Source organism: Agelaius tricolor, unplaced genomic scaffold (assembly GCF_023055355.1).
Source record: "Agelaius tricolor isolate 1412-34295 unplaced genomic scaffold, bAgeTri1.0.p SCAF_4, whole genome shotgun sequence".
NCBI lineage: Eukaryota > Metazoa > Chordata > Aves > Passeriformes > Icteridae > Agelaius > Agelaius tricolor.
Genome location: NW_027269264.1, coordinates 56,434,799 through 56,577,128, shown reverse-complemented (window position 1 = coordinate 56,577,128; position 142,330 = coordinate 56,434,799). Strand labels below are relative to the sequence as shown.

Genomic DNA, 142,330 nt, shown 5'->3' with positions numbered 1-142,330 from the left:
AATAACCAACTCATCCTAGAGCCTATTTAGGGTGCCTGTGATGTATTTTTTTCTTTATACAGTGCAAATGGTGAGTGCCTGTGTGGCAGTACAAAGCAGGAGGAGAAATGCTGCTAAGTGGTGATTACATCTTCATGTGGGCACAGCAAGGGTTCACTCCCTAGGTCTGGGGAGAATGGTGTTTTTGTGATTCTGTAAATGGCTGCACTCAAAGGTGGTAATTTGAATTTCTCTAGTCCCTAATATATATGTTATATATATGTTTTATATATATATATATTTATTAGTCTGGATAGATTCCAGTGGTGAGGCTTTGGCTCACCCACCCCCCAACCCCTTGTTAGCAGGATGCTTCTGTTAACTTTTGAGATGAAAGGTGCCCCAGAAATGTAAACCACCGATGAGCTGTGCTCCTTTTAATGTAAAATAGTAATAATAAATACTGCCCTGCTGTTCCCCTCATCCCTTGTCATCACAAAGCACTCCATAAATTGCACTCCAGCCTCTTGCATTCCAGCTGTTGTGCGTACCGAGACGCAGCCGTGCGTGGGAATAAAAGAAATACTACCTTTGGGGTCACTGCTGATGTTACCCACAGGTTAATGAGAGTGGTTTGTATTTCCCTTCACTCCCCCTTAATCCAGTCTCTGATCCACATTGATCTGGAGGCTGAGTTCAGCCTGCAGCAGTTTATGCCTTTATCTCAGCTGAGTCCTAATGCCAGCTGGCACAGTGGCTGTCTCACATCCTCTGGCCTGGGCAGAGTCAGTGACCTGGTCTCTGCTCACCAGGAAGTAAACTGAGGCTCAGTGGAATCCTGGGTGTTCACCTGTCCTAAAAATGGGACAGGGTTGTGTTTTTGATGGCCTTGCTTTGCTGCCTTTTCCCATGGGTTTGAAACTGCCACCTGGCACCGTGTGATGCTCAGGTTTCCCTTTGGCAGGCACTGCTCCTCTCCTCCTGGGTCTTTGCTTGTGGAGGAGAGTCTCAGCCATCCCTGTATCATGTTTTCCTTCTGTCAGCCTCACCTCCTTCCCATCCAGCATCCACTCAGAGGGTGAGTGTTTTGGAAGGAGGGATGAGTGTGCCTGAGCTCTGCAATGTCTCCCTGGGGAGCTCCTGGCTCCTCAGAGCATCCTCTAGCTTGCTGATTGTTCTTCCTTCCTCATCCTCATGTTTTTGGCCCGGGAGTGAACATCAGCCAGTAAGTCAGATGCTGTCCCGGCCCATGCAGAACAGTTGAAATTCCCCAAGAGAAATTAATTTTTTAATTTCATTAGACATCCAAAACTCTTTCCTAGCAAATTAATATCTTGGAATCATAAAATGGTTTGGTTTGTGAAGGCCATCTAGTCTGCTTGTAATGGGCAGGAACATATCCCATTAGACAAGGATGCTCAGAGCCCCATCCCACCAGGACCTGAATCTCCCCCAGAGATGGGACAGCCACCTTCTTTGGGGTCTTCTTTGTCCTCCAAAACTGGAAGGCTAAAGATTTAGTTGATGCTCAGCTGCAAACTGGCCTCCACACTCATTTGCTGGGGCTCGGGCATATCCAAATTATCCAAATTCAGACCGGCCTCCTGTGATCTGGCTGCAGCCTGGGGGGCGATAACCTCCATCACAAAGGTCCAATCCAGCAGCCTGGGTTATTTTAAAGCAGGTAAGTGGAAGAGCCCACTGAGATAAATGCTCAGGTAATCACACAGGTCCAAACTGTGAAACCACCTTATGTCATCAAAGCAATTTGAAAATCAATTTGATGTCTGGCAGGGAGGCAGACACGTCGGGTCCCTTCGGCGTTCATTAGCATTCAGGTGGCAGCACTCTGCCAAAGCTGCTTTTTCTGGGAAAGCTATTGAAAAAAAAATTAAAGGAGAGGGAAGAATTAAAATTAGGCATTAACCATAATTTCCTCTCATTAAAGGTAACAACAGCCCCAGCACCAGTCTGGAATGGGGCTGGTTGATGGGTTTTCAAGATGGGGAAACAGAGTGCACACCACAGAAGTGAAGTGATGATCAAATAAGAAAGCAAATGAGGCTCCCCCCTCGTTTTTAACAAAGGCAGGAGCGGGGCCAGTGGCAGAGTGGTTTAACTGAGCAGTTAGAAAATTGGAGGTCAAAGCCTGACATGGCTATTGATGAATTGAGGGTGTTGGAAGAAGAGTAGCAGACATCACGAGTGGGCTGTAGGGACTGAAACATGAAGCAAGATTAAAAGAAGTTAAGTACCTGGAGGTGGTGTGGCTGTGCAGCAGTGAGGTGAACCATAATTACAGTCACCACATGCTGCAGACTGGAGAGAGACCAAGGGAGAGAGGATCAGAGTGGGGTAAGGCAGAGGAAGGAGGGGGAAGATTCAGGGTTTTGAATCTCTTTGTTCCAGATGTGTTTGGGCAGGTTGTGTGGTGCAGCACCTGCTGGTCACCTCTTTTTTGCCATCTCCTCCTGACTTTGTTCTAGTTCATGCCCTGATGTTTCCCATGCAGCCTCAGGTCATTAATGAAGGGCTGGATTGTGCTCTGCTGGCTGAGGATGAGACTGGGCAACCTCCTGTAAAGCATCCTCATGGATATGGGGTTCAGTGCTTGAAGGAGCAAATCCTTTGAAGCTCCGGCCTGGTGATTCATACCATGTGGGACATACTGGGCAGGGTGCTGGGATGGAGCTTAGGGCTGGTAGCAGCTCTCAGGAGGGGGTTCCTGCCTGTAATTGTCAGGTGTCAGGCTCCCATTGCAGCTTTCCATGCAGTGGTGTCACTTAGTTGCTCTCACTTGATGAGGTCCCTTGTTTTCATGCAGACTTTATGAGCTTCATGTATTCCTATCATCATGTCTCCCTTTGAAACTAGAGTGGAGATGATGCCCTGGGCAGGTGATGTACTGAAAATTGTAGGTGCAGAGACTTGCATGCATTTTTTTTATTAGGCTCTCTGGTTTACAAAGGCAAGCTCTAAATGAATCCCTAACGACTGTGACTGCAAAATTATCTCCATGAATCCAAGCATGGCAGCACCTCCCTGAGTCTGCAGGTAGCCTGAGACAGTAAAATAATGGGTGAGCACTTCTGCCTCTTACCAGATGCTTCAGGGAGCTCAGCGTGGTTACTTTGCCTTGATTGGTGTTGATTAACTTTTCCCCTGATGATTATTTTGGTGCCTTAAGTGACAAAGGGAATGGACTAAGGGGTGGCAGGGGGGTTGTTACCTTTAAGGTTCCTTCCAACATAGAGAATTCTCTGTTTCTATGGTTCTAAATCTCCCAAAGGCTGCTAGCACCTTACTTTTCCATGTTTGCACTGATTGCATGATCAATTAATTGATTGAGGCCATGTTTGCCTGTAACATTTTTCATCTGGCTTCTCAAGGAAACAAATCTGAGACCTGGCTCTTTCTCTGTCCCATCTGTAGTTCTTGAACCATGAAGTGGGTAAGGGTCAGGTTTGTTGGAGGACTAGGAATAATTCAAAGTGCCTAGGTTTCTTCAGAATAAACATCTTGCCAGAGACCTTAATGACTTGAGTGAGGAAACATCTACAGTGATACGAGACACACCAGTGATGGCAGAGCCACGCCACGTGGTTGCCACCCAGCTGCAGATGGGTGGATGCTTTTAAACAAATTAATCCTGAGGGTGCCTGCAATCTCTATGCAGCCAGACACTCCTGGGATAAATCCTGGACCTAATTCTGAGCTGTCTGGCATCTCATGTAGTCATCCAGCTTCCGCAGAGCAGGGACAGGGAGCAGCCTCTGTGGTGTTTGACTGCGAGGCACTGAGGGACTGGACCTTTTGCATGTGTCTGAGAGGGCAGACGAGAGTCTTGGAGCCAATTAAAAAGCACAGCAATTTGTGAGTTTGTTAGACATGACTAAGGGCTGCTTGGGTTAATGGAAAAGTTGAGCAGAGCTTAATTGTTCCTGCATAAAGAGCACATGGAGGAGCATGGAGGGGATGTGTATAAGGTGTATCTTTGTAGGGTGGGAGGGAGCAGATAAGCCAGCATCACTTTGGGAAAAATATAAAACCAGGACTCAGAAGCTTTTATTGTGAGGGCTGTTGGTGCCAGAGCAGCTGCAGCAGGGAGCTGGCCTGGGATGCTGTGGTTCAAATCTTTTTTTTTTAACACATTTGCTTTATGTGGAGGGATTTTGTGCCAAATGAGATACCATGTGCTGGTGACAATCTTGCTGTGTGCCGTGCGGCTGGCACAGAGCCCATGTGTAAGTGCTGGTGGGTGGGAGTGTGTCTGTGTGCCTGCAGACCCCTGAGTGCTGCAGGACACGTGGGCTGAGCCACAGGTCCCCAGGGCTGCCATGGAACTTGGGCAGTGGCACACAGAGGGTCAAGGACTTCCTCCCTACAGCGGTTTCCCAATGTCTTCTCCAGCCATCCTGGAAGCCTACAATAGTTTGTGTTGGAAAGGATCTTAAGGATCACCTAGTTCACCATGCCCCTGCTGTGGGTAGGGACACCTCCCACTAGACCAGGTTGCAGTGACAGAGCCCAAGGGTGGAAGGTGAGGGGTGGGCAGCCTTCAAATCTCTCAGCAAAGCCTCTTCCCTCCTCCCCAGCCACTCCATCCCATGAAAAGATGTGTTTGTGCCTCCCACCTTACTATTTACTTAAACCCCTGGTCTCCACAACCAGCCCCACCTCTTTGCTTGCACATCACTTGCTGATTTGTTTTGCAGCTATTTGGGAGGGTGAGAGAAGGGGCAAAGAAGAGAGAAGGGGTTGGGAAAGGCATCAGAGTTGTTGGAGTGAGTGGTCAGATCCCTGCTGTTGCCCTGAGGGGAGACAGGGACACCAGGCTGAGCGTGGGGAGCCCCAGCCAGCATCCACATCCCTCCATCACAGCTGTGAGGAGTCAAGGAGAGTTTAGCTAGTGTTGCATCAGCACAGAAAAACATACTTGATGCAGAAACATCATGAGGTGAAATAAAAATTTTATGCGTCTTTTCTTTTTCTCTCTCCCTCTTTTATGCCTTGGCAACACACACTGAAGTTGTCTGGGTGGATCTGGTCTCTGCACTCGGGTCATTTTATGACTGTTCTTGCTGTTTTCATGGGAGTCAAGTGATTTATGTGCATCTTTGCAGATCTGGGCCTTTAGCTAATATCGAAGTGCACACCCACGCATGCCACTATGGCAACATCTAATAACCCCAGTGTAGAAAAATATTTCCTTTTCATTGTAGCAGTTAAGCTGGAATTTCTGAGAGGACTGATGGCATGAAGTGCCGAACTCCCACCCAGGTAAATAAGAGTTGAGCATGTTATTCTTTCCAATTCCCTTTTTGACGAACTCCTTGGAGCGTGTCTCTGCTGATGGTGGATTGTGTGGGGAGAGGAGGCAGCTGGAGCCTGGGTGGCTTCCTCACAGCCATTTCTGCTGGTGCTTTGGAGCACTTAGGCACCACCCCGGAGCTCCTATGCTGGGAAAAGCCATCTTGCCAGTGCTGTGCAGAGCAAGGTGGTGCTGGATGAGGAGGATGCTGAGATCTGTCCCCAGCTTTCCTCGATAACTGACTCACCCTAGTGTGACTGCAGGACTTGAACTCTGTTTTGGCAGCTCTGGCTCCTAACCCCGCTGCCTTCAAGGGCTACATCTTCCCTGGAAGAGGTTTGCACTGTGGTGATGATGGTGAGATCCCTTCTGGTCCTAGGCTGGGCTCCTGGTCCTCATCAGTCAGGTGCCAAATGCTCATTGTGCTCCAATGGTGCTGGTTTGGTACCAGGATTTAGGATCTAGCAGAAGCATTTGGCCCCAGAATGTTGCCTCTCCCTGGGTCACGCTGAGGGATGTTTTGTGTGGATACCTGGGGGAGATCCCTGAAGGTGTTTTGAAGCTGGGGGGAGAGAGGGGAGGAATTAAATAAAAATAAGAGAATGTTTGTTCCCCCCCATAGCCAGCAAAATGGGATTAATGAAATTCTGCAGAGGGCAGAGGGAGGGCAAGGACACAGTCAGCAAAAATGGATCTGGATGGCTGTAACATAAATAGGGAGGGGGTGGAGGAAGCCGGAGACACTGCCCTGCAGAATTAGCTGGACACTGACTGTATTTGAAGCCCCTTCCAGCCTCAAAGGCCCTCATTCAGTGCCCACTTTGTTTCAACAATTAGAAGGACGAAAGAGCATCTGTCATGCAAATTGTATGGTAGGACAGATGCCCAGTGTGAGGTCCTGCACTGGCAACCAGTGGTTCAAAACAAACAAACAAAAAAAGTCATTTTCAGTCAAGAGATCTGCTGTTGGGCTGTCTCCAAATGCCTGTACATTGACAGAGTAAGGTTTTTTCCTCAGGGTGTCCCTCCAGAGCTGGGCTGTGCTGTGAGAAAAGCTGCTCTGCTGTGTGCATCATGAGTTAATTAGCAACTTCTAATCACATCTGGTGTGGCTGCCTCACAGGCCATGTCCTGTCTGTCACTGTGGCATGGTGAAACCTGGTGAAAAAGCTCATTGTTCTGGGTTCTCCAGAGCAGCCCTGGCTGCCTCATCCCTGGAAGTGTCCAGGGCTAGCTTGGATGGGCCTTGGAGCAGCCTGGGATAGTGGAAGGTGTCCCTGCCTATGGAAGGGGATTGGACAGGATCATCCTTAAGGTCCCTCCCAACCCAAACCATTCCATGATTTTCTGTTAAGCAGCTCCTGCAAACAGTTCTGGAGTGCTTTGGAGGGAGAGTCATGGAACAGTTTGGGTTGGAGGGAATCTTCCAGACCATCTAGTTTCAATCCCCCTGTCATGGGCAGGGACATCTTCAGCAACATCAGGTTGCTCAAATGCCCATCCACTCTGGCTTTGAGTGTTCCCAGGATAGGATGTGAACCATTTCTCTGGGCAGCTTGTTCCTTAGGATGGGTTGGGCAGAAGAATTCCAAAGGCTAATCTGATACCCTTAAGTCCATGGTGATGCTCCTTCTTTGCCACTGGATAAATGTCAGCTCCTGTTACAGAGTGCAGGAGGAGAAAAGATCCCAGATGGACTCTCAGTTTGAAATGTCAGATGGATAGGAAAAATGGCTTTTCACTCCTACCTACTCATCTCATGTAGGGATTGATGCAGTTGTGGGCAAAGCCACAGCAGCATCTTACCTTTATTCAGGGGTGCCTCCCTGTCCTCCAGTGAGAGGGGTGGGAAGGATGGCAGCTCCTGCTCATAGAGTGCCTGAGGAGAAATATTTTCCAAATTTTTTATTAAGATACATGATCAAAATAGGCTTTGGGGTCAATAGTGACAAGGAGCACTGCTGGCAGTGGAGGCAGGATTTCATGGGAGAGCGTGGACTTGGTGGATGCTTTCATATTTTAGTCCAAGGCAAGACCCAGTGGTGGCTCCCATTTGGAGCTTGTGGACCCTCATGGAGTGGGCTGTGGATTGTCCTCCTCTCAGAGGTTTAGGATTGCTGGGGGGAACAACCCTTCTGATGGAATAAAGAGAAAATGAGGAGGTGACTATCCAAACAAGTTCTGTAGGCATTTGCTTGGAAAGCAAACGACTGATTTCTCCTCTTGAGGGTTTTCAGATGCTCCTCTGCATTCAGCTTTGCTGGGCAGTTTACGGGAAAATGCTGAGAAGGACAAAATTTCCTATTCAGCCCTCTCAGTTCATTCCCTGAAGCTCGAGGAAGGCTCCCTGGCAGGTCAGTGGCAGCTCCTGCAGTAGCCTGATGGGCTCATTTCCCTTTCCCCCAGCGCAGGCAGCCCCGTCTCCAGGCCCTGCTGTCACGGTGCAGCTGTGCCAGTGGCAAAGTGCAGATGCTCTTTTTTTTTTTTAATTTTTTTTTTTTATTTTTTTACGAGCTGGCCGAGCCTTGTGCCGTCCCCCAGCCTTGGCAGAGGAGGCTGCAGCTCCACGCACGGCATCTGCCGGATTGCCCAGGGGGCTGGCAGGCTATGAAAGGGAGCTGCGGGGCCAGGCCGGACTGGATGTGGCCTCGGCAGGGCTTGGGAGCAGATCCCGGCTTTCTTCCCTTCTTCCCCCGTGTCTGTTTGTGTTGGATGTCCCGGCAAATCGTGCCCTCTGCAGATGGGCTTTGACCTTGGCTGCCGCCCAGGCTTGCTCTGCTGGGGCAGGTAGAGATGGGATGGACTCCCAGCCTTTGCTCGGCCCCCGCGGAGCATTTTCTAAATATGAGGTCTGATTTATGCCTGGTAACTACCTTTTTCCACTGTAAGGAAAAAAAAAATAAAAAAAAATTGGTAATTTGTTTTCCCAGGGTTGTGGGAAACTGCACTTACTTGAGCTTGAGGTAACTTCAGCTGAGCTTGTTGAAATCTCTGATACATCCCAAGGCTCCTGAGTTCGGAAAATAAAAATAAAACAGGGATTACAATCCCAGTGTGCACCATGAAAGACAGAATGGGGCAAATAGCAGGAGTTTGGGGAGTTTTTTATCTTTTACATGGATGTGCTGGATGGAAAATAAATGCACTACAACTTTAAGGCTTTGCCTGCAGCTAAATATAAGGGTGTGCTGGCTCCACCCTGCTGCTCTGTTAGGGATACAGGCATTTATTTTTCTGGGGTGGGTTTTTGCTTTATTTTTTTCCCTTCTCTTTTATTTTTTTTTTATTTTTTTGGGTGAATCTCCACCATGAAATAACCGACAGTTTGAGCGAGTGGTCCTGGAGCGTGCAGGAGAGGTCCCTCCTAACACCCTCCCCATGGAAAGTTAAAGGATTGGGACTTGACCAATTTTCAACTTTCATGTAAGTGCTGCGTGCTGTTGTCTGATGGGGAGATGAGGATGGCAGGGATGAAGTCTTAAGACAGCAGTCTGCTGTTTTAACCTGACTTTCCCGAGCCCCCAGCCTGCTTGGTGTTAAGCCAACAGCCAGGTTATGCTGGGGAAGCTGAGCTTTGTGGCTTGGGGATGGTCAGCCCTGAGGGGATGATTATTATTTTCCTAAAATTTTTTGTTTTAATTTTAGGTGAAAGCTCTGTTGGTGTTGTTAAAACTCAGAAAGGTGGTGGCAGGGTGTGTTTTCAGTCAGCATTTGCTCAGTCTAAACTTATTTTTTCCTGACTTTCTGTTTGGGAAAGAGAAGCCAGTTTCATCTCCATTTTCTATAATCATCTGCTTATTTTATTAGCTTTTTCCAAAAGGCTGTATTTCCCCCGATGCCTGGCCACCTGTTTTCTATGAGCTGCTGAAGGTCTGAGCTCTTGCTCCGCGTGTGCAGAGCAGATTTCTTTCAACAAGCCAAAAGAAACGACACAGCTATAGACTAAAAAGGGCAAAAAACCCCACATGCTGTGCTATTTTGGTAGTAGCAAATTATGCGTCCTACAAATTACCATTGGTTATGAACATTGTCCGTCTGTCTGGATGACAATGTCCTGCTTTCAGACCACTGCTAATACGTTTAGAATTAGGATAATACTCATTGAACTCCAAAGCGGCTCCTCTTTTCTTTGCCCTGATTTATTCCTACCAGCAAATGTCACATGCAAGTGGAAGTTTTATGGCTCGATAATTCACAGCCCGTTGGGCATCTTATTAGGAAAGGCTTGGACTTTTAAAAAAAGTGACTCGAGGTTGTTCTTTTAGTGTTGGGAAAGTATCCAGTCTCTAGGTTTTCTTGCTTGATGACTTTATTTTTAAATTTTTTTTTCTTTTCTTAACCTCACCCTTTTTTGTTTACTTTTTGCTCTCCCTTTCTCTTTCCCTCTGTGTACTCTCAATCCCTTTTTCTTTTCCCCCTTTCCTTTCCCTCTTTTCTTCCCCCTTTCCTTACCATTTTTTGTTTCCTCTTTTTCTTTCTTTCTCTTTCTTTCTTTCTTTCTTTCTTTCTTTCTTTCTTTCTTTCTTTCTTTCTTTCTCTCTTTCTCTCTTTCTCTCTTTCTCTCTTTCTCTCTTTCTCTCTTTCTCTCTTTCTTTCTCTCTCTCTTTCTCTCTTTCTCTCTCTCTTTTTCTTTCTCTCTCTCTCTTTCTTTCTTTCTTTCTTTCTCTCTCTTTCTTTCTTTCTCTCTCTCTCTTTCTTTCTTTCTCTCTCTCTCTTTCTTTCTTTCTCTCTTTCTCTCTCTTTCTTTCTTTCTTTCTTTCTTTCTTTCTTTCTTTCTTTCTTTCTTTCTCTCTTTCTTTCTTTCTTTCTTTCTCTCTTCCTCTTCTTCTCTCTCTTTCTCTCTATTTCCCTCCTGTTTTTTTTTTTTTTTTCATTTTTCCCTTTATTTTGCTTCCTATCTTTTTATTTATTTTATTTTCTCTGTTCTTTCCCTTTCATTCTTTCCAGTGGAGCACAAGTTGAACTGAGGGCTTGCTCACCTTTCCATGTGAGAGCTTCATGAACATCAGCTCTGAAGTATGACTCCAAGCCCACAGCGAGGACTATGTTATTATAAGAAATAGATGTAACTCTAAGAAATAGATAAGGATTGCAAATAATGACTTTTATCACAAGCATATTCACCATTTGATATGCCTTTCAGAGGTGGTTCATGCCAACATCTTGACCTCTGGCTGGTCTTTTTGGGCAGTGTAGAGTGAATACCCTAAGCAGATATTTCCAGACGTGACGTTGCGTGGGGGTTCATGGGCAGGGCTGGGAGCAGGGTGAAGCCTCTGGTGCTCCGGCTCAGAGTGATGGGGTGTCTGTGTGTGCTGGGTGAATCCCAGCACAGGAATACCCAGCAGGCAGCTTTGTCCTTTCCTGCAAGTCCTCTCTGGACCAGAGTGTCCCCTGCAGCCACGCCAAGGGCAGGTTATGCCCTTTCCAGCTGCGAGGCTTGAGAACAGATGGCGTCTTGTTCCACTTTCACACCACCCCTGGCTTCCTTTCCAATTTTCCTGAGTCACCTTTTTCACAAAAGGGATTGAAAGGAAGAGACTGGCACGTCCATGGGGGCAGGTAGCTTTTTCCCTCCCGTGCTGCCTGGCACATTGCAGTTGGAGAGCATCTGGTCGGAGTTTCTGCAGTGCCTCTCTGCCCTAACGCGTCCCTGCTTCTCCAGGGTTTTCCATGCTGGTTTTCTGTGCCAAGCAGGAGACAGGAGGTGAGCTGCCTTGGTGACTGTCTGGGGGGGAAGACAGTGCTGTGGCCTCGTTTTGTGTCAGATGGATTCAGGCATTGCTCCACAAGGAATTCAAAGACTGCTTCCTTCCTTCTCTTCCTCCCCCTTCATCTTCCTCTCCTTCTCCTTGGCCTCCTCTGCTTCCTCTCCTTTGGTGCTTCCTTTCCTTCTCCTCCTCTCCTTTTTCTCCTTCTCATCTTCTGCCTTCTGCCTTCTCCACCCCTTCCTTCCTCTCCACCTTTTCCTTCTTTCCCCTTCTTCCCCTCTTTCCTTCCCCTCCTTCCTTTTCTTCTCCTGCCCTTCTCTCGTCCTTTCCTCTCCTTCCTTCTCTCCTTCCTCCTACTCCAGCTCTGTCACAACTACTACTACATGCTTGCACATCCTGCTGCTGCAGGATCCAGATGCTGCACAAATCCAGAGCAACATTCCCAGCTCTGACGGTCCACAACCCTTATCCCATGCCAGAGCTCTCCCCTCTTGCACTGCGGTGGCAGCTTTTGCAGAATCTGGGAGACCCCAGAGCATCCCAGCAGAGGGCTGGTGGTGTGGGACCCCCAGGAGCACTTTTGAAGGCTCCTCCCTTCAGGTCCCAGGGGTGTTTGTTGCCCGGATCAGTCCCATTGTCACCCTCCAGTTGCTGCTGCAGTGGCCAAATAGGACAGCAGCCTTGTATCTCCTGGTTTACACCTGTGGGTACAAGAAAGGTGTGAAACCCCATGATTGTGAAGGTGCTTTCAGAGGGCTCCTTGCACAGGGACCCATTTTCAACAGTCTTTTATGCCCTGCAGGGTGAGGGCAGGGCTGGCTGTGCTGCATCCTCAGATGTTCAGGAGCTGCTTTGGGTGGTGTGTCAGGTCATAAAACCCAAGTGCTGTGCCTGGAAAGACAGACTGCTGCCACAGCATAAACAAATCTATGGAGCCCAGGCAGCCAGCAAATTCACCATGTGCAACGTGTGTGTTTCTCCACCCCTCTTGTGCTTTCCTGTCCACACTGAGAGTGGCTTGAGCACTGGGGAAAAGTCCTGTGGGGAGGGGCTGAGGGAGCTGGGCAGGGGCTGAGCCTGGAGCAAAGGAGGCTCAGGGGGGCCCTTGTGGCTCTGCACAGCTCCTGACAGGAGGGGACAGCCGGGGGGATCGGGCTGTGCTCCAGGGAACAGGGACAGGAGGGGAGGACAAAAGCTGCACCAGGGAATGTTCAGGTTGGGCATGAGGAATTTTTTCACACAAGGGGTGGTTAAAAATTGGAAGAGGCTTCCCAGGGAGGTGTTGGAGTCCCCATCCCTGGAGGTGTCCAAGGAAGGCCTGGACAGGGCTCTCAGTGCTTGGGGCTGGTGACAATGTGGGGATCAAGCACAGCTTGGACTCGATGATCTTGGAGCTTTTTTCACTGAGATGATTCTGTGATTCTCTGATTGCTGCCCTCTGGAGAGGGAGAGAGGTGATGTGTATAGGTGGCAGGTGCCTGTTACTTACAGTGAGCCCCACAGGGGTCCCACGGAGCTGGGACTGGCATGAGGTGGCACTAGAGCTTTGTCAGAGCCTTTGTCATTCCGTCTGCATCAAACTCCTGGAGCAGGAGTGAATCTCCTGTCCTCTAGGTGGTTTTGGAGGAGCTGTGTAACAATTGCTGGAGCGTGGATGTGCAAATCCCTCCTTACAGGTCCCTGAACCTGTGGCAGTGGGTAGGGATTAAAGGCTGTTTCTGTTGAAGGCTGGATGAGCTGTGTCTGGCGCTGCTCTTTTGTGCATCTTTTCCATCCCCTGATGGGTAGGGTGCAGTGGCCACTGGCAAACTGAGCAAAAGCTCTGCAGAGCACCTGAAAAGGGCTGTGTCTGTGTGTGTATGGGCTGCAGAGGGGCAGTGCACACCCACCTGGGGGCTAGCAGTGCTTAGAAATGGAAGTTCTCCTTTGGAAGCCTGCGTGTGCACCATTTCCCGGGAGTTGCCTAATTTAAATCATCTTTGCTCTGTTTTGTCCTATCCATTATTTTCAGCTGTCAACATTAAGTGCCACAAAGACCCTGTAATAGGCTTCTTTCTGCTTCCCTCTAATAATCCCAGAAGCAGTCACTGGGCCCTTTGTCTGGGGCTCTGTGATGGCTCTCAGTGTTCAATTTGCTGGAGAGGAACCACTTTGTGGAACAGTAGGACAATCAGTGAGGCAGTGGCTCGAGTGCTGCCATCCTCCCTTTGAAGAGGCAAGAGAGGAGAGAGATGGAATTGTGTTTTGCCCATCATGGTTAATGACTTCTAAGAAAAGCTTCAGTGGCAGCTCAACAAAAGTGATCCTGACTTACAAAAATAGATGCATTTAATTTGCCCCAGAAGTTGTTGGGGTTTAGAGTGATCCTTGGAGCTGAATGAGAACAGTGAGATCTGGTGGTCAGGTCAGGGTTAGGACTCAGAGTCTGCATCCAGCAGGAGGGTCCAAGCCTTGTATGTCATGGCCAGGATGAAATCCAGCAGAGGTGAGTGTTGACGGATTTCCTTGGCTTTTTTAGGCATTGGTAGGACCCAGTGAAAGGTCTTTACACTGATACCAGGTCCACTAAAGAAGAGGTGAAAGGTAAAACAGCAGGGTCCTGTCAATGCTGTGGATCCATCTTTGGCAGTCCTGAACTACACAGACATTTCTCTCAGGGATGCCTGCGTGGGGCTGGGGGTGAACCAGGAGGCTTCTTGAGGGCTCTTTCAGTACTTGGATGTTGCAGACCTTTTGTCTTCCTTGGGGCAGTGTAAGGCATCCCATGCCTAACTCAGCATAGATTGGGGAAACTTTACTCTGGTTTCTTACTCCTCATCTTTTACTGAAGTGGAGGAACAGCAACTGCCTCCATTGCATGAAATGTCTCAAAACATCCAGCATTCCATGGGATTCCATACGGATTTTGTGCTAAGTTTTCCTTATCTTACTTGTGCTGCTGCCCTCAGCCGTGCCCATCTCCTGCCCCTTCTGCCATCAGTTGTTGCTCCAGGTCTGCCCTCCCAGTCTGAGGGAGTCCGATCCAAAATTCTTCTTCAAAATTTCTGCTTCAAAAATTCCCCTTGTCAAGGGATCAGCTCAAGGCAGCTAAAAGTACCCAGATTACAACTAAAAGTACCCTAACAGTGCTGCATTGGGGATTAGAAGGCTGTTTGTCTTCACTGGTCAAGAATGGCTCTGTGTGACAACCTTCTTCCAGAGATTTTAGGGAGAGTAAAGGTGTGAGGATGGAGCTTGGTGTGTTTTTGAGGAGCTCCTCCATGCACTTCCTGTCATACTTTTCTTGCTCAGCCCTCTTGGTCCTGGATGTGAAAGGTACAAAGATGGAGGGAGTCAGGGATGGCTCAGAAAGCAGGTGAAGAAGACTAATAATTCAGCTTTTCTGTAAGTGCATAAATTAGCTATTATGGTGGGAACATAAATAATGAGGAGAAAAAGAAGTTTCCAAGTAAGTGTTGCAAGGAGAAGTAACTTTGATTTTTAAATTTGAGCTGTGCATGCAGAAGCACAGGATGGTTTCTTCTGAGTCTATTTATCCTGAAACTTAATTCTTACAAGGACCATTGTCAGGGTTTGGTTTTTATTTTTTTTTGCATTTGTTTTATGTTGACTGGTGCTACATTTAATCTGCCACCACTCTGCTCAGACCCTTAGCCTGCTGCTTGGCTTTCTTGAGTCCTGCTGGAGTGTCTGATGGGTTTTTGTGGCCTCGAAGCCTTATTCCACTCCATGCTAAGACAGCAGCTTTAGGAATGAAAAACGAGTTCAAAAATGCTATTAAAGAAAAGCTGTTGGTGTAACATGATTTTTGCTCATCCCCATATGGCTTGGGGCTCCTAGCCTCATTAAAAAAACTCACTTAAAGTGTGCTCTGCCTCACAAATGTCCCACAAATATCCCCTTGATGTTAGCATGTCCCACAGCTACACCCGGGTGCTTTCCATGAAGTCCCAGGTCTGCACTTGGGTGGAAAGCTAAAAATCTAAGGAAAACTGTCATGACAAAATCCAGGCTTGTTTAGCCCATTTGGTTGTGGAAAGAAAAGTTGCAAACTGGACCTCTGAGCAATCCCAAAGGAAAAGAAAAACAATATGTTAGAAGGAGGAAAAAAAACCCAAAAAGAGCTGTAAGTGTTGAGGGCAGTCTCATGGGCTTGGGATGGCGTGAGCACTCAGCTCTGGCCAGGGCTGGCAGTAAAGCTGAAGCTGTGGTCGAGGAGAGAACTCACCCTTGGGCTCTTCCTTGGAGTCAAGGAAGGTGGATTGTTTTCCAGCGATGAAATTTCCTATTGAAAAATTGAATGTTTCCTTCTCTCCCTTGTGAATGGGATGCCCGGGAAGCGAAGCACGCTGGTTCCAATTACCAGCACAGCCAGCCCAGGTGCTGCAGTCAGTCAGGAATTTATACCTTTTCATACGTTCTAGAAAAGATAAAAACTTTTTTTATGATTATTATTTTTTTTATTCTTTTTTCTTTTTCAATGTATGTAATGAATTCAGAGCGGGAGCAAGCACAGCCAGACTGCTTTTGATTTGCTCCCATATTAATGTTTTATGTCTGAATATGTGCCTGGTCACTCAAATTAGTCAAACATGCTACTGCAGTTGAGCCCAAAAATATGATCCCAATCAGTGCAGGCTCATTGATAGGGCTGGAGCACCTCTCCTGTGCAGACAGTCTGGGAGAGGTGGGATTGTTCAGCCTGGAGAAGAGAAGGGCTCCAAGGTCTCTCCACAGAACTGATTGTGGCCTTTCAATACTTAAAGGAGGCATACAAGAAAAAAAAAAAAAAAAAAGAGTTTTTAGTAGGTAGGAACAAAGGGTGATGGTTTTAAACTGAAGAAGGGGATGACTAGAATCTAGGAATTCAGACTAGATGTCAGGAAGAAAGTTTTTGCTGTGAGGATGGTGAGGCCCCGGCACAGGCTGCCCAGAGAAGTGGCGGATGCCCCATCCCTGGAAGTGTCCAGGGTGAGTCTGGACAGGGCTTGGAGCAACCTGGGATAGTGCAAGGTGTCCAAAATCCCTCCTCCCCAGGCCTTTCCCTGCCTGCCTGGGCAGGGTGGATGGCCTGATTTACAGGCAGTGCTGGCTGGAGCTGGTGTGAGCTGTGACTGCAGATGGGCCCGCAGGCTCCAGCTTTGCATGATGCCTTCTGCAGATACCTGGCAGAGCACAAAGGCCTCGTTAAGGCAGCCAGTTTGACTGCAAGTGCACACCCCTTCCAGAGCACAATTGGCTAAGTGGTGCTCCAGGACCAGGCTGCTGCACCCCCACGTTCCAGTTGATATTTAAAACAAGAGCATACATCTCTGGCATTGTTTCCATCCAGGATTGCCTGCAGCTCTTCAGGCAGGATCCCTACTTTCCTACAGGGTTACACAAAGTCTCCACAGAGGCAAAACTTGCCCTGCAGTCTGAGACAAGGGGCAGCAGGCAGATCATGGAATCAGAATCCTTTACAATGGGAAAAAGATCTTTGAGTCCTGCCATTCCCCCAGCTCTGCCAAGGCCATCCCTAACCAGTGTCTCGACACAGCTTTTAAATCCCTCCAGGGATGGGGACTCCACCAGTGCCATGAGCAGCCTGTGTCAGGGCTGGACAACGCTTTTCACTAAGAAATTTCCCCCAGTATCCCATCCAAACCTGCCCTGGTGCAATTGGAGGCCTTTCCCTCTCATCCTGACCCTTGTTCTTGGGAGCAGAGCCCATTCCCAGCCAGGCTGCACCCTCCTGCCAGGGAGCTGTGGGGGGAGAGAAGATCTGTTCCCTCTCAGACATCTTTTCTCCAGGAGCAACTGGCTGGAGGAGAATGAAAGAATACACAAAGCAGCTTACAATGTATGGAAATGTTGCATATAGATGTGTGTGATTGCAGGAGATTCCCGTTGTACGCTTGTGTTACTGGGAGTACATGGTCATTAGGAGTGAGCTGGAGTGGGAACACCTGCAGGGCCAGAGTTAAGGGTGATTATGCAGCCCAGCCCTGGCTTTTCTTCACTTTGGAGAGCTGCACAGCATAATTTCATCATGGATTTATATACAGCTAATTGGCATATAGTTTGATATGCAAATAAAACCATATAAATATCAAGAGAAGGACTTAAAGCTGTGCTTTCCACTGTCATGCTACAATCCTTGCTTTTCTGGTCAGTCTAATCTACTCGATTGCTCCTTTCATCATCTTGTGTTTTGAAGGCATGATATCTCTTTCAAAGAACATCTGTCAGACGTATATTAATTAGTTAATTTTTCTGCATGGAATGTAAACACGAGGGTGGAGAACCCAAAGCCCTGAGGATCCAATGAGGTGTGTGTGGCCAAGTAATTATTTTGGGGTAATGCAGAGATGTGGCCTGTGCTCAAGCTGTAAAGGCTAGAAACAGGTTTCCTACCAGATATATCAGTTTATGCTAAAGACTGAAGTAAAATTTTCTTGATGTGGGCACTGGAGCCTGTGCCATAGACACACCGTAGAGATGGCATTTCCAAACTGAGCTTTTTAAGCCAAAGATGCTACTGGCAGTGGTGCTGAAGTATGTTTAAATTCAGTTTTTAATTAAGAATATTAAGTTTCAGTAGTTCAAGAATGGAAGACAGCATGGGGAAAGCCAATATTTTTATGTTGAAGGAAAATTTAAGGTGTAAATTTCTTAGCTGGTAGCACCAAGTTTCACTCTGACTTGGGGCTGCCTGGATGTTTCTCACGTGGCTCACACTGAGAGCCAGATTTACTGGGATTTTTGTGTTTTGATCTTGGGTGAATGTCTTTTGCTGTGAGTCTTCAATCAGATACATCTTGTGTGATAACAAGAAATAGGTTTTTGTGTGAGGGGACTGTGACGTGGTGTACAAGCACAGGAGTTGGGCTGCAGAGGAGCTTGGTGTGCAGTTCTGGGGCGAAATCCAGTGCTGGCAGTAGGGCAGAGGGGTGAATTGAGGCAGGGCCATGCACAGGTAGGTGCAGTACAGGAATTCCCAGAGGATTCCCCAATCCCAGAGCACATCACTGGCACTGGAGCATGTCTTGCCATTGGGGACATTCAGAAATCCTGCTAAGGCAGGGTCCTATCTGTCAAATCCCTCCTTGGCCCCTCTGGCTCTCTTGGCTGAGGTGTTCCCAGGCTCACTGGTGGTCACTGAGCTGGGTTCCCATTTCTGACCCTGTGTGGGGCAGCTGCCTCTCTATTCTTGACAGCAAGGCTCTTCCCTTTGGCACGAAACAGAATGCAGTGTCCTTTCAGCAGGATGAATTTTGGATTTCTCCAGGTTGCAGCAAAACAGTGTTTAACTTCTACCATCTGTCTTTACCACTTCTGCCTTTCCTTATGTGTCTTTTTAAAATTTTTTTCTTTTTTTATTTGCTTCCTGGCTTCCAGTCCTCTTGGTAATGTGTTCAGTGTGGACTATTAATATATCCCAACAGGAGCAACCCTACTTATGTTTTCCTTTTGCAGTAAGGATTAGGGAATATCCTTTAGCCCTCATTTTTTTTCCCCCTACTTTTTCTATTTTTTTCTTTTTTCCATCCTTCTCCTTCAGAGCTGAACTCCAGAGGAGGCCACGGAGCTGCTGCCAGGGCTGGAGCCCCTCTGCTCTGGAGCCAGCCTGGCACAGCTGGGGCTGTTGAGCTGCACAAGAGAAGGCTCCAGGGACACCTCAGAGCCCCTGCCAGGGCCTCCAGGGGCTCCAGCAGAGCTGCCCAGGGACTGGGGACAAGGCCTGCAGGGACAGCAGCCAGGCAATGGCTCCCACTGCCAGAGGGCAGGCACAGATTTTGGGCTCTTGGCAATTAGGAATTGCTGGCTGGGAGGGTGGGCAGGCCCTGGCCCAGGGTGCCCAGAGCAGCTGTGGCTGCCCCTGGATCCCTGGCAGTGCCCAAGGGCAGGCTGGATGGGGCTTGGAGCAGCCTGGGACACTGGAAGGGGTCCCTGCCTGTGGCCCTTCCATTCTGTGTTTCTGTGAACTGTGTAATTATGCAGTAGAGTGCAGATCGGTACTAAGGGCTATTTTTTTTTTAATAAGCATTGTTTTGTCATATCTGTCCAGCCAGATAATCACAAAAATGCCTCAAGGAGAAAGAGAGGTGGCATTCACCATCAGCTGGGGATCTAAAATGCAGTGTATCACGAGATTGTCGTGAAGCCACGACACTGGCAAAGCTAGGCAGAGGATTTTTTGCTGGGTCTCATGGTTTCCTTGCCTTGCTGGATAAAATAAAACCTGCCAAAGCAGCGGCAGTGAGCTCCCATCTATCTGTTCTCATACTCCCAGCCGCTTCTGCCTGAATTATTCATGCTCCGTAAGTGATCTGCAAACAGCTCCTGTGATCTCCCTGTGATCTGTGGGTATGCCAGACTCACCCCTGCTTAGGTCAGGGCATTTTCTTGTTTCCTTCCCCGCGGCAGGGAGTCTGTGGGAATCTCCAGATTCCTCACCGCCTCTTTCTGATTAGCCCCGACGTGTATTTTATTATTTACGTGGCAGGATTTGTTCAGCTGTCCCAGGCACACAGTATTATCAGCGGATAAGCAGGAAGACTCACTGCAAACATCTGTAGTTGTTGCTTGACAAATCCTGTTTGTATAAATAATATTAAGGAGCTGCAGAGGCTGTTGTGGAGTAAATACCCTCGTGACTGAAGGCAGCACTGCCAGCTTTTCACCTGCGTGTGCATCTCAATAGAGATTTACTGGGCTGTTTTACACACACATCCATATACATAAAAAAATACTTCAGTTTATTTTTTTTTTAGTTTAAAGGCCCCTTCCAACCCAAATTATTCTGCTATTCCAATATATATGTGTATATGTTTTATGTATTTACCTTTTTTTCACAAACTCTTTCCCTGTATTTATTTCATCTTTTAGTGTTTTTTTTCTAGTGATTTGATCATGGAAATAGGTTGGCAAAGCCAGGGAGAAGGGCAGTTTATGGGCAGGTTATTGGCAGGTATTTCGTGTGCTCTGCTATCCATATCATTAATGAAATGGGCTGTAGGCCCACCTCTTCCACCACCAGGTACCACTTGGATCTGCCTCTCCAGTGTCATCTACTTCAGCCACTCTTTATTTTGGGATGAGGACTGGGATGCTTCAGGAACCCATTGCCAGTGGAGCTGCAGCTAATGCTCTGAGCAAGGCACGAGGGGCCCCCTGGTCCCCTTCTCCAGCTGAGGGAGTAATTTGGGGTGAAAAAAACTCCATTTAGGCTACCTGCTTTTTTATGCTAACCCATAGGAGGACCTGTGCCTCGTTCAGGATATCACTCACCCACGACATAACCGGGATACAGTGAGTTTGTTAAAATGTCCTGTCTCTCTGCGTTCTGGAAAGAGGATTTTCTATTAAACCTTAGGGAAATTACTGGCCTTGTTAACTAGCGTGGAAGTAATGAACCACAGCAGGGTGACTCGGGAGATTTGGGCCCTCGCTTCGTAAGACTGCATTGTTTCTTCAAATGAGAGAAATAATTTAAGCAAACAAACGAACAAAGAATTTCTGGAAATTAAAGTACGGTACAAATGGGATGATTTGCTCATCCTCTGTCTAATAGGAGCGGTGCAGTGAACAATTGTGTGGTCGACCTCAGAAATCTATCCATGGTAACTAGTCACAGGAGAGAAAAATAGACAGCCTGCCACCAACTTGGTATTAAAGTTCTATTTTCCCTTTTTTCCACGGTTGCGGGCCAGTCAGGGACTTTCCATGAGCAATCAGCACAGCAGAAATCCCCTTCTGCTCCCTAGCAGCCACCTCTGCTCAGCAATCAAAGGTGCTTTTTGTACTGGTTTTGGCTTAAGTGGGGTTTGGTCCCGGTTTTCAGTGGGATCAGGCTGGGGCAGACCCTTCCTGCCAAATGCATCCTGCTGAAACGGGGCTGTCATAGAACCATAGAATGGTTTGGGCTGAAAGGCACCTCTCAACCATCCAATTCCACCTCCTGCCATGGGCAGGGGCACCTTCCACCTGACTGGGTTGTTCCAACCTGGCCTTGCCCCTTCTACCCCATGGCTGAGGTGTGTCTGCTCTGAAGGAACCTTTGCTTTTGTCACCTCTACCAGGTGCTGGGTGTTGAATTCCTGATGGGATTTGAGGTCTGTGCAAGCCCTGCATGACCCCAGTGGCTTTGGGCAGGTCCTGCAAAGAGCCCAGAGGAAGGGCAGAAAGACACAGCAAGGCTGAAGTTCAAAAATAAATACAGCAAAAATACTGGGCCTTCAGGCTCAATGGTCTGTTCCTCAAAAGACAATTTTGGAAGGCATCGCTGTGCTTTTGTTCTTCCATTAGGCAGCTGAGGAGAGAGCATTGTTTTCCTCCCCTCATCTGTTCCCCTTGTAGGGGAAGAAGGAGGACTTGGCCACCCTGAGCTGAGCATCCCAGGGGAGCTCCCAAAACAAAGGGCTGTGTGGAGGAGGATTCCGTCATCCTGTCCCCGCCGTCCCCATCCCTCCCTTCACCCTGCCCTTGGCACGGCCGGGGAGCACGGGGAGGGGGATGTTCCTTGTCCTCCTCCCTGGAAACCCAGCTAACTTCTCTTACCTCCAGGTTTGCTGCTGCCTGTAGGCTTGGCGAGGCAGCCCTGGGTTTGTCTCCTGCCAGGAAGGTGTGTGAGCCCTGGGATGGCGTGGCAATGTGACGTGTCCAGGTGTGCTTGGGTAGCACAGCACTCCCGAGGAATGTGGTGTGGGTGCTCCTGGATGTGGGTTGAGGCTCTGTGGACACATCCCGCTGTAATTTCTCTCCTGTGTGCTGCAGGCATCCATCCTGATCTGCAGAGAAGGCCTGTGGGTTGGAGAGGATCTCCTCAGCCATGCTCTGTGTGACCCTTGAGTTAATTCCCCGTGCAGGAAAATGTGGCTGGCTTGTGGAGCTGGAATGGTTTTGGGTTGTTCTTTTTTTTAGGTTGTGTAGGTTTATTTACAAGTAGCTGGACTAACACCAACCTATCTTGTTTTGCCCAGGCTCCAAGACTGACCCTGCTGAGAGCCCCTGAGATACTGAACTCTATGAGTGGAGACCACTTGACTGCACTCAGCACATTTCAGGATCAGGCTCTAGGTAATTGTTCTGATTCTTTGCCTGGATGATGGGGGAAATTTGCTGTTCTGGGCTACACAGACCATGTGAAATGACATTTCTAGTTGTTTGTCCCATGAACCTGTGGATTTTTTTTTTCCCCGCTGAAGGTTGTCACTCAAGATCAGTGGCTGGGCACTACAATAAAACCTCTGATCCCTCAAACATAAAGCAAAATACCAGCCTTGCTTCCAGAGGGGGAGTCATAGAATGATTTGTGTTGAAGGAGCCCTAAAGACCATCTAATCCAAGCCACTTGTATTGGGACATATTCATCGAGACCAGGTTCCTCAGAGTCCCATCCATCTTGAATATTTCCAAGGGAGAGGCATCCTGGAATTGCTGGATCACCATTCTGGTAATGGTCACCAGCTGTGGTGCTTGGGAAGTTCTCCTGAAGTTAACTTGCAGAGAACTGTAAAAGCAAGGAGTCAATATCAAAAAAAGGTGTTTGTTACCATCAAAAGCAGTCAAAGGCTTAAAATACCAATATTTTTTGGCAAGGATGCTTGTTCAGATCAGGCTTTTAAGAATTGCTCAAAACCTACAGCTGCAGGAGCCTTCTTTTTAAAATAAACTCAGCATCTTATTTGTCTGGGTTTACAGTAGCTTCATTCTCCTCCAGACCTGACCTCACTGTTGTGCCTCTGAGGATCTTTAAATCCTTCCTCCAAGGTGGATAGATGGAAATGGAAGAGCCTGGGGCCTGGCATTGTCCTGCTCTGCATCTTCATGGAGATGAAGATGGTGCTTTGCCTGGGGGGGTGTGGGCAGGATTAGACCCAAGATTTGTGCTTTTATCCCAGCAAGGCCAGCTCAAACACAGAGCACCAGCTGGAGAGGTGAGGATCTCAGGGGTGGGTTTTAACGGGAGTAAGAAGGAAGCAGGATGCTGTGGATGTTACTCCAAAGCACTAAGGATGAAAGATTTCCTGTAGGATTGACTTCCTGAGTGAGATGACATTCCATACAAAATTCTCCACGCTGATAGAAGTATCAGTCAATAGAGGGTTATAATTTTTAACCTGATTTGCTGAGTTTTTCCCCGAGTCAATAAGAACCAGCTCCACACTGATTTCAGCAGAGGCTCAAGCCCAGCTCTCAGATCAGAGGGGCATGAGGGCAGAGGGTCTTGCTGCCCCCTCTCCCAGGGCATCCTCTGTCCATGCAGGAGCAGAGGGCTTTTCTCCATCCCTTGCAGCTCTGTGTGGTGACACTTTCAGGTCTCAGGCAGGAGGACATTGACTGGGTTGTTTCCTGTTTTGACAGTCTCCATTTCAAATCCCCTGTGCAGGGAATTAGAACACCACATCCCATGTCCTCCTCCCTTGAATATTGCATTGGGGAGCTAAGCTCATGTTTCCAGTGGGGAGGGAGAATACGCAGGTCATGAAACAGGCTCAGAAAGTGAAAGACAGGAAAATGAAGAATGAGAAAGAAGGAATGCATTCAGCATCAGGGCTACAGTGGGATATTTTACCGTATCCACGCAGAATTTGTGGGAATGGGGTGCTCCCTCAGTGCCAAAAGTCACGTACTTTGTGTTTAAACTGCTGCTGTCAAAGCTTGGAGAATAACTAAAAGAAAATGATCACAGGTCAAGTGGATGTTTTCCAATCAACCAGAGCTCAGTATAAATCCTGGGGGAGGAAATAACCCCACAAACATCCACCAGCTCTGTGCCTGTGTCCCCTGCTCAGGTGCTGGCTGCTGGTGGCAGCAGGTCCTACTGGGACATGCCACAGGCAGGCAGCTGCCTCAGCATCCTGAAACAGTCCTCAGGCAGCATCCCCTGCCCAGTAAATTTTTGTGCAAGAATTGGTTTCAGATTTGATCTAGGTCAGCAATCAGGAGGGTCAAGAGGTTGCTTCAGGTGAGCGTGGAAGGTGAAACAACACCTGTCTGTGGGCTGGAGGCTCATCCTAAGCCCTTGCAACACATCTTCAGCTGGGGGCTGGTGTTTGCTGCTCTAAATTCAGCAGTTTTGGGTAGGCAATGCTTCAGGGGAGCGTCAAGGCAAATGTGTCTCTGCCACTGCTGCACATCACCCCTTGCAAAGTCCCCCCCTGAGGTTTTGGTGTGGCCAATTGCTCTTCCCTGAGTTGTAGCCTGAAAATAGGGATAGATTAAGGCAAAGTGTTCTGGGAGCCGTGCCAAGCCAAGGCACCGAGTTGTTAAGAGATCTGTATCTCAATAACAGATTTTTTTTGGTCTTTATCAGCTTTTAAGAGAAAACACAGTGTTTGCAGGAGCAGATTGGGATCATCCTAAGGAATGGAGCTCTCCTTTTAAAATTGTATTGCTTTTATTACTATTATTTTAAAATAATAATAATAATAATAATAATAATAATAATAATAATAATAATAATAATAATAATAATAATAATAATAATATTTCTGCAGTGAAGCCATATATGAGAATGTTATTTGTGTAGGAGCTGGAAATGAACCTGAAATGATCAGCGTTTTTTTTTAAAGGCACTTTACAAGTCATTTGGCATTGGAAAAGGTACAACTATCCATCAAAGCAGGGCTTGGGGATAAAATAATTAGAAATCACACAACCATAGCAAAGGAAGATTAGTGCTAAAATTAGAAGCCAGAGAGTTGTTTTTAGATTAGGCTGGAATCTGCGCAGGCTGCTTTATTGTAGACTGTTACTTAAAAAAATGTAAGGTGAGATGTGTGAATTGTCTGCATTTGGTCGTGTCCCAGTGGAAATGCTGTTGGGAGTGTTGGATGGGATGATCTATGAGGTGAATTTCAGGGAAATCCTGAGGGGATGGAAGTGCAGTCCCATGTGAAAGGTGACCAGCTGCTAAAGGAGCTGGGTTCAGTGCTGAGCTCTTCTCCACCAGCATGTCCCCGTAAGTTTGGTTTGCTCCTAGTTTTGTTTCTGGGTTGTAGTGGCCAAACACCCACACTGCATCCAGAAAAGGTGGTGGGGTGGCTGGAATTGGGAATTTAGGTTGGAATTTCCACCCACAAGTGGGAGTGGGTGTGAGTTGGAGCTGCTGTGGTTCCCCAGACGTGAGCTGTGCCCTTGGGTCCAGACAGTGACATCAGGTGGGCACAGCCCATGGAGCTTCATCACTTTGTTTTTCTGCTGGACCTCCTCAGGCATGAATAGGAACAAATCCTCTATCAGAAACAAATCCAAAATTCATCAGAGGACAGACCAGGAGAGCTTGGGGTGTTCATCCTGCACAAGAGAAGGCTCCAGGGACACCTCAGAGCCCCTGCCAGGGGCTCCAGGAGAGCTGCACAGGGACTGGGGACAAGGCATGGAGGGACAGGACAAAAGGGAATAGTTTTACAGCAGAAGGAGAGATCCAGACTAGATAGAAGGAAGAAATTTTTTGTGATAAAGGGGGTGAGGCCCTGGCACAGATTTCCCAGAGAGGTGGATGTTCTACATATAAATTCCTTCAGGAAAAAGGGCCTTGGTACTAAAGCCCTTCTGGTATAGCTGGAAGGGTGTAACACGAGCAAGAGATTGGAGGACGAGGTCAGGCACATCCAGGTGTTTTCACTGAGGAAGATGTCTCTATCTCAAGTAGAGATCCCTTCATCCAGAGAAACACGACTTCTTCAGGGCTGATGCCTTTAGGTTTGGAGTGGGGGATTTCTGGGATAGAAACCCGAACTTTGTGGGATGTGCTGCCTAAATATGGACACAATTAGGTGTACCTCTTCCCCTGGTCCCAGCAGAGGTACCAAATGGAAAGGGTCTCAGGTTCCCTGCTGTGTGGGAAGCACCAGCCCTGTTGTGACCACCCACAGCATCTTCCCTGCACGTGCATTTCCCGGTGCCTGCAGGGGAAAAGTGGAGTTGAGCAGACTGCCTGCTCCCCCCAGCACACTCCCCGCTGTGCCTCCAGCTCAGTGAAAGCAGGACAACTCCTCATCGACTCTTTGTAGCCCGAGAACAGAGCCTTGGAAAAGTCCAGCAGCGGGAACTTTACTAATTCCAGCTAATGACTCCGAAATACTGACTGAGGGGAACAATTGCGCATCATCAAAAGTCGCAGACAAAAGAAATGCAGTGCATTGTGATAGCAAACGAAGCTGAATCTGATCTGATGGAGCACCTTTCATATTCCAAGCGTTTCAAAGCCCTTGGCCGAGTAATGAGCTGCATGCTGACAGCAGGGCCACTGGACTGGGCTTTATGTGGCCAACAATAGCCAGCACAGTTGTTGGCAGAGGACTGCTCGTAGTGGGAGAGGGGATAGATGGTGGCTGGCACGTTGGGGCTGTCCTGTGCTTTCCAGGGTTTTTAGTGCTGTTGGATCTCTGGCTAGTGTTTGGATGAGTGCTGGAGGTGACCAGGCAAGATATTTCTTAAAGGGGGCATAGAAGAAAGATGTAGACAGAGTTTTTAGTTGGGTCTGTAGTGAGAGGGCAAGTGTTGATGGTTTTAAATTAAAAGCAGGGAGATTCAGACTTGGTGTGATAGAGAAAGTATGGTGAGGGTGGTGAGCCCCTGGCACAGGGTGCCCAGAGCAGCTGTGGCTGCCCCTGGGTCCCTGGAAGTGTCCAGAGCCAGTTTGGACAGGGCTTGGAGCAACCCAGGATAGTGCAAAGTCTCCCTGGCCCTGGCAAGGGGTTGGAACTGGATATTAAGGTCCCCTCAATGCAAACCATTTCAGTATTCTTATTTAAGAGGGGTGGAGAGACACATTCTGACACACATGAGGATCCCTTGGTGCAGCTGAGAATAGCCCTCGGCCTCCCAGGTCACCATCTGGCCCTCTAATCTTGTGGTCCCCATGACAGTTTCATGAAGGCCCACGTACAACTCCAGCTCTTTAATTTTAGCTAAGCCAGAATAGCATTGGTGCAGCTGTGGGAACAGATATCTTAGTCCTCAAACTATTCCTGTGGCAGGGAAGTTTCTTGCCAGTTGCGAGGAGAGGAAAAGGTTAATTGCATATTTTTTTTTCCTTTTTTTCTTTCCTTTTTTTTTTCCAAAGAGGAAATAAATGTACCTACCCCACCCTAAGGAGACAGCACAAATCTGTCAGCCCTTGTTGGGTGGGGGCAGTCAGCTGGGCTCTGTTAAGGAAGTCACCCTGGGGAGGGAAGGGGTTTGGGGCATGGGTGGGGGGCCTTGGCTGCCTGCCCCGAGCTGCAGGCAGAGAGGGGGCTGTGGTCCTGGGCTGCATTAGACAAGGCTCTAATGCTGTCTGCAGAGCCCTGGAATCACAGAATGGTTTGTGTTGAAGGGCCCTTAAAGCTCATCCAGTCCCACCCTCTCCATGGGCAGGGACCCCTTCCACTCTCCCTGGCTGCTCCAAGCCCCATCCAGCCTGGCCTGGGACACTGCCAGGGATCCAGGGGCAGCCCCAGCTGCTCTGGGCACCCTGGGCCAGGGCCTGCCCACCCTCCCAGCAGCAATTCCTAATTCCCAAGAGCCCAAAATCTGTGCCTGCCCTCTGGCAGTGGGAGCCATTGCCTGGGTGCTGTCCCTGCAGGCCTTGTCCCCAGTCCCTGGGCAGCTCTGCTGGAGCCCCTGGAGGCCCTGGCAGGGGCTCTGAGGTGTCCCTGGAGCCATGGTACTTTTAACAAGTTAATCTCACCCAGGGTTGCAATAGAAAATCTGTAGATAAGCCTGGTTTGGAGTTAGGAAATATGCTGAGGGGTGAAGGAGATCTCAGACCTTGTCGTGTGTGACCCAGGTCCTTCAGTAACTCCTTCCTTCAGCTCCCTGCTAGCCAAGACCACCAGATTCCAGCAGCTTCATGGCTTTCCTGGAGGAGCACATGGGTTGGTGTTTGCTGCATCACCCCCATCCCAGCAGTCAAGGGAGGGTGGGAAGCTGAGCTGCTTTGGAAGCCTGGATCCTCCTCACTCCATCTGTGTTTCTGTGCACTCCAACTGGGTCGGGCTGATGCCATGGCAAGGCTTCCTCCTGCAGACAGCAGTCTTGCAGGCTGTCATCCTGCAGCAGGGGCTTGATGGTGTGCAGATGGATTTGCTTTCCTGTTTCCCTTCCTGTTAGCCTCGTGCTGAGGCTGGCCAGCCCTGCTTCCCAGGCAGGAATATCTCAAGAGGCCAGCTCACCATCTCCATCATGACCCAGCCTCGTGTAGGTGTTCTGTTTCCACCTCTGAATCAATGCCCAAAGGAATATAAAAGGAACCAACATTTTAAGTTTCTCAGGGAGCTGATTGCAATTAAAAAAAAAAAATACACAGAGCCTATCCAAATATTTCTTTTTGTGGTTTTATATCAGCAGGGCTGGTGTGAGCAACCTGTGCTCATCATCTTCTGAATGTAGTCAGAGGCAAATCAGCTCTGGGGGCTCAGGAGAGACTGTGCTCAGAGAAGGAGCAGGGGAAGGTGGCGTTGATGCTGGTCCTGGTGGTGCGTTTGAGGTGGATTTACATCCTTACACTTCTCCAGAGGGATGCTTTGCCCATGGTTCTCATTTCAGCTGAATGTTGTGGTAAGGGCAGGAGGGAAGATGTTAGGAAGGGGAATTTTGGATTTTTAATTCCAAGATGTCACTTGTTTGGTCCAGGAGAGATCAGTGGAGCCTGGGTGCTGTTTCCCAGAGGAGGGGTGGATCTGCTGAGCCTGTGCCTCCCTATGGGGCTGTGGGACAGTGCTGAGCCCAAAGCTGAGCCACAGCCCTGGGGCAGAGGGGGCTCTCACTGCCCCCTCTGGCACAGCTCCAGGGCAAGGGGCTCATCTGGATTCTGCCAGATAGATTTCCTTGCCTCCTGTCTGGGATTCACCATGTGTCTGAGCTTTTAATATCACTTCACTCTGCCTCCCTACCTCCCATGCCCCCGTCCCAGATGTATTTGTTTAAGTGGCTTTAATTAACTTACATTTTCCTGTGCGTGACAGCTCCTTGAGGCTTTGGTAGCTGTTTTCTGTCCTTCCACAGTTGTCACTGACATGTAGCACTTTCCCTGCAGACCAGCTTTCAAGCCTACCATGTTCTTCCCTTCCTCTGCAGAATTATTTTAACATACTGAAAGGAATTGTTTCCGTGTGAGCATAGTTGCACACTCTCAATTGATTATTAGGTGTGATTTTCCTGATCCCTGCTGGTATCTACGAGGATTTTGAGCAAGGAAGCCAGAGTGGCGTGGGATGATGGCTCAGGTCAGATAGATTTATCTTCACCAGTGACAAGACTGATAACTCTGGAGTGGCATGGCTACAGGTGTTATCATTTGGGTGTCTCCTCAAGAATGAAGGTTAATGTCTTGCCACTACTGATCCATCACAGTGTTGTCTGCAGGATTTACAGGTCTTCTCAAGCCTTTCCAGCAGCAGCAGGTCCAGTTTCCTGGAGCTCTGAGCTGGGTACCTGCTCCGTGCTTGCAGCAGCCATAGGGATCACGTTGGCAAGCCCTTGCTCTCATGGATTTGTTTGGAATCAAAGCCAGGGGAAATTCCTGCTTGTCACTGCATAGTTTTGTGGATGGACTGGGGCAAGCCCAGGGGTTCAGTGCTCTGCCAAGGGAAGGCATCACAGGATGGGGTGGGTTGGAAGGGACCTCAGAGCTGATCTCTTCCACCCCCTGCCATGGGCAGAGACACCTTCCACCATCCCAGGCTGCTCCAAAGCATCAGGCAGGTGAGGCAAGACAAGCCTTGATCCTGCCTTCCTGAGGATCACCCAAGAAATCTGACCAGGAGGATGGAAAAGAGCAAGGAGGGACTCAGATCTGAAGTAAAATCTCCCAGGGAAAAGAAAAAAAAAAAAGAAAAGAGCAATAAATCCAGCAAATTAAAATGAAAAGGCAGCTAACATGAGTGACAATTGTACAGCATCAGATAACGCTGCATCCTGAATTCCAGTGGGATAGGAAATATGAAGCAAAAATCACTCAGGTGCTTCTAGATAGCGATAAGGAAAGCAATTCCCATTTACTGGTAGAAATAAAATAAGAGGTCGTGATAAACCCTCCATGACTAGACTGGATTAGGGCTCTGGCTGTGAAAATTCATTACAGGCATGCAAAAGAATGCATATTGTGCCAGCTAAACTGACTACAAACACCATTTATTTGGAGAAGAGACGATTCAGTCAGAATAAATAGATTTCTTTCAAAGGGAAGGGAGGGCGATCTGACACAAATCTATATTCCTGCCTTGTCATTTATTATGCAAATAAGTCTCACACCTCTCTAAGGCATGAAGGATGAGTTTATGTTGGAGTTTTATGTTGGAAGAATAATCTTAAACTGCTCCAAGGATTCCAGGGCCAGGCTGGGGTTTCTTGCACATGGTGGCAGGAGATGCTGATTTCAGGAGGGGTTCTGGTGACAATGAGGGTCATGCAGCTTGGTCAGATGTTTTTTCAGATTTCCCATAAACAAACCCATCCCTTCACATTTCTTCTTACTGTTTGTGGTGTTTTGCTTAGGATTTTTTAATATTTTGCATTTTTTAATATTTTATTTTATTTTTAAAATTTTTAATATTTTTAATATTTTATTTTATTTATTTTATTATTTTATTCTTGCTTTGTTCTATTCTATTCTAGAGACATAGAATCACAGAATGGTTTGGGATGGGAAAGACCTTAAAGATCTTCTATTTCCACCCCCCTCCCATGGGCAGGACACCTCCTACTATCCCAGGTTGCTCCAAACCCTACTCAGCCTGGCCTTGGACACTTCCAGGGATGGGGCAGTCACAGCTTATGTGGGAAATACCTTTTCTTGTATTTTCTAGTATTTAATTTTACTTTATTTGCCCATTCTCTGTAGGAATGACTATATTTGGGGGTCATGTGCAGATGGGAGCCTGTGGTGTGTTATCTATCCTTGTCTTCAGTTCTCTTTTTTTTTTGGCATCAGCACTCATTAAAGCTGCATCACTCTGCTGGGCTCAGTGGAGCAGGACACGTTTGAGGTTCAGACTCTGAGGTGGTTGTAGGTGGCAGCAGAAGCACTTAGCCTGATGTGCAGGGACCGAAAAGTGACCTAACACCTCCTGTTCTGGCAATTACATCTCTCAGGATGCTAATTTTAGAAAGAGAATTGAGCTGACAGGGGCCACAAACAGTGGATGAAATCCTGATATTCCGTTCGGCGGAGAGAAGGCTGAGCCAGTGTTAAAAGAACAAAAAACAACAAAAATGAAACAGAAAAGTATCTTGAGAAGTTTTTTTTTCCTGACAAGAACATTGTAATTTTTGTAGCTGTGTTTTGGAAAAACTCCTGATGAATTGTGTGGTCCTGAATTATATATGTGTGAACAAAGCTCCAGGGGGGAAATCCTGACTCACAAATCCACCAAGCTCTCATCTCTGAGATGGACTCTGAGCGTGACCCAGGACATGTGGGTCTTCTCTGTAATGGAGCATGGAAGCCAGGGGGATGCTTGGGGAGTAGAGGGATCCAGGTGAGACATTGTGCAGTTGTAGAACACCCAGACAACCTGGTTGTAGCAAACACACACTCGAGGGACTTCCTTAAATGCTTGATCCCAGATCCTTCTCCATCACGGCCAGTCAAGGTATTTGCATGGATTTCTGTTTCTGGTGAAATTAGGAGAAGATAGATGGGCAATAGATGGCTTGTGATGGGAGTGAAGGACAGGGGGACAGGTCTTGGATGAGCAGGAAGCACCCAGCTTCTGCTGCAGCCAAGGAGGAGGACAGTGCACCACAGTGATGTCTTACTTCTCCAGGGGTATTTTACACTTGTGTTGTGCCCTCAACATTTCTCTGCTGCTGGGCTGGCCGGGCTCTTGCAGCGCTCTGGAGAGATTCTGCTAATGGGATCTGACCTGATGGCTTTGCATGTTTTAAGTAAATTAAACACAGCTGCTAGGAAAATCCAGTAACCTTAACAGCACCACAGCTCCGTTGTCTGCATTGTAATTACAGCGGCAACCGCTGGGAAGTTCTACTTTCTGGTTTATTTTAAAATAACTTCTGAGCCACCCTTTGATCAACTACTTCATCCCCAAGTCCTGCCTGTCCTCTCCCAAGGTTTAACCCTTGCTGTATCTTCAAGCATCTGTCTGATCACACTTTGTCAGTCACAAAGGCAAGCAGCTGATTGCAAAAATTACTTTTCCCCCCAAATATATCCCGTAATTTTTGAGCTGAGGGAGAATTTTAAGCCAGAGCTTACAGGGTACATGCAGACTGCAGACACTGAGCAGGGTTTTATGGCTCCTGGGGAAGGGCAACTTGAAATATGCATCTTTTTCTTATGCTTCATCCAAAATCCTTTGTGCCCTGCAGAGAAATGGGTTTTCTGTCACAGTGACAACAGCAAAAGGACTTAGATTTATGTAGGAAGCAAAATTAGGAGCCTAATTAGTTTTTCCCTTGTCAGCCCTTGAGTGCAACCCATGCTGCAGAAGCAAGTGGTCATCTCATGGCATGGCATAGCTGCGTGCTCCTTCCCTGCGTTAAAAACTCACACCAGCTTCTCTGTAGGAGCTGCATGAGCTTGAATTTCTGAAGGGCACCCCGGATTAGGGAAATGGCTCAGGGTATTCCATCAGACCCTGCAAAAGGGCATGAAACAGCTATGTTTTGAGCATGTCCCAGTGTAAGAAGGTTGGCTCAGCATTGTGGGGTGATGGTAGCACCTCGACAGCAGTGGGTTCAGGGTGCCACAGCTGCTGCACCTGAGGACATGTTGTATTTGGTTATATAATCATAGTTTGGTTTGGGTTGGAAGGGACCTATGTGGTTCTATCCCTCTGCCATGGGCAGGGACATCTTCCACTGTCCCAGGCTGCTCCAAGCCCCATCCAACCTGGCCTGGGACATTCCAGGGATCCAGGGGCAGCCACAGCTGCTCTGGGCACCCTGTGGCAGGGCCTCAGCACCTTCATCATAAATCGTGGTTATGGCTACCCTTCATCCTGCTGGATGTGGGATGAGCTGTCTCACAGAGATCTGAGGGTATGTTTTCCATCTTGTTTTCCAACCTGATTCCTTCTCTTTGCATCCAGGCTACTCAGGACAGGCAGATCCCAGCTGTGGTGCCCTGCTCTGCTCTCCCATCTGCTGTCAGCAGCACGTTGATGTGCGTCTGCCTTGGAGAGCAAGGCGGGTGCCTGTGCGTGTGATTTGGGTGAAAACACTGGCTGAGTGTGATTGAGGTTGTAAAGTTTATGAGATTCTGCATTTTATGGTAAATTTTAAATTGACACTGCAATCAGGAGCATTAGGGTCTGTAAAGGAAAGTCGGTGTGATGTGTTGCAGAGCACGAGGTGGTAATTTCCTTTCTTATATTGATCCTATCAACAGCAAAGAATGAAGCAGCTGCTTCTTGCAGGATTGGTTTTTTAATGTGTTAATTTTATGTAATTTGTAGAGTATTATTTATTATGTGGGGTTTTTCCCCCCTCTGCTGCCTTTCCCTCTCCCCCCATTTCTAGAAGGGTGCAGCGCTGTCTTACCTACATTTCTCACCTGTGGATTTCAAAACCCCTTTCCAGCCACAGCTGATGCTGCTGTTTCCATTTTCACAGAGGAAGGGGAAAACTGAGCATTGGAGATTGGAAAGGATGTCAGCCCAAAGATGCAGCCAGGTCACTCCTTCTGAGCACAATCCACACACTCAGTTCTTTCCGAGCTGGGAGCGATGATCTGTCTCAGGGCAGTTTTTTGGTTTTTTGCTGGAAGAAACAGTCCTTGGCAATAAAAAAAACCCAGCCGTAATCATCTCAAACACTCTCCTAGGCAATGAAATGTCCATGTGTGCCAGGGCATGGTAGAAATGCCTTTTCAGAGTATGTTTTCCATGTGGGATTTTCTGCAGGGGTGTGGGTGACTTGGCTCCTGTGATTCTAGAGGGCATCTCCAGGGCACTGCCCTGTTTGAGGCAACAAAGGCTTTCAGTGAAGCTCAGGAAGAGTTTGAGGAAGTAAAAAACTCTTTAGAGCATATGAAGGGAACGGGCAGAGGTCTTTGGGAGGAATTTGGGGGTCACCTGGGTATGAAAGATGTGAGATGAGCTCTTCCCCAGGCTTAGACCCATTGCAGATGAATCATAGCAAAGGGGGTTTTTTATGATGTTTGGTTTTCAGATATGCCAAGAAGAATTAAAAAGAACTGATTGCAAAAGTCATGGGCATTTTAAAGTAACATTTGATGGGGATTTCTTGAAGATGCTGTAATACAGCCTACTGTAGAAGCAACTGCTTCCCAGATTAACAGAGGGTTTGCAAACAGCACTTGGGAAGCACCCTCTAAGATTATTTCAAAAGTGCAGAACAGATTTGGTGAATGATTTATGACATGGATTTGCATATCAGTTGCTCTTTCTCCTTTCTTTGTCAAATTTACTTGTTTCAGACCTATTATGCACAAGCACTGGAACCATCCTGGAAGTGTGGATGTGCCAGGATTGGTGCTGTTCATCACAGCAGGGGCCTGAGGGTGCAGAGCATCCCCATCACATGCAAATGGGTTTCATTTAGGAGCTGTTGAAACTTAGACTAGGAGCTGGAGGTAGGCTGCAGTGGCAGATAAAAATACTAACTTGGTGCTCAATCTCCTTTTAGAGTCAGTGGATGTTTGGTCAGTGGAGTCTGGAGGGTGTTTCACACCCCAAGAGAGATACTGAAGTTTGGGCAACCAAATGGCTCCCCAGACACCCAAAATGGTGCCAGCTGCATCCCCATGGGCTGCAGTGAGAGCTGGGGCAGCCACCACATGTGTAGCCACAATCTGCTGGCCATAGTGTCCATTTTTACCCTAGGACACATTGCTTAGTCTCCATCTGTCAGTCAGGAGGGATGCAGGCCCAGGGTTTTGCCCAGCAAAGCCAGGCATGGGTCTGGGTTAGCTCAGGGAGTCCAGTGTAGCAATGAGAACCTGCATTAAGGCAACTAAAGCCAGGATCTGTGTGGGCACCCCCTGAGATGCCTTAGTTGGAGCTGAACCCTACCTGGTGCGCCAGGGACTGCTGTGGGTTTATCAGGCTGTCCCTGGGAGTCACCTCCTGGCCTGGGCACTGGGGAGGGCATGCCCATGGTCTGTGCTGGCTGTCAGTCCTGGGCAGTCCTGTGCTCCAGGTGACCTGAATTCCAGCTGCTGGCTGCTCAGGGCTAGAGCATGGATGGCAGCCTTGGAAGGCCACTGGAAATACGTGAGTGCTTGTTCTGTTGAGGACAGGGCTGTTCCCTGGAGAAACCTCTGGTGTCCTCAGCATGGACATGGACCTCTTGGAATGTCCAGAGATGCTCCAGGGGCCAGAGCCCCTCTGCTCTGGAGCCAGCCTGGCACAGCCGGGGCTGTTGAGCTGCACAAGAGAAGGCTCCAGGGACACCTCAGAGCCTCTGCCAGGGCCTAAAGAAGACTCAGAACAAAGATGGAGACAAACTTAACAGGGTGTGTTACAATAGGACAAGGGGTGATGGTTTTAAACTGAAGGGGAATCAATTTAGATCAGCTGTCAGGAAGAAGTTTTTTACAGTGAGTGTGGTAAAACTGGCACAGGCTGCCCAGATGCCCCAGTCCTGGAAACATTCAAGGTCAGGCTGGACAGGGTTCTGAGTCACCTGGTCTAGCTGAAGGTGTCCTTGTTCATGGTAAGAGGCTTGAACCAGATGGCTGTGAAGGTCCCTTCCAACCCAAACTGCCCTGTGATTCTGTGATAGAGGCTGTTTCTTCACGTGGGCTTGGCCTCGAGGCCAGGACAAGCATTCCATATCACTACTTTATTTGGGAATGATCTCTCCCAGCCCAGCAGCTCAGCCCAGCCAGGTGATGGGGAGGGACGTCAGTGTCATGAAGGGGGGCAGAAGCTCCACTGCTGGGGACACGTGGTGAGAGGAGCAGCCCCGCGAGTGAGCTGATGTGGCACGTCAGTGATGTACCCAGGGAGGGTAATTAGAAATCTGAATGTCATCTGCAGGAGGGCGTGTTCAAGTCATTCTGCAAACCACCCCAAGAAGCTAAAAGGGGCCTTGTGGCTGAAGGGGAAGCCACAGGCAAGCCTGGTTGATTTGTAGCCTCTCATCGCACGTGTGTTTTGGGAACGGGAGAATGAAGCCTGGGCTGCCCTCAGCAATGCCCGTCCTATTTTGGAAACTGCTACAAGAGCATCAGGGCATCTTCTGGTGCAGAGGGTGGATCATGGGTGTGTTTATTCTCAGCCACTCTTCTTGGGCTGATGAAACTGAAACCCTCTTGGAGGATTGATGAAAATGTGATTCAGGTGCAGCCTTTTCTTAGCCCAGGAACTCACATTTATTGACCCATGAGAATTCTTCTGTGCCTCAAACAGGGCTTTGAACTGTTTTAGGTGGAAACATAGAGTCACAGAATCATTTAGGTTGGAAAAGTCCTCCAAGACCATCGAGTCCAGCCACATCCCCAGCTCTGTCAAGGCCACCACTAACCCCTGTCCCCAGGTGCCACGTGCACGTGGGTTTTAAATCCCTCGAGGGATGAGGACTCCATTGCTGTCCTGGGCAGCCTGTGCTATGGCTGGACAGCCCTTTCTTTGAAGGAATCTCTCCTCATATCCAGTCTCAACCTGCCCTGGCTCACCTTGAGGCTGTTCCCTCTTGTCCTGTTGCTTGTGAGAAGGCACCTACCCCACCTGCCCACAACAGGGTGTTGAATTGGAAGCTGAGCTCCTCTTGCTCTGGAAGGCAAGGCAGTGAAGGACCTGTGGGGAGAAGGAGGCTTTGGGCAGAAGCCCAGCACTTCTCAAGGGAAACGTGGTGCCAGCCCCTGCCCTGGTGCCAGGGGGAGGTTTTGTGCTGACCTGAGCAGAGCTCATGAGCTCTGCCATGAAGACAGGGTCCACTGCAGGGTTTTTGCAGCCTCCCCTGTGGTTTTTGCCCCAGACAAAGATGATGGTCCTGGCCCAATGTGGGTGTGTTGACAGTGGCCTGCATTAAGCTCTTTGCCTGTTGTTGATCACTTTTGGCTGTTGAGTGGCAAACAAGCCATTAGTCCAGGACAGTGGTGGCTCCTTGTGAGTTAATGAACTGAAGTAAGGAAGGAGGCTAATGAACTGGCTTAGGAAGGAGGTCCTGCTGGAGGGTCACAGCAGCTGGATGCTTTTGAGAGCACGTGGACTCACTGGCTGCAGGGAAGTCCCATTCTTGAGGCTGATCGTGGCCCTGAGGCTGGTCTGCAGCCACTCCATGCTGTACCACTCACATGGCTCCATGAATGTCCTCAGACTGCCTAAATGTCCTCAGGCCAGTGCGAAGGAGAATTAGGGGCCATCACAAGGGTTATCCTTCATGGTTTTGCTCTGTTCCTTGAGTGTATGTGCAGAGCAGTAATTTAACACTGTCATAGATTGGGTAGGGTGATCAGAGCCTGTTGGTTTCTCCATCTGGCATCCAGGTGTCAGCCTGGCTTGGAAAATGTTGTTGACACTTCCCCATGAAAATAATGATAATCTCATAAAGGCTAAACCAAGATCGTTGGCTCATTCTAAAAGCTGGGAGAGGAATCCCATTTGCTTCCTTCTGTCATGAGTAATGGGAAATAGTGCTGGTGGATCCTGCACTAGTAAACCCATTCAGGGGCTGCCTGGAGAAGAAAAAGAGATGCTTGGGTGATTGATTCAGTCAGGAACCTCTTGGGGAACTGGGGAAGAGAAGGCAGTGTCTCCACCTCCAGCTGCCCCATGATAACAAATGTCTCCTTGTCCATGGATGTGGCACTTGGTGCCATGGTTTAGTTGAGCTGTTAGGGAATGGGCTGGACTTGATGATCTTGAAGGTCTCTTCCAACTTTGTGTGATTCTGTGATTCTGTAATAGAGAGACTGCACACAATGAGTGGCTCTTCCTTGCTTTGCACACCACTAAGCCTTGACAGAGAGATCCTGTTTCATTTGCAGCTTCCTTGAGTAGGAGGGAGCCTCTTCACCCTGGCCAGGACTCAGGTACAAACCCAGGTGCAAGGACAGATGTGAGCTGGTGGTGCCATTTTAGGGAAAATAGCCCAGATTATGGTTTCTTTGGCATGCAGACAGTGCATTTCCATCTGGCTGCTGAGCCACAGGAGCATTTTCCAGCTGAGCACTATTGCATATGTTCCCAGTGTTGTGATAGCCACAATGGTCTTCCTCCCTGTCCTCACCCAGGAGAGGGCCTGGGCCAGCCCCCCAAATTGTCCTAGGGGACCCTGTTGATATGTTGGCTACCTGCTGGTGGGGTTCTCACACCTTGAGGCTGTTCTGAAGTGGAGTAAAGCACCCCAAAACATCCTTCTGCCAATCTCCTTCATCAGCCCTGAGTCCAGCCAAGCTGCTGGGCCTCCCACATGGAGCTGTCAGCTTCTGGAAATGCAAGCCCCCATCTCCATCATTTGAAGTGCCAGTGGTGGCCAGGAGCTTCTGTAGAGCTCCATTTCCCCGAAAGGTTTTCCCAAGCTAAGAGGGGCAGGGAACTTTTATGGGCAGAGTTGGGATGATGCTGGTCATACACGTGTTGGTCATACATCTCTGCACCCCAGCAGTGCAGAATGTGGATTTGTTGTGGATTTGCACTGCAGGTACTCCTGAGCTGCCACTGGTGACTGAACTGTGGATGTGGGAATAAGCTGACAATCCTGAGGGGCCAAAGTGTAATGTTGATCTGGGGGAGGGACGGATGAAGCAGCCCAGAGCTTCCCTGGTGTGATCCATTCCTGGGGCCTTCATCTCCCAGCTGTCACTGGAGATGTGATACAGGGGGAGGATGGGTGGGCTTGCCCTCCATGGCACAGTGTTGCTAGGTGATTTTGAGGTACAGGGAAGGAGGGAAGGGTGATGAACAGAGGAACTGACCCCGGGAACACGTGTGGTGGGAAAGCAGGAACAGGCCTGCCTCTGTTTTCTCATCATCCCAGCAGAGGCTTCTCCAGAGCTGGCCCTTCTTAACCACATAATCAGTCCTGGATCTGATGAGGGGTTTTGTTTTGTTTTTTTCCTCTCTGTTTTTCCCTAGGAAATGGTCAGAGGAGCGAAAGGAGCATCACCATTTTGAAACAAAAGCAAGGGTACTGGTGAGTACACACTGGGGTGAGCCTTGTGGGGAGAGCTGGCAAGCAGGATGCGGACTGGGGAGAGCTGTGTGGTTGTCCTGATACCTTTCTGGGGTCTTGGGGTTCTGATCTCCCCTTCAGTTATTGAGATTTCCTGTGGGAGAGGAGGTAGTTTGCTGTGTTAATGGATCAGCACAAATCATCTTTACCACCACCACCACGATTCTCTGCTGTCGTCAACGACCAAACCTCTAATTGCTCTTCCTGTAAATCCGTGGAAGATGCTCTCATCAATATCTGTGTTCTGAGTGCTGAGTGCTGGAAGGAGCAGGCAGCAGATATGCTGGCAGCTGCACAGGAGTGCACCAAGCAACAATATTTGTTAATGCTTGGAGTGCTTTTGGCTGTTGTTGTGCTTGGCCCCGTCCAGACACAGTCACGGGGCTGCGATCTGGGTGGCATTTCAAGGTTCTCTCCAGACCTGTTTTCTGCAGCTGTCACACAGGAGGCTGGGACTTGGATGTTTGCCTAGAGGTCTTGAACAGGAAGAAAGGAGAATCCTTTTTTTATCATCTGAGCTAGCTCAGATATGCCAGAGCCAGACCCTGAGCTGATGTTTTTGAACTGAGATATTTTGCATTGTGTCAGGTGGGAGGCTGGGGTTTTTTTCACCATCTTCTCCTGAGAACTTCCTGGTTTACACTGGCCAAACCCTCAGCAGAGCCATGCTGTGAGCCCCCGCAGGTTCCCATCCCTCAGGGACCAAATTCCCACGTCTTTCCTCTGTGCATGTGTGATGTATGCTGAGGAGCATCTTGGTGCTGGGCTATCACAGAATTGTAGGACCGTGGTTTGGGTCGGAAGGGGTTTTTAAGCTCATTTCATTCCAACTTCTGCCATGTGCAGGGATACCTTCCACTGTCCCAGTTGCTCCAAGCCCTGTTCAGCCTAGCTTTGGGCACTTCCAGGGATGCAGGGGCAGCCACAGCTGCTCTGGGCAACCTGTGCCAGGACCTCACCATCCTCATCATAAAAAATTTGTTTCTTACACCTACTCTTGTATCTCTGCTGTCCCCTGGGCTACTGGAGCGGTGCTAGTGGAGGTTGGATCATGGAGAAATGCAGATTTTTAAGACACCCCTCAGCTGCTGTAGTACAGTTTGAGTGCAGATGAAGGGAGAAACTTACACAATGTGGTTTCAGGAAGCAATCTTCAGACATTTAAAAATGTAGGGGCCCTTTATAGTTAGTGGAGGTGTTTTTATCCCATGTTCCATCTGATCTAGTTTGGGCAGCATGCGAGGATGAGCAGAAGTCTGTCCCTCTTCTCTGGCTGCAGCAGCAGCCCAGGTGACGGGATGGTGTGTCTGCAGGGTCACCTCCTGATAAGGCAGAGAGGGTGCTGAGACCACATTTTCCCCCAACATTTCTTCCAGCAGAAGAGCTTGAGAAGGGATGCTTTGTTCACATCCCTGACTCCAAAACAGGTTCTAATCAGTGCCTGGAGCACAGACTAAACTCCTTTCTGTCTCCCACACCTCCTACAGCTTCCCTGCTGCCTCTCTGGAATCAACTAGAAGAAAAACCCAGACTGTTCCTGAGAACAGCAAGCCCTTCTCCTGTAAACAGGGCAGCCAGCAAGGCTGCTGCAGAGCTGAGTGCTGTCAGCCTGGGGTGGTGAATGTGCACCCATCTGCTCCCAAATTCCAGCTGTTTCCCCTCCATGCCCCCCAGTCTCCTGGCAGAGGTGGTGATGACTGGCAGGGCCAGTGTGTATCTGAAGCATTGGGTATTTCATTGTGCTGGATTTCCAGAATTACACCAGTGGAGGTTTGGCCCCTTGAGCTCCAGCAATCCTGAAGTGATGCAGCTTATTAAGCATCCATTTGTGCTGTCTTTAGCATTAAATAATTGGTTCCTCAGCATATTTGAGTTGGAGGGTATCTGATAATCCTCTGAACTATCCATCAGGCTCCATTATCATCTCTGCACTCCTGTGCCAGCTGCCTTGTGTCAACTCTGCCTGGGGTTTACAAATAGATTTTGTTTCTCCTGCAGTTTTGCCTCTTTTCTTCAGTCTCCCTCTCTCAAAGGAGCTGTTTCAGGCTCCTTAAAAATTTGTGCAGACACCCTTGTCAACATCTTTCTGCTGCTGGTGAGTGATGGGTCCCATCCTTGTGCTGCCTTCTGCTCCTGACGGGGTCCCCAAGCAAAAACTCTTCGTTTACCTCAAAAGGAATAGAATTGTTGTCTCGACTGAAAGGATTGATAAATCTTCACATTGTTTGAGTTTTCTTACTGGCTCAGAGGATTTGTAGCATGCACAGTGATGACTTGCCAGCTGTCCTCTGGCAGACCAGCACTGTACATGCATGTGGGGCACAAACCGTGTATGTCCTCATGGTATTTTAGTAAGGATGTTTCAGAGGGCTCCTAAAAAGTCTCCTAGCCAGGTGGGTAATGTGAGAGTAGAATAATTAGGATAGAATGAATAGAATAGAATAGAATAGAATAGAATAGAATAGAATAGAATAGAATAGAATAGAATAGTTTGGGTCAGAGGAGACCTTTAAAAGACATCTTATCCAACTCCTCTGCAATAAGCAACATATACCATATTTAACTATACGAGGTAGCTCAAAGCTCTGTCCAGTCTTTATCATATTATTTTTGTTACCTGTTGCTGCTACTGCCATGCCAGCTGTGAGAGGGATGCTCAGCATCCTTCAAAAATCAGGCTTGTGCTCTCCAGGTCTGCAGCATCCTGGAGGAGGTGGATGGGTTGGGAGATTATATCCTTGTGCATCTGATTTGCTTTTAGAGCTAATCCTAAAATCACACACACCAGGGCCAGGGCCTGCAGATGCATATATTCCCATTTTACAGGAGGTGCTGCTGGATGTTTTGCCAGTATCAGGAAAGACATAGCTGGGTTTTACTCATGCAAGATGAACTTCTTTCTTTTTATATGGTTTAAGAAATGTTTTTCCCAGTGAAATGTTTGGGGTTATCAAGGCTGGTCTCAGGCTGACAGGGTGGGATTGCAGATCATACCAGGGTGTAGCACTGGGGCAGGCAAGAGGGGTCAGAAAAACAGGGCCTGTCTCTTTTACAGACATCTTCCCATGTAGTCTGAACCCTTGATTTCTGACTTGTTCTAGAGGCATCTTTTGCTCCTAGGGTATAAAACATGCAAGGCAAATTTCAGCATCTTCAGCCCATTTAGGAACTCTCCAGCTTGTACATTGAATTTTACCCCTGCATTTCCAGATTGCCTTTAAAAATTTTTTTCTTAGTTCTAACCTGTCAAGAGGAGATTGATAAGAGGAGATTAATATCCTAAAATAGCCACCTGGTACTTCTGTAAAAACACATCGGTGCAACTGTCTAAAGGACAAAACCATGGCATTTTGTACCAAAATGTATTTGCTTTTGCAATAGTAAGTTTCACTTTGCATCCCTGCCCTGGGTGCAGTGTATTGTTGGACAGGAGCCATCTCTTAAGTCAGCTTGCAGTATGAAGAAGGAAAAACAGGGTGAACAAAACCTATAAGCAGGGTAAATTATTGTGGAACAAGAGGTATTAATTCTGCTTAACACATGGAGCAGAATGATGCTGGATGGATGTAAAGTGACCCAGCAGAGTCCACATGCCTTCAGCAGAGGCAGAGACCTGCTTTTCTAAGGCATTTGCAGCGTTTCAAAGCCTGCAAATTCTGCTTGTCCTGAAGACGTGACAGCGCCCCGGTGTCACCGTGAGACAAAAACCTCCCCGATTCCTGCGCCTGTGCCCTAATGCCATTACTCCCCTTCTCTTGCAGATCCGCATAATGACATTCATGGTCACACATGCACACAAAAATACTTTATATAAAGAAAATGAATCTGGCTTCAGCCGGCTCTCGCCTTCTGCTGCGCTTACCTCCAGACCCCGGCTCGCCCAGGGTGAAATGAGAAGGGGAGTTAATGTGGCGGGGTCATTTCTCACTGCTGAATTGGTCAGCCGTCTACCGAGCCAATTTCTGCAGCTTTTCAGTGGCGTGGCAGACCCCTGGGTAATATTTGCCTGAATAGAGCCCTAAGTGTTTAAGCTGTATTGCTAGGAATGGCTGTTTTATCCTATGCATCTGAGATTTCAACTCATCAGACATGAAGCAGGTCAAGACTCTCATGCCATTGTGTGCATTATAGCGAACAGAACAGAATATGCTTGATAAAAGGGAGGACTTAAAAGAAATGCTTCTTTAGACCTGAAACTTTCAAGTCCCACAATGCATCAAAGACCCCTCGTATAGACTTTGAAAGGGGTGAAAGGCATTACCTAATATTTGGAGGAAATGAATAATAAAGCATCCCAAGTGCCTGGAAACTAATTTAGGAGTGCACGCTGCACTGTATTGCCTCTGCTGGATTTGCTCCCCAGAAGAGTTGCTAACAAAGGGTTTAAAAAATAAAATAAAATGACGTTTGGCGACCAACTTTTCTGCCTTGAAATGCCCCCTTTTTTGTAATGTTTCCTGGTAAGACTTACTTATGAAAAGATGAAATAGAGCCTGTGCTGCAAACACCAGGTCTCAAATGAATCTCAGGAGCCTGCAAGGTTTCCCACCATTCTCCTCCCCACCGCAGCCTTTTGTTCCTTCATGTTGAAAGCACTGCTTGCAGGATGCTTGCAGGATGCCCAGGCACTACCTGCTCCTGGAGTTTAGTCATATCTCAGGAAAAAGAGGAAAAGAAAAATCAACCTATTTCTGTGGCCTTTGCTTTTGTTCCAGCACAACCACCTTTGTGTAAAGCCGGGGCTGCTCTGTTGGTGACCTGTGGCTCCTTGCAGCTGGAACTGGGAGCTGGGTACCCTGCTGAAGGCACCAGTTGTGTTTCTGGCATCCCCACGGATGCTGGAGGTGCTGTTTGGAGCCTGAGATATTTATTGTAGAGTCACAAAATGGTTTAGGTTGGAAAGGACCTTAAAGCTTGTCTAGTTCCAAACCCTCTGCCATGGCCAGAGACAGCTTCCACCAGAGCAGATTGCTCCAAGTCTCCATCCAGCCTGGCCCTTCCAGAGGTTTCTTTCCATTGCTGGTTCTGAGATGCACTGACTCCTAACACAGTGTTCTCCAAGGCTCCCATGGGATTTGGGAGCTGCAGAGCTTGTGTGGGCTCCAACCTCTGCCTTGTGTCATGAGATGGGAGTGTCTGGTGGGACATCCACCCCCTTGGGATTGGTGGGAGAGGCCTGATGGCTCTGGGATTCAGCAGGGGGGAGGTGGTGTTGGCAAAGATAACCTCCTTCAGTGCAGAGAACCAAACCTTGTGCCATACAAACTTTCCTCAAATCTCATGAGGTGTTGGGAGATGAGGACAGCTGGGCAAGGATGTTTGGGCCTGACGGGCTCTGCTGTCCTGCTTGCCCTGCCCGTGCCCATCCCTCTGCCCGTGCTTGTCTCACTGAGCTCTGCTTTCACCATCTGTGGAGATCAGTTAAATCTGAGTGCTTTCTTACCTTCTTCTCCCCCAGGCCATGGTTAATTGAGGGCAGGAGGGCAGGCAGGAGTGCTCAGGCAATATTTACAAGAAGAAGGGGATGTTAATGGGCCAGCAGGGCTGGAGCAGTGGGGTATGGAGATGATGGGCAGTGGTTGTGGGGCAGTGAGTTTCCCACTTTTTTTTTTTTTCCCCAGTTACCAGAGGTGATTAAAACCTCAGCTTTGTGTCCAAAGGAGTTAAATCTGGACTTCTATCCCCATAAAATTTCCAGTGCTGTGGCTGCTGTTTCAGTGGGACCTTCTGTAGTGGGAAAACAATAGGATATTGGGATGGGGGAGGATGCCTGTGAGTTACCAGTCATTGAAGATTGGGGGAAGGAGAACTTTTAGCAAAATAGTGGGTTTTTCTAATCAGAGTTCAACCCAGCAGCCTTGTTAGGCTGGGGCCAGTTATTCTAGTTACCAGTTATCAGAGGGGCACTGGATGCCCCATCTGTGGCCATGTTGGACAGGACTTGGAGCACTCTGTTCTAGTGGAAGGTGACCCTGCCCGTGGGCAGGGGGCTGGACTAGAAAAAAGAAACTTAAAAGTTTCTTTTCAGCCCAAAGCATTCCATGGTTCTGTGGATCTGTTTAGTGTATCTCCATGGCATCCTTCCTGACCAGGGTGTGTGCAGCTGCTGGTTCAAGGCACCGATGGTCTCAGCCACAAATCCCAGTGGGGTGGGTGAGGCACAAGAAGTGGTGTACAGGGTGACAAACAAGTCCCAAGCTTTTCCACCACCTTTTTTCCTTAACACTGGAGGGCCAGCTGACAAAGCCTGACCCATCTTTGACAAAACAATAATCAGAAACCAGGATAATTTCTCACAGAAAGGAAACCTGGCGGTGCTGCGAGGGGAGTTTCATGCCCTGTCTTAATAATACATCAGTGTCCGGGGACTTTTTAGTCTTGTGCTTGCGTTTTATGATCCATATTACGTCTCCTTTAATTTTTATTGCTTGGCTTTAGTTTCTGATACAGTGCTGGAAGCACCTTGGTGGGCAGGGATGGCTCCCTAAGCACTGGCTGTCACCTTGTGGCTTGACCCACATTTCAGGGAGGAGCAGAGGGGCCGGATGTGGGCTCGACAGCCCTTTATGTGGTGACACCCCTGCCTGTGTCAGCCCCTGCCTGCCAGCACTGTGAGCTGAGAGGGTGGCCTTGCTGATCACCCCCCCCGGGCTCTGCTGCTTTCTCCTGGGCTTCAAGCAGAGCGTGGCAGGAGACAATCTTCTCCCCTGCACAGCATCTCCTTCAGGGGCTCTGTGACCCATGATCATTTTCCTAGGACGTGTCTGAGCCAGGAAAACCAGGGAAGGCATTGGTGCTGGCTGGTCCTGGTTTCTTCCTCCCAGCAGATCAGGTGAGGTTTGCTTCTCTTTTGTGTGGGCCATCCTTGCTGCAGTTTTTCTTCTGGTTTGCTACCCACTGCAAAGAGAAATAAAAATCTTCTCTAAGATCATTCTGATAGGTAAAGGTAGTGAAATGTGGAAAACTCTGAGGTTCATCTGGGAAACTTGAACACTTCAGGAGCACAGGGGATCAGCCTCTCCTGAGCTGGACCCTCAAACACAATTCTGCCAGGTCTGCTGGTGTCTCAGAATAGCTCTGGATAAGATGTGCTGTCAGAGAAAGCAAAAAGGGATTTATTTAGCCTGACTGGGAAGCTGGCATTGCCCAAGCTTTGTGGTAATGGGGTGACTTGTGTAAAGGAGATATTTGGGCTGCACTGGTGGGCACCTGAGTGTGAAGGGACACTTGCCCTGGCTGGGGCTTCCTCTGTGCCAGCTGATAACCCATGCCATTTAGGAGAGCTTTCACTCCTCGCTGCTTGGCATTTCTTCTCGCTGCTCCAGGACAGATCCAAACCCCACTGGCACCAGGGAAGATTTCCTCTGACTTCAGCTGGCTCCGTCCTCCCGGAGAGGAGACGTGACACAACTTGTGCATCGCGGTTTATTCCTGGTGACAAGTGCACCTTCCCCAGTGCCCTTTCACACTGCTGAATGCAGGGGCTGGGATGCTGGTCCCCTCCCAGGCAGCCCAAGAGCAGGGCTGTCAGAGCCAGGGAGCTTGCATGCTGTTGAGAGAAACCCTCCCCTCAGTACCCAAGGGACCCGAGTGCTGGTTCAAAAGGTTGCCAAGCACTGTCAGCTCCTGTTTGGGGCTGCTGTGCTGAAGGGAGATCCTGCCAAGGAGGTCACAGGCTGAATTTGAAGTGATTGTGGCTTGAAATTATCTTCCAGGTTTGTCAGCCCCGTCAGAATTCAGCTCATGTAAGAGTGGCCAGAGGTTTGGGGTGCATGGGGCTGGGAACCACCCCAGGGAGGGGTGTCCTTGCAGGTGGCACAGCTGGGCCCTGGGCCTTCCCCAGCAAGGCAGTGCCCCAGTTCACCTGCAGCAGGTGATAAAATGCAGGTGGCCACAGGAAAGGAAGGAGCAATGACATCAACCTCAGCATCGAGTCTGCCGTGGTGCTGAAGTCCTTCTGATGGCAGCAGTATAGTCAGGATCCATCCCTCCATCCATCCATCCATCCATCCATCCATCCATCCATCCGTCCGTCCATCCATCCGTCCATCCATCCATCCATCCCTCCATCCATCCATCCATCCATCCATCCATCCATCCATCCATCCATCCATCATCCATCCCTCCATCATCCATCCACATAGTTCCCAGACTATGGCTATCCTTCCCCATGCATGTGGCTACATCTCTTTCCCTCTTCCCCCAGTCAGATGTGACATTTGCTCATGCCCACAGTGGAATCTCCACTGATTTATGCAGCTCAGGGTGAAGCTTTCTGTGCTTGTCTTCCACCAGCATTTCATTTGAAATCCAGCCTGCTCATGAATGCTCTTGCTCCACGTTTCTTTATTGAAACACTTCGTAAATAAAATTAGAATACCAAAGCAGTAGAGCCTGGCAAAATGTAAGGAGGAATGTTTCTTGGCATGGGAAAATATCCTCAACCAAGAAAAAGCCTAATTTATTCTGGTGAAGCAGAGAGAATCCAGCAACCTCCCTTTTATTGTGCAGTTCACATGTATTGCTGTACTCACACCTGAAATCTTCTGCTGAAAGTTTGGCATCATTTCTTCCCCTTTTGCTCAGAGAACTGCTAGATTCGAAGTGGCTTCATCCTTTCTGGCTCTGTAAGAGCTGATTCCCACCGAACCCACAGCTACCACAGAGGAAAGGACTCGTTGGGCTGGGAGCTGCAGCCTGCATTTCATCACCTACCAGGAGTCCCATCTGTCAGTGGGAGCTGCACAGTTCTCCCCTGCTAACAAAATTATTTATTTTTGTCCCATCATTAAGGATATTCATGCAGCAGAAATGGGAATGATCTCTGCTTTGTGAGTTTTAGAAGCCCATTTTGTATTTGTCTTGGTGGTAGAGGAGCAGTAAAGAGCTCTGTGATCTCGCCTGTTAGGATAAGTGAGTTTTGGAAGAGGTTTTCTGTCTGATACTCTGTCTAAAAGCGTGGGGAAATGCCATTCTAAAGGCTGTTAAAACACAATTGCTCACTGATTTACACCATCAAGGAGTGCCTCTTTACTGGGAGATGTACACTGAATAAAAGCAGTTCAAGTGGTGCTTTTAATAAATAGATAATGGAACAGCATTTTATCTTCTGCTTTAATCCGTTATGTTAGCATAGGGTACTGTATCCCTCTGATAGATTTTGAGATAGCAGAAACTGCCAGTCAAACCACTTTCCTTCTGAGTCTATGAAGAGGAATTGCACACTGGGGAAAGGTACTGGGCTCTCAGTGGACTGGGATCTTTCTCCCCTGGATGGGTTCAGTTGGGTCCCAGTGCGTTGGGGTTCAGGGCACTGATCTTAGAATCATGAATATCATAGAATAACTTGTGTGTCCAGGGCAGGGAATGGAGCTGGGGAAGGGGCTGGAGCATCAGGAGCAGCTGAGGGAGCTGGGAAGGGGCTGAGCCTGGAGAAAAGGAGGCTCAGGGGGGACCTTGTGGCTCTGCACAGCTCCTGACAGGAGGGGACAGACTGAGGGGGTTTAGATTGCATTAGGGAAAATTCCTTCATGGAAAGGGTTGTCCAGCTCTGGCACAGCTGCCCAGGGCAGTGGTGGAGGGGTTTAAAAGCCATGTGGATGTGGCACTTGGGGACATGGGTCAGTGGTGGCCTTGGCAGTGCTGGGGGAATGGTTGGACTCGATGGTCTTAAAGGGCTTCTCCAATATGAACAATTCTGTGATTCTAAATTGGAAGGAACCCATAAGGACCATTAAATCCAACTTCCCCACCACTTGCAGGACTGTCTAAACATAAGAGCATCACCCAAATGTTCCTTGAATTCTGTCAGGCTTGGGGCCATGACCTGGGGAGCCTGTTCTGGTGCCTGACCACCCTCTGGGTGAGGAGCCTTTCCTGATTTCAGCCTGAAACTTCTGTGATGTAGCTTCATTCCATGATGCCTTGGCTTTGGCCATGGGGCTGTTGCCTTGCTGGGTGGCATCACCCATGCTTCCCATCCCAAATGCCATGTGGAGTCCTCTGTAGCCCCCAGCTCCCATGGTTTTGAGTGGGAAGGGTGTGGAGCCACAGGGGAGGAGGTTCCTCTGTGGAAAGCTCCTCTCTAAGCCCTTGGACTTCTCTAGAGGCACCAGGTTGCTGGGGCTGAGTGCCTTGAAGCTAAATGAGCTGTTGGCTGCTCGGTTAGGAAAGAAACAGGACACTTTGGGAGGCAGGAAAAAGGTCATTTATCCTGTTGCTGCTCATCCTTGTTAATTCATTGTTTCCGTTGAAAACCCTGCACTTAGCTGCTTCATGAATGAGCCCAGTGTCTGTGCCTCCAAAAACAACTTGGCTTGGTGAAAAATAAGACCTCCTTTCACCTCCTCTCTGCTCTGCCGTGTTTTTTCCCCCCTTGTTTTCTTCCACTCACATCCATCCTGCCAGGGTGGCAGTCCCAGTTTGTCCCTGTGGAGTGGGGCTGGAGCCCAGGGCTGGGTTTACAGAATGGTTTGGGTTGGAAGGGACCTTAAAGATCATCTCATTCCACCCCCTGCCATGGGCATGGACACCTTCCACTGTCCCAGGTGGCTCCAAGCCCCATCCAGCCTGGCCTTGGGCACTGCCAGGGATCCAGGGGCAGCCCCAGCTGCTCTGGGCACCCTGTGCTGGTGTTTTGTTACCCTCAGCATGAAGGATTTCATGCCAGGGGCTGCTCCCCTGTGTGGGAGAGGTTTGCTGCGACCCTGCAGGGGTGTTCCCAAGCCAAAGGGGATGGGAAAGCTGGAAGGAAGGGTCTTGAGAAGGGGAAGTGACTCAGCTGCATGGCAGGAGGGACTGTCAAGGAGGAAGGGTGGGTAGGGAGATGGAGATATAGAATGGGGAGTCTTAGGGTGGAGAGCAGAGGGGCTGGAGGGTGATCTGGGTGCTGGAATGGGGCTGAGACATGGCCCAGCTGTGGTGAGCAAAGCCTTTTGCAGCAACTGCCTGGGTGTGGAAGGGCAGATGGAGCAGAGGAGAGGTGTCTGTGCAGTGGTGGCTGGTCTCCTAATGCCCTTCAGCAGCTGGAGTGGAGCAGAGCTGGCACCACATCAGCACTGAGCTCTCTGAGGACCATCTGTGAGCCAAGGGCAATGAGAACAATTACCAGCCAGAGGAAAAAAATCACCAAGAGAGAGGCTGGAAAAAGCTGTGGGGGAGGCTTAGAGCCAAGCAGAGGCAGAGAAAAGGGGATCTCTAAGCTAATGAGTGGCCAGAGAAAGTACACTGTCTGGTCTCCCTATCTCATAACTCAGGGGCAGTTTAAGGAAACAGCTGTGTCCATGAGAAAATGCCTTTCCCCTTGGGCTGAGCCTGTGAAAGTAACTGGCAGGGGATGCCTCCAAAGCTGGGAATTCAACACTCAGATAAGGCTTGGATGTTGTTTCGGAATGGTAACGAAAATAAGAGCTATAAATGAAACCTAGAAGAGTGATTACTCTTTAGTCAGGGGTTCAAAACAATCTTGAACTTGTTGGAGTTGAGAGAGAGCACCTTCTTGGAAGCACAGCTGGGGTTGGCTGGGGTAGTTTGCAGGTGTATCAGCCTGTGGGTGCTGGGCTCTTTAGGGCAATTGATAAAGCCTGGATGGCACCTAAAGCCATAATTCCAAGCTGCTTGGACACAGGGACTTGGAGAGGTCAGCCTGGAGAAGGCTCCAGAGAGACTTTCTACCCCCTGCCAGGGCCTCCAGGGGCTCCAGGAGAGCTGCACAGGGACTGGGGACAAGGCCTGCAGGGACAGCAGCCAGGCAATGGCTCCCAGGGCCAGAGGGCAGGGTTAGTGTTGAAACTGGGAAGAAATCCTTCCCTGTGAGAGTGGTGGGGCCCTGGCCCAGGGTGCCCAGAGCAGCTGGGGCTGCCCCTGGATCCCTGGCAGTGCCCAAGGCCAGGCTGGATGGGGCTTGGAGCAGCCTGGGACAGTGGAAGGTGTCCCTGCACATGGCAGGGGGTGGAATGGGATGAGCTTTAAGGTCTGTTCCAACCCAAACCATTCTGTGACTCTGAGATTGCTGGCCTTGTCCACAGAGCTTTTCTTTGAGGAATACTGCCAGCAGGGAGAGCAGCTTTGAAGCTTTTCCCAGGGCAGGGAAGGAACCAAGAAAAGAGTAGATATTTCCTAAGAGTAATCTGGCTGGTCCATCTGGTGCTCCCAAAAAGGCCGGTGAGATGGCACAGCATGGGGGAAGGCTGTGAAAGATTGGAGGCATCAAAGTAGAAGGTGATTAGAACCCAAGCAGAATAGCAGCAAGGATAGTCCCCAGGGAGGGAGGAAGCCTGGCAGGGTTCCATCAGGGAGGGTTAGCAAAGGGAGGCAGGAAATTAAAGCAGGGCAGTAATGAAGGTCAAGCTGCTATCTCCAAGGCTTTGGCAAGTAGGAGTTTCACTGACTCTGAGCTGCAGAGCCTGCTGCTCCTGGGAAGGGGGATGGGAGGGACACATTAATTTGTTAAATGGGTAGAAATAAATTAGTGTATAAACCTGTAACGTTTGTTTCCCCAGTCTGAAGGGGAGAGCTGCGCTGATCCTGGCTAGGCTGATGCTTTAACCAGGTTTGCTGAGGTTTTGCAGGTTTTTAAGCCAAACCTCCCTTTTGGATAGTCTTGATTATAAAATCTTCTCCATCCTGTCTCCCAGTGTGGATGGAGATGCTGCTTTTCTGACCTCTCTCTTAAGTGTTTGGTGGCTCTTTTCTCCCACAGCCCTGGAGTGCTGGGGAGGGAACCTGCAAGGGGGTGGACCAGTTGGGTCACCTTGTCCTGGATGTCACCCCAGCCTTAACCTGGCTCAGGCTGCAAGCCCCTCCAGAGCCTGTCACCTTTCCAGGGCTCTTTTCTGGCCTGAAAGGGTCAGGATTCTGCATCCCCCACACACATCCCACCCAGCTGCAGAGCTAAGTCCTCCCTGTTAATGAGACTTGTTAGGCTCACACGGGGGAGTGGATATGTGGGGCCCGGACCATCTCTCATTCTCTCCTCCCGAGTGTGCATCTCTCATTCCCTCCTCCTGACTGTTTCAGCCATCTCTGCTCCATCCTTCAGCTGGGACAGGGCCTGCTCTGGCACTTGGACTGAGGGGGTGCCACTGTCCCCACCATGAGCAGGATCCCATGGTGATGGGGTTCAGAGGAGGGCAAGGGAAGATGGTGCCACAGCCTTTGGTCCTATTTTGCAGAGTTTTGCAGAGAGGTTTTCACAGCCACCCACTGCACCTTCTAGCTCTAGGAACCTCCAGGAGTAGGTGGCTTGGTGTTGAGATGGGTCAGAAGTTGTGTTGAGGCAGCCTGAAATGCCCTCACCCCCAGCTGTATTATGGCTGATGGAGGGCAGTTCTGGCCCACACGGGTTTGCTACAGGATCAGAGCCTCACTGCCCTTCCCCAGCGACCCACCACAGACAGACAGGACCACCCCCTTGGCCTGGAGCAGCTGGAATTTGGGTGCAAATTACCCCAACTAACCTGGCCTGGCCACCCCACCACCAGCACGGGGGTGCAAGGTCTGGGCTGCCACCACAAGCTGAGCATGACCCAAATGGAGAAGCCTTCAGCAAGACCAAGCTCTGCAAAACAGCTTTCTCTCAAAACAGCACATCTCTCATGATTGTTCTCCCTGAAGTGACTTCTTCTCATTTACAGGATCATGACCTAAAGACCTGTCCCAGCAGGAGGAGAGCAGGGGGAAATCACAGGGCTCCCCTGCTTCTCTGAAGATCCCGATTGCCTTTTTGTTTCTTTGCCGACTTTCTCTGTTCCCATTATCTCAGTTTTTTAAGTGAGTGTCTTTGGGAACAACAAGGCCATGGAGATAAGAGCTGAGACAACTCCTGTGCTCAGAGATTCATTACCTACTCCCATGTAAGCCAGGAGGGAAGCAAGCCCGCTTTCCTTTTTCTTTTTGTTCATAAAAATATTGCAGTGGAAATTTTAAAAAATCAAATTAAAGCACAGGAGGACCTGAGAAAGTGTAGGGGCTACAAACTACTGCTGGAGCAAAAAGGCTCATTAGAATACGAATTATTTAGGAGGACAAACTGGAATGCCATTATACAAAGTGTCACTCACTGAGTCCAGCCTAGTGTTTGGCTGCACTTGATAAATGAGTCCATTCTACTCCTCCTCCTCTCTCTCTTTTATATAGGGGAGAAAAATATGCAATTACAAGTTCAACCTGTTGAAAAAGTCACGTCCTGCTGGAGCAGTCAGACCCAAACCCTTTGGGTCATACACACCTCCCTAAACGTGAAATCTTGGGTTTTACCCATCTGCTAAAATCTGGGTGAGCACTGGGGGTCCCTGCTGCTGAATTTTGGGGGGGGGGGGGGGGGGGGGGGGGTGGTGCTGCAATGGGGTTCCCAGAGCAACCCCAGCACAGCCCCTGCCCACACAGCATCACCTGAGCACAGTGCCAACCTGCCCGATGTGCTGCCTGAGTGAGGGCTTTGAGACAAGAAGCCTTTGTCTTCTGTGGGTATTTAATTTTACTTTTTTTCCCCCTTCTCTTCTAAGTAATTTACTCTGGCTGCACCCTCCCTCGGGCTTGAGTGGAGCAGGGGTGGGATGTTCTGCCTCGTCAAGCACTGCTTGTGGTGGAGGAAAAACACTCTGTCCCAGGGACCTGAGCTGGAGGCAAGGTGGGAGTGAAGGCAACACCTTCTTTGGAGAGTTTGGAGCAGTTGTGGTTGTGCTCTGCTCCTCAGCCTGGCTGCTCTTGGGTGCAGAGTTGGCGAGGAAGAGAAGGTGGGAGGCAGGCAGGGCAGTGGGGCCTTCCCTGGCAGGGCTCTCACCTGCTGAGGGCTTTGTGCCAGGCACAGGTACTTAAAGGCATGCCCAGGAGTGAGGCTGTGGTGATCCTGTCTCCCCCTTAGTGCACAGAAACACAGGATCCCAGAATGGCTTGGGTTGGAAAGGGTCTTAAAGCTCATCTCATTCCAACACCTTGCACTGGAACAGGTTGCTTGAGGCCAAATCAAACCTGACCTTGAGTGTTTCTGGAGATGAGGCAGATACATTCAGGTGAGATAGAAGAGGCCATCAAAATCAGTGACTCTTTGGGGAAATGAAGTTTCTTGTGAGCTCCTGACGGTTTGGGGAGTGGAGGCCACAATGGGGAAGATGATCCTGTGTCTAAGGTCTTTGATCAGTTACTGCTGCATCTTCCTAGTGGCATTTACAGTGAGACCCCAGGTGATTTTTTTGGGTTTTTTTGGATGGGTGCCTGTTTTTTACTTTGCATCTGGACAGCCCAACAAGGTGGCTGCAGTGTTCTTTTTACCTTTTGTTTGGATCACCTCACCAAAACTCTATTGGTTGGCATTTAGTGATTTTAAGACAAACTGGCTTTTTTTTTTTTTCCCCCTTTTGGCAAAGGTTGAAATATTTTGTAATGTCCAGCATTGTAAGACTTGTGATTTAATGCTTCATCCCTTCAATTCACCTTCAGCAATAACAATGTATTCTAATCCACTGCTCAGGTGTTGATGGATGAGGCCTGTTTGGGTTAAACAGTTGAGATTTGAATTGTTGACCTCATTCTGTCCCTGGAGCAGGACCAGTCAGAGGAGCCCTTGAGGAACATTGTGTGCAGCAGGCTCTCCATCAGCCGTTAGTGGCAGAGTCAGATGGAAATGTGAGGCCAGCCTGGCCCTCAGCCAGATTTCATCTCCAGCTCCCATGGGAAACTGCATGTGTAGAACAGGTGCCATATTAAGAAGCCTTCTGCAAATCCTGAAAAAAAAATAGGTTGGAAGCTAAACTTTTCCTTGAGTTGGATTCAGGAGGATGGAAAGACATAAGATCAAAAAAATTCAGTTTTTTTTCTGCGAGGCTGTTACACAGGGACCATTGCCCACCTTTGCTCTGTTGGTGCATGTGGCAGTGAGCAATCTTTGAGCTTGGTTCAGGCTGGGATCAGGGAACAAACATCCCACATATACCCTCCAGGAGAAATGGCACAGTGCCAGTCCAGTGTGAGATCTTGGACCTTGCTGCTCTGGGACCTCCATGAGGTCCAGTGAGGGTGCCTAACCCTGACCCTTGGTGTGGTCATGACACTGGTCAGGGGTTTCTTGGCTCTTGAGATGAAGAGGTTTCCTCTCACCTTTGGCATGACCGAGCCAGTCTGGTCCTTTCCAAGGAAACTGCAGAAGCAGCAGGAGGAAGGGGAAGTACAGACTGTCCTTCCAGACCCAGAGGAAGACACAAGGGAAGGCTGGGCAGGAAACTGCTCCTGTGACCTGGCTTGGTGAGTCCAAATCACCTCCTTGCTCCTGTGATGCTCTGATGAACCTGAAAGTGAGGAGCACACGTGAGCTGGTGGGCATGCACCCTTCTCTCTCCCACAGGGCCCTCTTCTGCTCTGAACCCAGGGAAATGCACTCTCACTTGAATTTTCTGAGCCCCACACCTCTCCAAAACCCACCCAAGCAAGGGATAGATGTTGGCTGGCCACGGCCAGGATGAGTGAACAGCTTTTCCTAAACTCAGTGTGCCCCATGTGAATATGAGTAACCTTTGGTTTTTGAAGATCAAAGCATAGAAGTAAACCAAAATAAAATTGAATTGAATTGATGATGCTTTAGGAAAAAAAAAAAAAAAAAAAAGAGATGTTGCTGAAGGAAGTGGTAAGGGTAGTTTAACTGATTCTGATGCAGAAAAGCTGCTTCACATAGGATTGTTTGAGCATTTAGACTTGCTAAAGACTTTTCAGAACCTTTTCTTTCTTGTCTGGAGCAGCAGACAAGGCTGTCCATGTGTTCAGGCTGCCCACAGGGATGTCAATCCATGCCTGGTACCCCTGCACTTCCCTTTGGGGTGTCACTGAGGTGTCCACCCATGTGTTGAGTGTTTTCCCAAGGGATGGATAAAGCTCAGGGATGGGAAAGGCCAAATGGGATATTCCTGTTAGAAGAAGCTGGCTCAAGCTTTAGTTGATGTCCTCAGGGTCACTAGGGTCAGTGTCAGAATAAAGTGTGGAAAGGGTCTGGGTCATGCATCCTTTCCCAGGCAATATCCAGCCCCAGATGCAAAGTCCTGCAGCAGTCATTCATCCCGACCTCTCTCATCCCAGGCTCTGATTTACCTCCTAAAACCCACTCCAGGAAGTTTTCCCTGGGGATGTGTGACATCCAACCTTCTGCCCTCCTGTTGAGCCTGGGGTCTGCATCTCCCCACCACCACCTGCTACAGCATCACTGCCCTGGTTCTGAGCATCCTCTCTCTGCTTTTCCTTGACTGTCCCCTTCTCTTACCTTCTTTGGTGTAGTGATGACCCCAGCCAGATGCTGAGCTGTCCTTATCTCAGCTCTGCTCAAATGGCCTGGCCTCTCCTGTTTGTCTAGTACATAGCTGATTAATCACCAAGGATGTTGTATTTGCTTCCAGATAAGAAAATGCTGAATCTTAGAGCTGGGATTGAGCGTTGTGAAATTCCCCTAGAAGCAGCCTGATTCCCCTCTGACAGCTGTTTGTTGGGATCCCCTCTGAATCCCCTGCAGATGTGCTTTATTCTTGTAAGGCAGTGCTCATTTTATAATCAACCTGCCGCGCCCTGGCAAATCGAATGCTGTACAAAAGCATATGTATATTATCTGTAAGCAATTATCTTTATTAACCACACTTGTAATCTAGTCAGAGGACGAAATCAGCTTTGTTTGACATGGTGTGTTGACTGCAGAACCTCTCTGACAAACATGAGCTGTATTTCCATCCTTTAATTCCTCCTCTGGGTGACTCTTGGGAGGATTCCCATTATTTTACCCATGACTGATGGCAGGCAAGCCAACCTGTTCCTCAGGCCATCCCGCTTGCCCCTTTAGCAGATCAGTGCAGTATTTTCATGCTTCCATCCATCTGGATCTTCCCTGGTACTCCAAGATTTATTAAAAATTAACATCAGCAGGCCAGAGAGCTTCTCAGCCAGCTGTTGGAGGGCCCTTGGGAGCAAGTTATCCAGGCCTGCTGATTCAAAATTGTTTATCACTGGTAGATGGTGTTTAACAACCTCCTTGGTTACTAATGGACTGGAAAGTACTTCATCCTCCTCGTATGATACAAGCACCTCATCCTGCCTTTTTCCAGATGCGGAGCAGAGATATTGATTGAGCACTTCTTGCCTTTTCTGCATCATTACTCTTCTCCCCATCTGAGGCTGCGCTGCTGATTTATGCAAAGGCATTACAATATGGCCTGGATTGTTGGCCATCCCATCCATATGCAGCTGAACACGTTGGGTGCTTTGCTCTGTGACTCTGCACAGAGCAGAAATCTCTGTTTTGACCCCATTTCTTGGAGGGCCATTCCTTGGTTTGACACTGTGTAGGACTCTGTCCTGAGGACCAGAAAATTCCTCTCTCTGCCCCCCATCGCTTTTCACTCATTAAGGAGGAGTTATGAATTTTCAGAGCCACCTCCAAGATTCCAAAACCATCAGCCCTGCCAGAACAGATGAGATTTGCCCCCAAAATTTTTTAAATTCTGTTAAGTGGTGGCCATTCTACATGTCAACCCATCAATCCCCATCTCCATGCTGCCATGCTAATTTTGGATTAATAAACCCTGGATATACAAGCCCTCATCTCTCCTAGCAACTTGTGGCAGCTTTCTCTCTCCCCTGACCTAAGACAGAGCTGCTGTTGTTTTCTCCCATCTTACCTTTGCCATTTTCCTTTCCCCCTGTTTCCCCAGCTGTGGGTTGTTGCAATAATCAATCCCACATCTTGTGGCAGGGGGGACAGAGATCTTCCAGGGCCTTCTTCTACTTCCCTCTGGTGAGACTCTAACCTGGAGTCCTGAATCCAGCTCTGGGACCTCCGACATGAGGAGGATGTGGAATGAACCCGGAGGAGGCCATGAAGCATCCAAGGGCTGGAGCCCCTCTGCTCTGGAGCCAGCCTGGCACAGCTGGGGCTGTTGAGCTGCACAAGAGAAGCTCCAGGGACACCTCAGAGCCCCTGCCAGGGCCTCCAGGGGCTCCAGCAGAGCTGCACAGGGACTGGGGACAAGGCCTGCAGGGACAGCAGCCAGGCAATGGCTCCCACTGCCAGAGGGCAGGCACAGATTTTGGGCTCTTGGGAATGAGGAATTGCTGGCTGGGAGGGTGGGCAGGCCCTGGCCCAGGGTGCCCAGAGCAGCTGGGGCTGCCCCTGGATCCCTGGCAGTGCCCAAGGCCAGGCTGGATGGGGCTTGGAGCAGCCTGGGACAGTGGAAGGTGTCCCTGCCCATGGCAGGGGGTGGAATGGGATGAGCTTTAAGGTCCCTTCCAATCCAAACCATTCTGGGATTGTGTTGTGAGATACTGTGGGAGATGCTCACAGCTCTCATACTTACTCACAGGATTGTAGCATTCAACTCTCCACTTTGGGAAGAGATTCAAAGTGTTTTAGAAGAAAAATGGTGTGATGAGATGTTCAGAAACAAGAGCTAAACGTGGGAAACAAAATAAGTGCAATTTTTTTTTTTTAATAATGAGACTAATAAACTTCTAGAAACAGTTTTCAAAGGATCAGGGCAAATCCCCTTGATTTGAAATCTTCCAGCCAAGATTGCCTCTGCTTCTAAATACTGGAGGGCAGGCAGGAACGAGAGCCTTGCTGCAGAAATTGCTGGGTGAAGTATTTTATTTTGTATTAAGCTGGAGGGCAAAATGCATGATCATAATGGTCCCTGTTGCTTGAAAATACTGGTATGAAATAAACCTTCGTTTTGTAGCCTGAACTTCCTATGAAGTGTGGTCTGAAATCCAGGAGTAGGTTTAACATGGATGTCAAAACCTTGAGTAATGGAGTTAAAATCTTGAATAATGGAAAAAAAAAACCCCACAAGTTCTGCTGTAAAGTTTGGGATGATGAGGGATGAGGATGCTTGGGGAGCAAAGATAGGAGCTGTACAGGAAAATCCTCCTGCACCCACTGAGGGGGGATTGAGCAGCCGTGTTCAATATTGTGTGCAGCTCAGGTCCTCCCTCCCGAGTACGGAGTGAAAGCAGTGGAAATAAAAGCTTGGCTTTTGCTAAGGAAAAGAATGACCCACAATGTCAATTTTTTTTTTTTTTAATGTGGGAAAAAGGGCTGAATTCAATGTTTTCCTTTCTCGCTCCATCCTGCTGCAGCGCTTCGCTGTGCGGCCGGGCAGGCTGGCGAGCAGATAATGAATCTGCCGAAATGTGGTTATTGATACAGCTGAGATCATTATACCTGAGGGTCTTGTGAGCTTTCCCATCTAAAGGGGCATTTTTCAGAAGGTTGTGGTCATGACATAAACAGTCTCATTCCGTCTGAAATCTCAGCTGGCAAAGCCCTGAGCCCGGGAACATTTTTTTAAATACATTATCAGGAAGGTAAATCAGGTCAGCTGCATTTTTATTTTTTTCTTTCAGCTGGGAGAAGTAAAATGGTTCATTTGCCTCTCACTATTAATGTGATGCTCTGCAAGGAGCTGTGGCCTGATCCACAGCTTTTGAAAGCAAAAGAGATTTGTTTCCACCTACATCAGGGAGCTTCTGTGGAATTTCCTATTCCCGGGTATGGATAACTTTCCAATTTGGGAAGGAAAGCAAGAGATCTGTGCAGAGGGTTACCAGCACTTGGAGGCTGAAATGCTGGCTATAATGGGCCATTGTCTTGGTTGTCCTTAGCCCATCTAGGTGTGGGATGGTGTGAGTGAACCTAGTAGGGAGCTGTGGCTCATTTTGTGTGAGAGCAAAGGAAAAATAACCCGCCGAGAAATTACAAGGCAGAGAAAGCATTTCAAAATTGCAGCTGGGACTGTGAATTGCGCAGGGAAGTTTAGTGATTGCAGTGGAGGTCAGGCTGCTCTCTGCAGCCTCAGTAGCATCTGATGCTCTCCCTTCCATCCTGCAGCAGACTATATTTGGGGTTTTGCCACCTGTCTCAAATTTGGTCTGAGGTGCTGGGGAAGTTTTTTGGCATTGGGGATGGTGACAGATGTAAAGTGAATGTTCAGAAGCTCTTTGTGATCTGAACCTCCTTGGGGGCTTTCATCTCACCCAGCTTCAGCTGCCCTGGGTCATGAGAGGTATCCCTGATAAAATTATGCATCAGGCCATCAAACCCTGAAGAGAGGGTCTTTCATCCATGTCATGCCTTTTATTGTTAACAACAATTTGTGTTTAAATTTCATTTATTGTCATTTATTCTTAGTTGTCCTCACCCAGTCCCAGTCCTGCACCAACACAAACTGAAGCAAACTCAGAAGTCTTTCTCAGTGAAGAGAAAGGCAAGACTGAAACACTAAAAGGAAGTAAAGTGACCTATTCTAGTGGAAGGTGTCCCTCCCAATGACAGGGGGGTTGGAAAGACATGGTCTTGCAAGTCCCTCCCAAACCAAGCCATTCTGAGATTTTTTTGACCAGGATGTTGCCTTCAGGCATGTGCTGTCTAGACAAATACAGGTTTAATGGAAAGTTTGTACAGAAGTTTTGCTGTGTTCTTGCTAACATGAGATCTTCCTCATACCCTGAAGCTGCACGGGCCCAAGAAAGGCTGGGAACTGTGGATCACAAAAGATTTGGGAGCTCTGGGGGCCAGAGTTGGCTGCATTTCCAGGTCAGGGATGGTCAGGGGGACAGCTCTTTCAAGAGTTTCTCAATGAAGCCATATGATGCAGGGAAATCCTTCCGTGTAGTTGCACATATGTTGTGTGTGTGTGTGTGTATACACATATATATATATATATATACACACACACACATATATATATATATGTATGTATGTATTCATACACCTGTTCAGTATCACCTTGGCTCCTTCCAGCTCCTTCCAACTGTGCTTCCATTCTTGGAGAAAACTGGGTAGAATAATTGACTGTCCTTCTGCTGGAGACATTGGAGCCTTGTTGACTCCTGCTTTCCATAACAGAACACTGGGGATCCCTCAGGATCAATCTGGATTGCAACCACTGAGGTTTCAAATATGAAATCACTGAGGCTGTTTAGGGAAAGCACTTCATCAGCATTGGTTTTCACTGATTTCCTGTAGAACTTTTGGGGGGTTTTTTGGATAAGGGTATTGTGGCAGCAGTAGCTTTGTGTATGGACACATCCTGGACCAGTGAATCTGCCCGGTGTGTGGCATGGAGTAACTGGTAATTCAGCCTCTTGCTGGAAACTGCTCCTCATCTGCAGGGTGTGGGACTACTAGATAGGAAATCTCTACCCATTCATGCTTCCCTGAGGTCCACAGGTCTCTTTAGAGTTGGAAAACCAGCAGCTTATCTCTGCACCAGGGGCACAGAGACCTCAAACAAGTTGTGTGGTGTCCCCATCCTCCTCCCTCTGCCCTGCACCATAGATGGTGCCCCAGTGAGGAAGGTGTTTGTCAGGATTGTGGGCTCACATCTCTTCCTTCCCCATACTCTTTAAAATAAGGCCAGCATTTGGAAGCATTTAGGCCAGGTTTAACTTTATTGCCACGTTGGAGTTAATGGGGACATGCACCTCTGCAAATGGAAACCGAGTGTGTGAGTGTGTGGGATGGACACCTTGGAGGAAACCTCCCCAGGCTTTTCCAAATTTCCCATTCCAACCATCTTCAGTGAGATTTGTGGCGGGGGAAATATTTTTATGGGTTCCATTTCTTAGCAAAATCAACCTGTAAAAAAAAAAAAAAAAAAAGGTGGTTTTTTTTTACCACCACAGTTTGGCAATGAAATAGGGATGTTTGAGGAGGAAAATTATTTTCCTTTGAAAAATGTGACTGATGCAGCAAATCTTGTTGCAAAAAATATCTTCCTCTAGCTCTGAGAGAGCTGTATTCACTGAAGCTGATTATTGGGCTCCAACTAGAAAGTTTAAAATCAGCCTGGAAAACTGAAGTACAAAAGGAGAATATTGTATAAATTCACAAACCAAAAAGAAACCCCAAAACTCTGTGAAAATTTATTTTGCCCATGAAAATCTTTACGTTTGATGATTGCTTATTTTTTTTTCTGATTAGACAAGCTTCCTTAAAGTACTCTTCTGTAAAGTTTTCAATATACTTGAAATTAGAGTTTTCCTTATCTATGGTAAGCAATCATTGTAACCTTTTCTATTATATTTTTAGGAGTTTCCTTTTGTCCTTGTAAATCAAGGTGGGGTCTGGCACAACCTTTTCTTCTTTTTCTCCTGCTGTTCTTATTTCACACCTTCTTAGAAGTACTTTATTTTCTCCTCATTTATAGTGTAGGAGACCTGTTCAACCTTCCATTAACGCTGATCAAAAAAAAAAAAAAAAAGTGAGCTAATTTCATATGGAAAAGGGCAAATAATTTCCAGGGTTCAGTGGGGACTTAATTGGTCTGCAGTGGTTTTCCAGTCAAAGTTGTCACTGAGATGTTTCAATTGTCACAGTCCATACCCAGGTATTTTTCTATATTAAAGTATTGGGTTTGGATTGCAAGAATTTGGAGTTGGAATAGTTCAGGCTAAAAAAGCCCTCAAGTCCAACCATTCCCTCAGCACTGCCAAGGCCACCACTGTCCCATGTCCCTATGTGCCACATCCCCACAACTTTGAAACCCCTCCAGGGATGGGGACTCCACCACTGCCCTGAGCAGCCTTTTGGACAATGCTTCCAACGAAGAAATTTTCTCCAATATCCAATTTAAACCTCTCCTGGTGCAACTTGAGGCTGTTCCCTCTGCTCCTGTCCCTGTTCCCTGGGAGCACAGCCCGATCCCCCCGGCTGTCCCCTCCTGTCAGGAGCTGTGCAGAGCCACAAGGGCCCCCCTGAGCCTCCTTTGCTCCAGGCTCAGCCCCTTCCCAGCTCCCTCAGCCTCTCCTGGGGCTCCAGCCCCTTCCCAGCTCCGTTCCCTGCCCTGGACATGCTCTGACACCTCCGTGGTGCTGAGGACATTTTTGTACACCCTGATTATAAACCATCTTGAGAAGCAGCACCATGAGCAATGTGCTTTGCTAGCATGGCAGAGATGCAATTTTTTCTTCAACACCTTGGCTTTGGTGAAATGATGAAGGCAAATCCTTTCGATGGGGGAGGGAAAAAGGAGTTGTGTTTTGTGGGAAGTGAAGAGTTGCATGGTTCTGTGCTTGAGGAGCTTGGGTGGGTGGTTGCATGGGTGCTCCCATCCCACAGGGGATGCCAGCTACAGGAATACCAGGAAAAGCAGTGGGTGGCAATTGGTGTTCCTCTCCATGCCGACTTTGACAGTCACTGGATGCTGCCCAAGTTTTGCTCTGCCCTTATCTGGGGCCAGACACATTGTTCACTCCGACTTCATGTACTGATTTACCCAGACACTCCTTAGAAACCCAGTAGTCAGAGGAGCTGCAGATAGTGCTTTGGGTGTGGGGATGGAAACAGCATTAATGTTTTTTTCCCTACAGACTGAGAAAGCGTGTAATAAAAGTTTCAAAAGTAACCGTGCGCTGAGCACGGAGCTCTTCCAAGCCCTGTCTGGGAGTGCCAGGTTGCCCCAGGCTATCTTACACTTGATTTTGCCTTGTGCTTCAGAAAGATTTCCCTTGTATAAACAATTTTGGTTGTGATTTGGGTTTTTTTTTTTAGTGTGCCCCTTTAGAGGAAAACCACCAGAAAAGCCTGTAAAATGGAATTCGGTGTCCAGCTGCTCTCATTGACTTTATTGTATTAACAAAAAACATCTATTTCCTTGTTGTTACTATACCTGTGCCAGAAAGTAACTAGCATTTTATGAAATGCAGTGTTTTATTCAGTGTGACTGCTAAATTTGGGGCAGAACCTCAAGAACAAGCTGCTCCCTGGGGCACCCAGCAAGAAGAAGAGGAGGGAGCCCAATTCTTTATCACTCAACACAATGGCCAACCCTTTGGGGTTGTGTGCACACCAGCGAGCTGGGCTTAGCCAGGTGAGGCTGCTCGGGCTGCTGGGATGAGCTCCCGAGGGGTGAATCCTCCTCTGGGAACATCCCTGTGGCAAGGGTTGAATCCTCCTCTGGGAACATCCCTGTGCAGGATGAGGTTGTTGGCCGTCTGGTGCAGCTGAGGTGGCCAGGAGTTGGCTTCCAAACCTCAGTGCTGAGGGTGGGGTTTGGAAGCGTCACACTGGGCACTTGGGAAGGTTTTTCAGTCACTCATTCCTTGGATTGGACACTTGGGTTGGGGCCTTGTCACCAGGACAGCTCAGTGGCTTGGGTAACCAGCCTCCCTGTCTGAAGATATTTTGCCTCCATCTTCTTGCTTGTTTGGGTCATTCATGTGCAAACGTGATTTTTTAAACTGAATTACAGCCAGTTATTTTTTCAAAGGAGGTGGTTTTTCACCCCCCTCCCCACATTTACCTGACTCAGATGGGTGCAGTTTGCAGGGGAAGTGGAGCAGATCATAGCAGAGTCAACCACAGAGTGACCTCTGTGGGGGCAAACCGGGGGTCACCAGTTAGACCAGGGAGGGGATTGTCTCACTGAGCAGAGAACAAAAACAAGATAAATCTGCTTTAAGAAAAATGAGACAAAAAAAAAATCTTTAAAAAAAAAATTAAAAAAAAAAGAAAATCAAAACCACAGCACACCCCCCCCCCCCCCCCCCCCCCCCAAGTTTTTCTTTCTGAAGAACTCTTTGTGCTGGTTTAAAAAAGGAAACTTGAACAGATCCGGTAAATATCAGCCCGCGTCCCGCGTGTTGTTTAGACCTTAATAGTACAGGTGGACGAGGAGGGCTTGGTGCCAAATACTTTTGGTTTAGAGGGAGTGGTGGGAGTGAATTCTCCCAACCGCTCCTAGAAAGGCTTAACTTTCTGCACACAAATCAATGACAACCTCCGCTTGGCTGCAGACACCCGGGGAGCGACGCTGCCGGATTCCCCGCGCAGCCACGGCAGCCGAGGGTCGGCACCTGGAGAGGGAAGGTGGGTCAGATGCTGTCTTTTTGCCTTCTGAAATACGTGATTTTTTTTTTTAGTTTTTAAATCCTCCTCCCTCTCCCCCCCCAAAGCTTTTAGGGGTTTTTCAGGATATTGACGGGAGGGAAAGGCACTTGAATTTATTGCTTGGAGGCTAATCGTGCTCGTGTTGGAAATCTTTGGCGCGTCGTAGCGATCCTCTGTACTAATCTATCGCCATTTACTTGCGTTCTTAATTGCTGTTTGAACTCAAACCCGTGAATCTCTGTCTGATTTCCTTCCTTGTATCTTGAATCTTTTACCAAGCTTGGAGATTTTGGCTGTACATCAACACCTGTATGATACTACCTCTCAATTCGCGGGGCTTGGGCTCTTATTTTCTTTTTGAAGTCTAGCTTAGTTATATGTTTATTTGCTTTAGATAGGAAATACCAGTGCAAAAACAGATCTGCCAGTATGTCCAGCTGTGTAGGCAAAAGAGATCTCAGGAGGCAGTTGATTAATATTTAAAATTAGAATAGAATAGAATAGAATAGAGTAGAACAGGAATATATATTAATATAAATGTTTCAGTACTTGGAAATATGTAACAGATGAAATATACATCTATAATTATACAAGATAATATTCCGCTATATATTTTTAATACTTGTTTGTTAGTATTTGTGTTGAAGGAGTTTCTGTTTCAGTTGTTCTTTGCGAAAAACTTGCGAGAAAAAAAATCCCATTCATGTATTGAATAGTTAAAATGTCTTGGAAGATTTAATGCTGGCAGAAAAATTGTGATTAAAGACATGCTGGGAAGCATGGTCGGGAGGAGGCTGATGCTTGGTGCAGGGTTAAGCCCAGCTCAAGCTGACCCGCTCCACACTGCCCATGCTGCAAGCGGGGCTGGCATGGGGAAGCCACAGCTCCTTTATCTGGAGACCCCATATCTGGAGCTTGAGTGTAAATCTCAGTTGATCTGGGGAACTTTTTGCTTCTTCACTGGCAAACGGGATGCAGCAGGGCAGCCTGATACACCTAGCTAAGCGCTTACATTTTTAATAGCTCCTTCTGGAGATGAAACTCAGTTTCAGCAGCACAAATCCCCTCTCCAGCTCCCCTGACCCCATGCAGGCAATTCCCAGATCCGCACCGCGAATAAAAACAACAGCGGAGGTTTTGTTTAAGGTTGGGCTGAATGAAAACAGGAGGGGAGGAATGTGCCCAGCAGAGGAGGAACCGGCGCTCGGCCGTCCCGGCGCTGCTGGGTGGACGGGAGCGCTCAGCGCGGCCGAGCCGGGACCCGCAGCCTCTTCTGCCCCCAGAAAGGGGATGCGAACCCCCCTCCAGTTCACTCAGGTGCAATATCTGGGGGAATGAAGCTAGGCAGGACTTTTTCCTTCCCTCTGCTTGGTGGGAGTGGAATCAGAGAGGGGTTTCTCCTCCTGGAAGGATTTTGATGTTGCTGGGTCTGTCCAGGAGCTGTTTGCAGGGAGTGGTACCATGGGCATGGCCAAGCCTTTGTGCCTTCAGCATGTCTAGCACCCCACATCAACCTTTCATAGGCTTCTCAGCACATATCCTGATGTATCCACACCTGGACAGCCCAGCAAGACTCCTGGGCAGGTAAAGGAGATGCTCTGTAGTCTCTCCCTGGTCCTTCAGTTCTTTCCATCACTCTCACCACTGCAGCAAGGACTTTCCAAACCCCTGATCCAGAACAGGCAGTGTTTAACGCTCACTTTTTGCCTGTGCTTGACACTGTTTACTTCAGGTGCCAGGCAGTGAGGAGTCAGACCCAGCGTGTTTGAGCACTGAGCAAGCATTAGCTGGAGAAACCTGGGATTTTCCAGCAAGCCCGGGGCTGTCCAGCACCTAACTCCCATAGCCTCCTTTGAAATTCCTCCTCTAATTAATAAATAAGTAGCAAGTTTCACTGACATAATTTCAGAGCTATTGCTCTTAATTAAATAACAAGTTATTAAAATAGTTTCAAAACTGCAGTCTTCCCTGCCCAGTTCATAGTCCTGGTCTTTTTCCCATTAAGTGTCCTTGGCGGAATGCTTTTGTGCGCTTGGAAGAAATTAGAAAAGGTGAAGGATCTCAGACCACAGAGAAATATTATATTATTTAGTGTGTGGACAATAAATTGAGTGTGTGGATGATCTTGGAAAAGCAGGCAGTGATGAGAAGACTCATCCCTGCTCCTGCCAGTGTCCCTGCCTTCCTGGCAGGATGGAGATGGGAATACGGAATCCCGATGAGTCTCATCTGCGTGTCATTATTCCGCTTAATATTTGAATTATTTTATATATATATATATATATATATATATATATATATATATATATATAAATATTTTCTATAAACACAATATATATTTATAAATATATACACCTGTATAATGTATCTTTTTGTGTATAATACCTATTATGAATTTACACACAATGTAAATTAACATAACGTGCATGTATGGTGTTACATTGTCGTTTAATGTTGGAGAAGGGGCAGCCAGCACCCAGCTGCACCCTGCTGCAGGTCAGGTCAGTGAGGTAGCTGCACGATTTATTTTCCTTTGCCTGAGAAAGCTTTAGTGATGAATAGAGGGAGGGGATCTGAGGCTGGGATGCTTCTGCCAAGAATGATTTGGAGGCCTCTTTCTATTAGTCAGAGCTTTTTTATTCCTTACTGGAAGCCTGAGAGGAGCTGCGTGCCTGATGGCAACTTTGCTCACAAGTCTGCATAAGTCTCAAGTATTGCTCGTGTGAGCAGCTTGCCTTAATTATAAATTTATTTCTTGCTGCTCTTGGATTGCCTTCTTCCCTGTTCCTCAAAAAGATGCCTTTGCACCTGAGGAATGGGTGTGTGGTGGTCCTGAGTGGGTTTTTTTGAGGTGGGTGAAGGCCGCCATATCCCAGCTGTTGGTTTTTGCAAGGGACTTGATGTTCTTGGCAGCTGCAGAAGAGGAGGAGGAGGGAATGTCCACACCATGAAATCTCTGCGCTGTCTCCATGTGGGTTCAGGCAGATGTTGGGACCATCAAATGACTTCCACCTCCCAGGCAGAGGCAGCAGCCCAGCACTGCTGTCCCCCACCCTGCCCTGCCTAGCAGGAAACCAGTTTGGGAAGTGCCTCCGTGTTGCCTGAGGATGAGCCAGCCCAGGAGGAGGAAGGAGACCACTTTGGATTGAGGTCCTGGCACTGCTGGGAGGAGGCAGGGTGGAGGGATGGAGACCAGCCAGCTTCCTAACTATGCAAACAACCCACACCCATGTTCAGTGTTTATCCCTGCCGAGCCCGTCACCATGGTATCTGGGCACCTTTTGCCAAGGTGAGTTGAAGCTGATGGAGCAGATCCTCAGCCAAACCCCAGGCTCTCTAGGCATGTGCCTGGGAGGTCTCCTAGATCAGCTGGATCTTCCACAGCTGCTGCTGCAGGGATAATCCCAATCATTTTGCTGTTCCTTTGGACCCCCTGCTGCTGCCTGCCCAGGCCCTGGCTGACTCCCGTTGCCATGAGCTCCTCCAAGCAGGTGCATCCTCACCTCTGCCATGGAATTTCTTTATATGTCACACCAGAGTGTGGAGAGGTAGATCCACAGGACCCTGTGCTGGCACTGCTGCCTTCATGCAAAATTTGGGCCCTTTTTCCACCATGTGGCTCTGGGAGGGAAGAGGAAGAGGAAGAGGAAGAGGAAGAGGAAGAGGGAGAGGGAGAAGAGAAGAGAAGAGAAGAGAAGAGAAGAGAAGAGAAGAGAAGAGAAGAGAAGAGAAGAGAAGAGAGAAGAGAAGAGAAGAGAAGAGAAGAGAAGAGAAGAGAAGAGAAGAGAAGAGAAGAGAGAAGAGAAGAGAAGAGAGAGAAAAAGAAACAGCAAAGAGGGAGGAAAAGCAAGAGCAAATGTTTTTCTGCAAGTCTGTTTAGCTTTAAAAAACCCAAGAATTTTTTGTTAGGGATGTTGGGCAATTTCAGAATGGGAGATGTCCCCTCCTGCCTTAGCAGCAAGTCACAGTCCTGGCCCCTCACTGAGGGGTGTCAGAGGGGATGAGCCACATCAGCTCATCCCTGCCTCCAGGCTCCAGTGTCCCTCCAGATCTTCCCCCAGCCTTGCAGGGATGCAGACTCCTGGTGCAGCTGCTTTCCTCCACAGAAATAATCGTTCAGGGGATGAGACTCAAGGCAGCTGTGGGTGGATTTGGTGGCTTCTCATTCCCAAGTGGCTGCCCAGCAATTACATGATGGGCTGCTGTTGCAGTCTGCGCTGAGGGACAGAGTGCCAGCTGGGAGGGGGCTCTGGAAGCCCACCTCAGCTGGGATTAGTACCTCTGTGCACAGCTGGATGCTGAAGAGGAATGGACTGTGAGAGAAATGGATCAGAATGGGTTTCCTTTGTTGCAGTATGATTTGGGTGGGAAGTGGCTTTAAAGATCATCTATTCCACACACCTGAAGTGGGCAGGGACACCTTCCACCACCCCAGGTTGCTCCAAGCCCTGTCCAGTGTGGCCTTGGATACTTCCAGGGATGGGACATCATCACTTCCAACTCTCACTGCTGTCTGTCTTTAGGGAGATCTTTTGCTTCATGTTGAATTCATGGATGAGGCAACCTCTTCCAGGGACAGGAGGCAGATCCCAGCCTCTTCAAGGTGCTGGGTGGCTTTGGGAGCTGCAAGGGAACATGAGAACCTCTGAGTGTTGCAGGGCTGTGATTTACTTCCTGGACAGGGCCTGGTTTACTTTGGGCAATTTATACCCTCTTAGTCACGTCTGAAGAGAAATTAAAGAGATTAACTCCTCTGAGCCTTGATTTCCGTGGATGTAAAGTGAGCCAGCAGTTGCATTCCATGAGTCTTGATCTGGCTTTGAGAGGTCTTGGAGATCCTCTGGTGGTAAAGTGAACTTTCTCTTAAGTTTTGTGTGGAAAGACGATGACAGATTTTATGCTTGTGGCTGCAACAGAGGAGTCAGGTTGCAATATTCCAGCCTTTCCACTGTGCACATGCACTTTCCAAACAGTTTTGTTGCAATTAATTACAGCGCAATTAAAGCAGAACGACAGTGCTAACTAAGGGCAAAATCTTGTGAAACAAATGGTGTTTGGGCTGATTTTGTAATTGCTCCAGGTTCCCCAGATACAAATTACAGTGTCAGGGCTCCTGATTTATGGCAGAGCAGTACACACGCAGATAACTCAGGGCAAGAGCTGCCTGTGTGGGCTGCAGAGGCAGAGGTCCACGTCCCATCAGTTCTCCCTGTTGCTGACCCGTGAAGGGTGGGTTCTCTTTGAACTGTCCCTTGGCCAGCAGGACACAGGTGGCACCAGCTGTCCCTCTCTGCCTCATCCCCAGGGCCTCTCGCGAGGTGTGGGTGCAGCTCCATTCTGGGCAGAGGGGTACAGCCATGAATGGGGGTCTGGTGGGCAGAGGGATCCCCTTCGTCCGTGGTCCAGCTATGGGGAACATGGCTGATAATGCAGGACCATGTCCTAGGAAGGGCAGTGGGGATCAGGAGCACAAGTCTGATGAGGAGCAGCTGAGGGAGCTGGGCAGGGGCTGAGCCTGGAGCAAAGGAGGCTCAGGGGGCCCTTGTGGCTCTGCACAGCTCCTGACAGGAGGGGACAGACTGAGGGGGTCAGGCTGTGCTCCCAGGGAACAGGGACAGGAGCAGAGGGAACGGCCTCAGGCTGGGCCAGGAGAGGTTCAGGGTGGATATTGGGAAATTTTCTTCCCAGAATGGGTGGTCAGGGATTGGCACAGCTGCCCAGGGCAGTGGTGGCACCCCCATCCCTGGAGAGGATTGAAAAGCTGCGTGGCTGTGGCACCTGGGGACATGGGTCAGTGTTGGGCTGGGCAGTGCTGGGGGAATGAGTGGTTGGACTCAGCAGGATTTTCCAGCCTGAATGATTCTGTGATTCTACTGAGTGGTCTAGCCCTTGGGTCCCTACCTTTAGGTGCTTGCAGAAGGCCTCTGTGAGGGTGAGCAGGTGAGGCTTGGCACTGCTGAATCACAGACCAGCCCTGCTGCTCAATCCCTGTCCATCTGTCTGCTGGGGCTGTAGTAAACCCCGGTGGGTCACAGTGGCTCAGCTGGGGAAGGTCACCAGCAGAGGGAATACAAAGAGGTTGTACCCTCATCTGCTTGTCCCAGGGGTACCAGGCATTTTGTTCTGTGGATTGGTTCCCTCTCCTCCTGTTTCCAGCCCTGCTGGGAATATCATGCTTTGTTTTCATGTGGGAAGTCCCTCTCCAGATTAAAGAGCTGGAGTGGGTGTTTTCTCACCTGCAGTTAAAAGGAGCAAACCTGTGACTTTTTAGTGAAGAAACCCTGTGTTGTGAGTGTTTGGAGATTGTTAGAATTAAAGAATTTCAAGAAATCCAAACAAAAACCCCCAGATAATTCAGATATCACTATCTGGAATTTAAAAATAAGTGATACAAATTTCTGAGAACATCACGAGATCAAACAAAAAATGAGATGAGCTTAAAGCAACACTTCTTGTAATTAAGCCCTTCTGTGTTCATTTTCTACCCATGGACAATAGGGCTTGGGCTGTGAGTTGATGTTCCAGTGCTGCCATGAACCTATTTGGACACACTAAGGAGCTCCCCACAGGGCCATAAAATGAAATCATACACACACATACCTAGTTCCAACCTCCCCCAGGACAGGGGCACAGACACCTTCCACTGTCCCAGGCTGCTCCAAGCCCCATCCAGCCTGGCCTTGGACACTCCCAGGGATCCAGGGGCAGCCACAGCTGCTCTGGGCACCCTGGGCCAGGGCCTGCCCACCCTCCCAGCCAGCAATTCCTAATTGCCAAGAGCCCAAAATCTGTGCCTGCCCTCTGGCAGTGGGAGCCATTGCCTGGCTGCTGTCCCTGCAGGCCTTGTCCCCAGTCCCTGGGCAGCTCTGCTGGAGCCCCTGGAGGCCCTGGCAGGGGCTCTGAGGTGTCCCTGGAGCCTTCTCTTGTCCAGGATGAACATTCCCAGTTCTGCCAGCCTATCCTCTTAGAAGAATTTTCAGCCAGGACTGCTAATCTGTTCTGTGGTGCTCACGAACATCCTTTGCTGTGGGTCTCAGGTGTCCCTGGAAAACCAAGGTGGGTTCTCAGCACCACCCCAGCTGCAGACTGGAGTTGAGCATCTTCCCCCTGCAGGCTCTGGTGTTGGCTACCAATGCTCCCTGTTCACATCCCACCATCAGCTGGGCTCCTGCTCTGAATACTAAATCCTGAGACAGAGAGAAGAAGCCTGAACACTGATTAATTTGAGCCTGCGCTGCTCTTATCCCGGTTTCAAAGTAATTGTCTCTCTTGTCCACAATTTTCTCTCCTTACATTTCACTGCATATTTATTAGGTTTTTGTGAGGCTATCTGCAGCCACATTAAACCAATTTACTTCTTGAAATGTCTGACCTTTGATCTTCCAGCCACTGCCTTTTGGAGCCAGAAAAAGAGCCTTTAATAACGTGTCACATGAAAGGCTGGCTGCAGAGCCTGTCACTTGCACACCCCAACTTCAGTTAATAAACTATCGGATGAATCAATTATTGCCTCATAATTGTTACCTATATTTTTGTGCTAAACAGGAAGAATATCTCCCCCTCCTCTTCTCCCAGCTGCTTTGTAAGGCTAATGCGTGCAAACAGCTACAGCTAATATTTCTCAAAAAGCATCCTCTATCTTTGCAGCCAGTTCTGGTCTTGGCAGACGTGTGTTGAGGGCAGGGGGGGTTTGCAGAGACATTATACTATCTGTGTGCACCTTATTTTAGGAGTGCCTGCAGCATCCCTCTGTGCTGTGTCTCCTGAGCCCCTCCAGCTGCCCTCTGCAGCAGGCACAGGAGAGGAGAGGGGAGTTAGTGGGTGGCAGAGTGCTTTGCTGGAGGTATTGTGGCTTTTTCCAGGCAGCAGCAGTGAGGCAGGGGTGTGCCTGGGCTTCTCCATCACAGCAGGGTTGGAAGCTGCCACCCCAATGACTGCACTCCTCAGCATCACCTGCCAGCACCTCCTGGTGTCCTTGTGCCTCAGGGCTGGATGCTTCTGTGTCATTGCTGAGGGACAGGCATCCTGCTCCAGGGGTGGCGCCTCACCTCCCAACCCATGGAAAGGACAGGCTGGGGACAGGGCCCCTTTCAGTGGGCTGCTGGCACTATTGGCACAGCCAGCTCTCCGTGTTATGAGCCAGGGCACCTCACATCATGGTCTTGGCTGCATCCAGCCACACCACGGACCTTTTATTTTGCATTCCAGTTATGCAGTGTCAAATATGTTATCTCTTACTCCTACAGAGCTGTAGACCTCTTGCTGTGAAAAATAGAAGCAGATGTGGCCAAGCTGCTGTTGAAGTAAGGACTTGGGGATGGGGCTGGTGGGATGCAGCGTAGCTCCCTTGGGGTCTCTGCAGCCTCTGCATGCAAGACACTGCTGCCCTGAACCCCAAGAACACATTGGGTCTAAGATGCCTTTTTTTTCAGGCTGCTAGCTCTCTGCACCTGGTTTGGGCTGCTGTTGGGGAGGATGGAGAATGCTGCTCAGGTCCTCATGGAAACCAGAACATCCACGAGGCCCCAGGGGTACAAGGAGCCCTCTGCTCAGGCTTTGGGGAGAGGGATCCCTACCAGCTGCCCCTGGTAAGGGCACATCCTTCCCTCTTCCTCTGAAATCAGCAGCAAAGCTGGGTTTCACAGGGGTGGAACGGGCCAGTGAAGTTTAAGCACAGCAATTACTGTTTCTGTCACCCGCAAGGTTTTCTGACGCATCACTCTGGAACAGTGTCTTGCCCAGGAGCTCCATTTCACTCCCAGTGACATCTCTCCAGGGCAGGATCAGGCAGCTGTCCAGAGGGTACAGATCCATCCTGGAGGTGGCCTTGGCAACACACTTCAACATCTATGTATTATTTATTTCCCCTGACTCTTCACTTCTCTTACTTAGTTGCTTAACAGCACCAGCCTTTCACAAAGGGATGGAGAAGGGCTGAAAAATGCAGAGGGCAACCCAGGTCTTCTCTCTCTGCTTTAATCTTCCCAGGGTGACTTCTAGGCTTGCCAAATGGGGAAGGCTCCTGACATCCCCAGTCTGCAGAGCACCACAGCACTGAGCAGAAGCAGTCCTGAGTTTCAGGGGAAGGAAAAAGCCACTCTATTGCTCTCTGGCACATCTGTGCTGATTTGGCTCTGTGTTGACATGATTTCAAGCTTGTAGGATTCAGCCTCTTCAGAAAGGCTGAGATTAATTGCTGAAATGAGAAATGCTAAAAAGCTGGGTGAAGACGAGGTGGAGAGAAAGGGAAGCATGGAAATACTCTGAGTTGATAATTCCTTGTGTCAGTCTTGAGTTTATTGGCATTCATGGTTAAGATAGTTCTGTAGGATATCATCTGCTGGGCTTTGCATGCTGTGGAAGCTGGGGGAGGCAGAAGTGAGCCTCACTGGGGAATCATAGAAACATGGAGTTGTTCAAGTTGGAAAAGCCCTCCAAGACCATCGAGTCCAACCATTCCCCCAGCACTGCCAAGGCCACCACTGACCCACGTCCCCAAGTGCCCCATCCACAGGGCTTTTCAATCCCTGCAGGGATGGAGACTCCATCACTGCAGTCCATGTAATGACTCCCTGGGCAGTCCATGTAATGACTGGACAGTACTTTCCATGAAGAAATTCTCCCTAATTTCCTACCTAAACCACCCCCTGGCCCAGCCTGAGGCCGTTCCCCTCCTCCTGTTCCCTGGGAGCACAGCCCGATCCCCCCGGCTGTCCCCTCCTGTCAGGAGCTGTGCAGAGCCACAAGGGCCCCCCTGAGCCTCCTTTGCTCCAGGCTCAGCCCCTTCCCAGCTCCCTCAGCTGCTCCTCATCACTTGCTCCAGACCTCCACTATAAGTTTTAAAGTAAATCTCAAATTTGAGATAAGATTCAGGTGGCTCTGAAGACCTTAATAAACTTCCATGAAAAAAATAAATGTGCCAAACCTTACTCTATTCATTATTGATTGCATTTTGGATAGACGCACTTAATCTACTTTCCAGCTTTAATCCTGACTCACACCTTGCTTCCTGCTTTCTGGGCAGGGAAAATGTCATGATTGGGCACGCATTTTATTCAGGACTGTTTCCAAGTTGAGCTTCATAGAGGAAGTTAGCCTGGAATAATAAGACAGGGAGAAATACCTGTGTTAGTTTTCGCCGTGGAAAGCCACATGATCACATTGACATGGAAGTCCAGGAACCCCCTGCAGAGACTTCCACCTTGTCCTTGGGTGTCCCAGAAATCAGCACTTTGCTTCCAGGTATTCCAGCAAAGAGAGTCCTGGCACTGTGGGTTGATTCTCCTTTAAATGATGCTGTCACTTCTGCCTCTTTTACATTTAACATCCTGTGGTACCTTGGCAGGGCCATCCCAGCTGAGGTGCTGGGCATTATTTTCCAGCCCTAAATCCATGAATGCTCTGCCTGTGGCCCCCACCATGTCCCATCCAGGTGGGCAAGGAGAAATTCAAGCCTTTTTGACCTTCAGCTTTATTCCTTGGGCGATGAAATTAATACTCCCTGCCATACCTTGGAGGGATGCTGCTGGGATTAATTAGTTAATAGAACAAATCTCACTCACCTGCCTCCGTGAGGGCAACCGTCATGTGGCTGAGTCTAACATTCACCTTTCCAATGACCACAGGGGACCTTGGGTCTCTGTGGCTGGGATTTTGCCACGACTTGGGCGGGAGCATCCTGTGGATCCTGCCAGGACCCACCCCTTGGGTGGCAAAGGGCTGAGGCTGTTGCAGAGATGCCGCGGGTGCCTCCCTGCAGCCCCACACCGCATAATTCCAGGCTCGCAAGTGCTGCCTCTGCAAAGGTAGATTTGGTTTCTATTAATAAGGGGATAATAGCACGGGAAACCTGGCTGCAGGATGGCCCGTGCCCAATTACTGTGGTCGCTGGGCTACAGCAGCAGCTTCCCTGCAATTATCCCACCGCGCGCCAGCACAGCGCGGCCCTCTGTGTTTTATTCTTAGCAACAGAGCCCCAGGCAAGGTCAGGGGGGTCCCTGCAGCAAAAGTCTCTGGCTGGGGGGTGCTGGAGTTGAGATGGGGGATGGCAGAGCCACCTCAGTGTCACCTGCTGGAGATGGGGCCGGCGGGGATGACAGTGCTGCACCCTGTGCCCTGGAATTTGCAGTCATGAGGCTGGCAGCAAAGCAGTGCCCTGCTTTGTCCTTGTGCCCAGCCAGGCAGTCCTGGTAACTCCCAAGAGGCATATGGGCTACTGTGGGGTCATAGCAATCAGCCTCATTTTTTGGGGAGGCACAGAAATCCCACTCCAGGCAAAATGCAGGGGTAGCCTTGGCCACGCTGGGTTAGCACTTAGACCTGATGATCTTAAAGGGCTTTTCCAACATAAAGGATTCTGCAATTCTATGATTTAAGGCTGGATGTGATGCTTGGTCTTGGTCCCAGTGTAAAATGGGTTGTATGGAAGCTCTGCTGGTTTGCACCCACTTAGCAAGCCCATGGTGGAATTAGGGGTAGGAAGGGCAAGGGATAGTCTGGAGATTGAGATTTGGGAAACCTAAGGTGAATTTCTTTTCCAGCACATTCCCTGTGCATCTCTGGAAAGTCACTTCCCTTCTTCATCCATCAGGTGGGTATCCATAAACATGGTTAATGGCCTGGCAAGAGGGGTACAGGGAGAAGAGGTGCATTCCGGACAGGGAGAAAGCCAAGCCACCCAAATCACTCTGAAAATGCAGAAGGCCCTTCTTAAGCTTGTGCTGGCTATGGGAAAAAGATGAATGAAAAATATGTGCCAAGGATACAAAGTGATGCTTAAAGGGCAGGAGTAAAGCCTTTCTGTGAGAAAAGTCCAGCTCGAGCCTGTGCTGTTTCAAATTAAGTTTTTGGTTTCCTAGAGGCAGCAGACAATGGTTCACTCAATTCTCTCCCCACTGTCATTAAAACTCGAGTGTGTTGTCTGGATATAGTATTTTGCCCTACCTTAAGAGCTCTAATCTTTTTAGGACCATTTCTTGCCACTATCTGCAGACACTCGAAAGCCTTCTCAACCGCGGAGTGAAATACAATCCCTGTCTTGGGGAGCTTTCCCTCCCCTTTGTCTTCTGCACAGACAGAGGGAAAATTACCACTTAACAAATCTGCCAGGTCTGAAATTTTCTCCCCCCCCTCCTTCACCCCTTTTGCAGCTATCATTTGTCGGGGGTTGCTTTCTCCCAGTACCATCTGCCTTTTGCAGGGAGATGGCGAGGAGCGTTTTATTGTTTGCTGAACAATTCCCTGCAATTTGCTGTTCACTATTTCTTTTGGGCTCCTTTAATCCCTTTTTTCACTTTCTGCTGCTTATTTTTAGCTTGCACACCATTTGTGTTTGTTCCCCAAAACTGTTTATATTTTTTAAAGCCTCACTTTGTTGGTAATTCTTTTTTGAGTATCCCTGCTTGCATGCAAAAGCCTCCCTGTCCTGCCCTTTCCCCAGCACCCTGCCAGGCTGGGTGGTAGATGGGACAAGCTGTCATTCCCAGCTTCTCTGATTATCCCTGTTTTTCCCTGGAATCTCACTCTTCTTTCATGCCCACACCATTTTTGTTTTACCCAGTGAAAATCCCAGCTGAACTGTGGAGGTGCTGAGTGATGCCACCAGCACAAACCTTGCCAATCTCGGCTCCCTTTGGGTGATTTACTCTGTCCTGGTGCACTTGAACATCCTCTGGCTTTGCCAGGTGCCAAAACACTGCCAGTGATGGGCTGAGCCACCTGCCTGCTGGGCTGGTGCCCCCAAGCATGGGGTGTGGGCTCGAGGTCCAGCACATGGCAACCACCTGGCACATGGGATTCATTCAATGGCTTGGGTTGGGAGGCCCTGCCATGGGCAGGGACACCTTTCACTGTCCCAAGTTGCTCCAAGTCCCATCCAGTCTGGCCTTGGACACTTCCAGGGATCAAGGGATAGCCACAGCTGCTCTGGGAAATCTGTGCCAGGGTGTCACCATCCTTGTTATGAAAAACTCTCTCATACCTAATCCAAATCTCCTCTTCTTTAGTTAATCCCTTGTCCTATCACGGCGCCCCTGCTAAGAAAACTTTGTCCCCATCAAAACCCATGGGATCACCCTGACCTGAAGCCCTCTGAGCTTTAGGCTGCCTCTATCCTTGAATAAAGCTGAGCCTTAGATGAGAGCTAGTTCAGGCTGATAGTCTAGACAGAGGGCTGAGTTGGGATTTGTAAAAGCTAACATCAAATTTTGGCTCTGCCAAGGGCTTCATCCATGGCCTTTGCAAATCATCAAGTCTTTCTGTTCCTCTTCTGCACAAAATAGGCAATCTCTTTTTTTCTCCCACTGTTTCTTTAGACCACAAGCATTTAGGAATGTATTAATTCCTTCCTTGGTCTCGCTCACACAGTGCCTTTCAGGGAATGAGCATCTAGCCTGTAGCTATAAGACACTGGTGCAGTTTAAATGGTCACTGCAATTAATAGCAAGAGTAATAATAACAGTAATTTCATAGTAGTAGTAATAGTAATAATAATAATAATAATAATGATAATAAAACCTTGCCCAGTAGAAACTTAGTCAGATCTGAACATGCTCCGAGCCACCATCAGTAAACAATAATATTCGATATTTTTATTTCTTTGCTTGTATGTGCACCGGTAGGGCTGTGCCTCACTCCTGTTATTCAGTGCTGCAGCTGGAGAATTAAAATTCATCTTTTCTCCAGCCCCCTCTCAGGATTCAGAAATTGGAGCAGGAGTTTTATTATCTGTACAAACCTCTCCTGATCTGCCCCAGTTGGCTGCCCTGAGGGCAAGTAGCTACGTCCAGCATGACCCCCTTGTTCCTGAGCTACCCAAACTCTGTGTGGTGTGCCAGCCAGGAATATATATTTCATTTGTCCCTGGTGGTCCCATCTTCTCCCTCCTTAATATTGCAACAACCATTCCTCCCTGGGAGCACCACCTGGCCCCAGGAAGGCTTTGAGCCTCCCTTTTTTAGGCAGGTACACAGTAACTGTACTAGCTCCATCCTTCCTACAGACTCAAAGCCACTGCCTTTTTCCTGGGATCACTCAGAAAGTACATTTATTGCAGTCATCATCTCTTTTTTTTTTTTTTAATAATCAGGTGGGTTTATGTTGGAAAACATAAATTATGTTGGAAAAACAGCTTGAATTTCCTGACTTCAGAAATTATTAGGCATAGGTCTGGAGACACTTTCATTTTGCTGCTTTTTTTGCTTTTCCTGGAGGTGCAACCCCAGAGCTGCATCTTTAATTGCTGTTTTCGTGAGCATCACAGCAAATGCACTGGGGTTTAGAGGGGAAAAAAAAGTGGGATCTCTGTTAATAACCAACACATCTCGCTGCCGATATCTCAGACCAACAGAACAGTGTTATTTCTCCTGCCTCCTAATAACAAACTGATTTTCTCTGTTGTCTTTCAGCATCTGATGAGTTCTTGCTCCCATTTCCCTTTAATAAGTGCTATTTTGTTTCCATTATTACTCAATAGTAAAATCTTTTCCCGGCAACTTTACCAGAAGTAGATTTACAGCTGTGAAAATAAGCTTGGGTGTGATGAGATCTTGTCGTTTTATTATCTATTAAGTGCCTCGCATGACTTTGTTGTTATCAAAATGTAATTATGCATTTAAATAGGTCCATCACCTCTGTTTGTTGGTTTGTTTGTTATTTGGTGGTTTTTTTCCTCTTTAGGAGGAAAATGATGAAAAACTCCAAAATTGATGCTTAATGTAACTCAAAATATGAATGCCACTGACTTTGCTGGCCCGTTCTAGGGGAAGGGCCTAAAATACTGCGTGCAACAGCGGTGTGGATCTGCCTGGGGTGGCGTTCATGTTAAGACACATCTTTGGTTTGGCTTTTTTTCCTCCGTGCACATGGAAAAAGCCGTCGTTTCCTGGTTGGAGATTCGGTATTTACTGATCCGTGCGCGGCGCTGGATGTGAATTGTCGTCGGAGGCTCTGGGCGTGGGCGAGTCATTGTATAATGCCCACACCCTTGGGGTGGCTGAGGGTGTGGCGCTGTCTTTGCCTCACCGTGCAGCTCTAAGATGTATTATTACCCAAAAGGAACACGCCCTTCCGTGCCTCTTTTGTTTTTATTAGGGATCGCTCTGAGCCAGCGCTCCCAGCACCTGGCAAAGCTGCCGCTGGATGGAACTGAGGCTTGCCCGGGCTTCCCGCTGGGATTCCCTGCGGAGCAGCTCTCACTGCCAGTGCTTTAGGGTGGGAGTGAGCCAACTGGGGCACCTCCATGGGCTTGATGGCTTCTAACCAAAGGTGTCTGGTGTGGCTGAAGACCACCAGGAATTTATATTGGGCTGGTCTTACCTAGGCTGGGCTCGCAGATGGCGCTTACCTAGGCAAAGCTTTCCGTGATGAGGAGGGGTAGGAGATGGAGAGGTGGGAAAGTATTTCTGTCAGAAGTGGATGGGGCAGGAGAGGATTACCCCTTTGCAGTGGGCTTGCAGCCTGATCCCTGTTTTGGGCTGGAGATGCCCTGTGTGAGGGCTTTTGAATCAGTGAGTTGCTCCACCTGAGTTTCCCAACCTCCTGGCAGCTGCCCAGCTGCTTCTTCCACATGGTGCAGGTCCTGAGGGTGGCCAACACAACCAATTCCTTCTTCAAATGGAGCCATTTCTTTCAAACTGTTTAGGAAAGAAGTGTCACAGTTAAGAGCCCACTGGATACATCCCCATATTGACTTTTGTAGAAGAACACCCCACAAATGTCACACCTTCTCCACCCTGGCACAGCCACTGTGGTGACTCTTCCACCTGGACAGCTCTCAGGAGCATCCCGGTGTCAGTGGTGACGCCCATCAGTGCTGACTTCTTTGCTCACATTTAGGTTGCTGCCACTTCTCCAGCCACCCAGCTTTCCTTCTGTGAAGAGTTTTATTACTTTTTCTTGCCTGAAGCAGGAGGCCGTATTTAAATGAAACACATCCAAGGCAAACTTGCAGAGAAGTCTCACCTTTCCTGTGCTGCATGATTGAATAGGGGGGCAAAGATGCAACCCCCTTATTAGAGTAATATAATTTTCCATCTCAAATAGGAACCAGAGATGTTTTAATGATTGGGCTCATTAGGTGGACTTTCCACTTAAAGTGTCTGTCTGGCAATTAAGTCTGGAAAAAGCATGACTGATGACCACACCTTCTGTGACTTAATGGGGAGTCTGAAGGCTGATCTTATTATCACACTGATACAGTCTGTGATAAAAAAGAATTTAAGATACTCTCCAGAGATTTATTTGCCCATTAGGAAACTGCCAGGAGAAGGTTAAGGGAACTCGTAAGGTCAAAGCTGAACAGAGGAAAGTACTAAACACTTGGGATACAGGTGGGCAAAAACAGGACGACAAGATTTCCACTCTTGGCTCCTCTACTGACTTGCCTCATGGCCTTCATCAAGTCACTTTCTTCCTGTGTTTTTTCCAGTGTGAGTGGTTGCCACCTTTTTGGGCCCTGTGGTGGCCCTGCAAATACTTGGTGTAGCAGCACCACGTCTTTGCCTCAGAGACACAAGTCCCTGCTGCCGTCCACCACTGGATGAGCACATGGAAAAAGTGGTGTGGAGTGGAAGGAAGCACAGGCAGTCAGTAGGAAAGCAGTGGTGATTAGGGCAGGGAGATGAAAAAGGCAAAATTTCTGTTCTCCAAGAGGATCCTCATGGGTCCTCAGTGATTTCCTCACCTATTCTGTCTGCTTTAAAACATGACCTGCTGTAATATTTTACTTAAACGTGGTGTTTAAAGGACTGGAACTTATTGTAGAGCTCACTGTGCTGGCTTCAAACCTCCTGTTGGGTACCATTTTCCTGACATTAGCTTGCCATAGCTTGTCAGTGATTTTAACTCTGCCGATGGGTTGAACGCCCCAGGATAGAGGAGCCGACTCTTCTGGCTTTGTACTTCACTTCAGCTTCCTTAAGTACAGTGGGGAGAGATAATTCAGCTAAATACGTTTCAGTACAAAGTGAAGGTTTTGATGACAAAAGAACTGCTCTGCGTCTGGGTCAGTTTTGTCAGATTAATGGTGGAATTGTGAAAAAATGGAAGCGTTTCATTTCAGCATCTACAAAGTGAAAGTCTTGACTCTCACAGGCAGCATGATTTGTTTAACTCAACATTTGCTGTGTTTTTGATTAAACAGATGCCTGGAATTTAGAAAAACATTTTGTTTTCAGGCTGAGCAAGTAAATTTTTAGCATTTTTCAGTTCCAGAAAGAATAAGTTGTGCTCACTCCCGTTGTTCCTCTCCTGAAAAGCCTCCTCCGCCTCACTCTGTATCCTTTGCAAGGGGGTCCTGCCAACTCCAGCCCTGTCTCGTCCATTAGAAAAACAAAGAGTCCCAGACTTCTCTTATCATCCTTCCACTTTGTCTTCCGTCTGTGCCAACTAGAATGTTGGGAGGAAATCCCCCCACCCCTCCCCCCTATACTATTATATAGTATGATAAATATACTATTTAGATTTGTGTGAAAACGAAATAATTTAATATAAAGGCATTTGCTCTATGTCTTTAAGGAATCCTTTTGAAGTTGACTCTTTTGACCTTCAAGGCCCTGCATAATTTTTTCCTTCTCCATTTCCCTCCTCTTTGTTGTTCCCTGCGCTCCTGTAATCTTCTCTCCTGCCTGCTTCCTTCACCTCCTCCCACCCTGCTCCATGAATCCATGTGTTATCTGCTCCCCGTGTTTGAAGCGCGCAGCGGCTGGTGCAGCCAGCATCCTCCTCTGCCCCACAAGCCTTCATCTCACCCCTCTCTGTGAGGAGCCTCTCCTGCCCACCCCGTTCTCTCCAGATGATGTTTTACCTGCTCTCTTTCCACCCCTCAAATTGCTTTTTTTTGTCTCCCTCCCATTGGGAAATGTTCAATTAGGGGACCTGCCTTAGTCTCCTGGCTGGCCAAGTGCAATACGTCCACCCACAGCTTTCAGCAGGGGACGGGCTCCCTTCCCTCTCTCTGGACAGAAGTAGGGCTCCACCCTCCCGTGCTTATGGCCTTGTAGCTGTGTGAGCTTCCTGAGCTGAATCCACATCTTGTCCATCCCCACTGGCTTCTCTGCTGGCCCCGTGGTCTCCCTGCAGGGGGCTGCAGGGTTGTACATTCTCACACTGCCCCGCACGCAGTGGGGTCCTGCATCCCCTCACCAGACTCTGCCATTCACAGAGTTAGGAGTGATTCAATTAAAGAGGTTTCAGACAGTGAAAAAAAAAAAAAACCCAGATGTTTAGGTAATGTGTAAGAATTGCTGGAGAGTCTCAGTTTTACAACTTCAGGGAATGTTTTTCTCTGTTGTGCCAGGAGTTGCAGCATTTGTGGGGTGAACAGGAGGACTCAGCTGACCTATCACAGGGTCATAGATTGGTTTGAAAGGGACTTTTAAAGCTCATCTAGTCCAACCCCCTGCCATGGTCAGGGGCATCTTCCCCTATCCCAGGTTGCTTCAAGCCCTGTCCAACCTGGCCTTGAACTTTTTCAGGGATCCAGGGGCAGCCACAGCTGCTCTGGGGAAGCCTGTGCCAGGGCCTCACCACCCTCAGTGTAAAGAATTTCTTCCTTCTTTCTGGCTTCAATGGGACAAGCAGTCTTCTTTCTAAAGAGTAAATACAGCTCTGAACAAAGGATGTGTACACATGCACACACACAGAGATTTCATGGAGATATTTAGGCATGGGAGTGCTGGTTCTGGAGGGGAAGCCAAGCTCTCACCCTGCATTTATCTGGGCAAGGTCTTCCTGCTTATTCACCGGGAGGAAAGAAAATGGATTTGCTCCTGGTGGAGGTAAATATTCACAGTGATTTCACGAGCACTTGCACTCCTCCTGCAGCAAATGTGTGACCTGAGAAAGGGCAGCAGTGGTGAGCTTTATGAGGAGCTGCTCCCCCTCCTCGCCAGGGTGCAGAGTTCATTTTTCCACTGACGCATCCCTGACAAACGCCCAAGGAGAACTGGCATGGGCAGCCAAGTGATTGTGTTGTCACGGCAAAGACTAGTGAAAGAAGAGCAAGATTTATATCCTGGCTGCTCAGAGGGCTGGAGAGAAATAGCCCAGTGCCAGGAGTCATGCAGGCATGGCTGATACTGTCTTCAGTCTTCTGCCAAGTGTGGGCTGGATGGTGGCTGATGTGAAATGGGCTGCACAGTCCTGGTCCAAGTCTTGGTGGGCATGGTTCCACATCACAGGAACCAGCCATGCAGTTGACGCTTTCACTGACAGTCTTAGCAGAAAGATGAGTTGCTGAATTGGCCCCGAAGCTGAAAAAAAAATTAAAAATCCAAAGAACTTTGCAGCAGGAGAAGCTCAGCCTTCTACCAGGGAAGCAGATGACCCCAGAAAGCCCAGCACACACAGACATGACTGTGGTGATGGGTTTAATATGTTCAAAAGCAGTGAGGGTAGGGCTTTAGGTTGCTCTGTGGAGATGTGGCCTCAGGTGCAGGTTGCCTGCATACCTGTGGTTGTGTTATTTCATCTGCTCTGTGCCTTGGGTCCCTGTCTGCACAACTGGAGCACAGAGTCAGGGAATGGTTTTGGTGGAAAGAGCCTTTGAAGACTTCTGATCCAACTTCCACCTCTCAGTCAGGCTCGTGCCTTTGTGTGGTTGAGTTTTGAGCATCTCCAGGGATACAAATCCCAGCATTTCTCTGGCTGCATGGTTCAAGGTTTGACCAGCCTCTTACTAAGAAATGTTTTTCTTATGTCTGATATAAACTTGCTTTGCTGAAACTTCTTCCCCTGGCTTCTTGTGCTCCGAGACCAGTCTGACTCCTTCTTCTCTATAGTTTTACACTAGGTAGGTAGATGAAAAAAATTAGATTCCCCCTTCATGCTCTCTTCTCTGGGCTGAACAAAACTCTCTTCTCACCTCGCGTGCTCCTGCTCCCTGACCATCTTGGTTGCCTCCACAATGGCAGGGTCTCTCTGGAGACTCCAGAGTGGACACAGCCCTTCAGCTGTGGTCTCACAAGTGATGGATGGAACAGAAGGCTCACTTCCCTTGACCTCTGGGCACCACTTCTGTTCATTCAGTTGAGTGTGTGCCTGGCCGTCTTCAGTGCAAGGACATGCTGCTGAGTTCTGGGCACCTTCTTGGCCACCAGGTCTTTGTCTACAAGGTGCCTCTCCAGACAAACGTGGGTTTCTCTGGACAAATTGCTTCCTTTGAGGTGGGATGGATGGGAATTGCCGGGGTCTTGGCAGAGTTTGGCAGGTTGTCCATAAAAATGCAGGATCTGGAGGATCAGATGGGGCAAGAGCTTGGCCATGTCATGTTCCCATCTATGTCAAGAACCAAGCAAGGCTCAAATTTCTTCTTTGAAAGACTGATGCCCTGCTAACTGCAGAGAGGTGAGGTAGCTGTAGGAGCTGGAAAGCACTGTAGAAAGGATGAGGACACACAGAAACACTTGTTTTTTTGGTCTCAGGCTTGTTCAGAGGAGGTGCAGCTCATGTAGCCACTGTGGCTGCTGATTCAGTACCTGCCCTGTGAATATAATAGGAAGATTTCTGTCTCCACCACTGCCCATCTATCACCTTTCACAAGCCTAGGAGCAAAAGGAAGAATAAGAGGAGTAACAAGAAAATAAAGAAACACTGCAGCCAGACAGCTATCCTCTGTGTTTCACAATTCTATAAATTATGCCCTTTCCTTCCTCTTTAATCGCCAGGCATATAAAATATGCTTGCAGCAGAATCATATCCTTCCATTAAAGTTTCAGAAGAGAAATACAGGTCCCATCTGCCTGTTTAGCAAAGCAGGGCAGTGCACAACCATTTCTTTCCTTTCACCACCCCCCCTCAAAATCTACTTTATGGCAGGAGTTTTCTCTTTTAGGACTGGCTGTTTATTTAATTTTCTAATTTCAGCATGGTTTTCCCGAAGCAGTCTCCTCTTTCTTCTCACATGGGTCTTCCTCCAATGCCTTCACACTCAAATGCACCTAAAGAGCAGAGGTCCAGTCTGCCCTTGGTGAAGGTCAAAGGAGAAAGAAGCCTTTTAGGACTTTAGCAGGGTTCTTGGGGGTGTGTTTCTGCTCTGCAGACAGGGCAGACACTGTCTGAACAGCAGGAGTTGGCAACAGTGAGAATTATTAAACTGGACTGTGAAGGCACCCATGAGCTTCACTGCCCATCCCTGTTTGCTCTCAAGGATATTCATGGATTTTTTGTGTTGTTCTGGAGTCAGGATGGGCGTAAGATCTTAGGGCTATATTGCCTGCATGGCAGATGAGTGAGTGTGGCATTGTCCCCATTCACACAGGAGCTGCCCCCCCTGTGCAAAGGGCAGGGAGGGGAGGGATCTTTGGGGTGCATCTCCCTCTGTGTGTGGGGTGGGCACATCCTGGGGGACGTGTCACAACCCGTGCCTGGTTCTGCATGTGGACAGGGCTGGCTTACAGTTTGGGAGGCAGTGATGGATGAGAGGGCACAACAGCCTCCACTTCTGGTTCAACCCACAAAGCCCCTGTGGAATCAAACAATGATTTGGGTTGGAAGGGGCTTTTAAAGCTTGTCCAGTGCCACCCCTTGCCATGGGCAGGACCCCTTCCACTGTCCCAGGCTGCTCCAAGCCCCATCCAGCCTGGCCTTGGGCACTGCCAGGGATCCAGGGGCAGCCCCAGCTGCTCTGGGCACCCTGGGCCAGGGCCTGCCCACCCTCCCAGCCAGCAATTCCTAATTGCCAAGAGCCCAAAATCTGTGCCTGCCCTCTGGCAGTGGGAGCCATTGCCTGGCTGCTGTCCCTGCAGGCCTTGTCCCCAGTCCCTGTGCAGCTCTGCTGGAGCCCCTGGAGGCCCTGGCAGGGGCTCTGAGGTGTCCCTGGAGCCTTCTCTTGTGCAGCTCAACAGCCCCAGCTGTGCCAGGCTGGCTCCAGAGCAGAGGGGCTTCATCCTCCTGGTCATTTTTGTGGTGTTCTCAATACCTGTACAGTGTCTCATCCTGGGCTGCACAAGACATTTGCAAACTGGCTTGAATCATTATTTATAGCACTGCACCCTTAGAAATCTCTCCTACCCAGCAGAAGGACATGTACCTCTTTTTTTGCCATAAAGCCTCATTTTTATTCAGTGGCATTCGGAGCAGAGTGGATCCAAGGGCTGGGGCTGTGTGTCGGATTTTTCCGTGCCTGGAGATTTACACCCGCACTCCTGCTGCCATTAAAGGTGCCCTGCTCCAAGTATAAATCAGACTGTGCTCTGGTGGATGCTTTATGTGTTTCCCAGAAGTCATGTGCGGAGGTAGGAAGGACCCACTGCAAATTTTGCACTGGCTTTTGGGGGCTTTTTTGAATGCTGCTGGGGGAACACAACCACAGGGGGATTTATATTCCCTTTTCCTGAAGGGTTCACCATAGAAGAGGCTTTGCTTTTTTTTTTTTTTTTTTTTTTTTTACCACCTTGGGCAAGAAGCTGTTTGGTTTGATTTAGGTTCAAATTTTATTTTTAAGCAAAATATGAGAAACACAGGAGAGGAAACCGCACTCTGTTCCTTAAAATTAGTGGCAGAAAAGACAGGGCTACAAAAATATTCTCTGATGCATGCATTTGATGAGCATGTACCTTGGCTAACACAGCATTGAGGAGCTCTGGGTGTCCAACAGGATTGCACCTTTCCATCTAAAGGTGTTGTTTTTTTTTTTAACAAGGATTCAGCTCCTGGGCTTACCATGTCCTGTATTCCATCTCTGTGTGTAAAATGTCAGCAGCTCACATTGGGCTCTGATTCTGCAGTACCATTTGAAAAAGGGAGTTGAAACCAAACCCATCTCAGACCTCAGCCTTCCACTACTTACAAGGAGATGGTAAAGAAGGACAGAAGGAAACTTTTCACATGGGCAGATAGTGATAGGACAAAGGGGAATGGCTTAAAACTGGCAGGGGGCAGGATTAGATTGGACTTTGGGAAGAAATTTTTTCCTGTGAGGGTGGTGAATCCCTGGCCCAGGGTGCCCAGAGCAGCTGTGGCTGCCCCTGGATCCCTGGAAGTGCCCAAGGCCGTGTTGGACAGGGCTTGGAGCAGCCTGGGACAGTGGAAGATGTCCCTGCCATGGCATGAGGTGTCATTGGGTGATCTTTTAAGTCCCTTCCATCCCAATCCACTCTGTGAGTCTCATGACCTACCTGAGGGAGCCTGTGTTCAAGGCCATGACTTGAGGAAAAAGAAAAGAGAAAAGTTGTGGGTAATTTTGCCATCCACCTCCTTCTTTAATCCCCTTCCTGTTGCTCCTGACCCGGTGAGACAAGAATCTTTTTAATTCTCCATGCTTTGCCTCCCCTGATTCATTGCTCAGCCTTCAACAACCACGGAGGAAGACTCCAAATCCCCCTTTTTCCTTTTTTTTACCCTCCACAAAAGCTGGACCCACCAGCAGCCACCTGGGCAGGGGGAGCAGCCCGGCTCTTGGCCGCGCTCGCGCACACGCCCACGGCACCGTTCCCTTGTAATTAAATCTCTTTTTTTCCCCGACTGGAAGGATCCTGCTATAAACAAGCGTTTTCTCTAACCATAATTGCGCCCGGCGGAGGGCACAGCTCTGCAATCACTCGGGGCTTTGTTCAGAGCCAGCGCCTCTGCCTCTCCTCAGGTATGCCTGCAATGCCAGCGGAACTCCCCGCGACCTGACATGAGTCCCAGGGCAGGGCTTGCAAACACAGGCAGTGGTCAAAACGGGGCTTAAGTGCCTTTATAAATATTTTGAAGAGCTGGCTTGGAAAAGGAAAGTCCCCGGCGTGCGGCGGTGCTGGTGTTTCATCCAGCGCTGGTGTGTGGCTTTGAAGTGTGGTGTGAGCAAGCTGCTGGGCTCCTGCCCATCCCTGGGAAGGACTGGGTGAATAAAAATATACGTATCTGTACGTTTAGAGCTATGCAAGAGATTGTATCCACACCCCTTCTGGTCGTGTGTCTTCATGGACAAACAGAGGAGGGTAGAAATGAACGTGCTGCAGAGGGGTGTTCTGTTCGTGTGGTGGATGTATGGAACTACATCAGGTTGGTTAGGGAGATCCACAGGTGGGAGGTGAGGTGGGGGAATGGACAGGTAGATGCTTCCAAGTGTCTGGTTTTATTGTAGTCCCTTACCTGACGAGTTTTTCTGTCCTAGAGAATCATCACTGCAATATATTTAACCAGAGGCTGTCGTATTTGTGCTGTGGAGGGAGATGCAAAGCACGGACAGTGAGATGGCGGGCCAAGTGGGGTGAAACGCTGATATTTTCCCACCCAGGACAAAAAGTAGGTCCTAGGGTAGTGTGAGTGGTTCCACATGTGTGCTGTTGCTCTTCAGAACATTGCCCAACAATAAACACACACCCAGAGCATCCTCCATTCCTTTGCTCAGGAGGTGAATCAAACCTGCACCCTGGGAAGAGTACAAAGAAGCAGCCATGTGCTCCCCATGCATGTGCAGTGCCCTTTTCCACCCCACAAGCCCTTGGTGTTGCTGTTGTGTTAAACATCTGCTTTTTTTTTCCCTCTTTTTTCTCTTTTTTTCGTGTAAGAGAGCAAGAGCAAGGCAGCTGCTCCATAAAATAATCTGTGTAAGAGCTGAGAGCCAAAACATCCAGAGGTGTGGATATCACTGAAGAATTTGGGTGGGAAATGCCATTAAAGGTGATCTGATTCCACCCCCTGCCATGGGCAGGGACCCCTTCCACTATCCCAGGCTGCTCCAAGCCCCATCCAGCCTGGCCTGGGGCACTCCCAGGGGATCCAGGGACAGCCACAGCTGCTCTGGGCACCCTGGGCCAGGGCCTGCCCACCCTCCCTGCCAGCAATTCCTAATTGCCAAGAGCCCAAAATCTGTGCCTGCCCTCTGGCACTGGGAGCCGTTGCCTGGCTGCTGTCCCTGCAGGCCTTGTCCCCAGTCCCTGGGCAGCTCTGCTGGAGCCCCTGGAGGCCCTGGCAGGGGCTCTGAGGTGTCCCTGGAGCCTTCTCTTGTCCAGGCCAAACATCCCCAGCTCTCTCAGTCTGTCTCAGTATGTCACAATGCACTGCAAGTTTGATCTCTAACATTTTCTCTGGAAGTTGTAGCACTTTAACTGGACCAGCCTAGTCAGACTTGTACCATTTCCCCCTGAGCAGATGCAGTCAGAGCTGTACAGATGTTGCCTTATGCACCCAGCAGTGCCACTGGAAGATAAGCCTCTCTTCTGGAGTTTGCTGCTGGATCCATACTCCAGGAGCACCGGCCAAGTTCTCTTCACCCAGCTGCCCATAGCAGGTTGGAAGAAATCTGATTGCTGCTTTTTCCCTAGCAGAAATTTGGATTTTCTTAACACCTTAAAGGCTGAGCTTTGTGGAGCAGTTACCTCTGGCCTAGAAGTGGATGAGAAGCTGGGGTTCCTTTCTCATGGCTCTAGCACATCCTGGATCAGAAGAGAGCATCTCCCCTCAGTCTTGAAGTGCTCTGTAGGGGCAAATGTGTGAAAGGGGATCATGTACCTTGATAAAAGATGGTTTTTCAGTGGTGTAGCTATCTTCATTCTGCACTCCCCTATCCCTTCCCTGGAAGAGTTCCAGATCATGTTGGATGGGGCCTGGAGCAGCCTGGTCTAGGGGAAGGTGTCCCTGCCCATGGCAGGGGCTTGGAACTGGATGAGCTTTAAGGTTCCTCCAAACCATTCTAGGATTTGTGACCTCCATGGTGGCTCCAGCACAGAATCCTAATGAAATTCAGATCACTCTACTCTGTCTGTCCTGCAGACCACTGTAATGTCCTAATCCTCTTTGTGCTGGTGCACATCCAGAACAACATCAGTTAAATCCTGGGAGTCAATCCAAAATTACCCCAGGATAAATAAGAATACATTTTACCCAGAAAAGCCCCCCAAAAATGTAATTCAGTTCCAGCAAGGCCAAGTTGAGGCTGTAGGCAGTGCCCTGTAATTCAATGACTCCTTTGGACATCCCCTTTGAGTTGAGGCATGTGAGCAGCTTCCCTCTTCCCTTGAAGCTGTTTCCTTCTAAATCCTCTGTGAACTTGTGCATGTGTCAATGTTATGGTTATCACACATGTAATTTCATCTGACATTGTAATGACAGCATGGGGAGTTCAAAATGTAACAGTAAATATAGTTGTTAGGGGAAAAAAAAATACCAACATCCTAGCCCATCATCCTGAATGCCTCTTCACGTCATGGGAGGGATGCAGACAGACTCCAAACACCATCAGCATTTCTGGGTTCCAGTTGGAAACTGCCTGGAGTTCAGCATAGGCCAACACAAACAGGCGAGACTGTCTCTCTCTACATGTCAGGGCTGCCTTTTCTCCTCCTTTTCCCTGTTTTGTTTTTTTGTTTTGTTGTTGTTTTGGAAGAGTCACCCCTCTAAAGAGGGGAGAGGCTGGGAGTACTCCCTGCTTGCTTGGGGTGTTTGGTAGCCTGTGGCACGATGCATCCCAGATCCTGCACTCACCCTTGGCCGAGAGCTGAGTCCTGACTCGACCCCTGATTATTTTTGAGTGCTGTTGGTTTGTGATGCTGTATTGAAGGGTCATTTGCCAATTCCATTATAAGCCTCATTTACAACTCAGCTGGTTTAAATCAGATCAGACTGTGAGCTGGCATGTGCAAATAGTCAGCTGGGACACAGGACTTGCCTGCTGAGGGACCTGATCCCACAGACCCCCTTCTTGCTTGCAGAAGCGTCGGTTAAAAAAATTAATCCCACTGATTTTCAGTATTTTTTTTTTTCCATGTGTTTGAGAGAAACATCTAAGCAGTGGATATTTTTCTTTTCCTTCTTCCAGGGAGAGTTCAAATGTGTTTTTTTTCTGTTGGTTCTCCACCAGCTTTGACTGTATTTACCAAGCTGGGCATGGGTGGGCCCGGCCGGATCGCACGGATTGCTCAGGCGGGTGAGGCTTTGCAGGAGCTGAGGGCTGAGCTGAGGACTCAGCTGCTGTTTAGCTTGCAACCAGCTTGGCAGAGAAACCAGGGACTTGGCACACAGATGGAGCTAAGATACAAATGAAATCTGAATCTGACCCCAGATCTTCAGTTAAATTGCTCTGTAACTTTGAGAGCTGGATTAAATCATCCCTGGAAGACAGGGAGTTACCTCTGGATATTTGGTGCTTGGGCCATGCTATAAGGTTATGCCCATATATTACCTGTGGTCTTCAGAGAGCTCATTAGATGGCTGGTTTACATATAAAAAGTCCGGATGAAAGTCTTATCCCCTTTCCCTGACCATCCTGTGCTGAAACCTGGCAGTATTTCAACTAGAAATGCCCAGCTCAAGAGTTAGGGATGTGATGCATCTCACTGGGGCTTCAGTGTGGTCAGGACAATGTTGGCTTGCCGAAAAAAGGGTCATGGGACCACAGAATCATCAGAAGGCTTGGGCTAGAAGTGACTTTTGAAGGTCATCCCATTCCAGCCCCCTGCCCTGGGCAAGGACAGCTTCCACTAAACTGGGTCGCTCCAAGTCCCGTCCAGCCTGGACTTGAATGTTTCCAGGGATGGGGCAGCCACAGCTTCTCTGGGCAACCTGCACCCATTTTTTACCCCCCTCATCATAAGAGTTTCTTCCTCCTAGCCAGTCTGAATCTCCATTCTTTCTGTTTAAAGCCATCACTTGTTTCCATGGATGGAGCATCTTGTGAAGCTGCTTTTTGGGGCAGCAAAGGATGGAGAGATGCAATATTCACCCACTCTAACTCCCCTCTCTGATGGGACAGGGCCTGTAGGTGACTCAGGGGAAACACTCACAGGTAACATCTGTGTCTGTTTGGTCTCTTCTCTGAGCCAGGGTCCTGAATTTTCATCCTGTGTTGGGTTTGACTGTGACACCACCACACAAGCCCAGGACTATCATTCTGCCCATGGTTCAGATGATGGGGTGGTGGTGCTGGAGGGGCTGTGTCTTTGCAAGATGGATTGCCATTGCAGGATGAGATGCTCTGCACGGGCACCTTCCATGAACACACCTGTCCAAAATCCACCTCATGTCTATGTGGGAACTCTACCAGCCCAGCCATAGCACGGGAGCTCATGTGTTTAGAGCTCCAGGACTGAAATGGCAATTACAAACCAATGAGGCTGCAAGGGCTCTCATGAGAGCCGAGCAGGAATAGAATATTTTGAGTTATGCCAGAGTTAAATAGACCAATTTGAGATACCTTTCTCCTAAATACCTGTGGGATTTATGAGCCTAATGAACGGCAACACGGTGTCAGCAGCGCAGGGCACAGCAGGAGCTGAAAGGAGAAGCTGAGCTCGTGTTACAGGGCTTAGCCCAAACCAAGCAGGGCTTTAGAGAGGTGCTGAGCTGCTGAGGTTGTCCTCCTGAGAGAGAGGACAAAGCTCCTGCCTCTGCCTTGCTGTGAGTCTGGAGATACCTCAGGCTTGGCAGCATCTTGGCCAGCGCATGGGGATGATTGGGTGCTCCTCCTGGAGGTTGATGCTGGGGGACTGAATTCAGATCAGCAAGAAACCCCCCCAAAAAGGGGTGTGTGCCACTGGGGATGCCCAGTGATGCTGCCAGGGAGCCTGGGCAGGGTCTGGAGGAGCAATCCTGCCCAGGCAGGGGATGGGGCGCAGCTGCTGCCAATGCCACTGCCGAGCTGAGCTTCCCACCCCTCCGCTGCTGGAGCCTGCCTGTACCTGCTCCCAAGCCGATATTAAGCCTGCTCAAACACTGCACCGCCTTCTCCTCACATTGTTTTCTGTACCCCACACCCAGCACCAAAATAGCGATAACCCCCCCTTCCCCACCCTCCCGCGGTGACTCAGGCTGGCGAGCAGGCACACATCTGCTTCTGATTTAATGTGCGAGCGCTCTGACCCTTTTATTTTTGTTCCCAAAGTCCTCCCATCATCGGTGGCTTTCTCTCTGGGGGCGAGGTGGGTGGGGGGAGAAGAGGAGGGGAAGCTGGATCCCCATCCTTCGTGCTCTGCTTTTTCGGAGCCCTCAAAAAATGTATTTATTTTGGAGCTGTGTTTTCATGAGCAGGCTGGTGACAGCCTCACCCGGATCCGAGTCCAAGTCCCTTGCAATCCTGTCCACTCCGGAGGGACGCCAGCCAAGCCAGTTTTCCATGGTTAAGTTGGGCACATTTTTCCGCTGTGGTTGGTTGGTTGGTTTTTCTTTTTTTCTTTTTTCTTTCTTTTTTTTTTGTTGGGGTTTTTTTTTTAATTTTTCTTTTTTTTTTTTTGTCAGGAAGCAAACCCACCCAGTGTGTGCAGGCCATTTAATAGAAGCTCTTTTTTTTTTTTTTACAATTTCTTTTCCTTTTTCTGGCTCTGAAGAAGAACAGGACGAGAGAGAGTGAAGGGGCTGGCGTGTTTTCTCAGGAGAGTTCAGAATGGGAGGAAATGGCTTTTTTGGCTATTTTTAAGGCCATGCTGGAAGGAGGTACCTACCACTGATGTGCTCATTGGATTGCAATGCTGTGTGTTAATAGGGATGTATCCTATATATGTCTCCTATGTCACTCCCTGTAGCAGGGTCTGGGCACAATGGGAAGGTGTTAGAGGAGAGTGGGTGCACACACATGGGCAGAAATGCCACCCACAATGTCACATACCTCATGGACCTTCATCTGTCTCATGTCAGAGCTGCTGGGGAGACCAGCAACCAGATATTCAGCTGTACCCTGCATGGGCATATCTCTGGTGGGGATTTTCCTCTTGCTTTCTCTTTCTTTTCCTCATTTTGGTGGTGTGGGAGGGGTAGCGTGTCACTTGAGGTGTGAATGAGTTTCCATGAGAGTGGGGTGGTTGCAGAGGATGTCTGGAAACCCTTCTGTTTCACTTAACATATTCCCCCCTCCCACACGTGTTTTGAGTGTGTGCATATAGATTTGGGTGGGGGGGAGACACTCACCCAGCATCATTGCCTGTATCAGCAACGTCGTATTAAACATGGACAGGAGACCATCAAGGCCACACAGAGCTGTGTAGACAGGGTTTCCAGGGTTTCAAGAAAATGGGTTTCAAGGAAAAAAAAAAGGTCTTGAGCATCTTCAGCCATGCAGCACCTTCTGGAGCCTCAGCAGAGAGGAGCAGTAGGAAGCTGCTGCCCAGAGCACCATCCCCCCAAGCTCCAGACCTCCAAATAAATGCTTGAATGGGGGGACAATAAAAGACTGTGGTCACTGTGTGACCACTCTGTAAAGTCTTCTCTCTGGTACCTGCCTAGATGCTGTGGTTAATTAATTTGCCCCTGCTCTGTGTGTGGATGAAGCCCTCAAAACACCATCTGGAGCCAGGTGGTGCCTTTGATGTAGCTCCACTAATTATTTATGTTTATTTGACCATTTATCACCAGGATGCCCCTTTGCCAAGGCCTGCTCAGCAGATCAGATGGCATTTGTCATGCAGCATGCAGACTTCATCAAGCTGCCACCCAGAAGTGACCTGGAGCTCCTGATTTTGGAGCTTTATATAAATTCTGAAACTGGGCAGTGTGGGCAATTTAAGGAAGCTGGGAAAAGGAAACCAAAGTGAAAACATGGGCCTTCAATTACAGCAGGCACTGAATTCTATTCTGGCCCTGACAGGGCTGGTGTTGGTGTTTATCTGGGCCTGAGAACTGGTTCCAAGGAAATGGGAGGGGCATGGGACTTGGTGATGTGATCACCAAGTTGGTTTTGGGTTGGGAAGGATCTTAAAGATCAAGTAGTTCCAACACCCTGCCATGAGCTCAACCTGTTCATCACCCTGTGCCACCCAAGAGCTCAACTTCAGCCACAGGTTCCTCCCCAGAGAGAAACTGAGGACAGAAAGTCGAGTTTTATATGGACCAGGGTCAGGTCCTGGTGGTCATGGAGCAGCAGCACCCAACTGTTCAGCAGGCTGAGGGGTGATTTGATTCATAATTTGCAATTTTGCCAGATCATATCTGTATGCAAACAAATGATGAAGTGCAGAATACTTCATGTGTAGGCTCTGGGTCGCTGGAGTCAGCCTGCAGGGATGGATTTGTTCAAAGGTGCACATTTGCTGAGGTGTGTAAAGAGAGTTTAAAAATTCCCTGGGATGGATTCACACAGGATGGATTCACACAGGAGCTGCTTTGGCCTCCACATCCTGGTGAGCAAATGAGTGGCACCTTCCTAAGCAAATAATCCCCGTGGAGCTTCCCAAGTGATGTTGTACCAGAGATTCCAGCAGATCTCCAGTACTGATGTGCCCCAGATCTGCTTGGCTGGATAAACTCCTGCATGGATTTTGGAAACTGGGAAGATAAAGGGTTGTTGCTGGGATCACTGGAAACTCTGAAGGTATTTCTAAAGCACCTTTTGTTTTGGACTCCCTGATGGGACTTCAGTGAATATGGCTTTTTTTGTGGCCTGCTTATAGGAAACTGGTAGTTCCAGCTGGAAAAAAGGTCAGTTTTATATAGTATGTGCAAATATAAATAGTTCACATAGGCTCAACTTGCCAGCCAGATGTTGGTAAGGATGAATCCTTGTATGCCCAAGGATTTTGTTCAGAGATTAGTATGAATTCTGACAAGTCCAGTAAGTAATGAAGAAATAGCAGGGTGAAGGTCACCCCTGTGATTTCACTCCCTGAAGCCTAACCACTTTAATTATGTGATCAGACCACGCTCGACTTCTGGGTCTTTTCCATCTCACATCCTGTGGAGCGCTGGGCTCCTTGGCCACCCCTCTCCTCCTGGCACCAGAGGGAGGTCTCCATCTGTGTCAGCATCCCAGGGACTCTGCTTGCCCTTTCCCCTGGTGTCCCACAGAGCATCCCTTCAGACTGTGCTGAGCTGTCCCCTTTGCAGAGCTGCTCCCTTGCCAGGAGACCTGCGGGGTGATGCCACCTCTGCACCCACCCCCGGGGCTGCCTCCCCATCCGTGCTGCCAGCGAGGAGAATGCCGCCTTCTGTGCATCCTTCCCTGCCAAAGCATCACTTTGGAACCATCTTCCCTCTTCTGCTCTGTCCAGATCCTAGCAAAATCCATGGGGTTTTGGCGTTATCCTCATTTCTGTGTGGATGAACTCAATTGAAAGCTGAACACCCCAAACGTTCCCAGCTCAACCCCGTGTCTCCCAGACTGGTCGCAGTTCCTGGAGCGGTAAAACCCTGCTGGTGCTGTGAGGTGGTTCCCTCACACAGAGCCACCTTTGGGTCTGCAGAGGGGTGGTGTCCCTCAGAACAATCTTTGGGTCTGCAGAGGGCTGGTATCCCTCAGAACCCTGGTGATTTCCCTTCCCCAGAACCATCTTTGGATCAGCAGAAGGCTGGTATCCTCCAGAACTGTAGTGATTTCCCTCACACAGAACACCTTTGGGTCTGCAGAGGGGTGGTGTGTCTAGGAACCATGGTGATTTCCCTCCCCCAGAACCACATTTGGGTCTGCAGGGGGGTGGTGTCCCTCAGAACCAGCTTTGGGTCTGCAGAGGGGTGGTGTCCCTCAGAACCTCAGTGATTTCCCTTGCACAGAACCACCTTTGAGTCTGCAGAGGGGTTATGTCCATCAGAACCATGGTGATTTCTGTCCCCCAGAACCAATTCGGGTCTGCAGAGGGGTGGTGTCCCTCAGAATTCCAGTGATTTCCCTGCGAGGGAGGCAGCGGTCGATGTCGCCACGTTTTCCTCGTCGTTCCAGGCATCCCAGGGAAGTGATTGAAGGGCTGGGAGCTCTCTGCCCCACCTTCCTGCTGGAGGGCAGAAACGCTTGCTGCTGGGGTGGGTGGTTTAATAACATGTTCTTCTGGAGACAAGATGTTCAGAGGGGAGGTGTGCCCCCATAGTAAGGAATAAATATAAAGGCAACATTCACCTTTTTTAGGTTTTACACCTTCCTTCTTTTTCAAATAAAGTGGTAATCCCACCTCTCTGCTTGCCTTCGAATAGGCATTTGGGGATCCCAAGTCTTTCTTGGTGTTCCCAGTTGGAGTGGAGTGCTTGGCCAAGGCAGTGGTGTTGTCCCTGTGGGGCTGGCAGTGCATGGGGTGTCAGTGTGGGTGGCTTTGCTCAGGGACATTTGCACAAGGGACTTGCTCAAGGTTGTGGATCCAGGAACAGAGCCTCAGCATCCCTATTCCACCAAAATAGAATCAGAGTTTGGTTTGGGTTTGAAGTGACTGCTGTGTCCAAGCCCCATGCCATGGGCAGGAACACCTTCCACTAGCCCAGGTTGCTCCAAGCCCTGTCCAGCCTTGTCCTGGGCACTTCCAGGGATCCAGGGGCAGCCACAGCCTCTCTGGGCAACCTGTGCCAGTGTTTTTCCACCAAGTAACAGGAGCAGGAGTGATCAATCACTGGCCAGCATACCCCAGTGAAAGAAGCTGTAATATTTTGACAGATTACGGTGATCTCACATGCACATCTTAATTGCCTCATTATGAAGAGACACAAATAAAACTTGGGGGGAAAGAAAAAAATAACCCACATACATTTATGGGCTGATGGATGTAGCAGGCAGGTCTGCACATCCATGGGTGGATGCAGAGGGAGAGCAGCCAGCCCACCCTGGCTGCTGCCTCCGCTCCTGCAGCCTGGAGCAGGGATTGGGAAAGAGGTGCAGGTAGCAGAGCAGCAGAGCCAAAGCATCTGAGCCTCAGGGTGCTGAGCGCCCTGGGCTGGGGAGGTGGTGCTAGAAAATAAATCAGAGTGAGGAAAGGTGTTGAGATCTCCTCCTGACTCTCCCGTCCTTGGAAGTGTCCCAGGCCAGGCTGGACAGGGCTTGGAGCAGCCTGGGACAGTGGCAGATGTCCTTGCCCATGGCAGGGGGTGGAAAGAGATGAGCTTTAAGTCCCTTTCCAACCCAAACCATTCTGAGATTCATTCTGTGGGTCTCTGACTCCCTCTCCTGACAGGGTCAGCAGCCTGGGGTGGCCTGGCATGCTCAGCGCCCCAAAACCTGGTTCTGACACCTCTGAGATGCTCTGCTGGGTGGTCTCATGCTTCAGGGGTAAAGCTGGGATTCCTCCAGGGGTTTTGTGTCAGCGAGGACCGAGGGATGCTCAGGAAGGGGGGGCCAGCAGCTGGCTGGGATGGGGGAGCAGTGGTCAGGGATGTTCAACCCCCAGCCTTGCCCCTGGCCTTGCACCCTGAATCCCTCTACACACACAGGCTGGGTGAAGGGAGGAACTGGAGGCACCTTGTTTTGCCTGGAAAAAGGACATTTTGACACCAGGAGCAGGCAGAGATCAGCCAGAGCCTGAGGCTCCTTCCTCCACTGTGCTGAATGCAGAATGAGCCTGGCATGGGGGGGCAGCTGCTTTGCATCCCCTGCTTGCCCTGGGGCACCCCCATATCTTGGGGGGGCAGTCCCACAGAGATTCACTGGAGGCACAGAAAAAAGAAACACAGACAGGAGCCAGCATTTACCTGAGGGAAAATCACAGCAAACAGAAGGCCAAGCAATGCACATTTTAAAGGGAGATGCTCAGAAAATCTCAATGCAAATAACAAAAATATAAAATAAAAACACAAAAAATATGAACATATACAATATTAATGCAAAATTATAAATATCTAAAATATACAAATAATAAAATATTAATGTACCAAAATATTAATATATTAAAATATTAGAGTATTAAAATATTGAAACGCTGCAATTATGTTGCATGCCAACAAGCAATTAAAAGCCAAAATTGCCATCTCCCAGCCAAGACTCAGAGTGTGAAGCGCTGTCCCCGTGGATGGTCTAAGGGGACATCCCCCATCCCTGACACAGCCCTGAACCAGCAGCCACACCTCGCACAAGCCTGGGCTCCCCCTGGCAGCCTTTATCTCCTCCAAGGGCTCGGCTTTCCAGGGCGTTGTCACCGGGGCTGAGGAAGGAGATGGGAAAGGGAAGTGCTGGTGAGGAGCCCTCACAGGTCACAGGTCTCTTGCTCCTGCCATTGAGCAGCGCTGAGACCCGGGGGCAGGATCCTGTCCCTCCCCAGGGCTGGCACATCTCTCCAGGGCTGCTCCGAGCTGTGCCAGTGCTCCACTTCCACCCCTACAAACAAGCAGAGGCAGCACCAGTTTGCTTTATCTGTTTTCCGTGCATATGTCTTTATAATCTATTGAGTGTACTTCTGGTTTTTACTTACCACAGTGCTAAAATCAGCATTTCGCCTCTCTCTGGTATTTCAGTTTTACATTGCTGGTTTGGAGATGCTGAGATCCTTCAGTATTACAGTGAAGGAGGTTGGAGAAAAAAAGGTTATTAAAGAAAATAAAAAAAGAGGTTTTGAGCAGCAGAGTGTCTGGATGAGCTTTGGGTAACCCAGGGAGTGCACGTTGCAGGTGGTTTATGATAATTGCTGTAGTCCCTGGCTTGTATTTGGCGTTTTTCACACAAAAAGAGGACAAATCTTAGCTCCCCCAACCCCTCTTTTTTTTTCCTGTTGCAGCTTCAGGTGTCTAAATCTGTTGGCAGAATGCTGGGGGAAGCAGTCCAGTATCCCACCACCATTTTTTTATAAGTGGGGCTTTTCCTGGCAAGAAAGTAATGAATGAGTTTTAAGCATAACCATAAATGCAATGTTTCACAACGTCATCTGCAGAATACATTTATTTTAGGTGCCCTCCACCCTTTCCACCATCTCCCTCCAGTTTATTTTAACAATGCTGTAATTTTCTATTATAAAATGGGATTTTGCTGTTTAACTCCATGTCGCCCGCTCAGCATTTGCGTGTGTGTGTGTGTGTGTGTGTGCATGCACTGGTGACATTTGTCACCATCAGATGCTATTTTTAAGCCTGTTATTATTGAGGACCCCACCCTTGGCTTGGGGATGGGAAGGGGGGAGTGCAGGAGGAGGGAGAGGAGGGAGGGGAAGGAAGGAAAACGTCAGCCTCAGCACACTTCCAGCCTCTGGCCATCAACCTCCCCGGGGGCATGGGAACCATAAGGTCATTTCTCAAGCTCACTGAGCTCCAGAGCTGTCAAACCACCCCGAGAGTTTAAAAAATGCAAATGCATGCAAATGAATGGGCTGTTTCTCTCCCTCTCCCCCCCTCACCCCCGGTTTAAATGACATGAATCACCTTCAATTTTGCCAGCATCCTGTAAAGTTATCGGCTTGCCCAAATGCTGCAGTTAACAGAACCACATCTCAGGAGGACCAGGGAGGGATAAGAAAGGAAAAATAGCTAATTTCCACCAAAACCCCGTAATTTTAAAAATATATTTTATACATATAAATCATATGTAACTATGTATATAATCACCCCCTAATCTCCCAATTCTAATTTTTCTTGCTGTCGAGCAAATAACCCACTAATTAGGGAGAATGAAGCTTAATGTCCAGAAAAAACCCTCTATAAAAATATTTCTCAGGGTAGTCTGATATTCTGCTGTTCTGATTTTTGGCACTTAGGGTGATCTGGCAGTGAAAAATGAAAATAGGAAGACACATTCCTTCATGCAGGAAGCTCCTTTAACACTCAGGCTCCTTCCAAACAAAAATAAATGAGTAGATGATAAAAACAGCAATAGAAATTTAATTGCTCACGCTTATTATTCGGGATACAAAGCCCTAGAAAGGAAGCTGTCTTTTCCTCCCTGACTCAGGGGTTATTTATTATCTTACACTCCACTTGGAGAAGGTATTAGATTTACTGTCACTTATTGGCGATTTTCAAGGAGGATTTGATACAGAGCTGGTCGGGATCGCAGAGGAGTGTTGCTGGTTAACATGGTTAAGCACAGCACACTGTAATGAATCAATTTGTTTCAGACAACAGACGTAATTAGCGTGGAGGTAATGGTCACACCATGGGATGAGGGGCTGTAGCATCCTCCCTCCGCTGAAAATGGCCGGAGCTGGGTGTGATTCCTTGTTCCTCTGCCCAGCTCCGGGCTAGGGGAGCTGGCTGGAGAGGGCTCCCATGGCTGGGGCTGCCCTCCAGCCCCTGTGAGGCTTCCCTGAGCATGGACAGCTGGACACTGTCCCCCCATCCCTGTGAGGCTTCCCTGAGCATGGGCAGCTGGACACTGTCCCCCCATCCCTGTGAGGCTTCCCTGAGCATGGACAGCTGGACACTGTCCCCCCATCCCTGTGAGGTTTCCCTGAGCATGGGCAGCTGGACACTGTCCCCCCATCCCTGTGAGGCTTCCCTGAGCATGGACAGCTGGACACTGTCCCCCCATCCCTGTGAGGCTTCACTGAGCATGGGCAGCTGGACACTGTCCCCCATCCCTGTGGCTCCCTGCAGACCTGTGGTCCATCACCTCCCTGCAGGTTGCAACATCCTCCAAGACCTTCACTCTCTGGCTCCCACACACCCGCTTTTGGCAGTGCTGGTTAGGTGTGGGGGAGATACCTGCAAGGTCTCCCTGGGGAGGGAGGAAAAGGGAGACAGCGTTCCTTTTCCCACGGGAATGTTTCCTGCTGAGTCTGATCCCCTCTACAGGCCTCCCAGGCTTCCCAAGGGTTGCTGGCCAAGGTGAAGCACAGGTTTTCATGGACAGCCTCCATCAGATCAGACTCTTTCCATCCCCGAGGTGGCTGGGAGGGCGGGAGCCATCTGAAGTAAACCAGGTCCCCACTGGTGGCTTGGAAGGAGGTTTGGAATCAGCAGAGCCAGAAACTGAGCAGGGAAGGATAGCCAGGACATGGCAGTGGATCCCAGGAGAGCTGCAGATGTGGCGTGGTGTGCAATTGGGGAACCTGCCTGATGGTGTCAGCCTTGCAGAAGGGATGGAGTGGGGCTGCAGTTTTGCTTTCACATGCCCTGAGTTCTCCTGGAGATTAACTGCTCTGTCCCTTGGCTGTGAACCAAGTGTCTACCTGCAGCAGGGCCAGGGCTGGTAGAGGTGACACTGCATGAACACATGCTCTGTGTCCTGGGGGTTTCCAAGGGTTAGTGTATTCAAAGTTATTCTGTCTGTTTGATGTATTCTGTCTGTGAGGGGATTAATGTATTCGTCGCCTGCTAGAGGAAATCGCTTTCCTTTCCTGGGATTTCTCATGTGGAAGGGCTACTGGAGCCATGTGAAAGAGGAAACATCTTACAGATTAAAAAATGGCAAAAAAAAATAAAAAAAGAATCAAGTTTTCCTCTTGGGTGTGGGCTTTTTACTTCCGAGTTTTCCTTTGAAGCTAAAGCTGTTCTAGCAGGGGAAGAGGTCTGCCAGATGCACAGGGCATTTTGATACCATGCTGACAAGTCCAAGCAGGATTGGGAATGGAGAGAGCTCAGCTCATGGGAAGAGATAGCAAACAACACTCTGTGTCTGGCCAGGTCCTTGCTACCTGGTTGTCTTCCTCTGAATGTTTAGGTACACACTGTGACACAAATCCTTGCTTTCCTCCCCATTCCCAGATCCCTCAGGAGGACATTCCTACGTGGCATGTCCCCACGTGAGGTGACATGTCATAGCTTCCAGGCATGAAGTAGAACTGAAGATCCATAAGGATCACTCTCCTGCTGCAGCAGGAAGCTGTGACCCTCCTCTCTGGGATGTCCAGTTGTACCAGCCCCAGGAACAATCACATAGATGAGATGGGCACTCCCTGACTCATCTCATTGAAGCAGAGTAGGTGCTGCCTCTTGGCAGTGTGAAGCAATACAGCATCACACTTTCCCCACACAGCTCCTGGCAGGGCAAATCCAACGTGTGCCTGGAACAATGCTGGCTCCAGGAGGACTCAGAAGAAATGTGGTGGGTAGGGAGTCATTGCACAAGGTTCCTGGGGGAGGGGTGTGAGAGAGAAGAGGGAGCTTGTGGTGATTGTGAAAAGGTGAACAGGGTGGGAATTGAGAAGGAGATGAGGAGATGGGGAGGGAAGCAGAGGATCTGGAAGGAGCTGAAGGTGGCCTGGAGATGCACTGAGAGATGCAGGCAGGAGGTGACAGCAGGTGAGGTAGAGGAGGGAAGGACTCGGGAGAAGGCAGCATCCTTTTGGCATTATCAGTTGGCAATCCCCTGCTAACGCTGTGCTGTTGGTGCTTTGTCCTAGGGCACTAAATGAGAATATGGCCAATGGCATTGAAGATCTTATCGGGATCCCATTCCCGAACCACAGCAGCGAGGTGCTGTGCGGCCTGAACGAGCAGCGGCACGACGGGCTCCTGTGCGATGTCATCCTCATCGTGCAGGACCAGGAGTACCGCACCCACCGCTCCGTCCTGGCTGCCTGCAGCAAGTACTTCAAAAAACTCTTCACTACCGGCACTTTAACAGACCAGCCCTATGTTTACGAGATTGACTTTGTCAAGCCTGAAGCACTTTCTGCCATCCTCGAGTTCGCCTACACCTCAACCCTCACCATCACCACCTCAAACGTCAAGCACATCCTCAGCGCCGCCAAGATGCTGGAGATCCAGAGCATCATCAACGTCTGCCTTGAAATCATGGAGCCCGACAGGGAGGCTGAGGAGGAAGATGACAAAGAGGACGACGACGATGATGAAGATGAAGATGAAGATGAGGAGGAAGAGGAGGAGGAGGAAGTGGAAGATTTTGTCAACCAGGAGAACCTAGCTGATGTACAAGAAGTAAGCTGCCACCAAAGCCCTTCTGAGTCCGATCTCACCGAAGAAGCTTATACAGAAGCACCTAAAGATTTTCCAAATCACTTCCCAGCCAGTAACTCCTCTGGACACTTGGGCATGATACGAGACTTCTCCATAGAGTCCTTGCTGAGTGAAAACTTGTACCCTAAGGCAAACATCCCAGAACGGAGGCCAGCTCTGTCTCCTTTTGCCCCCAGCTTCTTCCCCCACCTGTGGAACGGCGACTTTAACTCCTTCTCCCAGCTGGAGGAGCCACAGGTAGACAACGGCCCCTTGGATCTGGTGATCAAAAAGAGGAAGATCAAGGAAGAGGAGGAGAAGGAAGACCTGCCTCCGCCTCCTTTCCCTAATGACTTCTTCAAGGACATGTTTGCCAACACCCCAGCAGCTCCCTTAGGGCATATTAAGGCAGAGACTGACTACAGCGCTTATCTCAATTTCTTAAGTGCTACCCAGTTTGGAGGAGTTTTTCCCCCATGGCCCCTGGAGGAAGAGAGGAAAATAAAGCCCAAGGCATCCCAGCAGTGTCCCATCTGTAACAAAGTCATCATGGGGGCTGGCAAGCTGCCCAGGCACATGAGGACCCACACAGGGGAGAAGCCCTATATGTGCAATATCTGTGAGGTTCGCTTTACCAGGTGTGTGTTGGTCACCTCTGACGTGTGGGGAGTGGGGTGGTGGCTGGAGGGGCGACATCATAACCCATGACTGATTTCTCTGCTGCTCATCAGAGAAAACTCACCAGAGTTTTTGTCCCAGAATAAAAGTAGGGAGGAAAGCAGGGCATGATCTCTGTCCCTTTAGAAAAAAAAAAAAAAATAAAAAGGGAGGAAGGGAGGGTGGAGGAAGAAAAAGAACCTACTGATTTTTGTGGGTTGTGGATGACATCCACAGCTCACTGGATCCATCCCCTCGCTGGACAAAAGCTTAAATAAGTAACAGGATATTTTCAACCCCACCATAGTTCACCACAGTGGGACCAGAGTGAGCTGGAAAACAGATGGTCAAACAGCCAAGGACGCTTCATCTCTAATGTGCTGAGAGATGCACTGAGTTGGGAGGGCCATTTAGCCACAGGATGTAATTAGTTTGGGTTTGCACTTTTTGGCATCAGTATAGACCACAACCAAGTTGCACACATTTGGACGTGACAGTATCTGGGCTCTCTGGGCTTTCTGGGGCTGGAGTGGCCCTAATTATCATGTCTTAGTAGTGCAGTTGGGGTCTCGGTCTCTTCCCCAAAGTAACAAATGACAGGATAAGGGGAAATGTCCTTAAGCATCACCAGGGGAGGTTTAGATTGGATATTAGGAACAATTTCTTCATGCAAGGCACTGTAACAGCCTGTCCAGGGCAGTGGAGGAGCCCCCATCCCTGAAGGGATTTAAAAGATGTGTAGGTGTGACACCTGGGGACGTGATTTGGTGGACTTGGCAGTGCTGGGGGAACAGCTGGACTCACAGAATCATGGGATGGTTTGGGTTGGAAATGGCTTTAGAGTTCATCCAGTTCCACCCCCTGCCATGGCTGGGGACACCATCCACTATCCCAGGTTGCTCCCATCACTGTCCAACCTAGCCTGGGACACTTCCAGAGATGGGGCAGCTGCAACTTCTCTTGCCAAGTTGTATTTAGCTGTGCAAATCAAATGTTCCAGCCTGAAACTGTCCTCTGCAAAGCTAGGCAAATTTAATTGGTGAGTGGAGACAAATAGATTCCTGGACCTGCTCTTGCTGAGTGTAATTAATATCTAATGAGAACAATCTTTACCATAATAATAAAGCTTTCTGACAAGAGCATGGTATTTCAGCTCCTGGCTGCATGTGAGAGAGAGAGAGAGCCCTATTAAGCTGGGGTGAGAAAACCAGAGGAAAATAATCTGCACAGTAGGCAGAGGCGAGCTCCTGACAATGGCCAGACACCTGGGGTGCTCCTGCATTCAGCCTGTCTTTTCTTCTCCTGTCCCTATGATAATATTCGAATGGAAGATATGCAGATGATGAGAATTTGACCTGAAAATAAATTTCCATGCTCCCCTCCATTAACACAGCAGACACCATATTATAATGCGGGGAGCATCGTGCCTCGGGCGGGCATGTGCAGCATGAGCCAGCTCACCCTGGTATTTGCAGGGGAAAGGCCACTGCATGGTGATAATTCCTGCCTGCAGGAATTTGGATCTGGCTCCTGCTGGTGCTGCATCCCCAGGTTAGCACTGTTGTCTCTGTGGGTGTGGTGGCCTCTCGGACTGGAGGGACAGCCTGGCCAGCCCCATCCTGTGGTCCCTGTCGCTCCCTTGTGTGTGCTGCTGCAGGTGCTAATTTTTGGATGAGGGAATAGCCTGCCTAGATCCATCACTGACATCTGCCCTGTGACAGGAATATAGAGCTGAGCCCTCCCAGAGGGCTCCCAAAGTCCTTTACAGGCAAGGGCAGCATTGTTCACTTAGTTCAGGGAAACTGAGGCACGACGCCTAATCCAGACGGGTTATATCAGCGTGGTGGAGGTTGAAAACTCCACGCAGAGCTGGTCTAGCATGACTCATTACTAATACAGGACTAAACCTGGTATTTTCAACATCCCCCATGTGCTCAGCAGCTTCTAAACACAGGGCACAGGGGTAGAGAGACTTCATCCAAGGGGAAAAAATTCAAAAAAACTGAGACTTGCCCAACAGTGCAGTCTCCCAACACCACTGATGAAAACTGGTCTTGTGGGTCACTCTGTGCAGAGCTGGGTCCTAGAGGGTCTTTTCCTTCTTTAGCACCCCGAGCAAATCAGATGTCTTAAAATATTGATTTGTTTTTAAATGTGTTTGGAAGGATTTTGAATAGCGTGCAGCTAATTGGCTTTGTTTGGGGTGGGGTTTTCTTATCTGTTTTCATCATTACTCTGGTGTGTGAGAACTCTCTTTTAGGAAAAGGTGTAGTTTTAAGCAAGGTGGAGTGATTGAGATGCAGAAAAATAATTCTACTGGGATTTCCTGAGTGCTGCCACTTGCATTATGTGTTTTGCTCTCGGGGGAGGGAGGGAAAATCCCATGCTTTCTGAAAGCATTGGACTTGCACCCACAGTGCCTTCACTGGGGAGATGCAAGCTCAGGTGGTTCCTTCTGAGGTCCCCTGGGAGTGAGGGCGCAGGGAAGCAGAGGTTCCCAAATGGAATTTCAGTATGAATCAGTCTTTTGCATTACTTCTGCATGTAAGGCACTGTGGAGTTGAAAATCTGCTGGGGAAATGAAGATTTATTTTCCTGGGTGAGGAGTGCCCCAGCCTCCCCAGCAGATCCTTCCCCTCCACATCAGTGGGATCTCTTATCCCCCAGCAAGGACCCTACGTGCACCTGGACCTGCCACTCCTGCTGCCCACAGACATCTGATCACAGGAAGCAGGACTTCATTTAATGGCTCATTAATTATTTTTTCCTTAAACAAAGGCTGCTCAGCTTCTAGTCTGCTGTTCCACCCTGCTAGAACTCCAGAGAAAGCTGCAAATATTTCAGCTTTTCCACCAAGACCACCCCAGAGTGCTCAAGGAGATACTGTTCCAGCTGGAAAGGTTAACATTATTTGTTCCTATTATTTGTGTTGTGACAGCTCACAGAGCCCTAATCGCTCTCCTAATGCAATTGCATTAAGGTTATTCACACACAGAGTGCGGATCTCCGTCGGAGCGAGCCTCCAGCCCAGCTCACAAACCCCGTGTTCCCCATGGCACATCCCCCTGGGGTGCTTCAAAACAGAGCACCTCACCTCCCCCCAGCCTCTGAGCAGCTCCACAAACCTCCCTTGCATTCCCTGGAGATGCTGCTGGGGCAGGGAGGATTGGGTTTCTCCCCGTCTGCTGCTGGAGATGGGTAATAGCCTGAAAAGAGCTTTGCCTGTGTGTACATTATGCAGTCCTGGCACGCAGCGTGTTTATTAGGAAAAGCGATCCTGCTAGGTTAAACATTACCTACAGAGGTTTAAATTAAATTATAGGTGGGGTCGGCAGCTCTGCTTTTTATTAACACTCCCCCCCCCCCTTTGCAGCACGAGCCCCCGCGCTCATCCGCGCGCGACTTCGCCATTCGGGGTGAAATTTCCCTGCTGCTGCTTTGTCTGCTGCTGAGCACTGGCTACAGCCCTTCCAGAGAAAATGCACCTTTGTGAAAACCTCGGGGTAGCACCAGGTTGAAAAGTGCCACAGTGGGAAGTTGACCTGAGCTTGGCACAGGGACTGAGAGATGCCTTTTTTTCACGTCTCCCTAAAAAATCTGTAGGTGCAGGGCCAGGCTGGGATCAGTGTCCCAAGAGCAATAAAGCATCCTCTGGTGAAGAAGTCACTCTCCTGCTAGGGATACTCCTTTGCATCTTTGATCCTGAGGGACTGGTGTGCAGGGATGCCCAGCCCAGAGCTGCATTCCTCATGGTGTGGCCAACACCTCTGTGCTGCTGGGCATGTCACCAAAAACTGTTTCAATATGGGCTGGGTGGCAAAAACTAGTTCAGAGGCAGCACCTTCCAAGTGTTCAGGGCTTGACCTGGCAGAAGAAACAGATTTTTGTCTGGTTTTTATGTTATATAAATTAAATAATCATAATACATATTAACATTATGTAATTTATAATATAATTATATTTTAAAACAATAATGAATTATATATTCTTTACTGTTTATATTAAAATACACCGTATAGTTTTATATGACATATCTGTAATATATAATATATATTTAATATCTAATAATGAAATTACTCCACAGGTTCTACATATTATTAGCCTCAATAGTAGCGTGTTGGAGGGTTCATACTGAAATAATTTTGGAAAGCAGTATGAATTTTCCCACTTTGCTCTTTACTTGAACACCACTGGTGCAATCCAGGAAGCAGTGTTCAGCTCAGCTGGGCCATAAGCAGCTTCACTTTTTTATAATCATTCTCTTAAACTGTGATTTTGGGTTTTTTTTGGTTTTTGGCTGCAGAAGGAAACATTTTTTGGGGGGGAAAAAGCAGTGATTGGATTGCCCGTATGGGAAAACATTCTCGCTTTTAGATGTTCCCCTTAAAAAAAACATATATAAATATTTGTAAATAAGTGCTATTGGGATGGATATTACACTTTTCCATGGCTGGACTTGAAAAACTTCTCCAAACTGTGTGGGAGGTTGGATGTGTGCTGGCCTTGGAGACCCTGGCAGGGAAGGGCAGAGTGCCTGGGTGCTGCACCTCCGGCAGCATCACCCTGTGTGCTGCTCCTGCTCCAAAAGAAGGCTCCTGAGACACCATGTGGTCAGTGCAAGAATAAAAGGAGAGGAAAATCGGCTCCAAGAGGGACTGAATTTAAGCAGTATTGTCCTGCATTTCCAGGCTCTCGAATCCCAGCTGATTTCGTTATTTGCAGGCCGGAACAGAGCTGTATGTATGTAATAATCCCAGATATAGTTATATATAGATGTATTCCCATATTTAGAATCTTGCTCTTTACAAATGTGTGGAAGGAGGATGTAGCCTAGTGGGGGTCAGGCTCTTCTCCCAGGGAACAAGGGACAGAACAAGAGGGAGCAGCCTCAAGTTGTGCCAGAGAAAGCTGAGCTTGGAAAATCAGGAAAAATGTCTTCCTGAAAGGGCTGTCCAGCCCTGGCACAGCTGCCCACGGCAGTAGTGGAATCTCCATCCCTGGAGGCATTTAAAAGCCATCTGGATGTGGCACTTGGGGACATGGGTTAGTGGTGGCCTTGACTGGCGGTGTGGTTGGACTTGATGATTTTAGGTCTTCTCCAGCATTAATGATTCTGTGTTTTTTGAATTTATTACAGGGATTTTTTTCCCCCTCCAATTTAAGCTGTTTTGAACTGTCTGGGATGGGCTGCAAACTCCTGACGTGGAGGGCTCTGTTTGTATGATGTTTTAGTGCCCAGGAAAGAGGAGGCAAACGCAAACATCACCCTGCAAGACCATCCATACATTGGGAGAGACCCCATGATGAGCTCCCCACCTTCCCATCACCCTGATCCCAGCCGGGGAGCCAATCCCAAAAAGAGCAATCCCAACCCTTCCGGCCCACACCGCCTGACCAAGCACCTTTTCTTTTGCAGGCAGGACAAGCTCAAAATCCACATGCGGAAGCACACGGGCGAGCGGCCGTACCTGTGCATCCACTGCAACGCCAAGTTCGTGCACAACTACGACCTGAAGAACCACATGCGCATCCACACGGGCATCCGGCCCTACCAGTGCGAGTTCTGCTACAAGAGCTTCACCCGCTCCGACCACCTGCACCGCCACATCAAGCGCCAGAGCTGCCGCATCGCGCGGCCCCGGCGCGGCCGCAAGCCGGCGGCGTGGCGGGCGGCCGGCCTGCTCTTCGCCCCTGGGGGCCCGCCCGTGGAGAGCGGCTTCGTGATGCCGCCCACGCTGGAGGAGATGAGCAGCCACCTCGGCAGCACGGCCATGTGCCTTCCCGGGCCCAGCCCCAAGCACTTCCTGGGCGGGGCCAAGGCGCCCTTCAGCCTGCAGGAGCTGGAGAGCCAGATTGAAGAAACGCAGATGAAGCTCTTCAGGCGGGCCCAGATGGACATGGAGAGGAACGCGGGCATCTTCGCCTTCGCCCTGGGCCACAATGAAAACCTCGCTGCCCAGCCCTTCTTCCCTCTCCCCGACCCTTGGAGCACAGGCTTCAGTGGCTTGGCGGGGCTTGGCCACGTGGCTCCCATCTCAGAGGCCAGCAACTAAACCCGCGCCCGGTCCCACCATGCATCTGCTCCCATCCCAACAAGGCAGCCCACTCCCCTGGGCTCCCACCCGCCCTTCTGCATCATCAGGCTCCCGAGAAGCTCTCTGTCCTCTCATTGCCATGGGGCTTGGGGCACGAGGCCGTCCCTGGGGCGAGCAGGGCATGGGCAGGTGCTGTGCCCCGTGGCCACCGGCACTTTAGACTCCGCACTTGGCTTTGGGGCCGTCAGGCACTCCCTGTCCCATCCCTCCACTCATGGCTCCATCTGGGAAGGCCAGGCCAGGACTGCTGCTCTCTTCAACACCCCCAGAAATGTCACTTGCCTTAGTCCAGGGCTCGGCCATCACCATGAGATGGCTTTTCTGTGGGAAATGTTCCCCATTTTCCCACACATGGAGCTCACTGGACACTGACAAGCCGTCCAGACTTGGGTTTGTTATGTTGCATTCCTTGGCCCTTTTGGTCAAAAGGACTTTTGTGTTTTCTTTCTGGTTTTATTTTCTTTTCTTCTTAATTAATTCCCATGTCTGGCAACAATATTTATTCTACAAGGGATAAGGGGGAGGTCTAGCAGCCTTACTGGGAGAGGGAGAGAGGGAGGATACTGGCCACTGGCTTTCTCAGCAGTATATCAGATTTACAGGGCTGGTGAAAGCCCTGACCTGCAGCATGAGTTGGGACCTTAAAAACATTAAAAACATAAAAAAAAAAAAAAAAAAAAAAAAAAAAAGGAGATTGAACACCTAGCGCAAAGCTGGGTGGAAAAGGGGGATTTTACTTATTTTGGTTCTTTAGCTATTTCAAAGTTTCAAAAGGAGAACCAAAGCCTATTTTGAGTATTTTAACTTCAGTTGCTTGAAAAGGTGAAGGAAAAGTTTTGGAAGAATCAGTAATATTTCGATACTGAGCTTTTATTAAACCCTTGCTTTGAAAAAATGAACCAGTGGGAATTTTGAAATGAAAAAGTCGTTTCAAACCAAAGAGTCAGAATTCGCTGCCGCTGACCATTCTGAAATGTCTGGGGTTCTGTCCTTAATTCCCTCAAATTCTTATGTGATAGTGATGAGGAAAGTTTACAACACACTCACGTGTCCCCAGATCTGCAGTGTTGGTGGGAAAAATTTGGGTGTGCACATATCCCTGCTGTTTGTCTCAAGGGATCTTTGTGGAAAAGAAGTTCACTACTGGAGTCTTGATGGTGATATCATCTACTTGACAGCAAGTAGAAATGCTGTTTCTTCACTGTAGTTGTTTCAAAAGAGAAGGTGGTGATACATGATAGGGTACTCCAAGTTGAAGGTCACCCATGCTGGCCAGCAGGTTTGGGGTGACGCCCCAGCATCCCTGCAGACCCCATCTGGTAATTCTTTCAGGGCACAAAAAGTGGCCAGTTGGCTGGAATCACCCTGTCCACCTCCTTCAGCCCCAAATCCATGAGCTGCTCTGAAGGATAAAGGCTTTTGGTGGCCATCTGCGTCTGATGGCTCCTCCTGGACGAGCCGTGGGAGGCAGACATGGTGGGATCCCACTTCCACCCCTGGCTGAGGTGGGTTGCAGTGGTTGTTTTACACAAAACCAACACTCGGAAATGTAAATGTTACAAACTGGGGCTTTTTATTTCTCTTTTTACTATGACCTTTCAACGTCAGCAAAATCGAAGGGAATGCGAGGAGCGCGGGTTCATGAGGTTTTTGGTTTTTCCATCAGTGACGAGGTGGCTGGATGAGAATCTGCCCACCAGAGGCAAGGAAGGGGACACAAGGAAGTCAAGGGTTCCACAGCCCTCAGGAGGGTTGAGGGACTTCTGCTCTGAGACCACCCATAGCAGAATGGTCCCAAGGAACTGCCCAACACTTGGCTTCCTCCTCCCAAAAGAAATCCTTAAAGACTCCACATGCAACAAAAGTCAATGGAGAGAAAAAAAAAAAGAAAGTAAGAAGAAAAAGAAATCTTCTTAAAACTGCATCAAAGTTTTTCTTTTTAATCCACATCAACTTCTTAAACAAGCGACGTTTTGCAGATGATTGGTTCCTTCAGGTGTTTTTTTGTCTACGATTTGGAGTCATTGTAAAATATCCAAAGATGCTGAGTACTGTATGATCTGCAAGGACTTGAAGCAAGGTGTTTTTTCTGTCTTGGTTTGTTTGTTAGGTTGGTTGGGTTCTTTTTTTTTTTCCTATATGTCTAAGTGGGGATAAACCTTTGCAATTTTTCTATTTATAACTATTTTTATGTGATTGCTTTATGTACAAAACAATGGAAAAAAATCAAAACAAAAAAGTAGAGAGGAACACACACGTACACAAACAAATTTGCCTTAGTTACTCATGGGACAATCACCCTTAACTTTGATTGATGCTAAAAAGCTGATGGAAAAAAAAAGACACTAGATCATTTTATGTATTTATTAAACTGTATTAATTGATGCTTTTAAATTATTAGCAGGACTTGATTCTCTTGCCTGTGGCCATGGTGAGAAGGCAAAGCCGCTGCGGTTGCTGAGCTGCCAGCACAGCCACCCGTGTGGCCTCAGCTCTGTGGATGTTTGCCTGACGCCTTTTGGAAAGCCAGAATAATCACTTATTAATTAAAGATTGAGCTGGTATGGGCTCCAGCCCAAGGGGCTGATGCTGATGACAATTATGGAGTTAAGGTTGATTTTCCCACGTTGGCGCTGGGTTGGACAGGGCTGGAGGGAGCTGAGCACTGGCAGTGATCATCTTTTGGGGTGTAGAGGGATGATTTGAGAAAACTCTTGTTTCTTTACGTTTTGGTGTTGTGTGGTGAGTCCAGGCCACAGGTATCCACGTGGGAGCCCAGCTGAGTGTGAAGGTGCCTTCCTGGGGATCTGCTCCCATTTCCCAACCAGGGCGGGTGTAATGAGCACCAAACCTCGGCTGGAGGGACATGAGCTCTGTCCCAGCTCATGGTGTGGTGGCTTCTGGTTCATCCCACCCTGGCTCCTACAGCCTGGCTGCAGCGTGGGCAGCAGGGCAGGGGGGATGCTGCCCCTGTGCCCCTGGGCTCAGGTGAGAGCCCACCTGCAGAGCTGCCCCAGCCCTGGCTCCAGCAGCACAAGGAGCTGGAGCTGCTGCAGCCAGTGCAGAGGAGGCCACGGAGCTGCTGCCAGGGCTGGAGCCCCTCTGCTCTGGAGCCAGCCTGGCACAGCTGGGGCTGCTCAGCTGCACAAGAGAAGGCTCCAGGGACACCTCAGAGCCCCTGCCAGGACCTCAAGGCATTTTAGAAAAAAGATGGGGCAAAGATTTTAGCAGGGCCTATTGTCATAGAACAAGAGGAGATGTTTTAAACTGAAAGAAAGGAGATTCAGTCCAGATAGAAGGATGAAGTTTTTTACAATGAGGGTGGCAAAACACTGAAACAAGTTGCCCAAAGAGATGGTGACTACCCCTGGATCCTTGGAAGTGTCCAAGGCCAGGCTGGACGGGGCTTGAAGCAACCTGGGATAGTGGAAGGTGTCCCTGCCCATGGCAGGAGGTGGGACTGGATAACCCTTAAAGAAAGATCCCTTCCAACTCAAATCTTCTGATGATTCTATGATTACATAAACACAACTGACACAAACATGAGCCCTCTAATTCACGTGGTCGCACAGAAATTGCAGAGTTCCTTTGCTGTTTTTGAATGAGGTGCAAAAGCCTGGAAGATAAGCTCCCGCTAGGAACAGTGGGACTCATCCCACATTGTTCAGCCATTTGGAGGTGAAGTAAACAGGTGCCCTGAGCCTATTGAGACACCTACGTGTTGTCCTGCAACCTGCAACGTGATTGCCAGCCTGCCTCTGAAGCCATGCAGGTTCTGGTGGAGGTGATTCACCCCACCTACGCTGGACCTCCCAGGGGTGGGATGAATCACCTTTGGGCACTCTCTGCTACCTACCAGGGTGCTGTGCTTTCCCAGAGCTCACTGAGATAAGGTTAACCATGGGGAGGGATGTTCCCACCAGCACCGCTCCCTCCTCTCTGCTTAGCTCTCGGGACAGTCCCTGGAAAAACCTTTCCCAAGAGGATGGGATGCTGGTACAGCCCAGAGACCCAGGTCAGGCTGCTTGATTTCTTCCCAGTCTGTTTTAACTGGGAACACTGTGGGAAATAAAGGTCTGTGTCAAGCCTCCCAAGCCTGGGGACCAGGGATTCAGGCTCATGGATTGTTCACCCTGCTGCAATCCCAGTAAAACTTCCCAAGTTCTTCCAGCCACAGGTTATTTTCCTTCCTTTAGACTTCAGAGAAGGACTACACAGCATCAGGTGCTCGGGCAGGGGTCCAGATCTGCAGGCAGAGTCCAGAAGTGTGACTTGGGAACAAAGAAATACCAATCCCCCTCCCAGGGCAGGTGGTTGATTGTTGAGCAGCTCCTCTGTGCTTGGAGCCGACAGGACCCTGGCAGGGTCAGCCCATAAACTGTGTGGTTTTGAGCACAAAAAAAAAAATTCCCAAATGAAAATTGTGTGAATTACTTTTTAGCTATTTAAATACACCTGTAACTTCTTTTGTTTCAGCTCTTGTGGCTTTTAACCCCATTTGATGCTCACATTCTGGTTTGCTTATAATGCCAGAACAACAACAACAACAACAACAAAAAAGAAGAAATAGATTTGCAAGGGGAGGGTGAAAAAAAAAAATCTAAAAATCGCTTGGAGGAGCTGTGCATTAATCAGACACTTGGGAATCACGGGAAGAAACCAGCTTCAGTAAATGCTTGTTAGCAACAACATATGGCTACATGCTTGCTCCTGAACAGCTGCTGTTATCTGCTGGAGCATCCAGGCTGTGCAGGGGGAGCGGCTCCGGGGTGATGCTGCGCATGCAGCGTTTGCTTGGACCAGGTGTTGCTGCCAAAGGAGCATCTCCTGGCACGAGTGGCAGGGAGCTGGATGGGCAAACCCTTTCCCTGGGCTTGAAACCCTTTGCTGAGCATTGCAAGAGCCTCTTCCTGCAGTTGTGCAGAAGGAAATTACAGAGAGAAAAAAATACTTATGTTTTAAGAAGGGAAGAAAGAGCCTGCAGTTTGGGAAGTGAGAGGCTTTTCCATTTGGCAGTCACCTGCAGGAAAAAAATAAAGGGAGTAATTTTGCAAAGTACAGCCTAAAATGTTTTAGACTTGAATGTGTCAGCAGGACTCCTGGCACTACCAGTGAGGCTGCAAATGCTGCCCGGTCTCTGCCCCACTTGTGCTCTGCCTGCAGCCCCCTGGGACCTGCTGTGCCCCCCATCCTTTTCCATCCACTTTGGAGGGGATTAGTGCTTTATTTACAGTCTTGGTGCCCTGAAGCTGGAATATTGTGTGGTTGCAGGGGAAACTTTTAAGGTAAGAGAGTACATGAAGCAAGACCCCAACCATCTTGTTTTAAGAAAATTATGTGCTTGGCAGCAGGTCACCCGTGGCTGGGTTTTTAAGATCTGCCATTGCCTTTTGGTACCTCTGACTGTGTGCACCTGTGTTTCTTTCCAAGCCAAAAACAAAAAGGGAAGAACTGAGAAAAATCCCTTCTTGTAGAAGATAGACCCTATATAGTCTGAGCCCGAGTGAACTCATCCCCATCCCATCTCCCAGCCCCACCTCTGGGACCTCCAGCAGAGGGAGAGAAAATACCTGTGGCTTGGAAATACCTTTTTCCCCCCGTGTTTTCCTATGTTGATCCAATGTTTTACATGACTTGCACTATTTGCTGTAGGGCAGGATACTGTTTAGGTTTCTTTGTTCCAGTCTCTTGTTTGGTTGCGACTCCTCTTGGCGGTCCTGTACACATACCTGCTGCACATCTTACACCCCTGGAGAAAATAAACTGTTACCTGAAGCACTGAGCCTCTCGTGTGTCCTTAGCGCTGCTCTGGAGCGGGGGAATTCGGATTTCAGCATCACATTCCTGGCTGGACTTGGTGAACTCGGGGGTCTTTTCCAACATAAATGATTCTGCCATCAAATGATGATGAGCGGGGGGGTGATGGAACATTTTGTGGTGCCCCTCCAGGGTGACCCTTCATGTGGCACCTGGGCTGTCACCACGAGGGTGCAGGGGCTGAGAAGAATGAAATTTTGTGCGGAGCAAATAAATGCTCTGTGGTGTGGAAGTACAATTGCTGGGGGTTTGTTTCTCGGCGCATCTGCTCGCTCAGCTCCTGCACACTCGAACCTGGGCTGCCCTCGTGTGGTGGCCTGGAGGCAGCTCGGCCACCGGAGCGACACCGGGGACAGCAGAGGGCTGGGACCCACACCTGGAGCTGTTCTGGGGGGGTCTCAGCAGCACCAGGACACACAGGAGCCTCCATCACCCCCCGTCTCACCCAGCCACGTCTGCTTGCCAGGAAGAGAAAATGCAAACCTCAGCCACATCCAGAGGCAGTTTAATGCTTGAATTTGATGATTTTAAGGGTCTTTTCTAACCTAAATGATTCAATGATTCCTAAGAAGTTTTTACACCTCAGTTAACCACCACCAACCAACAGGGCAGTGAGGCTGGGAACATGCCACGATTGTTGGTGGCCTCATAGGAACCCTGATTCTTTAGGGAATTATTCCTGCAGGGTAAGCCAGGACTGGACCCTCTGATGCTCAATGTGGCCTCAGCTGATATTTCCCACTTCCCCTCATGGTACCACTAATAATTTTGCTCAGTTCAGGCAAGCAGGGGTTTCTCATGTAAATCTCACACAATTATATAAAGCTCATTTCCTTAGGAACTGAGACTAAAAACCATAAATGCAAATGCCAAGGAAGAAGCCAAACAGCAGTGCTGAGCTGCAGCCCCCAAAGTTTCATTTTATTTCCTTCTTTCTGCAGGGATGACACTGACTGAGATGTCACAAATCCGATCAGGCTTCCTAATAGTTCATGCAGTGCCTCGAGCCCCAAGGGTCATCTGAAATTCAGGCAGCCAATTTGCAGGCAGGAGATGCAAAGCCAGACCAGGCAGGGGCTGAGGTTTTTAAGGACAGACCCTGTCTGTCAGCTAAAACCTTCCTCTGCTCTTGGGTAACCTCTGGCAAATCCTTGCAGGGGTGGCTGTAAACCTGCCTGTCTTTAAGGGGGAGCTGTTAACTCAGTTTCCATAGTGAACAGGACAGGGCTGTCTCAGTGGGACCAACTTCTGCAATGTTAGCTGGAGTTCTGCATCGTTGGGGAAATATTTAAGGCTTCACCTCCGAGTCCTCAGAAATGGGCTTCTCATTTAGGCAGCTTTTGTGATGTTTTTCTGGAGGTCTTGATGATATATTCATTGAAAAATCAGTTGGAAATGCAAAATCCTCACATGCTTTCTGAGACAAGGTCCCTGCATCTGAAGCGAAGGTGAGCAGTGATTTTCCTCTGGGTGTTGCTGCAGGGGTGTGAGCCAGTCTGTGACACCCCAAAATTTAGGATAATTAGGTTTCAAACAGGACCTGGATGAGAAAAATGAAGAGTGAACAGAAGCTCTTTGGGAGGTGGAAGAAAATCTCCCATGGAGGGACAGGCAGGTGACACCTCCAGTGCTGGGGACAGCTCTGGGCCCTCAGGACAAGAGAGACCCTGAGGGGCTGGAGCGTGTGCAGGGCAGGGAACGGAGCTGGGAAGGGGCTGGAGCCCCAGGAGAGGCTGAGGGAGCTGGGCAGGGGCTGAGCCTGGAGCAAAGGAGGCTCAGGGGGGCCCTTGTGGCTCTGCACAGCTCCTGACAGGAGGGGACAGCCGGGGGGGCCGGGCTGTGCTCCCAGGGAACAAGAGAAACAGCCAAGACAGATTTAGGTTGGATATTGGGAAAATTCCTTCATGAAAGGTCTGTCCAGCCCTGACACAGCTGCCCAGGGCAGTGGTGGAGTGCCCATGCCTGGATTTAAAGGAGACTTGAAAGATGTCTACAAATGGCACCGGGGGACATGGGTTTGGTGGACTTGGCAGTGCTGGGGGAATGGTTGGATCTGATGAACTCAGTGGCTCTTCCCAGCTAAATAATTCTGTGATTCTGTGAGCTAGGGGCAATCATCACTGCTGCAGCAGCAGTCCAGATGCAGATGAGCTCCTCGTGCAGCTGCCCAGTGCTCTTCATGTTCAATCAGCTCAGTCTATGACAGAGATTTGTAGCTCCAAGCACTTGGGATGCTTTTTCCCTGGAGTGAAAACAGCTAACCTGGATAATACATATATTCACATATATATGTGTGTGTGTGTATATATATATATTTAGATACAGACTTTCTGGTGGATTCAACAGCCCTAATATATGTATGAACATGCTAATATAATAATATAATAATATAAAATAACCCTATATATGTGTGAATGCATTCACAGACTTACGCACATCTAATATGCATTTAGCTGTTACCCTCACCAGATTTTATATAGAAGACAACAGAATTTCTCCTTTGGGAGGGGAAACTGAGGCACGGGAAGGCACAGAGATTTATTCACAGTGCCCTTGCAGCACTCAGGTATCTGTGTGTGTGCTGCTGGCCTACCCTTTAAACAGGTGCAGACCATCCCTGGGGAGTGCTGGGCCTTGGCAATGGCTTCATCAGCCTGTTAAATTAAATGTTAGGAAGAAGAATTCCCAGGAACCCCCACCTCCTTGTCTCCAGCATCCCCGTCTGATTCAGCAGGCCGCTGCACAAATCGCCATCCAGCTGGTGAGGGTGAAATTTGGAGCAAGAGGGAAGAAGAAAGTAACCAAGAGAGGGCGTTTTTTAACCGAGAGGAGCCCACGCCAGGTGAGCGGGGAGAGCAGCGGGACCCGCACGGCTGCGGGGGCTCAGGACTGTCCTTTATCTGTGATAAAGGCTCGGCTCCGAGGGTGGAGGAGTCTCTGCCAACCCCTGAAAAAGTCCCACCACCACAGGTGAACGCCCACGTCCCTGGTGATGCTCTGAAGCACCCGTGCGACAGTGAGGGAAAATGAAAGGCGAGCATCATTCCAAATGGCAGGGAGGAAGGAAGCTCCTTCCCCGACGTCCCTATAAGCAGCATCCGAGCAAATCCAGCAGCAGGGAGGGGCTGCAGACACTGCCACCCACCCCCCGATCAGGCAGGGATGTCCAGAGCAGGGGATGTGGCCATGTCACACACGGGGGCTCCTTGTTTGCAGCGAAATCCTGCGCCGGCCTGTGCCAGCTGCTGCATTAACGCCCCATATGCCCGGCCATATGCTCCATCCACGCAGGGGGGTGCTGGGGGGGCCTCCGCGGGAGGAAAAGGGGCATCCCAGCACGTGGGAGCAGGTAGGGTCTAGATAGGGACCAGAGGTGTGGGAAGGATGCCCTGCGATTGTGAGATGGGGTGAATGTCTCCGTGCCCAGCAGCAGCACAAGGGGACTGGAGGGTGTTGGGGGGTGTTGAAGGGCACCACAGGCCTTTTGAAATGGGCCCCTGGCATAAAGCAGCTAAAATCTGGGCAGGAGATGCCAACAGGGTGTAGGAGGGTGCCACTGACACTTTGCAATGCGTTTCTCTAAAGCAGTTCGGCAGCAGGTTGCAATTGCAAAATTTATTTTGAAGTGGATTTTGAGGACATGAACAAGCTTGGGAAAGTGTCACGGTGGGAATCAGAGGGTGCTGGGTGCTGCTGCACTTTGGGAGCACAGCCTGCCTGGGTGGCATGGAGGAAAGGGTGGATGGAGGAAAGGGTTTCAGCTCATCCAGGTCAGAGACTCGCAGAGGTGTTCACTGGTGTTCCAGCTCCTCCTACAGTCAAGGGGAGAGCAGTCCTAGCAATCCAGCTAAACATCTGGAATGGGTCACATAGACACACTTTGGAAATGCTGCTTGCTCTCCAGTGGCAGGAGGGGAATGTGTCCCTTCCCATGCCCTGTCCCCTTTGCCTATCCTGGTCCCCTGAACCCAGCATCCAAAGCTTTCCCCAGTCACCACTGAAGATCCCAGCACATTTAAACACCCATGATGGGACACAGCACAGCATTAAGGACACATTCTCCATGTGGAACAGCAGATCAGAGAGGCAGGAGGCTGTGGGTGCCCCCAGAGCTCTCAGGTGCTGGATGAAGGGCTGGTAAGGGACACCACCAGCTGAAGACCCACAGGTGCAGCCCAAGTAGCCTGGGGTTGTTTGGCTGTGCTGTTAATCCCACAGCACAGGGAGAGAGGAGGGTGGGCTCTGCACCATCCTCAAGCCATACTGTGGGGTGAATGTGTTTTTTCTGGCATTCTTGGTAGCTCAGACAGGTACTGGTGAGAGATAGAGAGAGAGGATACCAGCATCATGCAAGAGGCTGGTGAAAATGCTTGAAAAGACACTTTTTCCTCTGAAAATTCAATTTATCTGGGCAAATTAGGGTATTGGCTTCAAACAAAACTGGGCACCTAAGCCTCGTTACATTTAATAAACTATCATGTGTTCTCTCCCATCAGCCTGCACCAGGTTCTCTATGATTTACAGTCCACAGCTGTAACCTGAGCCATCTCCCTGCTTAGAGAGAAACTCATTTAATCTGGGTCCAGGTCTGAGGCTCCTTGAGGGAAGGCAGCTAATCTTTCTGCCTTAGCTCCTCTATTTGTAAAATGGAAATGGTGACTTTATCCATCTTTGTGGATGGCTTATCGCTTAATCTGAGACTCTGCTGTGCCTTGATCAGGGAGCCTGGTGTGAGGGGCTGTCTTAGCTGCATTGTTTGGGATGCTGGTTCCTGTTATGGCTCCGAGGATGGGGAAGGATTTGTGAGGGGAGGAGGGGAAGGAGGCATTGGGCAGCTGAGTTCAGTGTCAGGAGAGCAGGTATAGGCTCATGCCTGGGGAAAAGTGCGGAGCTGCTTGCTCAGGAAGAGATGGGGAGTATGGAGTATAAGGACAAATGAGTCTTGCTGTGGCCCTAAACCCACTGGGGCCAGTGCAGAGGAGGCCACGGAGCTGCTGCCAGGGCTGGAGCCCCTCTGCTCTGGAGCCAGCCTGGCACAGCTGGGGCTGCTCAGCTGCACAAGAGAAGGCTCCAGGGACACCTCAGAGCCCCTGCCAGGGCCTCCAGGGGCTCCAGCAGAGCTGCCCAGGGACTGGGGACAAGGCCTGCAGGGACAGCAGCCAGGCAATGGCTCCCACTGCCAGAGGGCAGGCACAGATTTTGGGCTCTTGGCAATTAGGAATTGCTGGCTGGGAGGGTGGGCAGGCCCTGGCCCAGGGTGCCCAGAGCAGCTGGGGCTGCCCCTGGATCCCTGGCAGTGTCCCAGGCCAGGCTGGATGGGGCTTGGAGCAGCCTGGGATGGTGGAAATTGTCCCTCCCTGCCCACGCAAGCCTTGAGCTCAGTCAAGACAAGAGGACAGAGCTGTTGTTGTCCCTGCCAGTTTTTGTCCATCCAGGACCAAAGGAGGATCTGCATCTGCATGTTGTCTCCCAGTGTCTTTATAATTCATGATGGTCTGTCTGAAGGAAGATTCTGGCAATGTGTTTTTGTTACTGGTCTTAAAATAGGATGCAGAAGAAAGGTTTCTGGGACATAATTCATTTTATTGGCTCTTCTGCACCAGAATTAATTACAGCCATGTTTATTGCTCCAGCAAGTAGAGATGAGTTAGATAAGGGAGTTACTTTGTTTAGGACAATGAATAATTTATGTCGCAAATTCGCCAGAACCTTGAAATTTGAAGGCCTGGTTTTGCTTCCTTCCATGTCCAGGGAGCAAGATTGAGCCATAATCCTTGTTTGTGACAAACTTTTTATGATTTTTCCATCATTATAATCATGTCTTCAAACTCCTGTAGCACAAAACATGGAATTTCTCTGTGTAGGGTGCCTTGGCACCCAGGTTACTTCTGTGTGTGGTGGTGAGAGGTTTGCCCAAGGAATAACCCACTCTGTCCTAGGGCAAGCATCTAATGCACAACAAAACGCACAACTGGCTGCAGAGGGAGTTTTGATGTCTTTGGTGGCTCATCAAACCCTCTGCCAAGACACAGGTCCTGTGTCAAACCCACAACTCCTAGCTGAGCTGGAGGAAAAGGTTTTAGAAAGACACCCTGAGCATCAGGGACTAAAAACCTCCCAAACTTTACTATAAATTTGCAGGTTCTTTCCCAAAGTGACTTTTCCCCAGGCTGTGGGCTTCTGATGAGTATTTGAATCATAGAGTATCCTGAGTTAGAAGAGACCCACAAGGATGGTCAAGAACTCTTGGAATACTATTAGTATTTGTGCCCCAGGGGAAAAAAAATTTCCCAAAGAGGGTAGAGCTGTTGTTGAGAGTTTTTCTGTCCCTGGAGTGGGCACAGCTGCCTGCCCATCTCCCTGAGAGCCTGCACAGCCGTGGGCTGTGTCCCAGGATGGGATCCGGGTGGGTTTGAAAGCCTTTTCCTTGGAGATGGATGGTGCAGAGGGGTTTATCAGTCTGGTCTGTCTGTGTTCTGGAGCAGAGCTGGAGGGCTCTCAGTCAGGCACACATTGGTGTCCCTTGGATGATCCCTCACTTCAGAATGAGGAGGGTAGGTAGGAGGGAGAGACAGAGAAAATCAGAAACTGTAACTTCAAAGACGAGCTGGGATGGGAGCCCGTCAGCTTCTGAGAGGAAAAACAGGGATGGTTTTCATTAGTGAGAAGGTAAAACACATGGCTAGGCAAATAGCAATGCCCTTGCATAGCTCTCTTCCAGTCCAAGAAAGGACAGTGGTGGGGGACACTGGCACCCTCAGTGGAAACTGTTATGTCTTAGGAGAAAAATCTATTTATTTTAACCAACTGACAAATAGGCTTCAGCCTTGGAGTGGCTCCCTTTTTGTGGCACCAGGGTTGCTGCTTCTGCAGAACAGAGGGCTCTGATATTGAACCAAGGCTAAAAGAAGGGACTGAGTGAAGAGAGAAGGACACTGAGGCCTAATCTGCCTCTGCAGAAGCTAACACTGCTCTAAAGAATGCAAGCCGAAGGCTGGTTATCGAGACCTTACAGTCTGCAGGGAGGTCACCAGCACGTCCCAGATGCCACAGAGTGTCCTCTGTACCATCCAGGATGAGCAGAAATCCTCTCAGAGCACACACAACAGGTGGATGGGCAGTTGCAGGGAATACATGCATTTTTGAGAGTCACTAAAAGCAAAAAGCAGCAGTGGGATCGTGGTGTGGAGTGAGCAGGCCATGGGATGGCAGAAGAAACCCAAGCCAGATAAAGCCCAAGTGCTGAGTGTGGAGGGGGCAGTGGGGAATGGTGGCACTGCCTGACAGATGATGGCAAACACCAACACTGGCTGAAAATTACCACTTAGGGCTTGGATTTTGGATGTGGGTACCCAGAACAGGATTCAGCTGCCTGATTTGGCAGTGCTCTGGTAGCTCTAAGTCTGGCCCCTGTGTTTGTTGCTGTGCGTTGCTTGTGCTCGGCTCAAGCCGGAGCTGTGTCCTGAAGCCCTCAAAGGTCTTTGCTTCTAACACCCATCCTCACATCCAAGACACAGCTGAAGCAAAACACAAATAACCGTGGGGAAAAGGAATCTCACTGTTTCCCAATTTTTTTCTTTTAAAGTACAAGTATGCTGGTGTTGTTCTCCTTCTTTGCAGGTGCAAGGAAGGCACAAGCGTGTTGGACCCCCACCATGCACTTTCTCAGATTTGCAGGTCAGGATTCATCCAGCAGCTGAATTTTTGTCTCCTGCAAAGGCAGAGAGGAGGAAAGAAAAGCATGACAGCTAAAAAGCCACCTGTGGATCAGTCACAAGCAGACAGAGCTGGAGGCTGCTGGAGGAGCACTTTTCACTGGCAGAAGTGAACAAAGTGGGCAGCTCTTTCCCTTGCTTGGTGTTGAGAGCTGTCAGGCAGTTGTGAGATGGTCTCTGTGCTGGAAATTTCTGTGACAGGAGAGGTAATTTAGCAGCTGCTGAAGTGTGTTGGCCCTCAGCTTCTCCTGCCCTCCTGGATGTGGCCTTAAAAGCCATCTTCTGTGTGTGGGAAGATTGGAATGCTCCTGGCTCCTCCAGGAGGATTCGCTGGTGTCCTGGTGAAGCAGCTTTGAGGCAAAAGTTTGGCATGTGTCAGGGCTTGAACACCAAACTTTTAACTGTGCTGTCTCCCAAATCTGCTGACCTCATCCATGCTGTTTGTTCCCCTGCCTCAGTTTTTCCTCCAGTATTTTTAATTCCCATTTACTCTAGCCTTCAAAACTTACCTGGAGGGGTCAGGTTGGAGGGCATGGGGAGAAGCGGATCGTCACAGGGTGATCAGAGGGTGAGCAGGTCTCTTTTTTTGTCTGAGCAGGCTGTGGTTTGCACAGAGGCTTCAGGCCGGGGCAAGGGTGAGTGTGCCAGCTTACTGCAGGGTTAGATTTTGGTGCAGGGGCGCTTTTTGCAAAAGTGTGCAGTGACAGGACAAGGGGGAATTGCTTGTCAACTGACAGAGGGCAGGGTAAGATTAGATATTAGGAAGAAATTCCTGCCTGTGAGGGTGTGAAGTCCTGGCACAGGGTGCCCAGAGAAGCTGTGGCTGCCCCATTCCTGGAAGGGTTCAAAGCCAGTTTGGATGAGGCCCTGAGTAACCTGGTCTGGTGGAAGGTGTCCCTGCCCATGGCAGGGGGCTGGAACTGGGTCATCTTTATGGTCCCTTCCAGTCCCAGCCACTCCATGATTCCCCAGCAGCTGTAGGCCATAGGAGGCACCACGCCAGTCACAACCCTTGAGGGCCCACTCCTTGGGTTATGGGGTCTTTTTTCTTCCCTAACACTGAAATCACTTCTGAGACAAACCACAGCATAAACCAGAATGCAGTGAGTGCAGAGGCAGGCTCTGCCCTCCCTAGCAAGGATGGGATCAGTGTTCCAATGTATTTGCAAGGGTTAGGCCATAGTGCGCCCCAGCCAACCTGCTTCTAAGTTAGTTATCAAAGCCTCAGGAATTCATCAAAGCTATTAGAACATAAATTGTGCTAAATTAAGAAAGAAGAAGCTAAGAAACTAAATACCAAAATAACAAAAACTAGATAACAGATGATGACTGTGAAACACCTAGACTATAACCAATCACAGGTGCCAAGAAACGGAAGCAGAAAATGAAAGAGCAAAACCAAAGGACCAGTCGAGAAGTGTGTGCTTAGTAGTTTATAGAATCTATAAATATGTGTGTAATGTAAACAATAAGTGGCTTCTACTTGATCATATTAGTCAGTTATTCAAAAGTCCTAAGTTTCCCACAATAGATCAGTATCTTTGTGATCTCTGCCTCTCTCTGCTCAGCCACAGGGAAGCTCCACAAGAGCTTCCACTTGCTCCCATCCATCCAAGGCTCTTCAGGACCATGCAGGGGACAGCAAGAGGGCTGAGCCCATCTGTGCTGAGGGACTGCACTGAGGGAGAGGCAGAGCTGCAGCCCCTGGGCTGACAGGGTGCCTCATTGTGCTGGTGGGCTGCAACAACATCCCATATGAGCCTTGTGCCCCTCTTGACAGGCTTACAGCACGGTTGGCTGGAAGGGACCTTGGAGATCATCTCATTCCATGCTCCTGCCATGGGCAGGGACGTGTTCCACTAGATCAGGTTGCTCCAACCTCTCCAACCTGGCCTGGAACACTTCCAGGGAAGAGGCATCTTCGGATAAGCCCCGATTCCCCTTCTTCTGATGACTCCAGAACTAAGTCTGGAGTGTCCAGGCATAAGCAAGCTCAGCCTCATGCTTAGCCACTAGCAAAACATCTTCTACTTCCACTGTGCTGTCTTGGTCCTCAGATGGAATTTCCAAGTGCTGCCATGTTGAAATGGCTCTAACAGCATCTTTGGACCATGTAAGATAAGACTTCCAGGTGTCCTTCAGAAAAGTGGCTGCTGCAGCCTCTCCCACAAGAGATCTGTGTCCTTTCAAAACCCAATCCCCACCTGGAATTCTGTGAAGCAGCCAAGTTGGCAAACTCATAGACAGAGGTCTAGTAAGGGAGCAGCTAGGGTTACATTAGCACCAGGCTGTACAATGCAGTTTTTCCAACACAGTAAACCAAAAACAGGGAGAAAGTTTGTTTTCAGTCAACCAAGAGAACAGATTTAAAATTCCATATTTAAAATCACTGCAATATAAAGTAATGCTCCAATGAAAGCTCATGAAATATATTTATTCTGAATGATATCAAGGAAAAAAGGGAGTAATTAGCCATGGTATAATTTCATTCATTATTATTAGGTGGATTTAGATTACTTGCTCGCTCGAGATTGGAGGTTTGAAATACATGGCTGAAATCCTCTTTCTAATCCAGAATTGCTAAATCCTTGGGTATTTCTCCACGATCATCTTTGATTTGCATCTGTGTTGATGTTCAGGACATAATTTCAGTTCTCTGCCAAATATTTGTTCCTTTCTTCTCCCCTAAACACAGTCCCTGGTTTTCCTGATAACAAACACTGTAGACAAACCAACAGCACCAAGGTTCCACAAGGCTCCCAGCATTTCAGATCTCAGCACACTGTTGTACTTATAAGCTAAAAGCAAAAGAGAACGAACTGTATTGAAACAAAAAGTGCCAGCAATGTGAAACCACTTGAAAATGTGATTTTCTTTTTTAATTTTAACAGCTCTGTATAATCATAGAATGGGTCGAGTTGTAAGGGACCTAAAAGATCATCTAATTCCAAATGGACAGGGACAACTTCCAGTGTCCCAGGCTGCTCCAAGCCCCATCCAGCCTGGCCTGGGCACTGCCAGGGATCCAGGGGCAGCCACAGCTGCTCTGGGCACCCTGGGCCAGGGCCTGCCCACCCTCCCAGCCAGCAATTCCTAATTGCCAAGAGCCCAAAATCTGTGCCTGCCCTCTGGCAGTGGGAGCCATTGCCTGGCTGCTGTCCCTGCAGGCCTTGTCCCCAGTCCCTGGGCAGCTCTGCTGGAGCCCCTGGAGGCCCTGGCAGGGGCTCTGAGGTGTCCCTGGAGCCTTCTCTTGTGCAGCTCAACAGCCCCAGCTGTGCCAGGCTGGCTCCAGAGCAGAGGGGCTCCAGCCCTGGCAGCAGCTCCGTGGCCTCCTCTGCACTGGCTGCAGCAGCTCCAGCTCCTTGTGCTGTTGCAGTACACAGCACACAGCAAGTACACAAATTTGACAAACTTTCTTTCTTGGGCTGCAGCTGCCAGAGATGAATTCTAACCCCTGTCCCCAGCTGCTGGGTCTCTTTGGCTCTGCCTGCCCACGAGCTGTTGCTGTGTGTGGGGATGTGTCAAAGGAAGGAGAATGCAGACAGAGCTGGTGCTCCAAGAAAGAGGAGCTAAACCGCAGCTGGGTAACTGGGGTGGCTCTCACAGTGCTAACAGGGTTATGCCAATTTACAGTAGGGATGGTTTTTTTGGTCCTTCACCTTTTCGGAAGAGGGTTTCTAAACCCTACTGGTTCTCACTTAGCCATTTCTCTTGGTGTTAATGTAGTCCACAGGGATCTCCAAGGTCCCTTGCAGCCAAACTATGCTGCCTGTTTGCCCTTGTCTCTGTTAGGAGGAGAGGTGATTATTTCTGGGTGCTTGTGTGATGTGAATCCTCAGTAAGGTGGAGTAGACTGTGATTTCAGGTTGCACAGTCAAAGGGCAAAGGCATCCAGTCCCATGACTCTGCTCACTGCAGTTTCACCCATGGAAATTTCAGCTACAGAAAGTGTCCCAGCTTTTTACTTTGGGGCACCAGGATGTCACTTCATGTTCACTGCCGCATCCTAGCAACTGAACCTCACATCAAGAGAGGGAACAAGGAGTGGTGCTCAGGGACCAGCTCAGAAGGACAGTGTTTAGGCAGCTTCTGAATTGTGGCACTCAGCAACCTGCTCATTAGTATGGCTGGAAAAGGTATCCATGTTTTCTTATGTAAAATAAAATAAAACCAATAATTGTATGAGGAGGGGAAAAAACCCAACCACATTTTGTTAAAAAAAAAAAATCCCAAAATGAAACCAAACCAAAACAAAACAAGAAAATAAAAACCACCAGAAAACCAGTCTGGTGGAGATGCATCTCCAGCCCGTTTGGTTTTTCATCAGCCTAAACAAATGCTCAGGGCGTGAGTTTGGGTGCTGCCCAGAGCTGTAACCACAGTGGTTGGTGTTTCAGTCACGTCTGGTTTCTAGCTGCTACCTGCTCTCACTCAACTGATTTTTAACTCGCTTGGCATTTTCTGTGCATGCAAGATGTTTGATTAGAGCCCTTGTGTTGCGTGTGTGGAAATAAAAGGCCAGCCAGGAACAGACAACTGATTAGGCATTAGGTGAGGTATAATCCTCCCTAATCACATTTCTAAACGTGGTAGTTGGAGGTGGGATTAGAGTTATTAACATGCGGACAATAAAGCATATAATTTATTTAACAATTACTGGCTCTTTGTAAAGGGGGGGTCTACATGAGGTGTAACCACACAGCAGCTCCTTCATCCTGTGCAGGATGGAGCTGCTGTCAGTGACAAAGCTGGCAGATAGGGATGGATGTCCACTGACATGAAGGGCAGGAAAATAATCAGAAATTCTTCCACAGGACCCCTATAGGAGAATACCTGACATCTAGATATTAAACAGTATAGAAATGGAAAAAAAAAAAAGAAACCCAAAAAGTGAAAAAAAATTTACTGAAGTTTTCTAGTCTTCTCTTCCTGAACACAGTGAAATGCAAATGTACAATAATCTAAAAAGCTGTTTAAAAACTTGTAGGATGAAGAACAGGAGGCAAAGGCAACAGCTGGCAAGCAGTGATGTTGTGCAAGTTCAGCAAGGAAGGGAATTCCAGAGCTCCCAGACCAATCCCTGTCCTGACCCTGTCATACAGCTATGCTGGGCACTGTGGTGTTACACCAGAGATTTGCATGCCAGGTAGATATTCTGGTAGTCAACAGATTTGTAGTTTAATTCTTGAGTTTATCATGCCTACCTCTGGAGAACTGAGGCTTCATCTTGTGATTGTGCTGAGGATGCTTGGGACAGCAAGGGTTTTTTCCTCAGTACATTAAAAAAATCAAAACAAAACAAAAATCCCAAACCTGACAAGCAGACCCAAGGTTAAAACCTTTAGAAACACCAAACCCCCCAACTCTGCACCCCAGCCTATTGCCTAGGGTAGGTATTACCCTACTGAAGGGTAATTCCAAGTGGCTCCAAGAAGGATGTCAGGTCTGCTGTGCAGCAGGACAGAATGCCAAAGCCTGGGGGCATCTCAGCCTGATCCCAGCACCAAGCAGATGCAGATGAGAAAGCCCAACACACAGAGCTCTGCTGTCCATGCTCTCTGATTGCTGCAGTCCAGGAAAAGGCGGGGCCCTGGGCCAGATGCTCTTTGCAGACAAGTTTTGGGCATGGTTTGGGATGTAGGTCAGGCCAGGGACCATTTGCAGCAACGTTTTCCACATGCCTGCCCTGTTTGGAAAGAGGAAAGTCTGGCTCTGTCTGGGTGTTGCTGGTTCCACGCCGGCTGCGTCTCTGGCTGCGGCACCTGCACCATGCTCTGCTGATCTGCTCACACTGCTGCAGGAGGGGGGAAATGAGACTGCTGTGGCCAGCCTCAGACCTGGCGCCAGGTTTAGACCTTGCAGGTTCAGACCCTTCATGCTCTGCTGTGTGTCCGGAGCCAGGCTTGCAGGCTTGAGGCAGCCTGAGTTATCTAAAAGTCAAGAGGCTACATTTATAGTCAGGGCAGAAAAATAGAGGGAATTCCTATCATTATTCATCTCACCCTAAAACAACCTCTGAAACAGGCCAGATAAACTGTCCTCTAGAAACTTTAGGATGAGTAACTGAGACTTTGATGTCTAACTCCTAACATTTGGTGAAGTGCATCCAACCATCTGTCTGCTAGGATTTGGTGTTGGAGATAGCCTCAAGGCACTCTCAAAAGCCAGCACAGGCCTAGCCTGTAAATCCCACAAATGCCTTTTTTTTTTTTTTTTGGTATATATTATAGAGCAAAACCATGTTACAAATATTATTCAATGGGAATGAGGTTGGCCCTGTTCCCCTGATCTTCCTCCTCAAGGCTTTGTTCTTGCCACAGACAGCAGCCATGCACCATGGCTCCTGGCTCAGAGCATGGGGATCTTCCACGTAAAGCATTCTGTGAGAAACCTGGCAGCCTCACCAACAGCTGAGGCTGTAGTTGGGTCATGTCACGGACTTGAGCCATATCAGACGCCAGAAAGTCTTTGTGCTCAGAAAAGGGCAAAAAGACAGGAGAGGAGAATGGCAGGATTCATTCATGGGGACAATCCTATCTATCTGGATCATAAATGGTGCTGGGATAATTCTCTCACTCTTCTCTGCTCCTCACCCTTTTGCTGGGAAGCAAGCTAAGAAGAGATACTGATGTTCTGTTTAAAAAAATATTTTTTTCCAAGCCACTAGCCTTAATTTTTAAATGTACTCCGAGTGTAAATTGTCACGGATTTTCTTGTGGCTTTATCTAGCAGCAGGAGACCACTATCTACTGACATTAGCTGTTAAATAAGCGCAAACTACCTGTAATTGTAGCATTGCATGTGCCTGGGGAATTTGTGTAAGCCTGAGCTGATGACAGGGATGGACTTCTGGAAAAAAAAAACCAAACCCTGGAACATCTTAAAGAGGCAGAGTTGATTCATTGAATTATGTCTTCATCTGAAAGTGTTGTACTTGCCACTGACACAAATAACCTGTGAGATCATGACTGAAAGAGGATTCATGGGGAAAATATTCTCCCCTATCATTTTGTTAACTTTGTGCATTTGACAGCACATCAGTGTGTCTAGACAGTTCCACGGGTAGGCTGACAATCAGCTGTCTGGCACTGACACGTGGCAGGTGAGACACTGCAGGTGCCTCTCCTCCGGATCAGCCACAGGAGAAACAGCAGGAACATCAGCTGAAGGATGAGAAGATAGCACCCAGGGAAGGATGATGAGAAAGAAGGCCGAGTGACTGGCTGTCACTTCTCTAAGCATTTTCAGGACAGAGCAGTTCTCACACAGAGCATTGTGGCTGTCAGTGCCCGTCAGCAGAGTCATTAGGGCTTGTGCTGGGCACTTTCCTTGGGCAGAGTGACTGCTGGACTCAAACCTGCTCCAGGCACATCTTCATGGTGTTTCTTAAGAATGGACAGAGTTCAGACTGACATTCCCTGACTCTCTTCCTCCCCAAACAGTGTAATCACCTGCCAAGTTTGGTGCATTGCAAAATCTACCCAGGTCCTGGGTAGCCAGCCAGCCCTGAACTCCACACTGTGCTGGTTACAGCACTCGCAAACCCTGAGATACTGAGCTCCATCGAGAGGTTTTCAGCTCTCATTAAACTATAGATGAATCCTGGAAACAGCTTTCCAGATTATTCTTCTGTTTTCTTTAACTTCTAAGGGACTTTTTTCTCTCTGGTGGGCCAGACTTCAGCTGAACTTCATACACGAAACTGAACAATTGCACCCAATTCAAGGTCCTCCAAAGCATTGTACTGTGATAAAATCACCCACCGAGTGCTTGGGCCAAAATTCTTAGCCTCTGCCCTGCAAACCACAAACATCTATCCCCTTTCTTATCTAAGGAGAAGTCTGTGGTTACACTGAGCACGGTTAATGTCAAAACTACATACAGAGGACAATGTGGGTCCTTGGTTAATGTCAAAACTACACACAGAGGACAATGTGGGTCCTTGAGTCCAAAATAAAAAACTTGCTTTAAATCTTTACCTAAATCTTAGATTTAGCTTTTAAGTTTGTAAAAGACACTTGCATTCTTTCTGCAAAGAAGACATAATGTCCTTGGAACATTTCTCATATAATGTCTTTATATGTGCTTGAGGTGCAAACTGTTTTTTTGTTTTGGTTTGTTGGTTGGATTTTTTTGCTTTAATCTTCAAGCCAGTGGATGAGAGCAAGATGCTCCTTCTGAAGGTTGTTACTGTTTTTCTTCTGTTGCTGTAGACTCCAAACTGCTGCAGATTGCTCTTTGTGCAGGCTTGGAAAGCAATGTATCTTGGAATGAACACATAAAGCAGGATGTTAGCCTCTTCCTTTGTTTCTTGCCCTTTGCAGACCACTGCCTCTATTTCAGATGCTGCTCCTTTTTACTGTCCGTGGTGTCATCCCCCATGTTTTCCAAGGTTTTCATCTTTTGCAGCTCATTTTTGCCTTGCTCCTTGCCATGACACACATCAACATGCTGATTATTTCTGAATCTGACTTTTGCAGCCTGTGTGTGGTGATTTCCTTATCTCTGCTTCATAAAACTGTATGATCTGTAATCTGCTTGCCTGCAGCCCTGTCAAACTTGCATGAAGGACCTGACTCTGCCAGACTGCAGTTTCAGGTTTGGTTTGGTCACATCTACCAGAAGACATACCTCTCCATTTCCATTTCCACCAGCAATACCACTCTAAAGCATTTAAGTTCTCATTTTTGTCTGACCTTTCCTCACCTGTAAGCACGGAGATCTGAAAAATCAAAAGCTGTCCTTGCCTGTGGCTGGAGGCTGGGAGTCTTTTCTTACTGCCATGTTTCATAAAGATTGACAAATTACCTTTACAGACCAATTTGCACAGTGCAGTAAGTGTAGTCACTCAGAATTGGTGTTTTTAAGACAGTTGTCTGAAGGAATCAGGGGTGCGCATCTCAACATGAAGGGCAGGGACTGCGCTCGGGAAAGCAGCAGCTTTAAAATTAATTTACTGGTCACTGTATCTATTCCTAGTTTTACACAGTAGTCCAGAGTGGAAGGGGGCCTTTGAATTTTTGGGAAAGCAGAGGCTTTAAAAAGAAACTTACTCGTCACTGTATCTATTCCTAGTTTTACATAGTAGCCCAGAGTGGAAAGGGGGCCTTTAAATGTGTAAACAGATGACAACTGAACAAAGGCAGAGAACTGTTGCACCACTGTAAATGAATCAAAGGGTTGTTCACGGTTTCAGTGTTCATACTTTAAAAAGAAAACTGAAGAGGTAAAGAAGGTTTGGGATAAACCTGGAAGTTTGGAAATCCTCCTAGCAGGGAAAGACCAAAGAAACTTGGTTTAGAGTGTTTACTTAAGAAAAAAACCCGCTGAGGAGTCTCACTCCCAGTAGCCAAATATTTACATAGGATAAAGATTTGTATATGAAGACATCAGTGTGACAAAACAAAACCAACAAAAAGGTAAAATGAGATTTGATGGCATGAAGATAAAAGAGAGAGGCCCCCATTTTCACCACACCAACCCACCAGGCAGATAGGGGATCCTTCTCACCCCAGGTTTGTCATCAGAGCTGAGCTGCCTTTCCTGCAACAGCTCACAGCTGCAAAGGTTGTGGACCCAAAAAGGGATCCTTTGGGGAAATTATTTGGTCTTTGAAGTGAACAACACACCATAATGGTTGTAATGCTCCATCTTAGTCATAAATTTGTAGACTCTGGTAAAATGTTAATTTTTGACCTTTTGGTCTCTTGCAGGCAGAACACGGCGTGAGGAGAACAACTGCCCACATATTACTGAGATGTGGTCTGTGTGGCCAGCAAGAGACCTCCTACATATAAAACAGGGCAAAACTTACTGCCACAGAGTGGAGTTTGCTGTGCTGAGAGGGGACAGGTGCCCACCCCCGGCTGGATCCTAAACTGGGGGAGGACACAGCCAGCTGACTCTAACACCAGCCAGCAGTGGCAGGGATATCTCCTCGTGTTCTCCCCAGCTCCTCGCAAACACAGTGGCTGTCACAGCATTGCTCCAGGGCTGTCCAGAGCAAGGAGCTCCTTCTCCCGTCACCCCAGACAAGGAAACCAGCCCCTGGTAATGCAGGATACCAGGGATGGAGGCTCTGACACAGGCTGCCCTGGGGATTACACAGAAAAACTATCAGTTGACTGCAAGCACTGTGAGAAGGGTCTAGACATTTTTTCTTTTTTTTTTTGCATCAGTTATTCATCATGATACATGCCAAGAGCTAAAATAAACAACATGACAGCTTTGTAGTGATAAAGCCCCCACAATATTTTTAAGGCCTAATTTTTTTTATGGCAACAGTTTTATTTTGTGTTATCTTCACCTGCTCAACAGTAAAATATGTTTTATATCTCTAAATGAATCTAAGCAAGAAAGGATTTGTCAAGTCCTTTAAATTCTTGCTTGATTTATTTAGTCCATCAGAATAAATCTTTTAAGATGATAACTTTTAATCAAAACTTTAAAACTGATAATGTAATACATCACTAGTTTTTGAAAACACAAGGAGAATGGCCAAAATCCATAAATAAATATTTAGAGCAATAAAACAAAAAGAAAACTTCTACCTCAAAGTGTTCTAAACACTTCTTCAACTAGTATAGACAATATACACAGAGATCACTCCGAACTCAGCTACCAATCTTGCACAGATGGCATAGAAAACTGGGGTAAATCTCATTGAGACTAATCTATACAAACATATGCTTAATTAGCATAGTGCATCTTACACAGTGTAAAACAGAAACAGACTGTATTGCAATAACTGATCACGGCATAAATTGGTTTATTTTGATCCTTCCTACAGAGCCACAAATTATTTGTTCTTGATTATTTTGCAGATTTCAGTGTAATGAATTAATGTTAGTTTCCTGGAAAAAGCAAACTAAAAAAGAAATAAAGATGATTAAAAAAAATTAATCATACCAGGTTTGCGTTTATACTGAATTTTGTTTCTATGACTGGTCTCACTGGCTCATTCACTGCATAGATTTAAACACGTACTCAGATCCTTCCTGGACCAAGGCCTACCATTAATTAAGAAACAAAGCTATTGTCCCCCAGGCCTGCTCAGAAATTACACTTGTTTATTTAAGTCAATAGAGATAAACTTGTGTAAATCTCTTTGTAAACAAGGCTATTTCACTTTAATGATTGCTTATTTGGGGTTACTATAAATGTGTTTCTAATCAACTAATCCAAAATAGAGGATGTAGGCAGATGAATGGTGCAGTATTTGGAAGAATAAAAAAGGACAAAGGAATAATTTGAGGAAAAACAGAAATGCTGGCAACATGAAAAGTTTCTACACAATGAAAAACAGAACTGGGGAAGGAAAAGCCAGTTTCAGTGCATGAAAGTTTCCTGTCAATTTCAGCACAAAATCAATCAGGTAATGCAGCAGAGGAATTAAAAATTTGAGTGTCTGATTGTGCCCAAGTCGTCTGTCAATTCATTACACTTTTGGTTACTGAGGGCAACTGGGTTTATGTGCACAAAGGCACTAGGAATTAAGGTAAGTTAAGGCAGTTAAATCATTTATTCATCAAAATCATACAGAGTAAATTAAGAACAGATACATAGGTCTTCTCATTGTGCTTTGAATGTCTCAAGGGGGATGTCACTTCTAAGGATTATGTCTAACTCCATTCCATCTGATGAAAGCACTGTGCTTTATACCACAAACACCAACCAGTTTGTGCAATGATGGGTCAAGAAAGGCAGAACTTTGCTTTTAGCTTATTATTTTGAATAGTGGTTATTTCTTAAGTCTGCTTTGCCAAGGGGATAAGACAGACACAGCAGGCTTACATCAAGAGCTGTCAAGTTTTATTTTTTGTCAATATTTTTTTCACTGTGGAACTGATTCCTCTTTTTTTTTTTTTTTGGCTTTGTTTTGAAATCTTCCAACAGCCCAGTCTGAAATGACAGTGATTTGTGTAATATTGGAAACATACTTCTGCATTTCAGAAGAGGTAGTGAACAGATTTGTGTTTTGAAGTTTCAGAGGTTATTCATTGCATTACTGAAATAATGAATAATTTCAATATTGGAAAGATAAGAATAACAGAAATATGCAATGCCTTTTTTATGTATTTTGCTGTTATTCCCAGCCATAGGTTGCAGCATATTTTATTAAGTTTGAGAAGTTTTGTGAGTATTTAATTTATGCTGGTGTGACTGAGTAAAGTTGCTGTTTATTTTGGAGATTTTTATGCCTCATGCAATGGCTTTATTTAAATTTATGATATTAAATCTCTTCTCTAGTCACTTTAATGCAATGCCCATTTTGACGTTACGCCAGACATTACTTGTCTTGAAAATCAACTGACATGTTCCTCATGATGTGACAGGGAAAACAGAGTGTGGTTTTCTCTTTAACCCTCTTTGCGCAGCCAGAAGAACTGGTACAGCGTGAGGCTGTGTGCAAGCTTGACGAGATACAAGGAAAAGGGGCTTAATCCATATTTAACCCTCAGAGGGAGACACAATCTCAGTCCTCCAGGAAGGTTTTCATGCTGGTACCAACAATAGGGGTGGTTTTTGTTGTACTGCTTCCCCCGCGGCAGGCAGTCCTGCAATGCCATGGACAGGCTGTTTCCATGTTTGGCCATGAAGTAATGCAGAGTGAAAGGGGATCTGTGCCTTTCACAGCTTCCAGACTCAGTGCCATTCCCTCTTTCATAATCTTTTGCAGATTTGTGCAAGGGGAAAGTTACTTCCATGTAAGTTTGGAGAGAAAATAATGTGCTCAGATGGCATTAAGAGAAAGCAGGGAAGCAACACTGCAGCCAGTGATGCAAGAGACAAAGCACCTATTGAAGTACAGAATAGTTCTCCAACAGAATGAGCTAAGAAATCTAGGAACATTTAACAGTGGTTTTCCATGGATTTGTGGTTGTTTTTATACACAGAAGTAAACACTATACCCTGACTTGGATGGGAACCACAAGGACCACGAGTCCAATCTCTGGCCCTGCACAGACACCTCAGCAATCCCACCCTGTCCCTGAGGGTACGGTCCAAATGCTCCTGGAGCTCCGGCAGAGCCCAGCTCCTGCCCTGCCCCAGCAATCCCACCCTGAGCATCCCTGGCAGTGCTGTCCAAAGGCTCCTGGAGCTCGGGCAGCCTCGGGGCTGTGCCCATTCCCTGGGGAGCCTGGGCAGTGCCAGCACCCTCTGGGGAAGAGCCTTTCCCTGATATCCCACCCAAACCCCCCTGGCACAGCTCCAGCTGTCCCTGGGTCCTGTTAGCGGTCACCAGAGAGAAAAGATCAGTGCCTGACCCTTCAGCTCCCTTCATGAGGAACCTGCAGACCAGGGTGAGGATTCCCCAGTCATACATTGTCACCTGGTCTTGAACTGATCTTTTTGTATCACACCTCTGCTCATAGCTCTTCCATTTTTTTTCAGTTTAACACATCATTTTGACATGTTGATAATAATGATTTCAACACAAAAACTATCTACTCTGCCTCCAAGACCTGTCCTCCTGGCATTGCACTTTGCACTTGTCTCTACCTCCACACAGGGATACCTGCTAGTGTTGAGTCATTCAGAAATCCTATGTGTCTTTGAAGTTACCTGATATTGCTGTTGTATTTCCTTTGGTCACAGGCTTTGGGAAGTCAACACGTATCCTCTATAGCACACCACAGCCAGCTACTGCTTCATCATATTTTTCTAGGTCTAGGGTTATTTCATACAATCACAGAGTGGTTTGGGTTTGAAGGGACCTTGCAGATCATCTTGTTCCACAGGCAGGACACCTTCCACTAGACCAAGTTGCTCAACCTCTTTTGTTCTTTTTAGCAGACAGATGAGAGATACCACTGAGCTGTTGCTGTCTCTGCACATGACATCCTTTGTGAGGATGTTGAACTGCTCACACACACTCGGAGACCTTAAGGGAGATGCTCATGTTCTTGCACTGCAGCCTCAAATCCAAATGGGACTGACAGCCATTTGTAGCTAATGTCCAAAATGTGCTGAGCTATGTGGTTTGAGAAACGTGGACCTGGAGTGAATCCAGAGGAGGCCACGGAGCTGCTGCCAGGGCTGGAGCCCCTCTGCTCTGGAGCCAGCCTGGCACAGCTGGGGCTGTTGAGCTGCACAAGAGAAGGCTCCAAGAAGACGTCACTGAGCACTTTCAGTACCTAAGGGGATCCCATAAAAAAGATGGAGAGCAACTTTTACAGAGCAGATAATGAAAGGACAAGGGGAAATAGTTTTAAACTAAAAAAGGAAAACTTAGATTTTATTTTAGGAAGCAATTCTTGCCCTTAGGGTGGTGAGGCTCTGGCCCAGGATGCCCAGAGCAGCTGTGGCTGCCCCTGGATCCCTGGAAGTGTCCAAGGCCAGGTTGGACAGGGATTGGAGCAACCTGGGATAGTGGAAGCTGTCCCTGCCCATGGCAGGGGGTGGAATGAGATGAACTTCCAGCCTTCCAACCCAAACTACTCTAGGATTCTGTGACTAATTAAAAGGACATAGCAATATCCAGCTTTGGTGTCAGGGATCAAGTTTTGCAGTTTGTTTTACTAAATCAAGTATTATTTCACAGAATTATAAAATAGTTTGGATTTGAATTTGCATGAGACCTTTAAAGGTCATCCAGTCTTACTCCCCTGCCAAAGGCAGGGATAACTTCAGTGAGATCAGGTGTCTGAAAGCCCTGTCAAACCTGACCTTGAATGTTTCCAGGGATGTGGCATCCACCAGCTCTCTGGCCAGCCTATGCCAGTGCTTCATCACCCTCATCAAAAAAAACTTCTTCCCAATGCCCAATCTAAATCAATGCTCTTTCTGGAAGTACAGGCGTACAGCTGGGAGCTCTTTCTAGAGCAGATGCACATCCTGCCTGCCTGCCTGCCCTTCTCCACAGCCCCCCTGCTTCTGAGGTAACTTCTGGGCTCTGGGATTTGCAGCCATGATGCTGCCTTCCTCCATCAACTTTCTTCCTCCTGCTGCTTGCAATTTCCTTTCCTAGAAAAAGGTTTATGCAAATGTTGGATTTGTGTGCGTGCGTAAGGGTCCCCCAGCATCAGCTGGCCAACCTTTTGACTGATTTCAACCACACCTGAAAGAGAAGTAGAGCTTCTGGAAACACAAAGTCTGTCGAGCTTCATGGCAAGCAGCAGCCATGTCAGAGAAGACACGTGTTGTTAAGTGCTCTGCTGGGGAGAAAGACAGGCAGAGATCAGCCTTATCAGCACTGCTTGGCTTCCTTGGCAGTAGATAAGGGGCAGGCAGCTGGCCAGCCAGAGCACACACATCCCTGAACCAAGCACAGCATGTGCTGCTCCAGACAGAAGGCCACACAAGTAGACTGGGGACATAGAAGGGAGATTTGGCTGTATCAGGAATCAGCCTTGGAGATAGGAGGAGAGGGAGCCATGAATCGGTTGTAGAGGAGAGGTGAAGGGAATGTCTGATGCAAATCCATAGGAGAACTGAGCTTAATTCAACTACTCTTCATAGGAAAAATAATCTCTCTGAATGCAGTGAAACCTCCATAAAGCAAGTGCAGCATTGCCTGAATAGTCTGTATGTGTTTCCAGGCACAACATGACTGGAACACCTTATCTTTCAAAAACCTGATGGCAATCTCTCAGATGCTCTGCTTTGTCTGCAGAGGGGATCTTCTCCATTTCACTTTGCTGTTAATTTCATGACCAGCTTGAATCTCAAACGTTTGGAACTGGCTGAAAATGCTACCAAAAAAATTAAACCACATGTCTGCTTCAAGCTGGGAAAATCCAGGCACAGACGAGGCAAGAGGGGGATTTCTGTGAGTCCACATTCTGTAGAAGGGCTAAATATTGTGAGGTGTCTCACCTTGCTCCTGGGAATACCAACCCTGTTGCGATGGGAGCTCTGCCCAAGACACTGAATCATAACACCTACATCAGAGAGTGCAGAAACCCTCTCAGTCTAGAAAATGAGCATGACTCTGGAGAGACAACTGCTATGTTAGGGAGAGGTGACCTCAGGTGTGAAGGAAGTGGCTTGAAGTGGAGATATATGATATATACTAAAGTATCGAAAAGGCAAAAGCAAAAAAAAAAAACAAAAACCAGAGGATCTCCAACAGACCTACAGCAAATCTGGAACTAACCTTCTCACCTCAACAAACCCCATTAAATTCCCACCTTGTGGCTTCCCACCTGTAGAATCATAGAATGTTAAGAGGTTGGAAGTAACCTTAAGAGTTCATCTGACCCCCACTGCCATGTGCAGGGACACCTTCCACAATACAGGTTGCCCCAAGCCCCATCCAACCTGGCTTTGAGCACTTCCAGGGTTGGGGAATCCACAACCTCCTTGGGCAACCTGTCCCAGTGTCTCTCGACCCTCATAGCAAAGAATTTCTTTCTAAGATCTAGCCTAAACATCCCTTCTTTCAATTTCTACCCATTCCCCCTTGTCCTGTCACTGCAGTTCCTGACAGAGAATCCCTCTCTGGCTTCCGTGTGGGCCCTTTTGGATACTGGAAGGTGCTGTGAGGTCTCCACAGAAAATTTCTCTTTTCCAGGCTGAATAGCCCCAGAGAACCTGCTGGGTATCCTTGCAAAGGTCTCTACAGACACAACAGCCATGGGTTTCACAGTGGGTCCCCAAATATGCACTGTCACAACAGGCTCTGATTCCCTTATGGTGACCCTGGGCCCCTGCTGGGGCACAGGAATTTGGTTACCTTTCACCATTACCTCAACACAAGTGGTTAAAGCTTTGCAGATACTATTGAGGACAGTAGCTAAAAAAAGACCCAGCATATGGGGGGAACCCCTATGTTAAGAGTTAAGAGTGTGTAAAGAGTTACTGAGTTTGGGGTGCAGGCAGCAGAGGGAGGCTGGGCAGGCTCTGGGGCTGCCTTGTGTCCCTGTCACACCTTGGGACCCCTGCCCTGGAACTGTTGTGCCATTGCTGGACATGGAGCTGTGGGCAGTTTGAATCTATTTAGAACAACAAAATCGTTCAGGCTGGAGAAGCTCTCCGAGACCAGTGAGTCCAACTGTGACACCAGCACTGCCAAGGCCACCACTGACCCATGTCCCCAAGTGCCACATCCACATGGCTTTTAAATCCCCACAGGGATGGAGACTCCACCACTGCGCTGGGCAACTTGTACCAGGGGTGGGCAACCCTTTCCAACCCTTGGAATTTTCCCCAATGTCCAACCTCAACATCACCTGAGGCCGTTTCCCCTCCTCCTGTCCCTGTTCCCTGGGAGCACAGCCCGATCCCCCCGGCTGTCCCCTCCTGTCAGGAGCTGTGCAGAGCCACAAGGGCCCCCCTGAGCCTCCTTTGCTCCAGGCTCAGCCCCTGCCCAGCTCCCTCAGCCTCTCCTGGGGCTCCAGCCCCTTCCCAGCTCCGTTCCCTGCCCTGCACACGCTCCAGCCCCTCAGGGTCTCTCTTGTCCTGAGGGCCCAGAGCTGTCCCCAGCACTGGAAGTGCCTCAGCAGTGCCGGCACAGGGGGGCGGTCGCTGCCCTGGTCGTAGTGTCACACTATTGCCGGTAGAAGCCAGGTGCCACAGCCCACCCGTGCAGGTCCCAGCTGGAGTCCAGCGGCAATTCCCGCCGGTAATCGATGCACTCATTCTCAGCTCCCACCGTGCCCGCCGCGGAGGGATATGGAGCGGGGGCGCCGCACTGCGGCTGCGCTGCAGCAGCTCATCCAAGCCTCCGACGCGCGCCGATCAGCCTCCCGCGG

General features: G+C 48.7%; 1 protein-coding gene across 1 annotated transcript; it reads left to right on the top strand.

Moving 5' to 3' along the window:
* Positions 1 to 21,968: 21,968 nt before the first annotated feature.
* On the top strand, positions 21,969 to 116,877 carry ZBTB7C (zinc finger and BTB domain containing 7C). The gene is made up of 4 exons (XM_071425837.1): positions 21,969 to 22,062; positions 38,982 to 39,039; positions 103,795 to 104,988; positions 110,424 to 116,877. Exons 1-4 carry the CDS (start codon positions 22,011 to 22,013, stop codon positions 111,058 to 111,060), a joined length of 1,941 nt encoding a protein of 646 aa, XP_071281938.1. The 5' UTR covers positions 21,969 to 22,010; the 3' UTR covers positions 111,061 to 116,877.
* The last annotated feature ends 25,453 nt before the right edge of the window (positions 116,878 to 142,330 follow it).

What these genes read in the sequence shown, in the direction of transcription:
- ZBTB7C (XM_071425837.1), top strand. Translation starts at nt 22,011, where the DNA reads ATGAGTGGAGACCACTTGACTGCACTCAGCACATTTCAGGATCAGGCT. An exon ending in ATTTCAGGATCAGGCTCTAG is followed by an intron (nt 22,063 to 38,981) that starts GTAATTGTTCTG and finishes GTTTTTCCCTAG; the next exon opens with GAAATGGTCAGAGGAGCGAA. An exon ending in TGTGAGGTTCGCTTTACCAG is followed by an intron (nt 104,989 to 110,423) that starts GTGTGTGTTGGT and finishes TTTCTTTTGCAG; the next exon opens with GCAGGACAAGCTCAAAATCC.